This window comes from Apus apus, chromosome 3 (assembly GCF_020740795.1).
Source record: "Apus apus isolate bApuApu2 chromosome 3, bApuApu2.pri.cur, whole genome shotgun sequence".
Classification (NCBI taxonomy): Eukaryota; Metazoa; Chordata; class Aves; order Apodiformes; family Apodidae; genus Apus; species Apus apus.
Genome location: NC_067284.1, coordinates 30,753,656 through 30,897,834, shown reverse-complemented (window position 1 = coordinate 30,897,834; position 144,179 = coordinate 30,753,656).

Here is a 144,179-nt window from a genome sequence, read left to right as displayed (position 1 = left end):
TTAGACAGAAAGGTAATCATCCTATTTCTTCAAGACACAGAATGAGTATTTGGCAGCACTTGAGCAGAAACAGCCAGAAAGTTTGGCTTTTTATGTTGTTATTTTCTGTTCCCTTTCCAATTAGGGCACATGACAATTTTGCAAGCTCTGGAAGTTAAAGTAGCTTTGTTAAGAAGTACATCTGTTAAGGTTCTCTGATTTTTAAGACCATAAGTATTGTTTCAAACATTCATTGGAAAATTGTCTTGCAGGTTGTTAAACCAGGAAGGAAACTACTTAACTCATTACATTAATGTCTTAAGAAATGATACTTCCATATCTGCCCTTCTCACTCACGATTCTCATTGCAGTGCCTTTCCTCTAGAAGCCTGTTAAACTAGAAATGTTTGTTGTTAAAAACATTAACAAAGTTAGTCTCTCAAGAACTATATTTTGCCCTTTTGTAGTCTGTCCACCTACTGTCCTAAAGCTGTCTGTGTATAAATTGTCAGCCTCAGACAAAGGCATCATTGCTGCACTCATGCCTCTTAATCAATAATGCTTTCTGAATGCTAGTATTTTTCCACTTAGGAAGAAGTTTTTCCAGGTAACAACACTGTCGCGGGGGGGGCATATGATTTTATTTTCTTCAGCAGTTTGGTCAGCTAGGTGAATAACTGCAGATTCCCACATTTTAGAGTTCTTCAAAGGACCAGTGCTGTTTAGTATCTTCATCAGTGACATGGGACAGTGCATTTGAGTGCATCCTCAGCAAGCTTACTGATAACACCAAGCTGTGTGGTGTGGTTAAAACTCTGGAAGGAAGGAAGGCCATCCAGAAGGATTTTGACAGGCTTGACACATGGGTCCATGCCAACCTCATGAAGTTCAATAAGGCCACAAGTGAGGTCCTGCACCTGGGTCAGGGCAATAGCAAACAGAATTACAGGTTGGGCTGAGAATTGATTGAGAACAACCCTGAGGAAAAGGACTTGGGCACGTTGGTTGATGAGAAGCTCAATGTGAGCCAGCAATGTACACTTGCAGCTCAGAAAGCCAAGCGTATCCTGGGCTGCACCAGAAGAAGCAAGCAGAACAAGGGAGGTGATTCTCCCCCTCTACCCTGCTCTTGAGACCTCACCTGGAGTACTGCTTCCAGTTCTGGAGCCCTCAATGCAGGAAGGACATGGAACTCCTGGAACAAGCCCAGAGGAGGCCACAGAGATGATCAAAGGACTGGAGCACCTCTTCTATGAAGACAGGCTGAAACAGTTGGGTTTGTTCAGCCTGGAGAAGGGAAGGCTCTATAAGGACCTTACAGCAGCCTTCCAGTACCTGAAGGGTGCCTACAAGGAAGCAGAAGAGAAATGTTTTGCAAAGGCATGTAGCAATAGGACAAAGGGTAATGGTTTTGAACTTAAAGAGGGTAGATTTAGGTTAGACATTAGGCAGAAATTCTTCTCTCGGAGGATGGTGAGACACTGGAACAGGTTGGCCAGGGAAGCTGCGGAAGCCCCATCACTGGAAGTGGTCAAGGCCAGGTTAATTGGGACTTTGAGCAAATTGGTCTATTAGGAGGTGTCCCTGCCTATGCAGGAGGGCTGGAAGTAGATGATTTTTAAAGTCCCTTCCAACTTAAACCATTCTATGATTCTGTTCTTAAAGAAAAACAAATTGGTACATAAAGATCTTCCCAAGCAAAGCTGAAGACATTTGATATTGTTTTTGTTGTTGTTTTTGTTTGTTTTGTTTTGTTTTTGTTTTTTTTTCCTGCTGTACTTCTATACCTTCAAAGGTCTTTTCCAGCTCTCTGGAAGGGACACCTCTCTTTGAAGCACCACGGCCCTGGCAGTCAGATGCACAGATGGTGGAGAAAATCTTCACATTCAGAGCTGGGAGTTAAAATAAGGTTCTGCTGGTCTGTCAAAACATGTAAGCAGATAATGTGGGCAACAGGCTAATGCCAGTTCAGATCCTCAGACACGCTGGCTTTGACATCACTGTGGTGCTGCAGTACTCAGGGTAGTGAGACACCTTCCCATCCTGGCCTTATCCAGGCCACACTTTGTCTCTGCTTCCCTGACCATGTTAAATTTATAGTCTCCTTTATCTAAGAGTAGGAGAGTGAAGAAACAGGAGAGAGGATCATTCTGTTCCTTTCCTCTCCAAACATAGCCAAGATGAAGGCTAGGAAGGATCTGCATAAGACTGATGCGGTGAGGGAGAGCTAAGGTGGAGTCACTGCAGTATGAAAAAAGGCACTGCCTTCATACAGGCAGCTGGACCACCATGCTTTATGTTTCTACCAAGTGCTGAAGTCCTTGAGGAAGAACTTCTAGCTTCAAGGGTTATGTCTATATAGGCGAGTAAAACAAGGCTCGGATAGAGGTTTGAGCAGTGGTGAGTCATTTTCTGTAACTCTTTAATTTGAAGCATATTCCCTTGCATGATTTTAACCCATACCTACAAGCACTGTCCAACACATTGCCTGGTTATGGGTCACAATTTAGCTCAGGCTACAAGGAAGAGGAAAAATTTTACAAGGAGGATGAAAACAAGAGGACTTTACTGGGAAGAGTTACAGAACTTTCTATGGCATACACGAAACCCATAGTTGCTTGTTATAAAAGTTGTGAATTTAAAATCAATAAATCTATATAGCTTGCATTCAGGAGTTCTGAAAGAGTTGACCCAGCCCTTTCAAGGACACTGCAATTATTAAAAAAAAAAAATTGAAACAGTAATCCAGATGCTTGGAACAAACCCAGTGATGTGTGAATATTTAAAAAATGGTAAATGAGCAGATCCAGGTAATTACAGATCTGTCAATCCTGCATTGATCTTTGGCAAAATAATGGAAAATCTGCTATGGGGATAGACTCATAAAAAATTAATACAAGGAAATACTACTAACTCAAATAAAGATAGGAAGCAGATGAGATCAAACTAACTAGATGACTATTTCAGATGAGACGGGAAGTGTGGTTTGTAAAGGAAAAAAGGGCTGACAGATAGAATGGACTTATGTCAAGGATTAGTACTGCATAATGTTTTACTTGACAATAAAGTCAGAATTATATAAAATTGAGATGGCATGCACTATATAGATTGAAAACAAGCAATTGATCAGTCTTAAATTGCAATCTTAAATGAAGAATTAACATTAACAATTATGTTTCTTCTGGGAGGTCTATACTGCTTAAATCATTTGTCAACACAGTCTATGTAATAGTTTTAAAAATCATTACTAATGAAGTTTGCAAATGTCACCAAAATAAGGGTAGTAAAACAGAAAAAAAGGAAGAAAGGAAGCTAATGATTATTTAGCTGGTGAAGTGCAAACCATTTATATAAGAATAACTCTGAAAGAACTTGGAAGTCACCAAGGAAAATGAGGTGAACATGACCTCTGGAAGTAACACCCTGACCAAAAATGCTAGCACTGCCCTTGGATAACACTGGGCAGTGTCCATTTGGATTATCCAGCATTGGAACAATACCTGTGGAAAACTGTCAGTAATTCATGAAATGGGAAAGGCTTGAAGTGTTGCCATAGAATTATATGATAGATTAGAAAGCTCATTCCCTTTTTAATAACATGTAAGTTGGTCCAATAAGGGATAGTGCTTCCTATCACAAACAGTTCTTCAGTTATATAGTGAGACCATCACAGCACCAACAGTACCTTATAACTTACCGCTGAAGCTCAAAGAGCTCAATCTGCTTAGTTTATAAAAGAAATGTAGTTAACCCAAGAAAAGGATGAAGTGTGATGTGTTTAGTTCAGAAACATCTTTGTGGGGAACAAAATTTCAACCATGTTGAGAAGGGAAAGGTTAACCAAAGCCAATGTCTGGAAGGCAAAACCAGAAAAAACTGCAGGCAGCCCTTGTTGACTGCATTGTGGTGGTTGGTGACTGCAGTGGTCCTTCAGACCTTAAGGTTATTAATCTATAAAGACCTTTGGTTTCAGTGTAGCAGGGATGCCAGGAGGACAAATTTTGACATAATTTCTGGGAGTCTAAATAAAATGCTACAAAAGGTTTCTCCATAAACAGAAGCTTATCTTCCTGCTCTCAGATTATTATTCTTCAGACCCTGGTACGTTGTCATGGTATGTCACACTACAGTGTGACTGTCTACCATGGCTTGTCTCTGCAAATATACTGTTCATCTGTTATTTACACTATTCTAGGAAAGTGATGAACTGAGATTTAGTTTATTTAAGCCAGCTATTTATTTAAACTATTCACGGTCTCCTAGACCTAGTCTGAGATCATGGTGACCCACCAACAGTAATAGCTTTTAAAAAGTTTTAGTATAAGCTGATAGCTCATTTTTTTGTAATATGAAGTGTTATGTTGCCGGGGGGGAGAAACTGCTGACTATTAGCTCTGCATAGTTCAATAAGAACCTGCCTACATAACTGAACATATTTGGAAATGTAACTAAAAGCAATAAAGTTGCTGTTCTCACTGATTGTCTTTCAGTACGACTTCCAGAATACATGTAGTGAGTTTGCACATAAACAGTTGTGTTGTGCAAACTAATACTCTGTCTAGTAGTCAATCCAGGTTATTATCATATAATCGTTACTTGTTTGTATTATGTCACCTAGAGGTATCACTTGAAATCAGAGAATCATTGTCACAGGAACTGCCTTTGCCCAGACAGTTTATGGCTTAACAGTTGAGACAGATGAATGCACTTCATCTCTAGTAATGAGGATTTTGCAGAGCAATTTACTTTCTGTTACGCTTGATTAAACCTATTATGCCTTTACTGACACTTATGCAACCCCATTACCCTTCGTAGGTTTACACAGGTATAACAGGTTGGACCTCTAACAGGAATTAATTCTGTGAATTCTGCATAAGACCAAGTAGGAATCAACTCTCTCTCTCTTAGCTACATTAGCTCAGCAGGGCAGACAGCAGTGAAAATTATCTGCAGAGAAAATATATTTTTGGTTCTAAATTACAGAGATGTGACTGGATATGCGCAGAGGGAAAAGTTCTCTGCTGAACTGAAAGATGCTTTCTTACATCTTTCAAAATAAAAACAGAATTTAAATAAGAGGAGAATGCTTCAAATACCTAAATCAGTTTCAATTAGTAATGTAATGTGTAAGTAAAACTACTTCTAGCAGACTAAATAGTGAACCAGTTGGTAAATCTAAGTAGGTAAACCTGGTGCTGCAGGAATGGTTTAACCTACAGGAACTTTTAAATATAAAAAAAGATATTTCAAGATCTATTTTGTTACTGAAACAGAGGAAGCTATTTTCTTCCCTTCCAAGACATTTTCCATAGCTAGGGAATATATATTTAATTCATTAAACCTCAACTGCAAAATGTTTGACAACCTTCTATGGGATAAAAAACAGGTGAACAGCATTTAATTATGTAGGATTATATGGGTAAGAATAAATTAGGGTTTTTAAAATCTGTACCTCACACTCCCAAATCCTTCTGTGCAAGAACCTGGTAAACAAATCTCAGTGCTTCACCACCCTCAGGCAAATGTTTAACCAGTATCAAAAATTACTTGACCTACATTAGCTTTGTTAAGAAAACTGACTTTTGAGTCGTTGTAAATAATCTGATGTCCTACTTTAGAATAGACTTAGGGATGCTAGCAATCTTGGTTCCATACTCTGAGTGCTTATTTGTGGCTGGAGTGTAGTAGGTGTGCCTCTGGAGCACATTTTCCAGTTTAATTTCATACAAAATTATTTCAGTATGGTAGCACTCAGAAACCTCTGTGAACACACTGAACCAGAGCAGGGACTACTGGGGGATGTACTTCAAAAGTACTTTCCTAGTATGAACTAAAATACTAACTTACTCAGAGCATCTGTACTCCAAGAATGTTTCTGCTCTGAATGAGAATGAGAAAGTGAAGGAACACATAAAAAGTGAAGAATAAAAGAAGAAAAACTAACAGTCAGACATCAAATAATACTTAAATGAGCTATTCAGATTGATCTCAAGTTTTGAAATTGAGGGATTAGTTCTTTTTTATCAAAACTAGTATGTCAAGTGTTCTGGAAAAACATGGCCAAAAAAACCCCAAACTTTATTTCACTCACATATGTCAGTTTAAATTGATCTAAAACATTCAGAAAGGAACACTTGACATTTTTAGCAAGTTTCAGGAAAGAAAGCTGTAAAAAGTAGAGTATGAGCATTCTTTTTAAAACTTATGTAGTGAAACTGTTGGAAGTGCATTCTAAAAAACAATTTATTTTTTTTAATGTATCTATGCCACTTTTTAAACAGCAATTACAATGTTTTCTTAGATCTGTAATTTTTTTTCTTTTTTTTTTAAAAGCATTTTTTTGTTTCACATATCAGCATTTTACTTTAGCTTAAAAACAACCACAAATTATCAGATCTTTCTAGTTTTTTTCAATGAGCTAATTAGCTGTTTGGTAAAACCAAGAGTTGGAAAAACATAAATAATCCAGAAAGTAAAACATAGAATGGTTGTGGTAGAGCAGTGGCTGTAGCAGTATTTTGATTGTGTACAACTTTGCTTTGTGGAAAAAAATCCAAGTAAGAAATAAAGTTAATAAGAATCATCAACAACTGACTTTTTTATGATATTACTAAAAGATTTCTGGTTTAAGTCTCGATATTAATGTGCTCACTGTATATTATAAAAAAGGTAAAATATTCTCCATGATACCTGAGTACAACCAGGGCAGTTTTGGAAAAACAGACAGGCCTTATTTGTTCCTTTTTTTCCAACATCTTTTTATTAGATGAGCTTAATATTAGACAAATCACATTGCCTGTTATCTGGTCCTTCTCCTCTTATATCAATGTTTCATTCTGACCGGTAAAGTTTAAAGCAACAAGTAAAATATGATAAACAATATCCATCACCATATAGGGAGCTTGGCTAAAAGCTTTCTGTCACCATTAATAATACTGTTTGGTTTTCAGCCTCCCCATTTATTGCATTAGTGGCAGATGTAAAATACTGCAAGAAGTAAACAACTATCAGTGGATGCTACCTGTGAAAATTTGGCCTCTAAACGAGGTTACTTTAAGGTTCCTGTAGATAGTTACATGTGTAGTCAGATGAACAGACCTCGGAATGAGTGCATATGCAAAAAACATTTGTGTAACTAACAGTTTCTATTGTGTTATTTGTACAAGATGCCTCACACTATACCACCAACACAAGAAAATACCCCATCTCATCTCCTAAGTTTGTATCATTTGTCCAGAAGTAGCTATTTTATGCGTTACTATTTCATCTTACAGAGGCTTTGAGACACAGACAGTTAAGAAGGTTTCAGCTACAGACTCGAAATTGTAAACAAGTACAGAATATATTATGATTCACAAACCAACCTGGATTCAGGGAAAAAAAATTAAAAATAAAAAAATATGCTTAATTTAAGGCAAATAAACAGGCCCATTGTGGTATACTGATCCTTTAAGTGAAGCACATACTAAGGTGCTCAGGTGGAGTGGGACCAGTCTGAGTCCCACAGACATGTAAAATAACTAGAAACCACACTCTGCACTAACACAAAATCTCTAGAAAAATTCTACACAATCTTCGGCCATTTTTTACCAAGCTGTAAGTACAATAGTGCAAATAACTAGATGTTGTTTTGTCATTTGTTGGCATATATGAAAAGCTTCACACAACTTCTGACATATTTTTCCCCAAATATCTAAGAAAAAATTGATAACTGTAAGAGAAAAATAATAAATTAACTGACATGTATAGATAAACCTCATTATTAGATAGTGTTAGAAACCTAAGAATTATTTACATTATTTTAGCGTTTTTACTATAGTAGATATTTACATTTACACAGATTTCAGGGGGAAGAAGTTTAATTTTCCAAAGGTTAAAAACAATTCAGTCAAACCAATGACTGGATTTCATGGATAAGGTTAGTACCTCCAAAACACTTTTTTTTTTTTTTTTTTTTTTTTCAACTAAGCTATGGGTCTAATAAAATATACTACTCTACGAGTAGACCTGCAAGTTTCCAATGTGTTGCTATGTCACCACATAGCTTAAGAGTTATTTTATAATTCTTTCATATATTTTATAGATAGAAGTTATATTTTCTATGAATATGACTACTTTAGATTAAATCCATATGGCTGAATGCGGGGGAGGAGGGAACCCAAAACAGAAGACATTCTTATAATAACTAAAACTCTAGATAGTCTTAATTTGTCTTGAAAGAGATCATAATAGACTAAAGATAATTTTAATATGCTGCTAACTCTTTCCTGTATAAACTTTATTTGGTAATTAATATTAATTTATTATCAGGTATTTTTGGAAATTACATATCCATTTTAATTAGCAGTCACAGAACTATTCTTGGTTATTTTAATCTGAAGCATTAAAGCTGGACCACATTCACACTGTGCTTTCAGCATCCTCTTCCTTTCCCTGTGTGTCATGCACTTATGTGAATAAAGCTAAAATGGCACAAATAAATTAATTGCTTTCTACAAATTCACTGAGTTAAAACCACTGTTGTGCCTTTTGAGAACACGTTAGCACTAACCCAGGAGTGACAAGGGATGGTGTTACTAAAGTTTCCCCTAATATGTATATGTGTTTATGTATGTGTGTGGGGATTTGTCTGTATATCAATTAAGAAGTAGAATTGAGAAAAGCATTTTAATTTATGCTGAACTGTGAACCAGAGTAACAGAAACTGGACTACTGCAGAAATCTTCCATTATTTCAGTACTATAGACCTGCTCAAAATTTACTTGTTAGGTTTTGTTTTCTTTCCTATAGTAAAAAAATGGTTTGTCATATTAGTGGTCTGTAAATAGGTGTTTCTGCAGGCTCTCAACACTTCACAACAGTAAAGGAAGTTAAACCAAGAATCCCCTTTGTGAGGTAGGAGCACTATTTTATGCACATTACATACACAACAGTGGAGGTCTTAACTCCTTTAGTCCAGAGAAAGTTTAAGATCCATGCAAGCATCTGGATACAGATGGTAGAAAAACTGTGAAAGGTCCAATTTAGATGTAGAATTAGGTGCAGTTGGTGAGATGCTCTTACTCTAATGGAGAAACCTAAGCAACTTGCATTTTTGAAGCACTGAATGAAACTTCAGAAATGATGACTGCAGTGGTAGCTACAGTATGCTGAGACAAGAAAAAAAAAAAAAAAGTAGTTGTTCTGTAAAGTGTAAAGAAACAAAAGACAATAAAATGAAACAATACTTTTTTTGGGTAAAATCACCTGTGGGAGATAGGATGAATTAATTTGGGGAATATTGGGAAACTGGTAGGAGTCTGTTGGAATTGGTAGGAATCAAATCTGGACACTAATAAAGATTATTGCACTGTCGTTGCAAAGGTACTTACAACAATTATTCTGTTGTGAGGAAAAAAAGTACTACTGGCTCAAAGAGTATTGATACATCCATCTGAAGAAGTATTGTTGGTAACTAGCAGTGCCTTCAGTGTGCAGCATTTAATTTGTTTTAACTGAAAAAAGGGATACAGTTAAAACTTATTAAAACTTCCTCATTTTGAAACAACAGAACTTCATCTAAACTAATGACAGCTGGGAATACTTCTCAGCTCCCGAAGCTGGAAACAGGCCTTGGCCATCTCCCAAAAGTGTGAGGGCAAAACCTTGGCACAGATCTGTTCCCTTCCCTTGCTGAACTTTGATTTCGATGAGAAGGAAATCTGGGCACATGAGTGCGGAGGGAGAGGCACCTCACTCTGACACTGTGCACTATCTGGAGATCACACAACTGGGGCTACAGGCGCTGCATCGGGTGCACAAGCTGCTGAGTTTGGATGCAACCCAAGGTAACTATTTAGGGAGGCCGAATGAACTAAGGAACTCGGGGATTTGATTTTGGAGGCAGCCTGGAATGTCTCCATGTCAAACCTGCTAAAGCTATCTGGAATCTGTGTGCCAGGCAAGGAGAAAAAAATGTTGTAGGAGAACTTTCCAGACCTAACTGGAAGAATAACCATCTTGCAAATGACACTAAACTTAAGTAGGGAGCCTACAAGGAATGGAAAAAAGGACTGATCACCAAAGAAAACTATGACTTCGAAGTCAAGAAATGCAGGTCTAAAGTGAGACTTGGCAAAAGTGAAACCTGCTAAAAGTCAAACTGAATCTGACCTCTTTAAGGGAAATCAGACTACAGTTTTCTTCAAGTATGTGGTTAGATGGAGAAAAAGGCAGGAAGTTAAAAGACTTTGCAATGAGGATGAGATATGCATGAAAGCTACACGTTTGATTTGGGTCAGTTTCTATTTGGCCAAAAAAATTGAAAACCTATTTCAGTCTTCAATAAGAATCATGAGTGTGGGATTACACACTGGAAAGCAAATAGGAAAGGAAACATGTGCAAGTAAAGTGAATATTATATCCAAATAGTTTATTAAACTCACATTAAGGGTACTTAGGTAACCTGCAGTCCCACAAATTTGAAAGAACAAATTCCCATAACAATTGGCTGGAATAAACCTATCAACCTGATGGCAGTCCTCATAATGGGAATACACAAATGCAGTGTTTGCAGTAAGAAAAGTCATCCTAACACCTACAGGATACAGTTTTAGCCTAACCTCAGCAGTGCAGATTTAGCGAAATTTAGCCTGAAGGCTTCAAAGACCATGTAATATGGTTCACCATAGGTAAATTATGCCACACTAGATATTGACATCTATTTTTGGACTTTTTATAAACAGGTAATGTGAATCTCAGTACAACAATTTGTACAGTACCACTGCAAAAACAGGGTTTACCAGAGACTGAAATTGGCAGAGGAGCAGCACACAAGGGGCTGCCTGTAAGGCTACCAACACTGGGGCTAGAGCAAAGCTACTGCAGAATTGCCAAGAGTGTATATAGGGGGCAATTAATCCTGTTTAATATTTCCAGAATGACCAAGAAACAAGAAATATTAGTATACTGGTAAAGAAAGTAAATCAAAGGGATGTTGGCAATATTCACAAAGACTGTTGTAACTCCAGATGAACTAATTTCTCTGGGGTCTTCCTATGGCAAATGACAGATGAACTCCACCAAGCACAATTCATACCATGTAATGAGACTCTTGCTCCAGTTAGACTTCTAGATAAGTTTCTCTCTTTCCCTTGGCTACAGAGGAAGCCTGTGGAGACTAACCTTGATATACTAAAGCTGATCACTGTGCACATCTCTGTTGCTACACTTTCCTTCTGTGCCCTCCACTTGCACTATCAATATATTGCCATATAGGAAAAATAAAATTACCTTGAAGACTGAAGTAACAGAAATAGGATGAAATTCAACAGCACAAATTTCAATAGCTACATTGTTTTTATAAACTAGGACACCACTTTTAAACAACCAAGGGTAGGAGGAACCAGGAGAACAGCAGGAAGGCAGCCTAGCAGATGTAATCATGAGATGTACCAGAATTTATACAGCAGCTGACATTTGAGATGTCCTCCAAACCACTGTGTACAATTCTGGACACTCACAGTAAGAACAAAAATTAAAGAGAAACAAGATAAGACTGACTTATGGGTAAATCAGGAAGACAGAAAAATAGCCATTTGAAAAGAGCCTAAAATTTTGGTTTATTTAGCCTAGCAAAACAAAGTTTAAGACACAAAGTGATTGCCATGTAGAGACAATGTTAGGCAATTAAACGGCAGGAAAGAGAAGACACTGTTCAAACCAAAAGACATTACTGGCTAAGGAACTGATGGGTATAGATCAGCCATTAATAACTTTAGAATGGATGTTTAAACACATCTGACCATTATAGCACTAAGATTCAGAAGCTGAATGCTGGTAGGGGTACATGAGAGAAAATCATAACAACAGCTCTTTCTGAGAGGGCAGCTAGATACTTCATGAAATGGTGGCATGTGGTAACTCCCACAATAAAGGTCTGAGGATGTAAGTGTCTTGCCCAGCCCAAAGAAGCTCTTAACTCCTCCTAGACATCCTCTCTGTTTTAATGGTACAATGAGAGTTGCTCCAGCTAAGACAGGAAAGTTGGTGGAACCAGGGCTTGAGACCCTCATTCCCTGATGCAGAGATCTGAAAGAACTAGCACCCCAAGTGTTACTGAGAAATGTTCTGGGTTTGCTGTGCCCTACAGCCATGAAGAGCACAGCTACAGTGCTTCAGGAACCCTTGGCAAATCCACCCATGCTATGACTGGCTTTCAGCCTCTCTGTACTGCTTATCAAGTGGCGCTGCTCACAGTAGTTTATTTTATCAGTCACTTTTGTAGTCCATTGTTCTGGTTTAAATACTAAAGGTGAACCCACCAAAAAACAGAGGACAGAATTGCTCACCCTCCACCCGCCACCGTCCCAAGGGAAGATAGAAGGGGAATAAGGAAGAGAGACTTAAACTTTGGAAATTGAAACTAGAAACAAATTTGCTATAACACAAGGAAAAAGAGTAAACTGTGGGGGAAGCACAAAATATATCTCGATGATTGCAGGGATATGGGACACACAGGGCTGCTCCAGGGGAGAGGTGCACGGCTCCTCACAGCACCCAATGCAGTTGGATTCTGGAGTGAGCACGTGGGAAGCCAAAGGAACCAGCAGCAGCCCCGGCAGAGAGCAAGGAACAGGAAGAGAGAAGGGACAGGCTTCTGGCTCTCCTGGTTTTATAGATTGTGACGGGAAGTGGCGGGAATACTGATCCCTTTCAGTCTTTCAGGGTGCTAAGGACTGTGCCTCTCTATAGGTGTCCAACACTGTGTCAGGGTGTCCCAAACTGTAACATCCATTAAAGGATCAATCTGGGTGTGCATATTTTATGGTTATTGTACCAAAAATTTCCCAGAACTGAATGCTCCCATGATAGGTGTGATGTGTATTAACAGAGCAGAGAACTAAGAAAGCTACAGTTCCTAAATTACTTGAACTGGAGAATTTTTCACACTTCAGGCTTGGAATAAAACAGAGAAAGAATAATTTAAAATAATTAAGCTATATAATTTTGGTTTAGGTTTAATTAATTAAAATTAAGACATAAAATCCCTATGGCCTTTGCAGATTTTTTTTTACTATTATGTCAGAAATTATATTTAATTGTTTCAGGTGAATAATACGACAATTGTCTCCTTTTCTTATGGTTGCAGACTGCCAGGCAAATTGGCTTCTAGCCAATAGTAAGTATTTTTATATCCCTTCAGTCTAAGAGTGGTAGTACAAGTCAAGCTTCAATTTTTTTTTTTGTTAATCTTCTTGTTTTTCAATTTAAATTTCATGTATTGCATGTTGTTTTGTTTTTGTTTTTTTCTTCCTTGACTACCTTTTTGCAATTCTTAGAAAGAATTCAGGTATAAGATGCATTGGCAGAAATGCCACATATAACATACATCTCTATAATGTGTACAAGAAGCATGTAGGATAAGATTTGAAATTTTTTAATATTTGCAAAGGAAAGACAGTAATATTGTTTTTAAAATAACTAAATGTGTTAATTATATCTCCCTCATGACTGTTTTCTTATGTAACTATTATCCCATAGCCTAGCTTGATTTCTTATAGTTCATTGACCCATTTGGTAAATTCACAGGCAAACTTTGGCAGAGGTGTAACTTGATAATTAAAAAGTATGTTATCTCTTGCCAGCTTGTTATAGCCAAGTGTAAGCTGAACGCTAGCTTTCCCTAATCCCATCAACCCAGTCTGTAGGAAGGGTCAGGGGTCAGTAACTGCTTCTAAAAACACTGTTCAATTGAATCCAAACAAGCTCTTACCTACTAAGCAGCTGCTCACAAACAATTCAGAATCTGTCCTCATTACCAATTGTTAGGGGCTCCTGTTGCAAGAAAAGCCCTGCTTTGAATAGGCCTCTAATGCACCAGTAAGTCTTCATCTGATAGGCTAAGATCTAAAGTCAGCAATTTTTTTTAGCTTTTTTTTTTCCCCCCTCCTAGCACAAAGAGAAAAAATTAGAAACCAGCTAATACTGGCTGGCATATCTACTGGCACTGGAAGGAAGCAAAATGTTGATTTTTAAAACGCAGTGTTGTACCCCAAGGAGGAGTTCTAGGAACTGGGGAGGAAAAAAAAAGTAAATGTAACAATATATAGAGTACTGTGAAAGGCATGAATTGTTTTTCAGCGACTGATTGAACAAAAAAACATCTATGTTAGGAGAAAGAGCTTCAGAATACTATGTAAAGAAAAGTGTGTTTAAATCTTTTAGTCACTATAGAAGATAAGAGCAACATCATTATGTCCTGTGGTCAGATCTATTTTTCTTAATTATTGAAGGGATGCTGGTCCCAGTGCCAGGACTTCTAGGCTTTTTTTAGAAGTGAAGATGTTTGAAAACTTGTAGAGGAGAAATTTTTTTGCTTACAGTATATCTTGATGTCATGTATAAAAACTGTGATTTGAAAATGCACAGTTTTACTCCTGGGAGTTTGTTAAAGTATGTATTTTCCTTTATTAAAAATGATAAAAATCTCACATCAGTGACCAGCTATTGCAACAGATGGTCACACTGTGGAACTGTGATACATAGGATACTTCTCCAGCTGTAAATTGGGAGCCTTGTAGTAGTCTTACTGGTTTCAGTGAGGGCAGAATCAAACCCTCTCAGCTCTTACTCTTTTTAAATACAGATTTTTTTTGCTTTTGAGTCTGTCTTCAGACTACCATGAAAATTATTTAGAAGAACATAAGAAGCTTCAAAATGAGAAGGTGTACAGGGACATCTCACCAACACCAAACCTCTAGTACAACACAGTCCTGACACCAGGTTGGTGCAAATGCCTGCACGCTGGTGACTCAGAGAACGAGGATGTGGTCCCAGACTCCTGAGATTTGTTAGTCTTTTTCTCTTATTCCAGAGGTCCATAGTTTTTACAAGCCTGATCCATGGAGCATCTTGTCTCTCTTTGCCTAAGTCCAATGGGCTGTCCTGAACAGGAAAGTACAGTGCATAGCAAGATAAAATTTAAGGAACCTTTCCTAGCTCAGGTTCAGAGTTCTACTACAGCAACACTCACAGCGAGCTTAGGTGCCTTACATCCCTTTATGTCCCTGTGAAATTGCACGATACTTCTACTAGTTTCATATCGCAGTTCTGGAAGCTGTGAAGATCATGTTTCTTTTTCTGTGCTGTGTCTTTTTTTTTTTTTTTTTTTTTTTTTTCTTTCTGCTGTGAAGATCACAGGTTTTCATGGGAGCAGTTGATTTTCATTATCCTCATTGTTCCAAATGGAGAAACAAATATTTTATGTAACTTTACCAACACAGTGCTAAGAAAGGAGAGTTGATCTGTGCAGCAGCAGCAGCACAACTCTTGTTAATATTCTTTCAGCAGTTTCTCCACAAATTTGAAGTGCACATCAGACTCTAGTACAAGCACTAGCTTTCAAATGCATGCAACTTATTAAATGACAAGTGAAATTGCTATAGAAATAGACATTATTAAAAATAAATCACGGAACCATATTTTTAGTTTTATTTGAAACCATAAGGATATACAGATTCCATCTAAGTGATATAAAACTCTTTGACTTCCAGGGGCAGTAGTTGTATGCAGTACATAAGGAGACTCAGCATATTAGGAAAATACATCTAATAATTTAAAAAGCAAAAACTGAGGAAGAAGATGAGATTTTCCATCAGCTGTGGCTGTGCACGTGTTCACTACTGAGTTGGTTGTCTCCACACTTTTAAATTCCCCCTGCCTTTACAGAACCCTTTCTCTGGGTTTATTCTATGGGACTCATTAAACACTATTTTTCTAAGGGCTTTGGATGTTGTTTTTTTTATACAGTACCTCAAGAGCAGAGATGAGAGTGATGCCAAGGTCTGAGCTCCCCTCTATGCTGTTTTATCACTGTCCAGCCTCCCTCACTGACTCCCCCCTGATTCACTGGTGTTACACTCATTATCCACTTTGGCAGGCACATATTCAGCTATTCCTTAAGAAATTAATTTGCCCAGTGGACTCTGCTTCCAGAATAAGAATGCCATAATGCAGCCCAAACGATCCCTCTGCTAACTCTGAAAACATTGGTGTTAGCAGTCAGTCTTTGTGGAGTGAGCTCGTTGTCTCAGCGCATTTCTCAAGGGTAGGTATTTACAGACCCAAAACGCCCTCCAAAATTGGCAGGCTTTTGAGGCTGGGGATGAAGGAACTGGGATTACCTTCCTCCTGTGCCAGGAAAGACACTTTGGAGCTGCTGTTTGCTTCTGTCCTCCACTTGGTTACCTGCTCTTATGAGAGTGAAGGGAAACGTGTTCAGCCATGGGGGCTTCAGCCCCACAGTGTTTGTTAGAGGCAATTCCCACAGCAACATTGCATTTATTAACTGGTTCCTGCTTTCATTCTCCCTCAAAAGGATGAGCGCTGCAGAGAATGCAGATTTTGGATGCGGATTAAGACATAAATTTTTAATTGATGTTGCCTACTTAAAAAAAATTGCAGAACAATTCATATTTGCTGTTGGACATGAAAGTGTTTGAGACTCAAGAATTAATGGGATTATTTTCTTAAAAAGATTCTTGGGATTTCTCTTTTTTTTTTTCCTTTTTTTTTTTTTTTCCTCTTCTATTTCTAAACATGACTGCATTCTCTATTCTTGATTATCGCCCTGGAAATATCTAGCCAAATTCTATTTTCATTCACCCTAGTATAAATCCAGAGTAGCTCCAGTGAGTTCAGAGGAAGAAGCCCAGTATTATATCTGTACACTAAGAAGAAAATTTTACTTAGGTCTCTGGTACACTGTTCCACTGTTTATACAAAAATTCTGATAAAAATACAAGTCAAAGTTTTCAAGGAGGTTTTCTTCATAAATCAATATCTTAGCAAGTCTAGTCAGTTCTTAAAAAGAGAAGCAAAAAAAAACCCCAAAACAAAACATCTATCCCACTTTATTTTCCTAGCTCTGTTATCCTCTTTTCTTTGAATGTTTCTCTTTGTTTGGTTTTGAGTCCTAAATAACAGCAACTTGCTAACAGCATGGACTTGATTTAAAACTAACAATGACAGTCTAAGGCCCCCTGAAAATGGTTTACCTTAGACCATACGCTAAGGTATCTGCTGAAAAAAACAAGTCTTTAAATCATTTTAAAGGGAAGAAAAAAAAGAAGAGTGAGACCATCTTAACTGTAAGAGTAAGTTTATTCAGGTGGTATGAATCAGACAGGGCTCACTGATGCAAAATATAGCCTCAGAAAGCACAGCAGGCTGTGAGTCTCACAGGGCTGCCCCACGAAAAGAAGCATAACAAAAACCAGAGAAGAACAGGCCTGCAGTAATCTCCTTGCCCTGGCTAGAAAACAGGGGTGAAGGAAAGCTGCCCTCTCATTATGGTTTTGGTCTCAAGGTTAGAATTAGACCCTTAGGGTAAGCAGCTGTCAATTAGAGATAACTCCAACCAATGCTGTCTGAAATCTTGGACTTATCTCCTAGCAACTCCCCTTCTTTCAGGGCAGCAAGCCTCCACTCTGCCTTCAGCTCAAGAGTCATCTTGAAGACAGCAAAATAACCTTTTCAGTTTGGGCAGATGCATAAAAAATCCAGCTTCCAGAGCCTGCATAAAACCTGCATGACATTCAATTGAAGCCAGATTTCAATCTAGGTTGAATATATATTTGCTTTGTTTTCCACGTTGCAGATGATGAGAATTATATGATTTTGCTGAAAGAGTGTTCTCAGATAATACGTACAAATTCAATAGGTTTTAGACACACAGTTATTTGCTCAGAGAAATTCAGGGATATCATCTTTGCACATCTGCTGGCCCAACTTTTCTTTGCACTGCCGTTTACACCGGGAGAAATTTGCCAAGAGTTGAGAATGAGGAGTGGCCATGGTTACAGCAGCAGCTCTGGAGTCCTCTATCCAGCGTGTTACGGTATGCAGCGCCCAGACAAGCATAAATCCTATTAAGAAAAGCATGAGGTTATGCACCATTTGTGTAGGAAACATGGTAGAATTTGAGGGGGAAGTTTAAAAGACACAAAAAAACACCTCTACCTCCATTTCCAGGGTTCGCCATTCATAATTTTTTTTTTCAGATCCATAGTGTTCCCTTTTCCTAACCTGGTGAAGGGTCTGAAAGGAGACAGGGAGAGGGGGATCAGTGACAGAAGGAGCAGGGAAAGAGAAAAGGGGTGCTCACAGAAAAATGAGAGGAGGGGAGAAAAGGAGCTCATCTTTGATTCAGTTGGGGTCCATATTCACAAAGAGATCACTCAGAAATTTTGTACAAATGGCAGGAACAGAATGTGAGTGCAATGAGGGGCCTAATGCAGGCACTTGTCCTGTAATCAAAGATTCAGCTCAACATGAGTCCTTTGTGAGACAACAGCATCATTCTCCACCCAGGCTAACCCCTGAATGCAGAGCAGCTTTCTCAAGCAAGGCAGGCAAGACGAGCCCTGCTTTGCTTTGTCTTGTTTGGAAAATACAAATATATATATATATATATATATATGTATATGTATGTATGTATGTATGTATGTATGTATGTATTTATGTATTTTTTTTTTCCTGTTCCTCATTTATTTATTTTCTAAAGAAAACAATTTTTTGATATGCCTGTAGTAAGCCAGAGGATGTTTGCATGAGTGGAGGCACTCTCGGGGCGAGGAGAGAAGCAGCTGGGCTGACATGGTGGAGCGAGAGCAGCTCCAGCCCTGCTTTTGGTGAGACTGTGCAGAAAAATGGCTGACACTTCCACGCCAGCGAATGCATGATGGGCGTCTTCCTCTGCGTAAGCACAATTCCCCCTTCCTCAGGCTTCACCAGCCTTTTACATAGATGAAACGTACAGGAGTTCCTTTTTTGCCTGCTCAAAGCCGTCTGGCAGTAGAATTTCTCAACCTTTTGAAACATTTTTCTTTTTTTTTAAAAAAAAAAAGGTTTATCATTTTATTACAATGAAACAGAGAATTTCAATCTGTGTTAATAGACTTTTTCAACTGGATTGCATTAGAAATCCCTTTTTTGAGTTGTAAATGGTATTTCTGTATATATATATTATATATAATTATTTTAATGTGAAATAGAAAAGTAAAGCAATGTTTATTCACCTTGTGATATTTTTGCTCAGTCTGAACATTACCTGATGTGATGAGTCTAATCTATTCTTTTCAGAATCTGTCTCTGGAGAAATATGGTAAAAATATGTAGAAAGTAAATCAGGTTTGCAATCCTTAAGGCTTTACACAGAAACAAGACCAAAGAGTACAATTAAAGAATTGCCACATGGAATATGAATGTAAAACTAAGAAGCCCAGCTGAACATTTTGTTAATCTGGTGTTACATCAGCTAAACCAGTGTGGCATGGTGGCAAAGAGGCAGGTCCCACATTCTTAGGAATCCCATTAGTTCTTTGCTTCCTTCATTTGCTAAGTGCTTATCTCTGTAGAGAGCTGAACTGCTACCTCTAGCATCGCTAAAGGTATTTGCTGAAAAGGCTACTCAGAAATGGGCTCAAGCCTACATTCCTCGATGATATCACAGGGAGTCTTGGAAGCAAAAGGCCAAAGGTTTAAATTTCAAACAGACTTATTTTGGACACAAACCTCATACAAAGTAATCAGAAATGGCAATATTACTATTTTAGCATGCAATGAAAAATTTAAAATATTGCTTAACACCCTGAAGACAAAGGAAACAGAGAAAACATAGTTTCAAGTAATAGATATTTTGGTATAAAGTTTAATGCAAAAGTTGGATAGAAAATATTGCCGATCAGATAATCTTATTGTTAATCTAACTAAAAATGTGCTTGTGATATGTTTGATATGTAGCATCATTTCTTTACTCGATTCTCCAAGACACTCTTGCAGTTCACCTGTGTGCTCTTTGTGTGTGAGTGTGTATGCATATTTGTGTGGGCATATATCTCTAAGGTAACTTGCAGATTAAGATTTTGGAAGCCTAAATTGTATATTTTTCTGTCCTCTTGTGTATGTAACTATGTTTATCTACCCTTTCATACTCCATATATCCAAAACACAGCAAAAGTCTAGTTGCACAGGTATAACATAAAGCTTTACCAGATAACTATTTACAATTTGTACACATATTCAAATTTATACTTGTCAAAAATGAGCATATATAAATCCCTAATGGATGGGTTTTCTTTTTTCTTTTTTTTTTTCTTTTTTTTTTTTTTTTAAATATGGCAGAAGTATGTTTTAAATCTGGTATTATAAATTTGCGACATGATATAGGATTGCAAAAAGTTTTGCTTTTTCAAACTAGGCCTGGCTTTAATTCTTGGTGTGATGTAATCACTACCATACCCCTTCTTGCTGGGGAATAAAACCAGCGAGAACCCTGCAGGCGTTGTGGCCCTACCCGGCTGCCCTGGGCTCCGCCGGGAGAGCTTCCAGTGGGATTCAGCACTCCGCCCCCATTCAGGGACCGAATAAGAATGTGCTTAAGTGCTTTGTGCTTCGAAAACATGCTTAAACGCTTTGTTGAATTGGGAACTAATTAAATGACTGAAAGTTCAAACTTAATATCTCGGTGCAAGGAATGTGTGAATTTTCCCACAGGAAAGAATAGAAGGCTCTGAAAATATGGCCAAAAAGACGTTGTTTGTTTCCTTGGTTTTGGTTTTCCTAAAGAAATTAATTTCCAGAACAATCCCTTCTAAGTATTCTAAAATATTTTCTAAAACATGTACATGAAAAATGGAAAACAAAACAAAAAATTACAATTTTACAGAATTAATTTTGTAGTTAAAATTTATTTATTTATGAAATCTAGAAATGCTACATTGTTGGGGGTTTTTATCTCTCTTTTCTCAGATGTTAATTTTTACATTTTTTCCCAAGTGCCTCACAGAAGGTTGGCAAAGTTCCAGAATAACAGCTGGAAGTGAGAAGGAATGAAAAAGTATATCATAGAAATTCAAATGAGAAATAGGATATACATTTTTAATGGGTATGGTTATCACTCATTTGAACAAATTATAAGGGAGGGATTGTTTTTTAGATTTCCAGATGTCTTCAGCTCAACACTGGATGCCTTTTCAATAGACAAATACAAGTGATTAACTTCACAGAATGTCTGTGGGTTGAAATTCAGACAAAGATAAAATGGTGCGTTCTGGCTTTCAGATCTCAAAGTATTGGAGATAGGAAATTCTGAAATCCTGGTCATAATCACATTTGGGGTATGTGAAGAAAAAGGTACTTCACTTCATGTCCTGAAGAGCAACTTTAATTACTATTTTTTCAAATGTGTTTTCTTTTTTTTTTTTTTTTTTTTTTTTGGCAGTTGACTATGTCCAAGAAGCCATATGCATAACATCAGAAAGGGTAGCTGTGTAAGATCAGATCTATTGACATCATTAACTTATTTGCAAACAGTTTCATGCATTTTTGTGTGAGTCTGCCTTCCTGCACACACCAGAACTGCCCTGATTCAGCTCCTTGTGAATTAGGGTGTACAGCAAATAAAGGAACAATCATCTAGTCCAAACATATTTGCATTCTTAATATGGTGCACACATTCAGGCAAGCGGCAATTTGCATGAAGACCATGAGCCAAATTCAGTTCTGACAGTAGCAGGCATAACTTTATTCAAATCAGACAAGCAGCAGGCATTTACAAGGGGCAAGAATAGGTGCTGTGTACTTGCTGCACGTCCATGCTCCAGCATAATGCATTGCAGTTGCTCAAAACATTTTCCTTAGAAGGACCAGAGCTTATCAAAACTACATGCAAGTTTCAGCTGCAAGCGTGCATATATATGCCATAGGTTTCAGTGTGAATAGTGAGCATGCTTTTAAAAATTATTTTCCTTGCAAGTTTTCATACCAGGGATTAGCTGAAAAGCAGCATGCCAGGATGTCTCTGGCCACCTTCAAAGCATCCTTGTAAACACAGTCACAAGCAGAATTAACCTAATTTTGTCCAAAATATTAGCAGTTTTTTAAAACACTCATTTTCTAAGTGTTCTTTCTAATACTTTAATGGTGGTTGTATACCCCAGTGCTGTGAAGCTGGCTGATGTGTCTTGCTGTGTTTCAGCTAATGTTGTGAGGAATCTACAGCAATTAGCTGTTCATGCCTCTGCTTTCCTGTTTTGTGCCTTCCCTTTCATGTATCAGATGTTTGTAAGTTTTCCATTAGACATTTCCTGCTTCTAATAGATGTTTGTGAGGCTTTTGCTTTGAGCTATCAAGGCTCCAATTTGTGCTGAGATGTTTGGTTTTGTTTTAGGGCTGAGGGGCCTTTGTACTCCTTTCTTCCTAGAAAACATTATAATCTGGAAAAAATAAATAAATTGTACTTTGCAAAAAGTGAATATGACTCCTTCATCTAAATGGCATGGTTTGCACGTGTCTTTTATCAGCAGATCACTCCTAAAATAAAAGCACTTAAACTGCAGTTTCTGCCAACTTATCAGACACCAATTGGTGACAACATATATGTATTGCAGTTTCTAAAGGCAGGTTTGTACTCCGGTGTTTTCATCATATTTGCCCTGGGTTTTTTTCTCTTTTTTTTAAATTTGAAATGGTGAGTGATTTATTTTTCTGTTTCCACCAGTTTTGTGTGCTGTACTTAACAAGTAAGTACCTCTAGCTGCTTTTGAAAGAAGAAAATACCTCTTAAAAAAAGTGTTTTAAATGAGCATTGCATACTGTGAAGTGGCTGTCAAAATTAACAGGAAAGGCATAATTGATTCCCTGAGAGTCATACACGAAAACTAGCCTAAATTTTACAAAACCGCTTCTGATGTGTTTAAATACTTAAATAAATGTGGTGCTGATCTTTTAATCCCTTTTTCCATGTTTTAACAGCGAAGCAGCATAGTCAGGCACCAAGGCAGCCCCAGCCTCTCAGAGGGTGTTTTTGCAGCCAGGCGCTATCTATCATCCCTCTATTCACGTGGTACCAAGGTTTCTGGATCTGTATTTTGTTTATCAAGTCACCAAACCAATGAATCATCAAAGGAAACTGTCAATTCACAGCACATCACCCGCGCTTTGAACTTAGAAACGAGTCGAACATTTTGGAGTTTTATTTATTAAGGTCAAGACTGGATTTGAATTGGCAATGAAGGAAGGGGAGTGGTGAGGGGAGCAGAGGATGGCTGCTGACTCAAGAAACCTGCTGGGACTTTGTGGCCTACTGCTAGGCAACAGCCCATCCCCACCACAGCAAACATACGACCACAAAATGAATGACCTCATCTACAAATCAGCTATTTGATATGCAGATCGGTCTGCAGTCCTCTTCAATAATACAACGCTGCGCAGGCAGCAGGTGCAGCAGAAAAAAGTACATGGCCTTTCCCTGTTTTAAAAGGCAGGGCTGGTTTGTGCTGCCTTGCTCCCTCTGGTCCTTTGCAATTCCTGAGGCTCTATTACCTTCATTTTTTATATCTCCGTTTGAAGAAAACATGGCTACTCCTTTCTGTTCCTCTCTGCATCCAGTCTTAGGCCAAGAGAAGAGGCAGGATTAAGAAGCTGCACCAGCAGCGTTTATGATTCCTTCAGCATCTGAATACACAGCTTGAATAAACAAGGGGCATTTTAGGGAAGGAATTGCGATTTCTGAGGTTTTTTCCCTCTCAGATGTCAGGTCTTTGAAAATGATTATCAAAGTGTGGTTTGTTGTGTGGGTTTGGTTTTTTTTCAAAATGGAGTTCCTCTTTGTGCAGACAGCAGTGCATGCAGAAGAAGGCATTTATTTCTCTCTGTGCATGTATACTCTCCTTTAATTGTATAGAAAGTGCTGTTTGCAGTGTGTTAAATGAACTAAATGCAGTTTGGAGGGCAGACTCACAAAAAAACAGACACACCGTTTTGTAACGGAATTAAAGTATTTTTCAGCTGTGTGTTAAAAAGAATAAAGAGCTGCTACTCTGGACTATGAAACAGCACTGAGCCTCTTAGAGGGCCTCAAAGAGCAATAAAACACAGTGTAATATAATTTGTATTGTCTGTGGTTGCAGGCTATGTCCTGAAAGTCGTAAACTATTACAGCTTTATAGCTATGCTGCTGGTATTAACTAAATGAAAGGGTTATTTGTTCAAAATCTGTAGTCTGTATGATAGCAAATCTTAAATTCATCAAGAGCAATTGATGAAAAAGAAGGTAAAAATGCTGCAGAGCCAATAGAGACCAAGCTATAACACAGAAGCGAACAAGCAAACAAAGGTATAGTGTGGTGCCTAACCCCACTGAGCTTCTGTCTCCGTACTTCTGGAAGGCAGAATTGATCATCCCTGAGATTACAAAATATATTCAGTTGATGGGCCTGGAGGAAGCCTTGGGCTGCTTGTTGCAGGAGGCTATGAAAAATCAGATGTTTACACTATTATGTTTAGATCATTCTGAGATTCTAAAGAAAGATCCTGGTTTTACTGAAACTTAAGAACTCCTTTTTTTCCCTTAAGAGGGTTTTTGTTGAAAAATTCACATATGAGTAGTAAAGACAGAAATTTAGAGAGCAAATCTAACAACATTGTGTGTTTTTCCTTAAAGTAGTGAAAATGTTTAGGGTTTTGTGTGAAACCCTGGAATTTCCTGTTAAAGGGGAATAGTTTTCCACTTGTAACTAATTGTAATGCTTTAGCTTTATTCGGACTTGAATCTAAACATGGATAAGATGTGTGTCATTAAATTTGCTCAAGCCCATGAATTATTTGACAGATAATTCTGCAACTGGTTCCTTGTAACCTTCAGCTTCTGCATAAGCTGTTTGTTGCTGATGCTGGGGATAGGGTCTGGCTGGTGACAGACTCCCATCAGGCTTCTGTGGGACAAATGCTTTTGAGTTCAGAATGTACATCAAGTTAATGCTCTCAAGTATTTGCTTAAAATTGACTAGCCCAGAAAACAATTTTTACTATAAAATAACCTCCAAGAATGCTCGCAGAGAATGAATGCTAATAGGAAGGATACAAAGACATTCAAAAGAAATTGGTTTGGATCCTCAAATGAATGCTGATGTCACAACTGTGATATTGTCCCATTTCTTTCAAACGGATTTTGCTGCTAGAAGACCTTTTAGATGTCTGACTTTTGAACTGATGCTTCAGGGTCCCCAAGATAGTGTCTTCAGGGCTTTGTTTAGGACAGAGCCAGAGCACTGCCAGCCTCCACATCTGTTCCCTGCCTTACAGGGAATAAAGGTGACAGTTCAAAACACTTCAGGATTTTATATCAGGGAGCTTGAATAAGCTCTTGAAGACAGAGTAGGCCCAAAAGAGGGCATAGTCCTGCTCTGTTGCAGTGCAGGTGAGCAGCAAGCAAGGGAAGGAGAGAGCAGGACTGTCCTCTGCCCTGCCACAGCCGTGCCACATTGGTGCAGGATTGTGAAGTGTTACAGTGGTGCACTTGCTTTCTTCTGCTTCTCTGAGAACAACCCATGTTGGTTAGTTGGGAGATTGTGGGCTATTTTAGAGGCCAATGCCACCACTTGTACAGCGGTTCGAAGCAAATTTTGTGACACTAGGGGCATAAATGTGAAAATTGCCTGATAGCCCATTTTCTCAAAGCAGGCTCCCAAAAAACTCTTTAACTTTGCAAACCCCTACGTGCTTTAAAGTCCTTAACCACTCTCCTTTGCAACATCTCAGATGGTTGAATACATTTTAAATTTTCAAAGTATTTGCTTTTGAAAGCATTAAGAAGTTCAGTGTCCCATTAGTGATGACAGTGGTGGAGCAGGGCTTGGAGAATGGGGGGACCACGTGCTGACATCTCTGAGGCTTCAGGGCATATCCCAGGCACCCTCCACTCCCAGCTTAGGCACACCAACAGATGTTTTGCAGACAGCATCCTGTGTCTGGCATGGGTGTGAAGGTACCAATAATTTCTACCTTTTAAAGGACATACCATTAGACAGGAAGATTTCCAGTGTAAGGCAGTGTTTTTCTGAGGGATAAACATTGGAAAACTTTTTAATACTGTAAAGACAGGAATGTCTGATTATGGTTTTAATAGCAAACTTAAGTGTCAAGAAGCAGAGTGAGTGAGAGCACAGACTCAGTGAGGAGCTGCACAGAACTCTCCAGGTCTGGAGTTGGCAGAGCTTGGTGGCACATCTGGAGGTCATTCCCTACCTGAAGGACCCAGTGCCAGAGAATGATTTGGAACACTTTTATGTAATTTTTGAATGAGGATTTAAATAAAAATATCAATAGTGTGCACAGATAACAAAAAGCAAAGCCTTTGGTATGGAAGTGATTTGGGATAACCGGATGACTGGACAGACTGCTTGGGCAATAGTAAGCAACAGAAGAGCCATTTCTGAGGCAGCTAAGTGGCATCTGTTCAGATTTCTTTCCTAGTGCAGACTTTCCTCCCCTGTGACAGGCGAGGTACATTCTCCCCGTCCCGCCTGACCGCACAGAAGTGGCAGTGGCTGCTGCTGTCCCCAAGCCGGGGCCCCACAAGGGTAGAGTCTACTGATGTGGAGCTGCTACTGGGATAATGTGAAAGAGTGAGATTGTTCCTGCCCAGCCGAATTGCAGACCGGGACCACGCTGAAGCCCTGCTGCCTTGAAGCCAGGAAGGAGAGCAAGGGCGCTGGTTGAAGGAGGACAACAGATCCCACAGTGTTAAGGCTGCTCTTGTTGAAAGCATCCCACTAAAGAACAAAGCAAGGAGAGTGAGCTCTTTCAAGAATTTGATCCACCGAGCAAGACTGCTACAGTGTTAACCCTTTTGTGGTGAGCTGTTTGGGATGCAATTTAACTGGAATGCCAATGTAAAGCAGCAGATTGGGATGAAATGCCACAAGCACTGGAGGAGAAACACTGGCTCTGACAAGTAGGCCCATACTTTTGCACTTGATTTTTTGATCAGAGATGCTAGTGAAGCAACTGTGGCTAGGCCTGTGGCATTGAAAGAGTTACTACAAACCAGAGGATAAAATGTCAGTGATGCCTGATGCAGAGAAATGTGCAGCGTTAGCAGATATATGCTGCTGATCTGGTAGCAGCTAGCCCTCTTCCCTCAACAATGTGATGTTTCTGGGTTTTGGGAACCAGCCCCACAGGAGCTTTTCCTTGATACTTTGAACCAAATTGTGGCATTTGGCTCCTGGCCAGAGAAAGGAAGCGAGCACAGCTACTGTCCTTCAGAAGGATCTGGGGAGAGATTGCACCTAAACTGGCGAGCACTCCAGGGCAGTGTACAAGCTCCATCAGGCACTGGTAGGTCATATTAACCTTCCTGTGCCAAGGCAACCTTTCTACACATTTTCTAATCCCACTAGAGCAGACAGATTGCACTCAGGAAAGAAATAATTTCTATATCCTCTGAGTGTGAACAGTGTGATTTTGCGAGGCCAAGTGCCCTGTTTTCTACCATGACTATGGGCAGTGCTTCACATTTCCCTGTGCTCACCCTCCTCTGGCTGCTCTTCTCCCCTGCAGATGCTCTGCTGCCAGTTCTAGCCTTATTGCACCCCCTCAAGCTCATAAACTCAGGAGGCTGTAGCCACAGTCCTGGCTTCCTTCCACAGCTGCAGGATGACAGACAGAGGTGCAGAAGTCTCCGGCGTAGCCCTGCAAAAGTCACAGGCAAAATTTTTTTGCTGTCTGCTTGTCCTGAGCTTTGCTGGTCGTGTGTGACTTTGGGATTAGAAATCACTGGACTGTAATTGCCTTGCACCATGCTCTGCACTCATCCACGGTGATATTCCTGCTGCTTGTGGCATCCTTGTTTCTAATTCTCAGCTGAAAAGGTCACTCCAAGGCTCCATCTGTGCTGGGTGTAATTTGCTAGCATTGCAATAGTGTTTTTAAGTACATAGTACTGACCAGCCGTGTTGGTAAACGTCAGGTTTATATGAGCAAGAGACTTCACAAAGTGAGTAAGTGCTATTACAGGAGCATCTATGTTTAACTGGCATTATTGCCCTGACAAACAGGGGGGTGGCTTCTTTTTCATTTCATTCTCACATGCAAAACTTTTAAGAATAAATTGGATTTAAGCTGTAGTTGAACAACTGCAGACAACAATACAAAATTTCCTTCCAGGCCTGAAAGCACTTGAATTTCTTTTTATAATGCTCTTTCTGCAGATTGTATTGCTTTTTTTGTTTGTTTGTTTGTTTGTTTTGTTTTTTTCCCCCCGCCCCCCCCCTCCAGAAAGACCCATATTGTAACATTTTGACAGAGGAAACTCACTCTGCCTATGCTTTCCTGCTTGGGTGTATATTTAAATAATTGCTGCATTTTAACAAGCTAAATTGCATTCCCACCAGCTGTCCCTCAGACCAAACCTTCAAGGATATGCTAAACAATAATGACTTGCAACAACAGTAAACTCAAAAGGCCTCAAGATCTCTTCAAAGATAAGATGCCTTGCTGTTTCCCTTCCATACCCAGGCACTTTCATGCAGATTAGCAAAACTGTATGCATATAGCCCACACGGGCAGAGCAGTGGGGTGAGTTTGGCCCTCTGCGCATGGAGGCTAGAGCCAGGATAACTCTGCTGGAGCCAGGCTGCTCCGGGTTGCCCATAACCTGGCAGGGATTAGCATTTCAAATATTTCTCCGGCCACCGCAAATCCCAAGGTATATGCTCTTCTCTACGTGTCATGTTTTGTCTTGAGGACCTCTGACCTAGGACTGTCCCGCGGCCTGTGGCTTCGTGCAGGGCATTGTCGGGCAGGCAGAGGAAGCAGGCAGAGGGGGCAGGCAGAGGGGGCAGGCAGGGGGAGCAGGCAGGGGGAGCAGGCAGAAGAAGCAGGCAGAGGGGGCAGGCAAAGGGGGCAGGCAGAGGGGGCAGGCAGAAGAAGAAGGCAGGGGGAGCAGGCAGAAGAAGCAGGCAGAGGGGGCAGGCAGGGGGAGCAGGCAGAAGAAGCAGGCAGAAGGGGCAGGCAGGGGAAGCAGGCAGGGGGAGCAGGCAGAAGAAGCAGGCAGAAGGGGCAGGCAGAAGAAGCAGGCAGAGGGGGCAGGCAGAGGGAGCAGGCAGAAGGGGCAGGCAGCGGGAACAGGCAGTGACCGCTCGCCCAGCGCCCGAGCTGGCTGGCGGCAGATGGGAGGGTAGGGGCCGGGATTAGCAATTCTTCCTTACCTACTGCCCCTTTCCCGGCCCCAGCTGGCTGTTTAAAAAGAAAGCCATAAACCCATTAGTACAAAGACAAATGAATCTCATACCCTGAGGCATTCCTTCATTCAGAACTGGCCTTAACTACTTTTCCAACCTTCCTCACTTTAAACCAGCCACCTTTTGGGGTTCGCAGAAGTGCTTAATAATACCATCAGTTTGGAGATTTTTAGTAACCACTTTGTACGTATGCAGGTATATGCTCGTATATGCATATGTGTTCAAATAGCTGTATATATCTATGTCAGCATGTATATGTCCATATATATGTTTGGATATGTCCTCAGTGTTATTTATATAGATATATTTTATTTTGTTTAAATTCAACTGAGGCACATTTAGTTAAATTAACATTGGATACTGACTGAATTTTATAGCTACATTTAATATTATATAATTTTATGTGTTCTTGATTTTACATTTATGCTAAGCTCATGTGAGCCTGTGAATCTGCAGCCAATGTAAATTAGTTCCCCTTGCAGCTACAGGGGATATAGAAAATAATGTGACAATACTGTGAAAGCTATAAAGGACTTGCCACAGCAGCATGGTGGGAATAACTTTCAGGAAATTACAAGTGAAAACAAAATCAAGGCTTTATGGTGGTCTTGTGTGTTTGTTTGTTTGTTTTCCAGTAAAAAAAACCCCAAGAACAACAATAAAAACCCTGTCATAGATACAGTTGAGATACAGTATTTGCATTTAGAAGATGCAAATAAGTAAAGTTGTTTAAAGGTTTATCCAACTGAATGAAATATGCCTGAATTACACTTCAAATCTTTTGGTACTGTGCATGTTTGAATGTGCTACTAAACAGAGAAAATAAGGCAAAGAGACACTATTTAAGTAACTTGGTTTTTAACTTTCTGTCACAATCAACTACTTCCTATTCAGCTGTAATTTGCAATTTCCTGCTGTTGATTATACACATATAGATGGGTTAACTAGCCCATAATTTAAAAATGTGTGTTTAAACTGTGTGAAAGACTTAAGCTTCTTTTGTATTAATGTCATCTGATTTACTCTTGGCAACTCACACCTCTTCCCACTAGCTTTATCACCTTTTAATTTTTCAGAGTTTTTTCTTGGAATTTTTTACTTTCCACATGCAAATAAAATTATGTCCTGCAAGTGGTAGGTTGTGTTCACGACTCACACACAGGATTTTATAAGTTACAACACTTGAAAACTGGTAGGACCCTTTAGTACACTCAGACCACTGAAGTCAAGCAACCATCAGCATGACTGCAGAGTCTGTCCCTTCAGAACAGGCAACAGAATCAAAGGCCAATGCTTGTCAGTGACTGGTTGGGTTTTATGAATATGTTCATCTACTCAATTAAAATCAAATGTAACCACAGAGACTTCCTTAGAGCTCTTTCTTAATCAAAGCTCATGTCATCATCAATGAAGTTATTGATTACTAAAGATTTTGCCCCTAAGTGAAGCTCCTTGTATTTGGTTTATGTAATTTATAAAAATCTGGCTGGGCTAGAGCATATTAAAAGTAGATTAAGTTAGTTTTGCTTTATATCATGTTGCTTGTCATGAATAATCTTGAAGTCAAGAGTGATAAACATGTGACATAGTCTTAAACATGATTGGAGGCCTTTCAAGCAGCTGGTGGACCATGAGGGACAACTGCTTCTAAGGTTAAATGGAGTTCTCTGAGTAAAGATGTGATTCGCCAACACAGCTAAGTTATCCAGGAGGCTAAGACTTGATGAAAGACTTCTAAACCTCTTCTGTGCTTTGGAAAATTATGCCCTATATTCCTTAGTCTACTATGGATGTCTCCAGCTGCATGTTTGAAACAGAGGGTATGCCAAGTTGATTATGTTTCCTAAAACAACCTCCCTATTCATTGTAAAAGAGGCCAAAGAGGGCAGTGCAGCACAAGGTGACAAGCTTCAAGCCTCAGAATAGTCACAGATTAGCACAATTGCTTTGTAAACAGGATTTTGCAGAGACTGGAGCTGTTAATTGTTATTGTAATGCACAACATTTTAATTGAGTTAATCGGCACAAAATGTTTATCTCTATTGACTGAGATAAAATGTCAAAAGCTCTTTGATGGCAATTGGAATTACAGTAGGCAACCTTGACAATAGAAGTCAATGTTTTACAATGTGCTGATGTTTAGATGTATTTGCTGCTGAAAATATAATCTGCAAGGTATCCATTTTACCTTGAGAGTGTCCCAAAGCATCATTGCAGATTTTTTTTAAAATTTATTTATCTATCTATATATATATTTACTTATGATCCAACTGGCTGTGTATAGAGGTGAAAGATAGGCTCACTCAGGTTAATTCCACTTCTCCAGGGAAGCTCCATTTGCACACTCTTAGCACTGGCCTAAACTTTCACAAGAACATGCTGGGCTTTACTTCGTGTGTTGCCCATGGCTGCGTGCCTGTGCCCTCTCTCCAAGGAGCAAACAGGCTCAGGGGAACTGCAGAATGGTCAGCAAACAGCCAGGTGCATCCCTCCTCTCCCTCCTAGGGCATTTCCTTCTTGTGTTCGGAAGGCACCAAAGAGATGTGAAAGGGGAAAAAAAGTTCAAGCACCATGCCAGAGACACTCTTCAGGTGGGATCCAAAAGCGAGAGTCTTCAGGCCAAGTGGGAATTTAGCCAGAGGCTGTGATATGCTGCCTTGCTGCCAAGTCTCAGGGCTGCTGAGAAGTCCGACTGCTCTTTCTGGAGATGTACAATGTCTTCCAGCTCCCAGCTCTCTTCCACTGGGTTTGAAGGAAGTTCTTAAAGTCATTTTAGCCTAGCTGCTGTATATTGATCCAGTGAAGGTCCTCGAGTGAAAAGTAAGACAACTCAATCTGCAGCAAATACAAGGGAAGCTCCTGACCCTTCTGCAGAAGCGTGTTGCTGGATGGTGGAGTAAAGATCCCTGGAGTCTAGACATGCCTGATTGCAGGTGCTACCTTGCTGGATCAGGCCAGCATCTAGAGGCAGGCAGGAGAAGGTGTGTGGGAAGAGCAAGCAAGGCCATACCTCCTCCTTCTTGAGACAGAACTCTTGGCTGATGGTGCCCACCAGCACTGATAATACACAGAGACTCTGCTAGTGGCAGGCAAGCAGAGCAAGTCTGAGAACCTCAAGCCAAAATGTAGCTCTATCTTTGTCGGTTTATTAGAGCATATCACTTTATCAGCCCAGGGGGCTTCAGTTGTCTTCAAAGCTACAGTTATAATTTAACTTCCAGGAACGCAGCCCCCAACTTTTTTCAGAGACAGAAGCTTCTCAGCAGTCCTTTGGTATCAGAAAACACTGGAATGCAGCCATGGGTCAGAAAACACTGCCGAAGAAAGAAGGCAATGAAAGTACCGGCAGTTTTGTTTAAATAATTTGCCTTCCTTTTCCCCTCAAGGAACAGTTTATAAATCGTATACCTGTCAAAGCAGTGCCAACACATTGCTCAGACAAATTTCTATTTTTGACATGAGCATGTGTTTGGCTGCACTTCCGATAGCTGGCTGAAGCTGTGTTATTATGACATGCACCTAGACGGAGCATCTCTGCATTCCATTGATCACCGTTTGTGACTGGGCAGGTCATCCAGTCAAACTGAAAATGCTGAGGCCTGATTCTCAGTCCCTTGTTAATTAAACATTAGGAAGCACCTGAAGTTTGGTTTTGGTTTGGTTTAGTTTTCTGCTTACAGCTTGCAAAAAAGCTCTTCCAGAGTATACTGGAGGGAAGGAACAGATCTATCTGAGTGATCAACAAAGTGAGGCTGAGGTAGCTGCAAGCAGCAGTCAGGAGATGGATCCAGCCAGGTAGTGCAGTTTCTCCAACTGACAGCGCGAGCCGGAGAAGCTGTGAGGCTACTCTCATTCCATTTGTTCCTCGTGCACCTTTTCTTTTCATACTTTTCCTAAAGCCCAGCTAAGGTCAAGTCTGTTGGTGTGGACACTACCATCTTTCAAGAGTAGGAGTAAAGAAACACTAGAGTCCCATAAAGCCATCAAAACCCCATTTTCAGAAATCAAAATCCCCATAAATTATTTTCGTAAGATTGTCTGAATCACTTGCATCTGTTTTACCTGCTATTCATTCTTCTACCCCAGGGTGAACTTTTCTGAAAGAGCCATGCCTGGTAATATATTTCCTTGTGTTAGTTAGTATAGTGTCCAATAAATGAACTGGTTTAGTAAGCAGAGTGCCGACCAGTCCATCCGTAGTAAATCCACAAAAGGTTAATGAAGCCTGAAACTGCAGTCGTTTTTGTGTGATGGCCTCTCTGCAACCTCTTTGAAGGAAACATCTCTGTGATGTCAACTGCAGAGAAACAAGATACTGCTGGGGAGAAGGGACATGTAGGGAGAAGTGATGGTTGGAACATAAGCAGGATGGAGCTCCAGGATTTCTTTTTCAACATGATTTGGAATTTTAACCTCCCCTCTTCTGCAAAACCCTGCCTTCCCACAGCAATCTAACATGGAGAACTTCAGAATGCTTTCTTGCTTTTAAATTTGATTCACATGTTTATCTGTCCTTTGGAAATGTCCTGGTATTATTTCAGCTTTTTTTTTTTTTTTTTTTTTTTTTTAATGTCGGGGAAGTAAGGTGACATTGTCTTTCCATCAGTGGACTAAAAGGAACTTTCCTACGATGCTTGTGCTTTGGAGTTACACCACAGAAATAAGATGTGTGATACTGTTGGCTTTCACTCATACTGTGGGATATCATGTAGGTGCAAAACGATGGCTCTGATGGCTCTGTATGACCAGGTCAGCTGTAAAAGTCACTGCAGATACAGACTTGTTTTTTTATACAGCATCTTATTTATTTATTTATTTATCTATTTTTTATTATTATTTTTAGTATTCTTTGTTATTTCTTTATTGTAATGATTTTTTATTGCACATGACTACAGAGGGAAAAAAATAGTTTCATGTATAGTTAATTGTACAGGACAGAGCTTTGCTACAAATCTTTGCAAAAATGAAATTGTTCTGGCATCATAGCAGGAGAGTCACTTGAGAGTATTCAAATGCTAAAGGTTAGCTCAGAAAGCAGACGGGCAGGCAGTTATCCGGGTGAACTTACTTTGGCAAAGGGAGGTGAGAGAAAGAAGAGATGGTTTTTAAAATATGTGATGGGAACACACAACAGAGAAAAATATGTTAATGTGTAAAAAAATGGAGGTGATACAAATTTGTCAGTTGAGACTTCGAGCTCTTTGAAACAGAGACTGTCTTCACATGTTGCATTTTTCTGCATTTATCAAGCAGGTTCTGACCTCAGACAAAAGTCTTTTTCGAAGTCTCACTTATCTGCATCTTTATTTATATAAATACCTTTCATAAAATGACCCAGAGCCATGTAGATTTAAAACCACCTTGGGTCTATAAATAAAAAATGATGATAGATGGCAGAAAAATGAGCTGTGGCAGGTAGATGTGATGTGACCAGAGGGACTGGCCTGTTCTTATTTTGCATCGACATTAATTAGCTAGAAGTGGGAGTAAATAGCATCTTAATAGAGAAATATTACAAAGGGACCTGGAGAAGTTGTGGGGATTAATTAGATAATCTTTGTAAGGCATTTTGAATATGAGTATTTCTTTGCATGCTTTCACTTAATTAAACATTTCATTCATCTAACAAAAGCTCACTCTAAATAATTAGTATTTTTATCCAACAAATAAGTATGAAAAAAATTAATTTATACCTATACAATTTTTTATGTCATTTGCAAAGTACATAGATGATGTGTCTCTGTAAGTATAAGCCTGTCTATACATATATGTAATATATGGGAATAATAAAATATGTGCAGTGTATGCACTTACACAATAACCCTATTGGGATGAAACTAAGAACAGTTTTCTTAGAAAACCTAGGATTTCCGTAATCTACTTTTTATACTCACAGAAGTAGCATAAAGAATGGACATGTGGAGGTGAAATCACTTTCCGTTTTACAGTGCTAACACCTCTACATTTGAATCTGAATGGGAAAGAAGAAAATAAAAATCTATTGTTCATTTTTACTTTGATCATCATACCCATCATTTTACATACTACTTGCTTTCCTCTTCCAAGGGCATATATAGTATTTATTCTGCAGCTGCAGTATATTGATTTTAGACTATCAAGTTCAGTGCAGAAGAGTGACAAACTAAATAAGCTGCTGGGTGACTGATAAGTAACTGTGTTTAATCTCTTGGCTTCAAAATGAAATCCCATAACTCATTTCAACAATTTTAGTTTCAGTACTCAGTCATGAGAATACAATAATGTTTTGTTGTGTTTTTTTTTTTTTTCTTATAAAAGTGAAAGCTAGTAGTAGAATAGAAACTTTCATGGAAACTGCTATAATTCTGCATTCTACCTCCATGAAAGTATACACAGAATTGTTCCAGATTTACACGAATGCATATGTATTATTTCAGCTGAGAATTTTAATTAGAGGCAAATATTAATCTGCATTTCTTTTCCATTGTATTTGTTGTTCAGTAACTGAATAGATTATTGCCTCTTTTTATCAACTGTGGTGTTTCCTAAGCCTTCATCTTCTGAAAAACAAAAGACTACACCACTTCTTAATGCAGTGTTATGGGTCATAAAATATGTATGTCAGACATGCCTTCTTGAAGAACCTTAATAATAATAATAGTAATAATAGCAACAAGATTTTATTAATGTAACTTCTATAATTACATTTGTATAGTCACAAAAATATATTTACTTCTAACATTGTAATATCATTTTCTGAGCTCTACTATCTATACAAATAATCCAGTTACCTGTAAGTAGTGGTAAGCAGTGTAAATCTTACAACGTGCACACTGAAAACATGAGGCACTAAAGGTGAGTCCTTTTGTAATGTCACCTACAATATTTAACCCAAAACCTCACCCAGAGGGAAGCATTAAAAAGTCGGAAAACTCCCCTCTTTCTTGGCACAGCTGGGTGACACACCCAAGGAGGGGTTACAAACTGAAACATAACACAAGGGTATCAAATGAATTGTGGCATACATACACCCAGGCAATTGAGAACAGAATACGTTCCATAAAATCCCAGCTCGTACAAGCTCGTGCATTGCAAACTATTAGAGTGCTTAAAGCCAGGCTGCATCTGGATGGGAGGTGAGACTGCAATATGGCCAGGCATATTCAAGCTCGTTTTTCCTGAACCGTGGTGGCAACCAGCACTGGTGAAGTCCTCTAAGAACCTGATGTTTCCAGTACAACAGATTTATTACTGTCAAAACTGGAACTGGCTGAATAACATCTAGAGCTGCCAGTGGGGACTGGACTCACCCATGAGGCACAGCAGTGGTGGACTCATTGCCAGCTGGCGGTTTTCTTTTTTACTGAAGAGGAACTATTGTAGCTCTCCTGCTTGTAGGTGTTTGTGTAAATAGCCACTTCTTATGCCTTTTTTAACATGTAAACACTTTTGGAGTATTGCTGAGATCTTTCATACAGAAATGCAGTACAGGAATAAAATTGCCCAAGAAAATAAAAATATCTGCCTGTAGTTGGGAAGAGGAATATATGCAACACAACAGCACCTGACTGAATAGCATAGGGTGCAAAGAGGAGAAAACATGTGCTTTTGTATGACTAATTCAACAAAATACACTAAAATGAGTTTGAAAAAAACATTAGCCTAGCCAGGTTTTATTCCCATTTTATGTCCTAATGGAAAAGCAAGTTTCAGCAGGGAATGGCTGCTTGAAAACCTCTCATTAGGCAAACGTGCAAGGCTTTTTTGTGTTTTCTGGTTAGGCAGACTATAGGTTATCTAAGCTGAGGCCATGGTAAGCATGTTAAAAAATTATCAAGCATTCTAATAACCTCGGGCTAAACTTGAGTTTGTTATTAAAGAAGGTGACTATGATAACAGCATGGTTCAGACAATTAAAATACAGTAAGGTTCACAGCAGAGGTGACTGGCTCTTTGAAAACTGCTGCAGCACACAATTCATGACATCCTTTATTTTAACACTGCTCAGTATGTCCTGTAAATGCATTAATTTGCTTAAGCCAGCCTATTCCTCTGTTAATGGTCTGTGATTGCAATCAGGCATGTCCCATAGACAGCTTCACACTTCCGTGTGAGGTATTGTTTGATAAAAACCCTAATCAATAAATCTAATTTCTTCTCTTGCAAGATACAGTTACATAATGTGTTTCCAATTTGGGCCTCGATCAGTTTCCTGGAATGCTGAATAATCTGTGAGGATTTGTAAGCTTTACAGCAAGCTGGTATTCAAAATCGTTATGACTAGACTTTAGATCTTGCTTTATAAAAAGAAAATTGGACTGTCCTTCAAACTGTCCTTTATTCTAAGATAGAAGGACTACTAGAAGCTGGACAGCTGGATGGCACATTATTTCAAAGACCATGGATGCCAACAAAAAAAAATTCTTACAAAATATCTACTTAATTTCTTGTGAATTATCCAAGCTTTCGGGAAATGCCTAAATGAGCCCAGATTTTCATAGGGTAGATACACTGTAAAAATAAGAGCTACAAAAAAGTAAACATTCTATCCCATGGGCATTGCTCCTATTTGAAAAGGGTTTTTTATTTTTTATGTTTTTTTGGTTGGCTGGTTTTTGCTTGCCTTTTTGTTGTTGTTGTTGCTGGGTTTTGTTTGTTTTGTTTGTTGTTGTGTTTTGTTTTGTTAGTTTTGTTTTTTTTCCTGCAAAATTGATATTTCTTTACAAACGTGTTTCCAAGCATGAGTTATTTCAATAAATATGTTGAACTGAAGTTAATCCTTTGTCTTCTGCTCAGTATCGCACCTTTTGTGTCACAGGATCTTCTAAAAATTGCTTTTCACCTTCCTATTCAGCTGAGTGACAGGAGTCATGCTGGCAGAGGACAGTGAGAAAAGGGCATTTACTTTTTACAATGCCACTTTTAGAGTCCAGCTGTAAGGATTTTGCATGCTGTCTGATGGAAGAAGAGAATTATCCATTTTCAGAGGATACACCTGGGACCGTTATAGTTTTTTTTCTAGTGTAAAAATACAGAAAAAAAAAATGTAGTCTTTTTGCTGCTGAGGGCCCCGGGGTGGGCAGACCTGTGTGGGATGTCTTGGAACAGTAGCTGAGGAGTCTGGTAAGCTCACAGAATCATAGTAATGGTATGATTTGGAACGGACCTTTAAAAGTAATCTAGTTCAGTCCCCCTTGCAGTGAGTAGGGACATCTTCAACTAGATCAGGTTGCTCAGAGCCCCATCCAAGCTGACATGAAGTGTTCCCAGGGATGGGGCATCTACCACTTCTCTGGGCAAGTTATTACAGCGTTTCACCACCCTCATCATAAAAAAAAAAATAAAAAAAAATCTTCCTTATATCTAGGCTAAATCTACTGTCTTTTAGTTAGAAACCATTACCTGTTGTCCTATCAAAACAGACACTATCAATCAAGTGTTGAAAGGCAGCTATCAGGTGTCTCTGGAACCTTCTCTTCTCCAGGCTTCTCCAGAACAACTCTACCTGTCTCAGCCTGTCCTCCTAGGAGAGGTCTCATACTGGGTCTTGGTTCTGATTCAGAGACTATATTTCTAAAAATAATGTATTTTATCAGCTCACCTGAGAAAAAAATGGAAACAAATAAATACCAGAAAAGGGTGATTCATCTTATGCTTAAGTAGGTATGTCAGACAGGTGGGATTAGTGACTGTCCAGGGTTGCCTGTCTATTTTAACTGGCTGTCGGGGCAGTTGAGCGTGGACTTAAGTAAGTAATTTTTAATCTTTCCAGTTAGGCAAGACCTCATTTATCTCTCTTAATCTTCATTCAGGCAAACAGAACAAGGGGAAATGCTGAAAGAGGTTTGTTTTTTTTTTTTTAAATTGTTGTAGCGGTAGTAGTAGTAATAGTAATTGCTACTGTTGCTGTTACAGGCTATTACTGTCATAATCGCATACAGAAATGAATACCAACTTCATAAAAAGTGAACAAAAATCATCACTGTTGTGCCCAAGGCTAAAGAAAATCCATATCTGTGGTACTATTTGAAGTGTTCTGTGCTTTAATTTTCAAAATTATACAAATGAGGTTTTAGGTAATATTACTAGACAATTACACGGTGAAGGTGCATTAAGACCAACAATCATTTACAACTATGTTCCAACCACAAGTGTACAGCATATCTGTGTGTGTTCAACACACACAGAAGATATCCATGTCCAGAGCATGCAAATAAAATGGGAGAGCTTGTTTCCATCTGTGATCTTGGTAGCTGACCAGAGTTTGAGGGTCTTGCAGGTTATTCCTGTTGGAGGAAGATAATCATGTTATTCTACAAAAAAAAAATATAAGCAGTCCTGTTTTCTTTAAAAATATGCAGTTTCTAACAACTAGAGACCGTTTTCTTGCCAATGACATAAAAGCTCTTTTCTGCCAGAACTCACAGGACTCTTTCAAGATCCTTCCTTAGGGCAATGCTATTGTAAATAATCAGGATAGCTTGGTGATTCCTCTGGAGGGTATTTCTGAGCTAAGATTTGCAGCTTGATTTTTCTCTCTTGCATGCGTATATTTACACACACACATCCATTTATCCTGCTGGACAGTTAAAAATCCCAGGGAAGTACAGTTTGGGTATTTTATGCCTGAGGTAAGGATCTGAGTCAATACTTTAGATTTGGAAAATACTGTTGTTTCAGTCACCTGCATCTATAAAAGAATTTAGTGGAACTTAAATGAAAGGTAGTGAAGACTCAACTAGATTTAAGCTATTCTATAGCAATAATAAATGTATTTCGCTGTTGCAGCTTTTGGAAGTCATTCTAGTGGAATGAGTCATCATTTTGGGCTGTATTTGTTCCTACATCATTCTCAGAAGGCAAACTGCACCTTTGGGTGATGAATGCTTGCTTATTAGAGAGAAACAATGCTGTAAACCTCTAGCAGCTAGCTGCTTAAGTATCACATGGGGATGGAATTTTTCTAGATGAAAGCCTGAGATTTTCTGTGGATAATAAATATGTGTCCTTGGGAGGTTCAGATATACTGAGAAGAGTTTCTCTTCAGCATGATAAAGATCAGAATTAGTAAAGATCATAGGTCACTTCAGAAAGTTTGTATTTCAAGATGTTGAAAACACCGTAGTTAAATTCACTCAATAGATATCATCACTAGTCTCAGAGCACTTAGAACAGGAGAAAAAGCATCCCTCTGAAGTCAAGTAAATTACAGGTTTGATCCAATTAAGTACACTATTTTGCAACAAAAATAGTCTATTTAAAAGAGAAAAAAAACCCTCGGGGTATTTATGCACATAATATTATATCCAAACTGCCAGTCCTTAGACTATTGTACAAATAATAGAATCATAGAATGGCTTGAGTTAGAAGGGACCTTAAAGATCATCTAGTTCCAAGTCCCCCATGTGGGCAGGGACACCTCCCACTAGACCAGGTTGCTCAAAGCCCCATCCAGCCTGTCTGTGAAGATTTCCAGGGAGAGAGCCTCCACAACCTCCCTGGACAACCCATGCCAGTGTCTCACCATCCTCATAGTGAAGAATTTCTGCCTAATGTCTACCATGTTTCAGTCTTCCCCAACTTTTCTGTAGGCCCCTTCAGGTACTGGAAGGCAGCTATAAGATGTCCCCAGAGCCTTCTCTTTTCCAGTCTGAAGAACTGCAACTCTCTCAGCCTGTCTTCACAGGAGAGGTGCTCCAGCCCTCTCATCATCTTTGTGGCCCTCCTCTGAACTTGCTCCATGTCCTTCCTGTTCTGAGGGCTCCGACAATAAAACACACTACTCCAGGTAGGACCTTGTGAGATAGGAGTAGAGGGACACAATCAGAAATTCTAAAGAATGAAAACATATAGTTGCAATGAGATTTAATTTTTGCTGACCTTTTTAATTAAGATTGAATTTCTAATTCAGAATTACTCTTTGCTGGTGGTAGATTTTTTGCAAGCCCAAATTAAAGCCTTTGCCTCATGGATAACTTTGGTTTATGATTCAGTCTAATTCTATTTTATACTGATCCTTACCCCACTCTTTTTTCATAATATTATGCAATTGCATTATACCACTGTCAAATATGTCTGTTGAACAAGAGGGGGTGGTAATAAAAAAATCTACTGAATGATAAATTAATTCTCATAGGTACTGTGTTGTTTGTCTTGCCAATAATCTGATTGGTACCCAGTGTCAGTATATCTAACTGTTTTCATGGAAAAAAAATTGTAGAAAACTGTTTTACTTGCACTTCTTTGGCTTTTTAGACAAGTTGGTCTTACATAGAAGTCATTAGCATCCTTGACAAATATTTTTCCATTGCCTGTTGTCCTTGGCTCAATAAATTGAAAGCTCACTTTTAAGCTACTTGATGCTTATGGTAACATGAGACAATCACCATCCATCTAGCAGCAGGACTTCAAAGAGAAATCACTATTTCCCCTGCTAGTCCTGCCCCACACATAGCAGCTCCTGGAAGCAGATGGGTTGCTTTGAACTCAACTTTAACTTTACTTCAGAGCCAACTTAAGGCTCTGGTATAAGATGTAAATCCGTGTAGCAAGGTGGTGTAACCCACTGGTGAGTGGGTGTTAGAGGGCCCCCTCCCTGCAGACCCATAGCATGTGTGAGTTGCTATAGTCCCTGAACACAGCTACCTACTTCTTTAGTTCATGTTGGAGTACTGTGTGCTTTTACTTCTGCTCATGCCCAGCTGAATCTCAGTAAGTAACTCTTACTGCAAACTGCAGGGCCACCTGGGGCTCAGATTTGCAGAAGCCTCACTTATCAAATGAAAATCCTTTGAGCAGAGGAAGCTCACAGGTATGAATACAAGCGGTAAATAATTCCTTCCTTGCATTTTTCCCTATGGATGCCAGTGCCCTGACCATGCATGCTCTACATCTATTGATTCATGTTCCTCTTGAGCTATATTTAGGATTAAACCATCTCATTCCTTCTGAGAGGAGACTGGCTGTGGTTATACAGATTATTGCCCTGGGGGCTGTAATGCAGTCTTCACCTTACTTCAAACACTTTGAACTAAGTAAACAGATGGGTGCCAAATGGCAAATAGAAGCCGTCTGGATCAAGGGACGTGATGGAGATGCAGCTGGTCCGGTCTCAAATGGGGACAGCCACGGGCAGAGGCAGTGTAGACCTCCCATGGTCAGGAGATCAGAAGTCCCTCCTCAGAGGGAAGGCCCTTAGTAGCACATATATTCAGAGTATACTGACAATTCATGTGGAATCCGTATCATTATGAGGCAGGGCTCCTCAGTTTCTCCCATGAACGCCCCAGGGCCAACCTTTCCTTGTCAGCTGTGCCTGGTCCTTTCAAGGCAAGAAGCCTTTGAAAACACCCATATGGGTTACAGTGGGAGATAGGGGGTGAGGGCATACTAAACTGGACTGATAAATATCTGTTGATTGAAGATCATGAGCAGGGCAGGAAAACCCACATGCTTTATTTTTTTCTGAGGCCTACCATTAATTTCCCTACAACTGACACAAGGAGAATTTTCAGTCAGATGCTTGCACAGAATTTTAAACTGGATATACTGGCCAAAAGCTCATGGTCTTATCAGCTTCCCCTTTTTCACCTTGCTACTGAGTGCATCTCTTCTTTACTAGTCCACAAGTAGATATCTGTGATTTAGGCTACAAATGCCAGCAAAAAAATGTATTCATCTGATGAATCAGAATATGATTTTAACAGGTTTGTCCACAAGTGCAATGTGATACTAGAAGAAAGGTCCCTTTCTAATAGAATATTATATACATTATTTATTATATGCTGTACATACATAATTCTTACTATCAGTTCCCACCAGCCCAGTAAGTGGAAATCACTGCATGGATCATTAACAAAACAGATAGTATTGCTGTCTGACTGAAGTCCCTTGGGATTTTTTATTATTATTATTATCTCCAAATGATAACACCTCTGGAGGCTCCACTAAGATAGTACAGGACTGTTGTGTAATTTAGCTGAAATACAGAGAGATCTTTTCTTAAAAAAAGAAAATAATGTTTTAATTGGACAAACCTCAAAAAACCAAGTTAAGTCTTTTTTCTGTAAATCAACTGAAATGAACACCAGCTTCCTTAAAGAATTTAGTGGATGAAAACCAACTTGCAGGAGGCTTCAGACATTTTCCCCAGGGCTTGGGCTGCTCCAGGGCTGACCAAGGCACCCAGCAGCAGCAAAGGAGGTGCTTGGGAGGGATTGCCCACTTTGCAACACCCTCCAACAACACCAGCTCAGATTCTCAAGCTTGGTAAGTTACTGATAAAGAATGAACCATTATGCTTCAGCAAATTATTGTCAAGCAGGAAGACCCACAGGTTGTTGAGAATCAAGAAATGGAGGTCAGCTCTTCGGGCGAAGATGAATTTGCTCAGTGTCTTGAATGTAAATTAAGGTGGAGCAGGGCATAAACAGAAGTGTAAATAGCAAAAATAAGTCAGAGAGGCAGAAAGCTCAGAGCTGAAAGGATCTAGGGAGCTAAATTAAGGTCTCCAGTGCACCTGGGATATTTGATTTATTAATTGATAAATTTACTTTTACCTACACATGGAAAACTTTGTCATTTCTCACATAGTGGACACAAATATACCTAGGAAAACATCCCATGGGCAAATATAACTTTTCATAAGCCCTTTAGTTTGTATTGCTTGCTTTATTTATATACCATTTAAACAGATCTATCAGGTCCCTCCTGAACATGCAACCTCTGTAACATCTCCCACCTAATATTTTGTGTAATTATTACCATAATTTCTACATTTGCAGTATATTCTTAATTTTTGAGGTCCTCTACCCTGGTAGGCAGCAGCTTACATGTGGTGTCACAGTGCAAAAAAGACACTGTGGTTCTGCAGGGCAGCCCAGTGGGTTGCACCTACCAGGGTTCCAAAGGTCCTGCTCCACTTTGTGACCCAAGGGGCCAGATTCACTGTTCACATCAGGCAGCACAGCATGATCTAACACAGGGAAGCACAAAACATTGGAGAGATTTGTTTAAAAATGGTGCAGCTTCTATTGGTTGACAGGACCTTAGTTGCTTAGATGAAAAGTAATTAAATAAATTGCAGTCATGAAAAAGGAAATCTGTCATCTATTTTTTATTGCTTAACCCAGTTAGAGGAATGAAATGGCTACATTGGTGCAGCTACATCATTTTACATGGACTGAGAATCTGACCATGCAGTATAATTTAACAATTTCCATCCTCTTATTCAGCAGAATGTAGTCTGAGGTGACCTTTTGCACAAACCTCCAAAGGCCACAGAAACTGAATACTTCCCAAGCTGACCATCTGACTTATCCTTGTGAAAAGTTACTCAGTATTAGAAGGTCAAAAGAAAAAGAAAAGAAAAGGCTCCTCAGCAGGGAGCTGCCCTTTGGGATGTTAGGTAATTTAAATTAACTGGTATCATGCTGAGTAGCTTACATTTCTATATCTGTATGTGAGTGGGAACAGCTAAGGTCAAAGGGTCAGTCTCTTCTTCAGTGGGAAGGCATCCCTTTGCTCCCTCTTCCTCCGTGAGCATGATGCTGAACATCAGCAGTTTCTTTTGGGGTCTGCTCCTGCATTCTGCAAGTCATAGCAAAATAAACACAAATGTTGATGTGACAACAAAAGTCAGAATAGATTTTTCTTTCCCCTAACTGTTGCTTTCCAGGATTCCTTGTCAGAGTTGCTCAGCGTCCTCATATTTCCATTAAGGCTGTAATACCCAGTCCTGAGAGATAGACAATTTTGTAGGAAAGCTAGTATTAACTTGTGCAACTACACAAATGGGGAAGTCTGTAATAAATTGATAGAACAGAAGCTATTAGGAACTTTTTAAAGCATACAACCTCTAGCTATTCAATTAGGAAAAAAAAAAAAAAAAAAAAAAGGCAGAATGTGAAATAATCTTTCTGCTAATAGCACAGTGGGAGTTTAAATGGTCTGGTAGCTTATTGTCCCAGGTCTAGGAGCCAGAGTCACCAGTGTCATGTCAGACTTTCTGCAGCATTTTGAGCTTCTGCAAGCTCTGCCAGTTATGAGTAAAATGGAAGAACTAATAATTCAAAGGGATTTTGCAAAAATTCACTAATTTATTTTTGGATAAGTATTTTGATGGTCATGTTAAAATCAGTATAATGCTTCAGGAGTATTAGAAGCAATTCCAAAGGTCTTTTTCACAGATGCACAAGTTGTTTTCTTTTATTAGATTCAACTTGATCCAGTTCTGTTCCTGCCAGTGCTGTTCCCTGCCTAATTTTTTTTTTTTTTTTTTTTTTTTTCATGTGCTTTTGCTGTACTTCACTTCTTTCCTGTGGGAGAGGAGAGAGTTTGCTTGAGTTTTGGAGATTTGGTAATTTGGTTTTTTTTGTATTTAATGTATTAATGACATGCCATGCATTTCACTGAGGATGATGAAGCTACAGAAAAACATCTTTGACCTGCAAGGAAGGACAGGTGGATGTTCAGTATCAATTAAATTTGCCATGTTTCATTCCTCATTCATTCATTCATTCATTCATTCATTCATTCATTCACCATTAAGAAACACAAATATGACTAAAGCATTTTGACCTGAACACTGCTTGTTAATTCATCTGACGAATTACCCACAAAAAAACTCAGTAGCCTCTTTACAAAGATTTTATAATTTAAAAAATAATAATAATTTTAAAGGTTTCTCATATTATTGTTGTTTCAAGGCACTGCCCGAGATCACACAATGCAATATTGCAAGTCAACATACTTTTCAGGTTTTTGAAGATCTTTAGTTCTGCTTGGTGTTTCAAACCATGTCACGAGTCTGCACATGTCACTGTAACACAGTCTTGTCATGTCATGTTGTAGAATTAAGATCCTGCATACCAACTAAATCAGTTAATGGATATATTACTGATAAGTTTATTAATAGAAGAACAGGTCAAACTGATTCAGAGGCATTAGAATATCTCTAAACAGAAGATTGCATTAGAGACTGAAGGCAGGACTGATTATTTGTGCAATTGTCTCATCGCTGAACTATTGTCTGGTGCTGTTTTGTAACTCAAGATACCATATTATTCTTGCCAAAGTGAAGACAACGAAAGGATTCCAGCCAGTAACCAACTGCAAATGAACCTGGGGGACAGGGGAGTGAGGTTTGAGACACACCAGCAGTGAAACTTATGCCCCAATTTTAAGTATCTAAAGACAATTGTGCCAATCATCTATGTTACCCTGATAGTCAACGAATTGAAGAGTGATTCATTTCACCTATTTCTGACACCTATTGTGGAGGTGAGGTGAAACAACCTCCAGAGTTGCCTGTTTCTTTCTATTGATGATTAGATGAGTCTTGAATAGCTAGTTTAGATTTAGACAACTATCATGTAAATATCTCCACTCTGAAGACAAATTCCACCTTCTTTAGCAGGAAAATACCCACTAAATACACTTCTTCCCCAGAGTCTCACCGAGTAGGGAGAGGCTGACTTTAACCTGTAGGCTGAGCCACAGCAGAGAAGTCAAGTCAGCACAACCACTGCTTAGTTGGGACACCCTGGACAAATAGATGCATGCTTGCTTTACTCGCCAGACCTGAAATCCCTGCCATTGTTATCCACTCTTGCTGGTTTAGCAAGATGAACCCTCATACTTCAGTCATGTCTTCCCTTTACAGATTAGATGGAATCTAAATTTGTGACCCACCAGATCTACAAGGGTCAGGAAAGCTTCTTTGTCTTCCAATGATCATTACTGATTTTGGTATTATCAGATTATAACTTCTTTCCAAACCAAAATGCATGTATTGAATTGGAAAACAGTCTACTTAACAAATTTTGCATGAGGACATCATTCCCACCAGGCTCCCCAGCTATGGGGACAAAGACCTGCTGTTTTCCTGCGTCATTTGATAACCAGCCCTTTAGAGGAGAGGAGTTCAAACTTCCATTGGATGTGTGGCCTCTTAGCCAAAGAAGATGACTGGTTTCACTTTTCTGTGATGTTAGACCAGTTTACTTGAGGACTAAGAGGAAGCCTGAGACCAAGAATAACTCTGTTCAAATAATACTGTCACAGACTAAACAGCTGCTAGCAATTGCCAGACGATTATTCTTAACTTCCTATCTTGATTTGTAGATGAAAAGAACTAAGATAAGTGACTGAAATGTTTATGTAAACCATCACAGGAATCCCAGAGTAAATCTGATAGCCAGACTGTGCTCAGATTTTGTGCTAACAGCCCATCTGAAGCCATTAGCAGATTACATATACCTGCTTATTGCATCATTGTATTAAAATACATATAATCAAACTTCTAACACTTTTCTTTTGGCAGAAAGACAGCCCTTTTACTAGAAGCTTATCCAAAGCCTAGCATAGCCACAGTCCTAAAATTCAGCCTTCCTGCCATCAAGTAAGGTGCACTGACAGGAAGTGGGTCTGTGTATTTTTCTGTAATTGTCATGTATGTGGTAGCAGAAACTAGGTTGCAGAGCTGTTGTATTCACACTGTGGCCTGGAGGAGCATGTAAGTCAACCATTATTAATGAAGGGGTGTACTGTTCACCTCATATTGCTGTCTTACACTACCTCTCCCTTTGGATTTTATAGACAGATGGTTAATATGTATTAATTATCTTGCTATAAATGCCCTCTCACTTTTCTTGCAGTTTTTTAAGTGAGTCCAGAAAACAGTTTGAAAAGGTTGAGTGAAACTAAAAGGAATGTGAATATTGGAGGAAAATCTTTCATTTTCTCTGCTACTAACTTTTAAAAGTTATTTAATTTATGTGGTTGGAAACAAATTAAAGTAAATGAAAATGAACTTCTTCAAAGCAAAATGGAAAGAGTGAGCCTTCCATTACACTGTCTACAGGATATTGAAATAGCCTATTTACATAAGTTCTGTTGATTGTAGAAAACTGAACTAGAGAAATCAAATATGATGATAAAAGGTAATAACTTCTTATCCCTGATTCAAATTTTAGACAATTTTTATGCTTTATGGGGCACATGCAAGTTTTCCACTTACTGTGAATGAGTCCCACGATAACAAACCACAAAACTATATGCATGCAAAAGGGGCACAAGTGTTACATTAACTATTTAAACTTTTTGTATATTTATACTCAACTAATTAAAATTCCAATCCCAGGACATAGTGATTTCTTTACCCCTTTTCCACCATTTGTGATATTAGGTGTGCTATTAATGACATACAGTAGAATTGTTTGTAGTTTAAGCAAATGGCTTGATATGGAAAGTACAAGTGGAATCAAATATAATCTAGAAGAGCAGACAGATTGTCACATATACAAGAAACTGTATGCCCAGGATGTGAAGGAATTACACTTCCCAGTAGAGAACCAGGTCTTTGAATATATTTTTAATGGGTTTTTCTTTTCAATTTTACCTGCAATAAGAAACTTGTGATCATTTCAGGACTTGAAAACATACCTTATTCTTATAAAAATGGAATCACTGCACAAATTTTGCATCCTTTCACTGCCAACAGGAACTCAGCTCTTCTGTACAGCTGAGCTTACCAGAAGAGTTCTCGGTTCATTACAAAGTACTGTTATGAATAATGTTCTCTGAGGAAAGATTTGGACAGTATGTCCATGAATGTACATATGACTACATATTTAAAGGGAGATGCATACAGACATATTACACTAACCTGCTCGAGGATTTATTATATGCTTGCTAAGGAAGCATAGCCAAATATGCATATAAGTTGCAGCTAATGTATAACACGCAAAAGATGTATCCTCATGAGCCCATATTGAGACGTGCTGACCATAAAAACTTTTTCCCCAATAGTGAATATTTTGCGATGTTCTCAGAGAGGAAATGCAGTAGGTAGAGGAAATGTTTCTGCAATCTACTGAACATTCGTCTGTGCCTAAAGTCTCTGCTTTGCTCTTCCCAGAAGTGTTACACTGCTCTTTACTTTTCATATTAGAAAATACCAAATCCCAAAAACCTCAACACAGAGGATGAAAAATATGCAAAAGAAATGATTAAAGAAGTGTCCTAAGTAAAAACTATAATTTGAACAAGGTGCTTTGTAACTCAGAGGTGAAATACATCCCAAAATGGCATCATGTTTTGAAATATTCTTTCCCACTCCTGTTTGCCAAAAAGTCCACCAGTTATGGCAAATTGGTGTAAGTGCCAGGAGAATATGTAAGACCTTTTTTTTTTTTTTTTTTTTTTTTTTTTTTTTTTTTTCTCCCCAGGCAGTTTGGACCTATATAGCATTGAAGAGGCAGATGGATTTTTTGATGGGCAGTTTGTGTTTTGCATATTTGAAGACATTTGTCCATGCATTTTTGTCTCCTCATCTGGCTGTTTTTCACATTCTGATTCATTCAGTTATTATCAGCCTTTGGAGACCAGTCCTCCTAGGACAGACCCTGTCCTCTCCCATTTTGACTCCCAAGAATGTTGCTACCAAGTAAAAGACTCTTCTCTTAACTTTGATGTGTTTCCTGGATATGCAAGCATCTGCAGTGGGACTTTCTCCTGTCTTTTTCACATGTGCGTGACTCAGCGTGTGCATGTGTGTTTTATTGAACATATGTGGGTTTGAAAGATCAGAGACACTTTCCCCATTGTGTATTCATGAGCAAATTATTCCAGCAAGAATTACAGGCAGGTATAGTTGATGAAGAAGGTAGGAGAAATAGCTGTGCAGCAAGAGTTACTTTGGTAGAATATATGTGTGTGGGGTGTGGTTATTTGTGTTACAGCACAGATGTACTTGTAGCACCTCAGGGTGTCAGGGGGATATATCAGCTTCAGCATGAATTGCAGATGCACATGAACTCAGGTGAGTGATCAGTTCTGCAGAAGGCACATATTGCCTCCTTAAGGAGACAGAGCATTTTGGCATAAAAAGTAAGATTTGGCTCTTCTTTACAGAAGAAGATCAGTTGGAAAAACAGAATACTAACAGTCTTTTGAGAATTAAACCTTATATGGAGACTTGTTATGAATGAGAATGAAATATGCAGACAATGTTTTACACAGACACCCAGGATTCCTGCTTGATGTCCTCTGTCAACAGGGTTTCTCCAAATCTGCATCAGTCTGTAGATTTTGTTGGTGTTGGTCACCATGTGTGAAGTGTTTCTGCAGTAGAATGAGTTAGAAATTAAAAGTAGTTAATTTGCCTGAAACAGCAGCTAAAATAGAAACACAGAAGAAGACCTGATTTTTTAAAAAAGTGGTTGGTGTATTCTGTAATCCACCCACTTGTGTGTTGTAATGGTCTGATAACTGTGGCGAAACGTCTGGATTCCAACATTCACGCCTCACCTGGTCATTGCAAATCGAATTAGGTAAATGATAGCTTAGACAGATACTGTGGTTGAAAGTGAGTAGCTGACTGTACTCAGATGAAATAAAAGAAATTCTGTTCCCCTCTAAATTTCTCCTAGTGATAGGAGTCTTGAGTTTACCCTTGGTAAATTTGCAGGTGACACCAAATTGAGGGGGAGTGTCTCATCTGCTGGAGGGTGGGAAGACACTGGAGTGGGACCTGGACAGGCTGAGTCGATGGGCCAAGACAAAAGGTATGAAATTCAACAAGACCAAGTGCAGGGTCCTGCACTTTGGCCACAATAACCCCAGGCAGCACTACAGACTGAGGGAAGAGTGGCTGGAGAGCAGCCCAGCAGAAAGGGACCTTGGACCACTGGTTGACAACCAGTTGAACATGAGCCAGCAGTGTGGCCAGATGGCCCGGAAGGCCAACAGCATCCTGGCTTGTATCAGGAATACTGTGGCCAACAGGAGTAGGGATGGAATTCTCCCCCAGTACACAGCACTGATGAGGCCTCACTTTGAGTACTGTGTCCAGTTCTGGGCTTCTCACCTCAAGAGGGGTATTGAGCTGCTGGAGCAGGTCCAGAGAAGAGCAACAAGGTGGGTGAAAGGACTAGAGGGAAAGTCTTACGAGGAGAGGCTGAGGAGGCTGGGTTTGTTTAGCCTGGAGAAGAGGAGACTCTTCACTCTCCTTATCACTCTCTACAACTACCTGATGGGAGGTTGTAGTCAGGTGGGGGCTGGGCTCTTCTCCCAGGCAACTAATTACAGGATGAGAGGGTATGGCCTGAAGCTGTGCCAGGGGAGGTTTAAGTTGGATATCAGGAAGGACTTCCTCACAAAGAGGGTGATTAGACTTTGGAATGGACTTCCCAGGGAAGTGGTGGAGGCACCATCCCTGGATATGTTCAGAGAAAGGCTGGATGAGACATTTAGTGCTATGGTCTAGCTGATGTGGTGGTGTTAGGTCATAGGCTGGACTTGTTGATCTCAGAGGTCTTTTCCAGCCTCAATAATGTGTGATTCTGTGATACTTATTTTCCTAATAAATGTGTAATGGAAATGCTGAGACATCAGGAAAAAAGGAAAGGAGGTTTAAATGGAGAAAGTGAGGAGAAAGGCAAAGGAAACATAAATTTGGGAACCCTGAAGATCACAGAATCATAGAATCACAGAACCATTCAGGTTGGAAAAGACCCTTGGAATCACCAAGTCCAACCATCATCCCTACTCTACAAAGTTCTCCCCTAAACCATATCCAGTAACTCCACATCCAAAAGACCCTTAAACACATCCAGGGATGGTGACTCAACTACCTCCCTGGGCAGCCTATTCCAGTGTCTAACCACTCTTTCTGTGAAATTTTTTTCCTAATGTCCAGTCTAAACCTCCCCTGTTGCAGCTTGAAGCCGTTCTCTCTTGTTCTGTTGCTCATTACCTGTGAAAACAGACCAGCTTCAACCTCTCTACAATGTCCTTTCAGGTAGTTGTAGAGACTGATGAGGTCTCCCCTCAGCCTCCTTTTCCTCAAACTAAACATTCCCACCTCCTTCAACTGTTCCTCATAAGATTTATTCTCTAGGCCCTTCACCAGCTCAGGAGTTTCATTATAAAAAAAAAACCCAAACAACTGGAATATTTCTTTTTGTTTCCTATCAAGAGTGGTCAGTCTGTAGTCTTTATCTACCAGGGTAAGTCCTTGGCTCATATATTTTACCTGAGCACCTCAAATCCATTGCAGAATTTTGTTGTCTCAGAAGCCTGTGAAGCAGGTAAGCATTACCTTTGTTCTACAGAGGCATGGGGTTACAAAATAAGTGAATGTCATAAATATGCATATGAACTTGGAGAGAAAGCTGAGAGTAATTCTGGGTTTCTTGTGCTTCCGTTTAGTGTCTTACTCTACCAAGTTCATATGGGCTACTAAGTGGAGTGAGATACAAGACATTTTTATACAAAACAGTTTATTACCAGTCCAGATTGGATGAAAACAAGAACTCATACATTACATTTTACGTAGAAATAATCCCATTCCAGAAAAGCAGTATTTTAGAGAACTCCATCCTTGAGCCTGAACATCAGCCCAATGAAACTAGAAATGATAAATTTGGGTTTTGTTGAGCTGGCATCTCCTCAAAGAGCACTTCAGTGGAAACCCCTAACCACCGCTACTCAGGTGGAACTGTATTCTGGCAGGCACACCAGCTGTGACCCAGCCAGCATTCTGCTTCATGGCTGATACCTTACATCTTCCCATCTGAGCCTGATGGAAACACATTTCTGTTCCTGTCATTTCAAGTTCCCCTCCTGGTGGTGATTTCACTGCTAAGAACCATCATTATGGTCCACAACAGCACTAACATAATAAAAAATCGGAATGTATTTAGTTCATATGGGTGTGAGATTATTAGCGTTAATATCAAAGCACTTCTAAAACATCAAATAACATACTATGTAATATGAAAAAGTGAAATTATGTAGGTGACAACCATGCAAAAGAATAAACAGCAAAGTACACAAGCTGAAGGATTTTACATGTAAAAATTTAAGAGCATGAAAAGATATAAAGACAGGTCTGGAAAGGACATGACATGTTAATAATGTCCATAGTTTTGTACATGTACTGTGTTAATATCTTCCAAATTTCTCCAATCTTGCTCAAGTAAGGCAAGAAGCAATGATCTTCTAAAGCACTGCTATGTTTTTATGAGAATTTTTTTAAAGCTGGAGTATTTCTTAATACAGTTAAGAACAGAGATCACAATTTGTCATCAAAGCAAATAGAAGTTCTGCACCCTGTCTTGATTTACTAACACAAAATTCCCCTTTACTTCACTTAGTTAAGTAAGGATAAAAAAAAGAATAAAGTGAGCCAACTAATTTACTTTGGGAAAAGTTGTCTATAAATGGTCAGTTTAGAACAAGACACAATTAGAATTGTATTGGTCTTTTTTGTTTACTTCCAGTCTCCCATGTGTTTATTTATGAATCTCAAGAGGGATGCTTTTTGTCCTGTTAGCCTTAATTGCAGTTTGTTTAGCTCAACATTTTAAACAAAAAGCTCTCTCCAGCATGATTGAATTTATGGATATCAAGTTTCTGTAAGGATGCACAGGTCTTGCTCTAAGTTGTCCCTTAATTCATGCCAACTTTTTTGGATTGGCTGCATTTTAACCTACAAATGGGAAATATGACCTCCTAACTAATGGGAAAACAACCAAAATGACCACACACATACAAAAAAAAAAAAAAAAAAAAAAAAAAAAGAAAGATACAGAAAGAGAATCCAAGCTTAACTAACATTTTCTATCACTTTAGTTTCATAATTCAACCTAAGTATGATTCATAAACTAAAGTAATTAAAAGCAGGATCATATCTGTTCTATAGTATCTCAGTAGGTGAGAATGTGGACATTATAGAAGTTCTTATGCAGACATTACATTCTCCGAGGGAATATATGAAGAGTGTTTACAGTAAAAATAACTTCTGATACTTATATTTATTTTAAAATGTACACATATGCCTTAAAATTTTTGTACACAAGTACTATATATTTTATTCTAAATTAAATTTTGAAATTAGACTAAAATAAATGGATGAAGTAATGAAAAAACACCCAGGTGTATTATTTTATTTTTTAAATACCTTCATGTATCCTATTTAATGAAATATCTTTTACATATTCCCACTGTATGTCTCCGGTTAAAAATCTAGGCTTCCTCTGTGTAATTCAGATACTATATGTGAGAAATATGTCCCAACCTGGCACTGTTTTTTAAAGCGTCTCAACCTTGTATTCATAGCAATGTTAACCACTAATTATTGCTACGAATAAAATCCCATGGTACATTGATTTATAAGTAGGGATTGCTTAATTCAAGATCAAAGCCAAACCTTTTTATTCATATCTTAAGAGATGAAGGATGTAATTGAGTTCATCTATGGGCTGTTAAGTAACTTGCATATTTACCTCATACTTAAAACTGCTTCCTGAGCTGGCATGCTAGCCCTTTTATCCAGGGGTATGAAGTTCAAACAGTAACACTACTGAAAGAGCTATAAAGAGGGATAGACTGGGAATCCCTGCATCCTGATTACCCAAGATAAGAAGGTACTTGGGAGTGGAAGCAAAGGTGGTGAGAGCTAAATTAGTTGTCTTTGAGATAAAAAAGGTTAATTTCCTTAAGAACCCAGCTAAGCAACTGTCCCTTTTACAAATAAATGTTCACAGCTAAGGCAGTAGACAACTTTTACATTTACTGGAGATAACAATTTATGGTTCTGGTGGTTGCCTCTGCAGTGAGGATGGCAGGCAGTGGTATATACAAACACCTCAAGAGATAAACATCTGCAGAAAAATGCAGCCCCCCTGCAAAGCCGTGGGCTCTGAAACAGAAAAAAAAAAATAATGCAAAAACTGCTTTACTGTGAAGCTAAAAATATGCTGGATTTTCTTAAACAGCTCCAGAAATTATTATAGCTGATCAGAGGAGTAGCTGAGAGAAATGCCAATTACTTGCTTTCCAGATTGCTCGGCATAAGTGATCAAGTGCATGCGCAGTAGATAGTCCTGCACAAAAATATTTTGCCCACATGGTGCAAAATTCAGATTCTGAATATTGCAACCTATTTGTAAATATTTTGCTCTGATTTAAACAATGCATTTGTCTTTGGAAGCAGCTGGTGTTTTACTGTTATACTGATTTCAGTGTTGAGAAACAAAACAGTTTTATGATTGTTAGCAGTAGTTAGCTATGCAGTCTTGTGCGTGCTTAAAAGCCCTTCATATTATGGTGTGTCTTCGTACACGGTACAAGAAAGTAAAAGGGAAGGAGACTTGCATTTGTTTCAGATAGGATTTTTCTTTTGACATTGCCCTTTCTCTCTGGTTTGAAATGCCTTTTTATGCGTGGGGTCAGCAGAGAGGCTAAGGGAGGATCCCAGGAACAACACAAGACATTTATGCACACTCACTTTTGTTTAGAAATTACTCGAGCCTTGAGCAACCCAAGTATTGGAGACTGGTTTCAAACACCACTGCATCGAGGGTCCTCCCTTGCTTCTCTACCAACTCCAACGAGTCACAAAACCCTTACCCATCCTTTTTTTTTTCCAGCCCTTCCAGCAGGACCTAACCAGTGGCTGTGCTGGGACCATCCCAGGGTGCAGTCTGCTCCCATCTGCCCTGGCAGCCTGGCTAAAGCCTACTGGGGTGCATGGGGGACTCACAAGGTGGACTAACCCTTGGATGGGGTGCTAGCTCTAGTGCCTCTCTATCCTTTGGTTATTTAATTAATTTGTGGGGGTTTTCACCTAGTTCAGATGTAAATGCATTGCTCAGTGTTTACAGACCTGTATCCTAGGGAAGGTGCTCACAAGCTTACTTTCAAAGTTGCATAGATACTTCAACAGCTTAATTTATAAGAAGACCCTATACATTTCTTTATGTTAGATTAAAAAAACCAAAAACCTTAACCTGGGTTGAAGTTCAGTATTTTCACATTGCCATTTTAGTCTTGGCTGGGACACTGTTCCTCTTGCAAGCACCTCAGTGTAACTCTGTGGGCATTTGCCTGAATAGTTACTTCAGTCTGTGTCATGTTTTAGAACATAATTTTTCCATCATATAATTAAGCAAACTCATTCATTATAAGCAACGCTAAGGTGTTAATTCAATTCCTTCTTGTGATTTTTTTTTCAAGCTTGTTTACCTGTGAAGCCATGTGTAACTAAAGAAAATCCCCACAGCAAGTGGTGGAAGATCGAGGGAGAAGAGACCTCACTACTGCATTTCTTTAAGCTTTAGTCCAAAATCTCCAAGCCCCCAAGGTTTAATTATTGTGTGCAGTCTAGTGTTGAATAGGAAAAAGGGACTGTAGCATGAAGGAAAGATTTTCACACTGATACTCACAAAAGAACAGGAGCTTTAAATGAAAAAAAAAAAAAAATAAAATGTTCTGAGGTCCTAAATGCATTTGAAGTGAATAAAAGTGAAATAACTCACAGGCACCAAACAAATTATGAATAGAATTATAAATATTGAGTATTTCTACATCTCTCCAGCATGAAATGCATCTTTGAGCTTTATGCAGCAAAATAAATAAATTAGAAGTGTAGAAGTTAAGAGTTTTTCAAGCTTTCTTGGGCCTTTTCTTTACCTCATTTCAAGTTAGGTTACTGGCTTAAAAGAACTGAAAAGGTGAAAAAGACTTCACACTATTCTTCACTTTAGCACGTGTGACCTGAAGAGGATTAATACTATTCATAGTATTTTAAAGAGTTTTCAAAGGACCTTTTAAACAAAGGTTGCCAAACAAAGCACTTCTTTTGTTGCTACTTAGCTGAGGCCTATTGTCAATTAATAAGCAGGCTTTCACTGAAGTGAAACTGGGGTTTTCAATTCTAATTATGTTGCATACATATAGAAACTATGAATGTAATATTAATAACCAAATAAAAGAATATGTGTGAGTGAGTGTATACATACTTACATACATACATACATCCTCAACAAACACAAATCCCCATGTAACACTATAAAATGCACTGTTACAACAGGTGCTATGTTATACCCCAGACTTGACTGCATTTTATTCCTACCTTTAGTCTGTATCTCCAGAAAATTATTTAATGTTTTACAAATAGCCTGTATAGATTACAATAATTACTAAAGCTAGAATAGGTACTGTGCTTACGTTTATTCCAGCCACCAACATATTTGTAACTTTTTTAATTAATTACATTTAATTTTCTAGAGGAAAAATTTATTGAAGACTGACTCTCTGGAAAAGTTTGAATTAAGGATGTTCCACTTGATTTTGATGACTTGAAAATGAATATGTGTACTATCTTTTCAACCTTTTCCTGAATAAGTATGTCTTCAGCTTAAAGTAATTAGCCTTGATCATAACAGAGCAGTCTTCTTTTAGGGTGGGAAGGAAATTACATTTTGATATGAGCATATTATGAGATTTTGAAAAATCATGTATTGTACTTATCCACTGCAATCACACCAGTATGCAACATCAACAAATTTGTATGCACTCCTGCATGTATGCTTATATATATGTGTCTATATATGCATACACATTTTGAATATACATATGTGCTTTTGCATTATTGTATGTGGAGATAAGTAGACATAGAGATAAACATGGATATATAGCTCAATATACTCACAGGGGTTCCTGTGGGATTTTGATCTCATCGAATAGATGAATAAAATATTATTAGAGGAGATACATATTTGATACAGATTTTATACTAATTTGCATAATTAATCTAGCTCAAAAGGGAAGTATATAGAGGAAATGGAATAAACTGACTGCCAATGTAAGCAAAAGTATCATGTGCAAGTGTCTGAGATTGTCCCAAGGTACAGCCTCACCTTAAAGGAGAGAGGGCTGCTAATCTACCAGATATGGTAACAGATATGGCTGCACTTTGTCAGCGTTTGCAAGAACCAGTCCAATGACCTGCAGGTACTTTGAAGCACTGAACTGTGGAGAACTCCAGGCAGATATAGCCTCAGTCTGGGTGATGAGTCTCTAACTTTTCTTGGCTATGGTCACACCATATGGCACCAGATCAGTCTCCAGTAGTGGACAGAGAGGAAACTTTCTCATCATGTGCCCTTTTTACCCCTTCAGAAAATCTGCCTCTGAAAATTAAAGCTGGAGAAAGATTTTTTTACCTGTCTCATTCTAGACTCCATAGTATAAATATAATCTTTCCATTATTCATAGAATCATAGAATGGCCTGGGTTGGAAGGGACCTTAAAGATCATTAAGTTCCACCCCCCCGCATATTAATAAATCCTTTAGACTACTGTGCTGTATTGACTCAGAATAATCACTTCTGAGAGGAGATAGAAATTATAAGTTTTGAAAGTTATTTTCCCCCATGTGGTATCTACAGATCTTGCCCAAGAATGCCAGATGAAGCTTCTGAAAGTCACAAATGGGATATAGTGCATGACATTTAAGCTGAAAAACTAAAAAGGAAAAAAAAAAAAAAGTTAATTACTTCTTTCTCTATGACGAGCTGATATTTTTTAATGGAAGACATCAGTAAAACAGGCACTTCCTTTGCCTTGGATCTCGACTGGGGTCTTCCTTGCAGGGCAAGGAGTGACACTGGGGAAAAAATACCACTTCTGCAGACCTTTTCTGAAGTCTTCAATTCTTGCTTGCAAACCTTTGGTTTTGAAATTCTGAAAAATATTCAAAATTTGGTGTATTGCTTTTCAATATAGTCTAAAGCTTGTTTTTTCAATGGGTCTGTAATGGCAACCAGAATTTTTGAGCTAGACCTTCATTTACAAATTCCATGGAAGATCTATCTTTTGACATATTTTCTTGAATTTTTCCCATCTGTTTTTACTTTTGAACCCTGCAACATCAAGCCACAGTGAGTTCTGTAACTCAGTGCATTTGATTTTTCTCTCCTTTGTTTTCAACCTGCCACCAGGGAGCCCCTTAGTTTCTTGTACCACTGCTCTATAGTCATATTCTTTATAATGTTAAGATTTTATTTATCTGTAAAATGTCTCCCAGTCACCTTTTTCCTATGCCTTCTAACCTTCACTTATGGAGAAATTACTTCATACCTTTGATCATCTTTGCTGCTTTTCCAACTGCACAATATCCTTTCTGCAAGAGAATGGCTGGAGACACACACAGCGTGTGAAACAGGCAAAAGCCTGTATAAGGCAGTATAATAATGTTTCCTGCTTTCTCTTTCCTTAAACGGCCAAGTTTGTACTTGTTTTTTTGGCTGCAGTCAATACTGAATCTGTGCTTTCAGAGATTTGTGCATCCTTGTCCTAGGCTATTATACTGCACTGTGTTTCTATAAGGAGGGTTTTTGCCTTCTCCTTCATACATACATGTATTAGGCTGTTATTTTGTTATTTAACCAACTGTTGTTTTGTTATTTGTTTTGTTAACTGCAAACTGTTTTGTTAATTAACTGCAACAGTTTACCATCAGCTTTACGTTTGATCATTCCAAGTAAGTTTATATGTTTTACAGTTTATTAGCTCCCTGTATGCTGTGTTTTCCATATTGTTTTCAAATTTGTTCAATGCCATAGATTACCTCCAAAATGAGATTTCTGAAAGCATAAAGCAAGTGTCCAAGGAGATTTTCTCTCTTCTGTGATGCCGTTTTTCTCTGTTGTTGCTCAAAAATGGAAGAGTCAAAGTTAGACTTCAGCAAGTCCATTGTAGTTTAAGAGTTTAATCATACAGAACCTGAAAAGTAAACAGTGATTTGAAGACCCCAGTACCTAAACCATGGGAAAATGTGGCTATGCAGAATATCTTCAGTCTGTGTTCAGGGAAAAAAAAACAAAAACAACCAACAACTTTGAAACAACTCCCTCTATTCATGGGGAAGTACTTATGTAATTAGTTAATACAATTTTCTGTCCATTATATATTATATATATCCAATTATTAAATCATAAATCTCCCTAGCTATCTAAACTTAGATATAAGGCAGCTTGTGTTTAGCCACATTAAACTCAGGTGCATATCTAAGCCCTGCAAAGAGGATCTTTGCAGGTAATTGGAGGAGAGATGCACACCCAAAGGATGTTTTGGCCCATCTTAAAACAAGTGTCCCAGAACAGGAGGATGAGTCACCATCCAGAATAGTGCCCGGATTTCTCTATTGACTACTGAGAGCACTTAAACAACTAGCTAGGCTAGACATCTAACTTTTAAATAACAGATAATTCAGGTGGATCTTACCTCCCTTAGCTTCATTAATTTAATCCTTGTTGTAGTTACAGACTGAATTTTTTGCAAGCACAAGTAGCTGGTTTGGTGGCTACGGTAAAAGACTTCTGCAGAATTTCTTATTTCAGATAGAGCCGTTTCTTCTGAAAAGGTTTCCAACAACTCCTGGAGCTTGGAGACTCACAGGGAAAAAGTTAGTGCATTTGACAACTTTTCCATGTAAGTGCAAAGGATGCATGTTTAATTACACTGATAAACTCCATGTGGAAATTCTTAATTTAGAATGAGAAAGGCTTTTAATCTTCAACATTTTCCAGAGGAACATTTCCAAAATTTTAAAAACATAAAGAAAACACCCTTAAGCAAACAAATCACTTTTTACAACTTAGTGAAGATGTTTCCTGATACAACTAGAGCATTTATCGTCTCCTTTTAGACATCCACTAGAGCCAAAATAAGTCAAAAGAGGCCTACAAGTATAGTACTGTAAATAAGCATAACGAATTCAAGGGTTTGTTTTACCTTGACAGAAATGTCCATGTTTTTTCTTTTTTTTCTTCCCAACCCCCATCCCCCAAGTATGACTGCTTCACAATAAAACCCCAGTTGTGAATTTTTTACTTTAGGGTAACTGATTTAATCCTTCCAGCAACCAACTTCTAATCTTATTTTATCTTAACATGATACTTTTTAATCCTTAACAACATAGAGAGAGTTTACTTCTGACTTAATAAATGTGTCTCCCTCTTAGAAGAAGCTGGGAAGCACAATCAGCTGCTTTTGCAAGCAGTACACATCAGCTTAGTCACCACTTTGTCACTGGGGTCTAGTACTCCAGAACTGAGTATAGCAATATAAACACCCTCCACTGTGTAAGATGTACTTCAATGGCCAGATGCCTGGGAGAAAATAAAAGGAATGGAGAAATGAGGTGGTTGTTGCTACTACCTCAAACCTTCTGTTGATGAAATCAGCCCTTCAACAGTCTGCAGTGCTTCAGGTTATAGTCAGAGTTGTTTTTTTTTTCCAATTCACCCTTATGATATGTGTTGGACATCAGTGCCAACATACACATGCTTTTCAGACAGGCCTCTATACATTACAGAGGGTACCTCTGAGTTACTGACAATTGTTTTTCTTTCCTGAAGCTGCTTTCAGGTTTTCAGAAAAAAACAATCTCCAAACAAAATATTTCACATACTAAAAATCCAGAGGTGTAGATACCTGCAAAATATTAATAAAAATTGTTCCTGGCAGTGGAGTAACTGTTTGAAGAGGAAAGAGTATAGTATCCCAGCTGGAAGAGAGCCTGTGGTGGATGGAAGTGAGGACGGCAGCAGCCTGTCCTATCTCACCTTTCCTGTGCTCTCACATACTCATTGCAGTTCTTGCAATAACCTGAGGAGACAAACTGATCACTAACAGCTGAAAGCTGAAGAAAGGCTTTTCAGAGTCCTGTCGAAGTGCCAGCACCAAGTGTAAGCTACATGTGACCGCTAAACAGATGTTTCTCTGAGAGTTCAGAAGGAGGGAAACTTTGCTTCCAGTTAAATTCTTTGCTGCCCCTGCTTCTCCTGCTACAGCATCTGGCCAGACTGGTACTAGGAGTACTGTAGAAACAAGCAAGTCGGAGTGTGGCTGTTGTGATAAAAATAAGTCATGAATGTTGCATTTGTTTTTTGAAGAAAATCAATCTACAGGCTTATTATTTCTCATGAAGTCAACTCATAAACCACAGGAGGTAACATTGGAAAGTTCTAAAAATAGCCAACTGGCCAGCTCCCCTGGAAAATGTCAACTATATAGCCTTGTATCCACTCAGTTACTCTCAAGGAAAGGATTGATGCCTATTAAACAACAATCATATTAGCATGCAAGTGATCTGAGATGCCAGTATTCATGTGAGTGGTCTCCCTGCACACTGTTGTGTAAGTTCCAGGAAGAAATAGAATCCAGGAGGCTAAATTCTGCCCTTGGAGTTTTGCAGGAATCACTCATTGACAAGTAGACATTTGTTCAGGTCTTTCATTAGACAGTGTGTGACTTCAATTAATCGTTTTCCTTGTCTTCCACATAACCTTCTTTTTGCACAAGCCAAATTCCTGAATCATTTGCTGAGGATGCAGAGGTCCAGATCTTTATTTAGTTTGACATCTTTTATTCATATATTCACCACTTCATGAATTGTGTTTTCCATTAATTTCTTCCTTTGCTCCATCAGTAAAAATAATCTGCCTCCACTCTTCAACCTGTCCCAAATATCCCATGGCTGAAGAAAATCTGAACTCTTTTGCACTAATTTCTCAGCCACATAGGAAAGATGGTGAGAACCTGGTGGCTTAAATTCCTTTACACTCTATTTATTGCAGAGAAGTAGCAATCACTGCAAAGAAGCCCTGCAGGACCAATTTTAGCAGTAGTAATTATTTCAGCAGAGGATGAAGAAACCCTAATCAAAGATCAAGGATGGAATATTTTAAGGGGAACAGAAGACCATGAATGGAGGAAGTCAGTGGGAGATTTTATAGCTTGAGCATTATATTGGAAGGAACAGGGGAGAGAAACTTGAGGATGATGCTGAAGCACAGAGCTGGGGTGGGAGAGGGATAAGTAAAGCCTCTTCCCCCCTTTCTTTTTTTCTTCTGTTCCCTCTGCTGACTCTTGGGCTAGCAAATAGATAAAACATGATCAAAAATTTGAATTGAAGTAGTTGGAAGAAATATAACTGCATTTAGAAACCTGCATATGACATTTTCCAGGCTTAAAAAGTTTTGGATGTAGAAACAGCCAGTCAAGGCGTGAGGAACTGGTATGTAGAAAAGAGACATATCTGGTTAAAAAGAAAGAAGAGTAATAATAATATTCTGATTTTAAACCCTTGTAACTTTGTTTTACATTTTGCTTTATCTTTTTTTTTTTTTTGTATCATTTTCTACTATAATAAAAAAGTAAAGTGTTTTTCTTTAAATCCACATTTAAATTCTACCATAACTTAAGAAAACTTAAGAAAATAAAAAATTCTGAAAGCTTATTCAAAATACATTTCACTCTAAAATGAGAGAAACTACAAAAATCTTCTAGGTACTACATTATTTTTAGTAAGGTGGACAAGGAAAGCACTCAGATAATACTGATTAGAACAACACTATCAAAATGAACAATAAAAATAAACACAAGAAGAGAGCTTACTTTACTTTCCCTTTACAGGAGTAAATGAACATTCAAATGAAACCTAAAGGTGACATAACCAAAATTGATGAAAAAATAGTTTCTTCTCTTGTCAAGAAACACCATTAACTTGCAGCAAAGGTCTTGGGATATTTTCAATATCTATCTGAAAACAGATTGAGAAAAAACCCCATTAAAGTTCTACATAGAGGATTTTATTCATTCTGAGCATGAGCAAAAAGAAATTACCAGTAGCTCCATTCAGCGTTGAAATGGAATCTGATGAAATGAACCTCCTAAGTGGTTGCTCACACTAGAGACCAGGAGGAATGGCTAAGTGAATAACAAATGTGAAGTATTTCCTGAAACACTTTAAAAAAAAAATAAAAGAAAATAGTAAAAGCAATGGAATTTATGTGGCTGACTCACAAGTTAATTTGGAAAGCCTTAATTAGTGGCTATAAAGAATATTATTTTCCTAAGTAAGAAGAAAATCAGTTGTTCAGCATTAAGAGGAAATTACTTTTTCTATGATTCCTTACCACTGACATGTTAAAATCCAAGTATATTGAAAGTGTTTTATTCCAGCTATTTATAATGAATGGAGATAGAATATGTGGATCTTGTAAAACCACCAGTGAGTTGTCATGGGTTAATTTTCAAAGAATCCATCAGACCACTAGGAAAGGAGCAAAAATGCTATCAGCTGCTATCTGAATTGGAGAAATACATTGAAGGACAGATTTTTTGAATGGTAAAAGCCATATAATGTATTCATAGTGTGATGCAGAGAAAAGAATTATTTGCCTTCCCAGTAGTAACCACTTTCACCTCTTTCCAGGTGATCCCTTCAAAAGATCCTAAACATACCAATGTGATGAATGAATGAAAAGCAGACACTATTAGTACAAATTTACCACTGGGTAAAATGTCCCACAGAAACTCTGTAGTGCGTAGCCTTTTCTTTATTTCCCTCAAAGTTTATTTTTTGTGTTTACACAGACTGGGGACCAAAAAGGATTTTTCTCTCCCCTAATTTTAACCATGTGGAAATTAGACATCTAATTTCATGCTTTGTGGTCAAAGGAGAGCAGTGTCACTGGAGCATAGTTTATCCCAGCTGTCACTGACATGTGTCTTTGAATGGGACAAATAGTCCTTTGTAGGTACCTGTGTCTACACTTTAATTATAGAGGGAGCCTTAATGAGTAATTTAGACTACATATATGACTTTTAGATTATAAAGGTAGGTGAGACGGATGGAACTCTGGCTTCAGTGATCAAGAACCAGTTCCATGTGCAAGTTTTCTATTAGTAATAAGATTCCTAGGAATCCTTCTGTACTAACGAAGAAGGTGTGCGTTATGGGCATTCAGCCATCTTGGATATCAATAGGCAATAATAGAGAAGACAGCTAATAAAAATATTGTTACAGGTTATAAATAAATCAACCTCCAGAAGGTTAGATAAAGTTGAAAAAAGAGAAACATTTTAATGAACGTACTAGAATGTTTTTAGTTTTCTAAACCTGCCAAACTATAATTATACTTTAAGAGTCTTACTTTATCTCATCTTATACTTTATGGAGTTACAAATTTGCTATATTAGAATTGCTATGAATAAATTTGTGAACCGTTTTCCCATTAGAGAATTTCCATGTGTTTTTCCCTGGAGAAAAATCTATGTGTGGGCAAAAAGTCCATATTTTCTGATGTGGAGAGTCAAAACAAAATTTTATAAATACCTCATAACAAAATTTCATAAGGAAGATTTTTGGAGGTTTTTCTGTTGTCTTGACTCAAAATGACCTTTCTGTACTTCAGTGCATCTATTTAAACTGACAAGAAGAAGTTTTGTAATATTATTTCAGAATGTCCACTATTTTGGTTGCAAATGCAGTGTGTGACATTTCTAAATTGAAACCTCTTCTTTGGTGAGAAATCTATGCTCTTTGGCTTCTCATCCCCACTCAGAATTCAGAAAGCAATTGCAAAGTGTCAGACAACTTCCTGTGAGAGGGAAGATCCATTTTTAGAACAGAGGGTCTTAGTATGTTACAACAGGGTTTAGAGTCCCTCATTACAATGAAGGCCCCATTATATTGCTCGCTACAGTAGAAGACAGTCCCTTCCCAGAGAGATTACGTGCAAGAGGATTGCTGTCTCCCTTGTTATTTAGGCATAGGGTGCAGAGGGAGGAATCTCAGGAAATATGTGGTGTTCCCAGAGCAGCGCTCCATTGCTTCACACAAGATTACTTTAGGGATATATGGAGCGTAAATCACAGTAGAATCTGTGCTTAAATACTGTGTTTTAAGTTGTCTGTTGCATTTGATTGCACAACCCTAAGAGGTTACTTGCTTTCTAAGAAGCGCAAGTTCCTTGGACCGCTATGAACAGAAACCTCAAAACTCATGGTTAAATGCAAGATGCTGAATGAGGTAATTTCTAGATGTTTTTCACCACCTGATAACAGTCTTTACAGATACATGCTTTCAGAAATCTCAGGTTCATGTCTGCTGGTTGCCTGCTTTAGGAATAGTTTCTTGTTGATAAATTGGACACTGACTCAGGGCATTGGGAGGTTGTTTACCACTTCTTGTAGCGACGTAAATATCTACATATAAATGTTTACAAAAGATACATATATAGCTTGGTTTACGGTTATGTGTATAGAGTTATATATATATATATATGTATATATACACACACATATATATTTAGCAAACATATTTTTCAAGTTCTATAATAGTCAAGGAAAGATGTCTGGCTAGGTTTTTCCCATAAAATCAGTGGTGCTTGGCAATGCTGGGTGTGGGAAACCACATCTTAACTTGAAATTCAAAATGCTGACCTGACACCATTAGGGTGTAACTTGTGCTCGGTTGCTGGCTGCTTTTTCATGTAGATTTTAACTCTATCCCTCCTGACATCATGCTGGATCACAACCTGACTTGCTTACTTAAGGCTGAGTTTTGCCTCCCTGACTCACATCACTTCAGCTGGGCAAAGCCCTTAACTTGAAACACATGCTGGAAACTTAAGCTCATGGCTAAAGTTCACCATATGCTTATGGGGGTCTTCATGTAAGCCACTGAGAAATGTCTTACTCTGCTTTTTTTTTATTCTTTCTTTCTGTTTTTTAACACACGGGGTTGGGCAACTCACCAACAGTGAGGTAAGCGTTACCTAGGAGTAGCATATCCCATTCAGGTGAGATTTCAAATGAATGCATGTATTTACATGACAAAGGTGTAAATTCATCATGCATAAATACACTGGAAGTACATTTATTGCAGTAACAGCAGAATATAGGTGTTTAAACGTCTCTTGGGATCCTGAATATGCCTCAGAAGCTCAAATTTTGGCTTCAGGGTAGTCTACAGTCAGATGAACCAGTGAAAGCTAACCAAAGTGTATTTATCCTGCTTCAGTCATGCTTCTGACTGTGCTGTGAGATGTAGCTGCAGAGAGCTTGCTGAACCAACTGCTAAGAAGGATTTCAACATTTTCCTTCATCCTTGTGTCATATTCAAAGTGACGTTATGGCTCCTTTCACCTTTAAGAAGGTTAACACTACTGCAAGAAGCTTAGATAATACATTTAAAAAAATGTATTTTAAAACTATTCCTTCATTTATTTTGTCTTTTCAAATCACTGTCCAAACTAATCCACACAATCTTCCTCTCAAGTGCAAATACGCTGTTAGCAAACCTACATGATTTTGACACACTGAACTGTTGCATAAATGCATTAGCAAAAATATTTAAACTACTGTTTCACCCTTTCTCCCTCGTCCCTTTCCTCTCAAACTTTTATTGGTTAAAATCTGCAGACTTGCAAAGTCCCATTAAAGAGGAGCCATCCAGCTAACCCTGTAATTACATGCAGGGAAAAAAAAAAAATATATGCAGGTGGGTGAAGCAGAAAACCTTATTTTAAAAACAAAAGTAAAAATTGTTTTTTTCATTCAAAATATTTATATTTTAATTGTTATTTTGTTTCAATTTGAAAAAAAAAAAACAACAACAACCCTGAAGACCAACAATACTTGTAGGACAATGGCTTTGTTCTAAAAAGCTTGTGTGCTAAAAAGAATGAGGGAGGAGTTTGAGCTGCAGATGATGAAGGGGTGAGCAGGGAGACAGAGTGACGTTGACAAGGTCACACCAAATTTCTGTGGCAGGGCTCAAAGTTCATCACAGCTCCCAGAATAAACCCCGTTTTAACCAGAAGGCGATGCACCTTCCATTGTGACAATCACTCCCTTAATGCTATGTAATGCATCTCTTCCATTTAAAATATTTGAATTTGATATTCTTTGTGGACCTGAGCTTGCAGCTGTTCTGTTCACATAAATACATTTGAGTTCAAGATGAAAATGAACAATCCACTTCATGTTTAATTTAATATTGAAGTCAAAGCTTTTTCTGTAGTCTCACACATTCACACACGCTCACCACAGTTCTCAGCTGCCCCATGAAGGTTTGCGGGGATCAGAAAAGAACTCCTGGATTCTGACGAGGGACTTTGCAAATTCTTAGAAAAAGAGAAAGAGGAAAACCATTAGGCTTGTGGGGTAAGCACAGGGCCTAGAGAATTTTGCTTCAACATGTAGCAGCAAAATTAGAATATTTTTATTTCTGGCTTGAAGGGACTGTAGGAGATCCACTTCTCAGGCAACTCTATAGATCAGGCAGATGATTCCACCCTGCCAAAAGCAGATTACATGTTTCAAAAATAGTTAAATCTGGAATCTACAGTGAATGACACGACTGTACTTTACATCAGCTGTGGAAATGAGTAACATTAACAATATTAATATTTGATGTTATTTAAAAGCTCTTTGTTTCTGAACTGCAGAATAAATGGGCACTGGGCAAATGACATTATGTATACAGATTCACAGAAATCTAACCTAAGTAGTGTTATATGGTTTTGTACAGTTTGAAGATCTACCAGTATTATTTGCTGCAATGTCTAATGGAAAATTTTAGAAATAAGCATTTCATTTAAAACTTTAGCACACCAAAATGCATTGTATTTTGGCACCACTAAGCTTATCAATATTTTAGCTGTTCGATTTCCCTAGGTCCAGAACTTCACTGCCGTATAAATGATGGGCCTGTTCACTGCAAGAGTGCAACCTACAGACTCTGTTGTGCCTTTCCAGCATCCCTTGACCTGGGTTAGGCTATCTTGGGTTAGTTCTGATTAATACCATTTTAAGACAGTGAAAGGAGCAAAGTTGCATTGAGCTGTGATGTCTCTTTTTTCAAAGTTCCTTTTCATGTTTCTAGGAACCAAGGCAACATTAGGAATGACCCAGCCACTCAGCAACAATCACATGTCATTCTGGTTTTGATTTTACAGCACACCAAACTAATTTCTTCTGACAAAACTCATGCAGGATCTTTTCTTGGAATATCCTCTAACTCACCACAGATGGAAGCTGCTATGCTAGCTGTGAAGAAAAGCCACTCATTACTTGCTAAATATATTTTCTCCTCTGTGATCTTCTTTGCAGAAGGCAGATGTGTTGTGTGTAAGTTGTATGCATGCCCGTGTTTGCTTGCAAATACCGCAGAGCATACAAGGGGTGTGTAATAAGCAGACATACACTTATCTTTTTTAATGGGGTTTTATCTTTATCTGTGTCTGTAAAACCAGGTGCTTGAGAAAAGCACTTGGGCAAAGATGACTGAAGGATATGGCAGACCCCAAAAATTATATATCTATGTGAAGATAATTTACAATAAAACTGTTCAGACTCCAGATTTAGTTTTGTAAAATGTGCAAGAGAATTTTTAAGTATAACAATGATAAAGCACAGGGTTAATTGCTACCAAATGTTGCTTAGATTGGCACTCAAATGTTCTCTGCTAAGTGTGACGATTAGCCTCAGATATTTCGAACAACAGTTACTCAAAAGATATTACATTACCTTCCATGTCTAAAGGGGCTTAGCAACAATAAATATTCTCTTCAAGATGCTATTATTTTCTGTGTAGATAGGAAGGCTTGACTGGACAACAACTGCAGGAGTGTATCTAATTCCTTGTGCACAGAAGTAAAAACTAACACTTTAGCTCTTACAGGAGAACACAGACATTTAATTTATTTGATTTATCACATTCTCTTGTAAAAAACTAACAGACAATGATGCATGGGAATTTAATCCCATTTTCTAAGGATTAGCCTATCATACAATACCAAAATGGGAAAAAAAAAATTCCTCCATGAAACAAATCCTTTGAAAAATTATAAAAGTTATTATGACTGTTACTTAGACACTTATGAAAATAAAAGGATACCTTGCTATTTAACTTGATAGAAGCTGCATATTAGCCACTGACACCTCCTGGGTGGGTCCAGGTAGGTTCTTCATCCTGAACATCAGAGAGAGCATCCAATCAACACCTGCAGTGGGTTAGCACTCACAGCAGTCATGGGATCATCTGCTGTCAAAATACATTTCTTTTAATTGATTTTATTTGTTTGCAAAATGAGTTTGCTTTCAGGGCAATGGCAAGAATAGAACCACCCTAAAAATGGCTTCAAACTATCCTCTCAACTGCCTGTAGCTTTACTAGTAAAATAAGAAACAGGGATTTATCAAGTGCAAGGCCTGAGCAGAGAGGTGTGGCTTGCAGCTCTTTTAAAAAGTAGCCAATTACATACTTAATTGCATTTCTGCAGGGAATACATTCCAGAAATGTGGGCTTGCTACCAAGAAAGCACTGTCAGCAACAGAACTGGCTTGTGGTTAAGGCACTGGATTGTGACTCAGGATATCTGGGTGCTAGTCACAGGTCAGCCACAAGCTTCCTCTTGACTCAGAGTCAATTATTTAATCTTATTTTCCCACAGGTAAATCAAGCAATAGCTCTCTCCTTTCTTGCAGGGATGTTGGGAGGACAAAAACTCATGAATGTATGCAAAATATTCAGAGTCTGCATGTTAGATAAGCATTTTGGGACAGGGTTCAAAGAAAACCTAGAAAAAGGAAGAACTCCACTGGGGACTCAAAGAGTTGCCATAATATGAGTTTGTATGCAAATGAACATCAGTGGACCAGAAAAGTCAATAAATAAATAATGCTTCATTTATTTTCATGCTATTTATAAAATCAGAGTTCTCTAAATCATATTGTTACTGCTTTGCCATCTGCTGGATTACAGTGTTTTAGGGTTTTTTGTTGTTTTTTTAAAGAGGTCAAAGAAGTTGCTATGGGTATCAGTGCTAATCTTTAACCTCAAAAAAATATCCAAAGTATACCTTCTCATATAAAAATTACCTTCAGAGGTGAATATCATCTCTTTTTCAATAGTATTCAGAAGTGACAAGCAGGACAAAGAAAAGTTCTAGGTACACACCATGAAACGATGGGTAGAAATCATGCCATTCAGCTTTATTTTAGCCACATATTTTTGTAAAGTGGTAGTGGAGAACAAAAATAGCTTCTTAGAGTGAATTTTCAGCACTTACTTTGTGTCTCGTACAGCAAAAATTATCTAGTTTCCTATTCTGGACTGCTGCGAAGGGCTGCATCTAACCAACACCCTGGTCTGCATACAAGTAGAGCCCACTTTGGGTAAACCGAGACAGAGTCACTGCTCGTGGAAGATTAAGTGAGCTCCTCATGAGCTCCAACTTAGCTTGCAGAAACAATTTCTTTCTTATCCAGATAGATGTGCAGCACTTGTGTAAGACAAATTTGCTCTTATATGAGAAACCAGTGCCAAACAGAAGGATAAATCACAACAGCACAAAGTCTATTTTACACCCTTTCTGAAGGTCTCCACCAGAGATTTGCTAAGGCTGTAACTCCATCAGTGCAGACAGGATGATGGAAACTTCCTTAATCCAGAAGGACTGTAACATCATGGGTGACAGCAAAGGAGGTGAGTTTGTGACTATCAATACTTATCTTTTACCTAATGTGTCATTTTGATAGCTGTATCATCAGATGCTGCCCTACTGCTTTGTCCTCCCCAGCCTGCTGGCAGAAACGGCAGGGAAAAAGGGGGGGTCAGCAGTGACCCTGCAAGGAGAGCATTGATTGAGGACACAGAACTGAAGTGCCAGCTCCTGGGCAGGCAGCACATGCCTAGAGAACAGTAAGGAATAATGAATTTCAGGCACCCCTGATGGAAGTGGTGATTCAAACTATAAAGCTTGGGCAGGGTACCAACTTTAAGGCCAAAGTCTTCAAATCTACTTTTGTTTCTTTTGGCTTTCTGATTTCTCAATCTCAGGAACTGAGTGTGGATCTTATCCTCTAATGGACTTACTTAGATCTACATTGCTCACACCAATAAATGCAGAGAGACAAATGCTACAGAGCTGAAATGCTCTAGGAGGAAAATCATCTGGGTTTGGCATGTTGAGAGCAAGGTGTGCAATTATTGGTGTGTTTCATTCTCAGCAACAGGAATAAAGATTTCCTAAAACTACATTGCACTCTAATAACTTTGAAAGGCCTGGCTCTGTTTCAGTTTTAATGCTCTTCATTTGAAGTCTATTTTTTTTACAGCATGCCCCTTAAACAAAATCTGCCATTCTTGTGAACCAGCAGTGAACATCTGTCCCACGCCACATACCTTCCTGTACTGGTTTCCTTGTTCTTTCCTTTTATATAATGAGGAAGGGCCAAGTTCTGACCACCACCCCCCATGTGTGTCCCAACTCCTCAAATGAAAAATAAAAGCACTGTTTTGATTTTATTACAACTACTTAAATAGGAATATGCTACCCTACCAAAGTTTGCCAGGATCTTAGCCTAGGAGAAATAGCCAACAAAACTTCAAAGAAATTGTCTGCTCTGATGTATCTTCTGTTTGTAGCAGAATATGTAGAGAAACAAAATACACCAACTAACGTTGCTTTTATAACCCTCATTTTTGCTGGTTAGCTGTCTGTATGGCCACAGTGCCTGGGACACTCAGCAGGATTCCACCAAAATTCCTTTGAAAAACAAACAAACAAAAACAAAAAAATTTTGGAATAGAAAACCCTGACTCAAAGAACAACTTCATGCTTACCCAGACATCTGTGAAGAGATTCCCCTGTTTCTAAGAAACAGTGTGGGGAAGGACTTCAAGGCATCTCCAGGGCTTCACAAGCAAGGAAGAAATATTGGCAGCTCCCACTGCAGTTGGCTCAACAGCAGCTATGAAAAATAAGGAGGTGATAGGTAGCACAGAGCATTGAAAATTAAGATTCCACAGTGTGGTGAAAAGGCAGGAGACCAAGGAGGAAGCAAGGACAGGGGGACACAGGTAATGTATGACTAGTAAACCTAATAGCCTGAAAAAATACAGTTAAGGCAAAATATCATCAGAGTAGGACAGGAAGAGGAGAGAAACTCTCTTCCTTGCAAGTTTCTTTATTTTGAATGGGATCATTAAACTACCTAGCATGGCATGTTTATTAATTTTTACATTGTTATTTCACTCCACATTACTGTGCTATTATTCAGGCCTGTATATAAAAAAACAACAACAACAAAACACAAACAAACCTGTAAAGAAGTATGACTGATTGTGTGTTTGAACTTTCAAACACCTTGTTTGTTTGGTTTTGATTGTTTCTTGCCAGATGGTTGAGCATATGTTTAGCAGTTTTACAGGGGAAGGAAAAAAACCCCAACAAAACAACAAAAAACTGCATCACATGTAGCATATCAGTTAAGAGTTTAAAAGGTACTGGAAACACTTCATAGCTTCTAATGGAAAATTAATGTTAAAAATAGTGACAGGATACAGTTTAGGTCAGAGAAGACCTATGTTTAGTTCCCTGTAACTCTGGAGATACAGGATCCACAGATTTGGAAAGGAATTAACTTGCTTAACTTCAGCAATCTAAAATTTAGCTGAGTAGTCTGAAGTAGTTGCATGAGATGCTAACTTGCTTATCCAGTGATGACAGAGTTATCTCTGAGAAGTTTATTTGCCTTCCCTCTCTGAAACACCTACTTCAAATGGGAAAAATCACCTTGGGGACATATCTGTTTCTCCTTTTTGATTACTGATGGACCCTAAGCCCTTAAATTGGACTTGACATCCACCTTTGAGATGACTAAATTTAGGTGCAATCTAAACAAACCCATCTCTTTTTATCATACTGTCCAGGAAGATTGCCAGATAGTACACAATTAAAGCAGAGGAGAACAGAAGTATTCCTTGTCAGAAGTGAGACACTGGAGTGGGTCCTTCTTGATATCTTTTTCTTCTGTTTTTTCCCATATTTTACATTCATTTCCAGCTAGAAACCAGAGCCTAGCTTAATCCCATCTCATTATGGACACTTAAGCTATGTGTGTAAATTAGGAGCCTGGCTGCCTTTACTTCCTGTGCAGATAACCAAAAGAAAGAGGCAGACACTCTCTTGCAGAGGGCAGCTGGGAGGTGCCAGGTTTGCTTTACGGGTCCGGGGCAATCCCAAAGTTATCTCTGCAGCTCAGGTGCTGCAGGTAATTGTTTGAGGTTAAATAGGAAAATAGGAGCTTAAGTGACAACTGCTTGTGACAACTGGAATTCATTCTCCTCTAAATGCCTCCTCTAATGCAGGGAAGCAATGAAAGATTATTTTTAATCCTTGAAAGAACTCGACATTTTCTTTAAACTCTGTCTATAAATAGTGAATTAATTATTTCCCAAAGGGAGACATGGTACTTCATGCTTGACTATGATAACTCAAGGTAATGATCCTGATTTTGCCCTATGGTGTCTAATAGAGACATTTGAAAGTGTAAACTGATGAAAAAAAAAAAAACCCTCAATAATACCACAGAGCACAGCTTGTTCCTCCACAAAATGCAGACATTTGTACTGAAAATGTACAAGGCATGGCAGCTAGGTTCTTATTGGCTATTTCTTTCCTGGGAGAGAGTTCAAAAAGGGGTGAAGATGCTTGAGGATGAGGAGATTTCTCTGATAGATGTGTGTGTGAGCTTGATCTTCCAGTGGAATTGTCAGGAATTAAAGTGCACTTTGAGGTGGGCTGTTGCAAAGGAAATAGGTGCCTGGTGTTTGCTAACCCAAATGAAACCTTTCCCTTTTGGTGCAGAGATAAAAGTCAAGGTTTCATACCAACACTCAGCTATCAGGAATGTTCCTTTCATGACTGATAAGTGATGGTTTCTACACACAACATACTGCAGGAGAGCTCAGCTAGCCCTCTTTCAACTCTGGTGGTTTTGAATCCACAACAAAGCACTTGCAAATTTCTCCACAACACTGCACCAGGGTGAGAATTATGGAAAAACCTGGACGGTGTTAAAAAAATGGCTTTGCCAAGCAAGCAATACAACCAATACAGAGTGGGCAGGGAAGAGGAAGAAAAAGGCTTTAAAAAAAATCAGATGAAGCTTGTTTGATAATAATCACTGCAGGTAGGGAAGCTGAATTCAAGTGTGAAAAGATTAAGCATTTTATTGCACACAAATGTTTTTATAAAGTAGTTGTTTGTGTATGTGTGTGCATGTGTGTTCGTGTGTGTATGTGCACGCACACGTGCACATGGAGAGAACAGAAATCTATTGAGTTCCACGAGACCAGACGTCTGCATTCTGGAGGGCTCATTGCAGCCAATAAATTTGACTAGAAGTTTTTTTTTTTTTTTTAATTTTGTGAATTTTGCTATAAAAGCTAATCCTCCTTTCTAGGTTTAGCATAATTACAAGACAGTGTTCTGAGTGCCAAAAATGTCAACTGTTGGTTGCAAACATGGACACGTTTAAGCAGAAACATATGTTAGAATACAAGGCAAGACCTGAAGTAAACGAATCAGTTTACCTTTTTCTGAAGAGTCAATTTATAATGCAACCTTAGCTCTGAAAAATAATCATACAGCCAGTGAAAAATTACATTGCTAAATCAAGTATTAATAAGCTTCATTGGAAAGAAAGATGCTATCGGTGCTCAAAACTCTCTAAGTTACAAGATCACAGATGTTAAGGGTTCTGGAGCCAGAAACTTAATATTAATGAACTCTCATTAATACCTAATCAACTTGTGATATTTTGATCCTGTGAGAAAGCTAATGGCCAATAAAAATAAACTCAAGCTCTCTTCCTATCTAGACAAAGGTAATAAATTCAGGAATGCATACAGTAACCACAATGTAGTAACTAAGGTTAAGCAGCTGGAGGATAAATTTTAACTTTTTTTTTTTTTTTTTGTACAGGATGGATTTTTCCTGTCACCTAGGCAATTTCAGAGTCTTACTTTGTAGAATTTATACAGGCATTCAGACTTAGCAGATGTAATCATGTGCGATACATTAACTATGCAAAACTACTTTCCAGGCTATTCTGGATTAGGGCCTTAAAAACAGACTTCTCTGGAAATTAAATCCTTAAAAAAAAAATCCCTGTTCATCTCTGAACATGATTCTGCTGCACTTCAAGTGTGAAATCTACTTAAACACATCTGGCATTTGAAAAGATATCATATGCATTTCTGTGTAAAAAGAATGTGCTGGATTTTAACCCTGCAGTGATGACAAAATGGGGAATGCAAGTGTATTCTGGACTTGCACAAGAACACAGGAATTGTCACAGTAGATCAGAGCAATGATCCATCTGGTTTACAATTCTTTCTCAAAGATGACTAGTACTGGATGCTTCAGGGAAAGGCACACCAAAGGCAATACCAATAGGTATAATCAAAAATCAGGTAAAAAAAAAAATATCTTGAGCAAATGTATTTTCTAATCAAATAAATGTATAGTCTGGGCCTACACCTTTTGTGAAATTCTAAGCCATATATTGTAAACTTGAAGAATTACACCATATTTTAGTTACATGATATGATTTTAATCCCCTTTTTTGCATTTAAGGAAAACAAAATCCTTTATTCCCTTTCATGTGAGCCAACCATGATATTCCCTGAGCATCTTCATGTTCATACAGGTAAACAGAACTATTGCCTCCACTACAATACCATATTCTTATCATCAATATATCTTTCTGCCTTTTGGTTATTGCTGCACCAATCTTTAGGTATATCTCATTCATTATCCCCTTTTTCCGTTTTTCTCTGAAATTCCCTCTGGGAACTACCAGAGAGAAGAGAGCAGCCCCACTTTGGCCTTTTATGATGTGGTGGTGGCCATGGAGGCACTCAGTCGCGTATCTCTTCTGAGCTTGCCCTTCTCCACCTTAAGCAGTTTAGGGCTGTGACCACCCTGCTACATCCTCACTTCAGAAAACAGTGTTGACCCTGTGGTGAGCACTATTGCTGGTGTGGTGGGTTTTAACCACTTTTGTTTCTCAAGCAGAGTTTTCATCAGTGTAATGCCCGCAACAGCTGACTCATCCCCTCAAACACTCACAAGAAACCAGTACTTGTGAACAACAGGATTTCTCACTCTGATATCTCAGTGAAATGAGTTCAACATAAATGTATGCCTGAGCAGCCATATAGAGAGTTGGATTGCTGAAATAATCAAATACACTGAGTGCAGAGTTATAAAAGTGGAAGAGTAACGTCCTGTTTCGTTAGGATAGAGGGTGGTGCCAAAGACTACCTTTGCAAATGAATTAGAAGATGATACTGTGACTACTGGTCTACAAAAAAAATTATAATAATTTTCGTTAATTTTATGATAATTTCTGTCAGCTTCAGGTGTTCATGGGTAGGAACAATGCATTTTCTCAATATGTTGACTTTGGAATATTACTTTAAATCTATAGACTCATTTTCCAAGTGTCTCTAAAATTGGAAGAGAAAACTTTGTCTGAATAACTGCACAAATGGAAGTTTGTGACCTGTAAAACTTGTAGAAACAGAGAGAAAGAAAGATGTGAATCTTATAGTTTTTACTGACTTTGGCATAAACAGCTCTTTCTGAAGATGCTATAGAATTAAATAGTTGAATTAAATCATTGAAATACAGAGCTGACTTAGATTGTACAGGGTGCCATATAGAAGTCCATGATCATGCAAATCATAGAGAGCTATTTATTCTCTAAAATAAAAAATAAATTTAGTAAATAATATGTATATCACTACAGCAGAGGGAAAAGCAACTTCTTTAACTTTATTCTAGCTTTTTATCATCAGTGAATTGCCCACCATTACAGTGGGATTGGCTAACACCATGGTCACATGGCAATGCCAGAAATCTCTCAGTTCTGCCTGTATGTACTTATATGGAAATGCAGATTAGCCCCATCTAAGTGAGGAAATCTGCCTTGACAGATGACAGTGTTTCTGCCATAGCTTAGTGAAGCCACTTTTGGTGCAGCAGAGGCTGTGCATGGATTGAAGCCATGCTTCTTCTTGGTACTTCTCATTTTGAGGGGAATTTGCCCTACTACATCTCTGGGTCACTTCCAGAATGGAAACACACCTCCCTATCATGACAGTGGTGAAAGAAACGATCATGTCTTTTCTAGTGATGCATACTATACTAGCATGTTTTTGCTATAGAAAATAAGTAGGTGTGTCAATGGCAAAGGTCCTGGAAATCACATGCAAGATAATATCACAAAGAACCTCAGATAGTTCCATTTTGAGTTTAAATGTAGTGAAACAATAAGATGATTATTCAGCTAAGTAGTTGCCTGCTGCATTTGAACCTCTGTCTGTTTATCAGACAAGACCCTGGTGCATTAGTCAGTGGTAGAACTTCAAGCTTATTTCACTGTACCCTTTGGAGTGCCTCCAATGAATATGAACTATTGTGGTGCTTTACAACAGTGCATCACCTTGTCAGTGCTTTTGTTTCTGAACAATGTGAAAGAAGTGTCAAAGGATACTGTTGTAAAACGTAAGATTGCTTCAGCATGTTGGGCAAAGTGGAGTGACTGTTAATGTGACATTGATCAATGACTGCGAGTTGTCAAAATCAGATATTGAGCATTCAGTCTTGGATTTTGCATTAATCCAACCAAGGAACTTGGTTGAAAAAAAGGGCATAATATTTATATGTCTGGAATTTTGTTAACTAATTCTGGCCTGGTTATTACAAAAACAAACAACCACAAACACACACACAAACAAACAAACAAACAAACCCACACCAACCAAACAAAAAACCCCAACAACAAAAAAACCAAAACCAAAATCAAAATATCAAACCAAAACAGAGAAAAGAAAATGAAGACAGACTACTGGTGTGAAGATAGAGATGTAAGTCATAGTTCATGTCATGACTTTCAGTTTAAGTGAGCTAGGTATTTCTTCTATCTGTGTCATAATCTTCTAAACTGTAGCACTAAAATTTTATTTACCCACTAGACAAACAAAATTCAATGCCACTATCTAATGTTTGCAAGGCTTTAGAAAGATACCATATCTGACCATATTTGTTAAAAAATAACTAGAAATTGACCCAACGGTACCTTTAAAACAGAAGATTAGAGATAGAAACAGAGAATGAGAAGTGGTAAACAAGAATATTTTACTGTCTCATACAAGTAAGAAAATTTTCAAATGTACACAAACTAGCATAATGTGCTTCCAAAGCAGTCTGAAATTTGCATACTTAACTGTAAAGATATTGAAAAACAAGTTTCTTTTCATTTCAAAACATATTTTAAAAACTCAGCATAGAAACCAACTGTTGAAAATGGTGGTTCAGTGTGGAAACCTTTCATTTCAGTATGGTAACAAGATACTGTTTTGATACTCTTGCTTAGTTTTGTTTTGCATATTCAAATATCACATATTTTACAGTATGTAAGTGATATACCCAAACATTTATAGGAAGTATCACAATTTAAGACTCTAAAGGAACTAATCAAAATTATGTAATAGCTGCACAACATTTAATTTCTACATGTTGGTATAATTGGAAAGAAATAAGAGTGTCAAATTAATTTATTTTTGCTTTGTCCCATTGAATGTTTTATTGATACAGATGCCTCCTCATGGATTATGTCGTAATTATGCAATTTCCATGCCCAGCAACAGTCACAGATACAAATGCTGCTACCACTACTATTACTGTCATCCCCAACTAAGACAAGTGGCTGTTTGTGTTAGGGCACTGGAAATTCAAGCACATTCCAAGAACGCAGGAAATTATGCAAATAGAAAATTGTGAAAAAAGCAAACGTCACTGTCTCCTTTCCTTATACGTAAAGTTAACAGACTATTAAATAGTTTCACCCAGATACTTCCAAAATGTTGTGCCAGAACTAAGAACTGATATTACATCTCAGCTGCAAACTAGTTAAGACATTCCCTTTCTTCTGCAGAGGAAATATAAAAGTGTAAGGTCAACTAAAGTATGATGAAATGATACATTTTCTTCCATTTACATTCCTGCTTTGCAGAAAGCACAAGATTTGCACAGAATCAGCCTTCTGTACAAAGAAGTAGAAACTGTTCAGTAGATGCCAAGTTGAAACTACAGCCATTTATTTGTGTACTTAAAAAAAGTTAATCTGTCTATAATCTGGCAGGTTTGTGAAATCTGCAATTTCTGTTAGATGATTATCACCAGCATCAAGAACTTGACATAATAGTAGCTACCAACTTAGTTTTCATTTCCCGATTCAGTCCTTCCTTTTGTCTTCTTAATGTAAAAAATGAAATGCACAGGACAGACCAAGTTTTGTAGGCAAAGCAGATCTCAGTTCAAGAAGAATGATTCAATTAGCAACAGTGATTCTAGCAGCAATGAGTAAGTGTAGGCAAACAGGTTTTTTTCTCATGGTCAGTGAAATATAAACTAATTACTGCCCAAATTAAGCATATCCATTTCCTTCTCCAACTTGCCTGGTTGGTTTAACATGATATTCACAACAGTAAAAAGTTTCAGTAAAAAATGTTTAGAACAGTAAAAGCTTCATAGGCCTCAGAGCCTATCACTGGATTCAATAAAACTGTAAAGTTATTGGATTATGAGAATAATAAAAAGATTACTAATTTGAAAGCCTCTGCTGGGATGTGAGACAACATAAATTATATGGCATGAGTTAATTTAGGAAAAGATTACTTCCCATAAACATTTGGATAGTAAAGTATGAATTAAACCATCACATTTCTGAAAGATATTTTTAGAATATAGAGAAAAAATAGTAATGTAAATTAACTAAGTGAGGTCTTTTGCAGAATATCTTGCATGTCAATGTGAGCTGAGAAGAAATTGGATCATATGCGTACCAAGTAACTGCTAGCTGGGACCTTAACATCATAGATTAAATTACAGGTGCAAAAGAATGCTAAAAAGGAAATGCCTTGCATTTCCTAGGAAAACAGAACAGAAAAAAAGAGAACAAAGAAAAAAAAAAGTTTCCTTCTTATCATCTGATCTGAACTATGGCAAAACTCTGATTAGAATGATGCAGTCAGCTACGGTGAGGAGCATGACACCAGGTCTATACCAGTAAACTCAAAGCATTAACACAATTACCCTGGTCATTCCTGTTGTTTAGTTGCCAGTTTTGGCTTGAGCTACCCAAGCAATGTCCAGGGATAGTTTAGGGTCTGTCAGGGGTTGGCGATCACTCTTAGTACCTTGTCTGGACACAGCCCTCCCTGGTCCCTCTCATTTACTTTTCTAGGGAAAGCTTGGAAGACACTGTAGAGAAAATGTGCAATCAAAGCAGTTTCAAAAGTTAGAGACAAAGAAAAATGGCTAATATAAAAGAAGCAACATAGACAGCGTAAGATGAATAAAGGAGGTCCAGAAAATATTCTGGGGGAGATTTCAGAGAAGAAAAATGGAAAGTGAAGGAAAACAGCTGAAGGCTTTGGAGGATTAAAATGATACATTTCTCTCTCCTTGGTTTCTGTAAGGTATTCTATAGTAAATACTATAAACAAGGTGGTACGACTCTAAGGATTTATGCTGTACAGTCTACTGCTTTCAATGAGTACTGCTTTGTTAAGAAAATATCTTGACCCTGGAACAACACAGAGAAACGGCAATAATGCATTTAAAAAACCTTTCTGCTGAGAACCAGTTGGACTGAAAGGATTACCTTGGACTTTAGCTTAAGAGTGTTCATAAAAGATCCTATAGCTATAAATAACAAAATATCCGAAATTTTTCTTTCTGTAGGCAGAATGTTAGAGAGCTGTGCTGCAAACAGAAGATGATGTACACATATGTGCTGTTTCTGCACACTGCATTTTCTTATCAGCATCTGAGGTGGATGAGAATTTAGATCCAGCAAAGAGAGCCTCTGTTGGAGCTGGCTACAGGAGAGCTGGCAATGGAGGCCACAGGGGCTATTGAGCTCTGCTCTCAGGGCCTTCGCCCTCGTTAGTAATGAACTGGCTGCTTAAAATGTATTTGGTTTCATTGAGTTTGAAAGACTGCAAAACATTACAGAATTCTAAAGAAAAACATAAACTTGAATTCCTCTGAAATGTAATTTACTTTTTCTGCCAAATCTCCACTAAAGTCACAAACTGCAAGCTGATAGATTGACAGATTTATCCCCACAATTCATTTCTGCTCCATGGCTTAAGGAGAATTAGTATTTCTCAGCCAATCAAAAAAAAACTGGAATAATTGTTTCTGTTTCAGACCTGGTTTAGCTTACATATCTCTTAAATAGCATTTGCAGTAGTATAATTTAAAGTCACTTCCACTCAACAAGTATTTCTTGGCAAATGGGACCTTTATTTCAGTGTTATTGTTGTTTTCTTTAATGAGTACTTAAAATCTGATTTCAAATTCCAAATAGATCTTTAACCAGAAACTTCTGTTTTCAATTTAAAATTGGCTTCAGTTTGCAGACAGTCCTATTAGTATTCTATGTGGTAAAGATATGAAATAAATTTTCTTTTCAATTACCTCCACAAAAAATAAGCAAAAGATACCTTTTAAAAAGCAAAATGGCATAGAAGGGCTAGCTCATTGCATCACCTGAAACAGATTTGAATTACCTCTGCCATTCACACTTTCACAGTACTGACCATCTGTGTAAAATATCTCTCTTTTGGCTGTGGTAACCTCCTTGGTTTAGTAACCTCTGCCAGTCATCTGATGTACCTAAAAGAAACTGTTAGTGTTCTTGCCACAAGTGGCTGCAATGTCAGGTTCCACACCAAGGAGCCATTGCTTAGGTATTGATGGATGCAGAGAGAAGTACCAGCTTGTCCAGGCCCTTCAGCAGAGGGAGACTTCCAGCCACCTCCCTGTTTCATAGTGCCACTTGAAAGAGTACAGGAATTAAAGATTCAAAATTAATGATCAAAACAGCAGGAGAATGCTTGGTTGTTGCCACACATCTTGCCACACATCTGCTTCTCTGCCAGGTAAGACCTGTGTTTTGACAGAGAAAGGAAGTAAATATTTTTTTTTTTTCTCAGGATAACCTTGAAAGCCTGAAAATTTTCATCTGATGTGCAAATTTCATGACATTTCTCAAAGTGAAGCTTTGAGGAAAGATACAGGATTTTAAAATAGTTTCAGTTTCTAAAAGTTCCTGGTCACAAATTCTCCAGTTCTCTCTATTCTGGTGTTTCAGTTGGCATTTGTTTGTGCCAAAAAAAAAATTATTGGATTTTCCTGATGCATAGATAACCTCTCCCTCTCTGATTTACACAGTCATAACTGTCTTTTTCTTCCATAAGTTGTTTGTGAAATACACAAAAACACTACCAAGTGTAGAGAAACAGTAAACATTGCTTATGTTTATTTGTGTTTAAATAATTTATGTGTATTTTATGATCCAAAATGTTGGAAGCATTGGAGAATCCCTCACGACTTCAGTGGGCTTTGGCTCTGTGCCATAAAGTACTTGTGTAAACACATGTTCATGCTCCTTGTCCTCATTTTGACCTTGGATGGAAAGGGACTTTTCATAGGGTGCCATAGACACTATGGGGATTGTAACTGAGGTGTGAGATGAGTCTGAACCATGTTGATGGAGGGATAATGCTTGGAGAAGAAGAAATGCATGAGAATGAAGGACTATGAGAGATGGAGTTAGAATAAATGCATTTCAAAAGAGAAAATGTAAAAGGGGGGAAGGAAGTACCAAGTATCACGCAATTTTCTTGATGAAATGGAAGTGATTTCTGGTTGCTGCAGTGGCTCAAGTCAGACAGAATGAGACCTCTGCTTAGCTGTCTGATAGAAAAAATAGAGAACTCTCCCACATCCTGTCCTGTTACAGCACACTACAGTGGAGATAGGACTGGCCTTTAAACAAATAGATACCTCTGCTTAGTTCTACCCAGAGAGGTTCTCCAAAGACAGAGCTTTTGATTTCATATTACCAGTTTAGAAAGGACATAAAAATGGAGATAGGGGTTCTGTTATTGCAAGTATTTTCTGTGGGGGTTATATTATTATTTATGATTTTTCCAACACCTAAACACATAGTCGTTCTTTGCTGCACAAAAAAAAAAAAAATACAATTTTGAAAACAGCCCCTCTCTTGTTCTTCCACTACTAGTCAAGGATTAAATATTAAGTCCCTCAAATAATGCCCCCCCCAGCCATTCTATTACAAAGTAGTTACACCCCAAGTACGATTTTACATTTCCCTTGTTATATGAAACTCTCATTCTGCAGATTCTATATGCTATATTTGGCAATATAATTACTGTTGCCTTAAGAACTTTTTTCCCCATAGAATATTTCCTCCTCACTTATATTATTGCATTCCAAGACAGTTTTTAGGAGTCATAGTGAGCCCCCTTGTATTGCCTCCAAAGCCTCACTTAGGCTATAGCTTCTGGACTATAATAGTGACAAGCCACAGATGTTTCAGAATGCTGTTTAGGCAACATGTAAGTATAATTATTGTTGTTTTTATTGAGCCTCTTGGCTACAGTTGGGGACAAGGCCCTATTGTATTAAACTGTGTTCACAAGGAATGAGAAAGACAACTATACAATCCTAGACTGATTAACTTAGGGACTGCTCCTGGCAGGTGCTGAGCAGTCATGCTAGCTGGATGGAGCTTTAAGAACCACCTTACACAGCAACAGCAAAGACACATGCCATCTACAGCAATTTGGGCTTACCCAGCATTCCCCTGCACTAAAGGTATCTAGTGTTTATGTGTGCAGCACTAAGAAGTAGTTTTATGAAAAGTATGTTACTTTTTGAAGTTATTATTTGAGGTATTATTTACTGAAAGATTACAAAATTTAGAACAAAAATTCTGAATATGTGCAGAGCCTTCCAAGAGGACGTGACATCTCAGCAGGTTGGGATAAGAGTTGCAAGCCCCAGATTGCATATTTCCATTCTACTCTTTCATCTCTCTTGGGGAAGATAGGTGAGTCTAGTTGGCCACTTTTCTAAATTTGCATTCAACATATTACATGAAGAGTTGATACACTTTTTCTTTGGCATTGGAATATCAAAATGAGAGATGGTTGACAGCCAACTCTTTTATTTGTAAAATAGACCCACATGGTTAGTCAGTGTTTCCTGCTTAAGGGAAAATTAGAGATTGTTCTTCCTTGGTATCATTTCTACACTTTCCAACAAGAAGGTCTCAGATTAACATTTTGGCCCTAGATCAGCAATGTACTTGAAAAAGTGCTTAACTTTAAGCACTTCCTCAAGCTCTATTGAAGTGTACTGTCAGCACTCCAGAAAAAATACATTGTAACAACATTTGAAGCTAATCCACTTTCTTTTCAGAAAGCTACACAATAATGCCATAGAGCAAATATTATATGCAACAAATATTTATTTGTGAAGTTACTCAATGGTACTTCGACAAGGGCCTAAATGATTTGCTGAACCAGGTTTCAAATGAGTTTATATAATACAGCAAGATCAAATTGCAATGTGTGTTTTCCAAAATGTCGACCAGATCCTGAAAATTACTAGTTGAGTAATTTAATCAGTGTTTTCAGAGTATAAGTGTAGGCTGCAGCTGAAGCCAGAAGGCAAAGGTGTCAAATCCCATTAACAAGTATAATAAGTAGTATGGGTGATTACAGTAGCTTGCTGAGTACCTGCTGATAGATGCTCACCTCAAGGGATTGAATATCCCATGCTTTCTGAAGATACTTGCACCAGGAAGAAAAAGGATAATACAAAGAAGTATTCTAGTCACTAGTCTAATAGATGTTTATTGTTTATGAAGCTTATAAGGCAAAACTGCAGCTGTTGCTCTACCTCAGTAGAATCTGAAATTACCAATGTGTTGCAATGCTGGAAGTTTGGCTGGATGGCCAAGTGTCTGGGTTTGTTTCATTTAGCATAGTCAGATGACATTTTCAAAGTATGCCTATACTAAATAACATTGCCATTGAGAAGTAGGCTAAATTATTCCTCTTTCACTCCTGCTAGTGCAGCTACATTGCTGATGATTCCCAAGCTGATTAATCCAGAACTAGACCAGGAAAAAAACCCAGCAAACCTTACACTGTGATGTCAGGTTTTCCCTCACACTCCAGCCTGAAGGACACCAGTGCTTGTGCTATGAAGCTCAGGCTGGGAAACCAATCCAAGAAGCAGCACTGGCTGCTGCCTGCAAAGAGCATTTGCTTGGCTGCCTGTGCTGCCCAGCTGCTGGGGGCTGCAGGGCTCCTCCTACTCCTGGGACACATGCCAAACAACAACCTGCGAAGCATGATAACGAGAAGTTTTGTGACCTTGCTGTGTTATGCTTGCTAGGAAAAGCTTTCTTTACTGAGTTTCGAGCACTTTTGCCACACAAGACAAATTAGACCACATGTGCCTGTGGGACTGGGATTTGAGCAGGAAAAGAAAGCGAGGGAGGATAAAATAGAAGCAAGGAAAGGGAGGGGGAAGAAAATCAAATGCTGGTGTGGTTTTCTCACATGGTAATTATTTACTTTTTAATAGCAATATGAAAAGCATGCACAGCTGGAAGTTTGGCACTTCCAGTGGTATTCAGAGGCCACTTTGGGTTCCTCTACTTCCCTCGAGTATGTAAGAGAAAAGATGCAAGAAACCTGTGGGCAAAAGACCCCATCCTTGATCTCCCAACCCTTACCCTGAGGCAGGCTTAGTGCAGTTCCCTACACTCTCCAAAATAGGGCTGCCAAACTCGCTGGCGTATGGGCAGGCTGGCAAGGACTATGGCACACATCTTGCCCCACATGGCAGTCAGCTGCACCAGCTGAAATAACACTGTGTGACACAGTCACGCTCAGCTCCTGAAAAAAAAGAAGGCTTACTGGATTCTTTTACATTTTTAATAAGGCATAAGACAGCCAAGCAATGTTAAAGTATCTGTCTCAAGCCTCTGCTGTGCCGGGGGTGGCAGCCATTCCTTGCTCCAGGGTGTAATTGGGGAATGCAGCTGCACCCTTCATCCAAGTAAGTGTTAGGACATGTTCTGTCAGCTGTGTCCTGGCTCTGTCCCTTTATTTAGCATTGTCTGGTCACTCCCAGACACAGTTATGGATGCCTGAGAAAGGCTTCAGGGAAGGCAAGGTGCCCTGGTAATCCATAGGTATTGCTGGGACTATAAGTAGGGCTATGCCAGACACTGCTGGCACTGCTGGGTCAGGAAATAAGAATATATATGAAGAAAGAGCAGAGCTCAGCTGCTCTGCATGGCCTGGATATGGAGATTCAGGGAATATTAAGAATTATGAGAGTCATTTGTACTGAAGATGGGTCTTCTGGATGCTTAGATGATAAAAGTTATATTGTTCAAAGATGTGACTTGCCACATTGAGTTTCTGTGAGGAGGCAAAAGTCTAGCTGCAGAGAAAATGGCACCTTTTGGCTAATTTAATTCTCCTGTCTGCAGCTGGGAAGCCTAACATTTGTTTGAAGAATTTTGTATTCAGAATTTTTACTATCAGCTAAAAAATTTTTTTCCTATGGATTTCCTCTCAGAAAAATAAAACTGTTGGGGCTGAAGAACAATATAGTACTTTTAAAAAGTTACAAGATCAGCCAGAAGAAGATGCCTGCTATGTAAAAACTAGTATAATTAATAAATTTGTATTATAAGTAAGTTAAGTTATCAACAACATATAGAAAACTGAGATAATCAAACTGTAGACACTTAGGTTTAGTAGTGATGTAAAAATATTTAAAAACAAAGTCCCTTTGAGTAAAATGAAATAATTTTCTAGAAATTATGTAGTTTAACACCTACTGCAATACATTAATGAGAGTTTCAGTAACTGTATGTCATTTAAAATAAAGAAAATAGAAATACTAAGATTTCTTCAATTCTAAAAATTGAAATATGACCAGACAGTAGGAAAAAAAAAATATTCAAATTAGCAGTTATTATTTTCTTTTGTAAAAAGTTCTCAGTCTTTCTTCCTGCTCATCGCTTTCCTAGTTCCTCTCTCAAATTTAAAAAAATTAACATCAGTTTGTGGAAAGGATTATTGTCACTGAATATATATTTCCTTCTCACATGAAATCCAGTAAAACCATGTGCATATCTTTAGGTAAAAAGAGTGTATTTTTTAGAACACATCAGAGGAAGCAGCTGAGCCTGCAGGAATTCCACTTCAGCCTGGGTGCAATCAATAGATCCAGGGGCACCTGCCTTGCACTTTGGGCCCTGGGTAACTCTGCCCACTAGTTATTCATGCACAGTTACTTTGAACAAGCACTAAATTGGGAGGATCTAAAATATGACCCTCAGAACAATTCAGAAGACAAAAGAACCTGTGATAACACTTATACACCAGGGCAAAGCCAAAAGTTCTTATTGTTGCAGCAAAGCTTCCAAGTCTCTTATCCTTACTTGTTATGGAAAAATCAGCACAGATTTAGGTTCACCAATCCAGCATTGCAGGGTGGGAGGGATCCTGTATGAACACAGATTCACTCTCAACACAATGAAATAGGACTGCAATTTAAGACAGAAGTATCTTTTTATTCTGCATCTGTATAGTCCCTTGCACAGTGGATTCCCTGGCTGACTCCAAGCCCTACTGTTTTGTGAATAATATCAACAACAATAACCATTTTGGCTACTTCTAGCAGGAGCTGGGAGTGTAATCGCACATTTGATAGTACAAAACTGTTTTGAAAAAGCATAAGAAAAAGCATAAGAAAAAGCATAAGAAAAAACATAAGAAAAAGCCAAAAATATCACAAAGCAAATAGAATAAATTTGATTAAAATCAGCTCTAAACCCTCTTGAATATGTTCTTACCCATCATTGGCTGCCTCTTCCTCTGCACAACTCCTCCATCTGTCTAACAATTCTGCATCTACTTTCAGTCTTTGTTAAGACTCTAGTGAAATGCTTTAGCATTTTTGTCAAGAGGATGAAATCTTGAAAGAAGGCATCTTTAACAGTTTTTATGCTGGTAAATTTCTACATCATTCTAAGATATGATAAAGAGGTCAGCATTTAATTTGCACAGGTGTATAACTTAGCGAAGTGTGAACTAATACATTTTTATTCTAATACTAGTGGCCATGCATTAACTTTGAATATATAATGTAGAGTATGCAACCTATATTTTTTATACTTTTCATAAAACAAAATGAAATATTTTATCTTGTTAACTTGTGGTGAAAATCTTCCCTTCGTTCACAGTCTTCAGCTACAAATGAGCTGCCTTTCTGGGCCATTTCAAGGACTTTTGCAGTCACTTGTGTGAGATGTTTTGTGTCTCTCCCACAAACCCAAGCTGCAGTGTGAAAAAATGCACTGCACACTAAAACTAAATATTCACCTAATTCCTTTAATTCAAAGGGATTAAGTTACTTACCAGAGTAATTAACTTGAAAGTTTAATTAATTTTGCTTTCATGTGAGGTATTTTTATTATATTTTTTCCTTCAGAAAATGAAAAAACCTTAGTAATATTTTCAGACAGACCAAATTATATTACTTTTAACCTGTGCTTTCTCAAAGGATCTGCTGATTTAAGGGTCTCTTGCTGACCTCTCATTGACTTTTTCCAATGTTATACAGTTATGTTTAGTAGAAGATAAAGACAGATTAATAATAACCAATGACTGGTGTACTGAGTAAGGACTGAAAATAGCAAGTGCCCTATGCAGGTCATGTCAAATGTAGTGTATGCAAACTGTGAGGAGACAAAGAAGATTAGAGAGCTTAGATAAAAAATAAAGAGGAAATGGATCAAGTCCTTTACTTTAAAGCTGCATTCATATGCAAACTCAAATGTACCAAAAACTTAAAGCAAATCAGGTACGGATAGTTGAAATAATACCACGTTAACTCAGGATGAAGTTCAGGGGTAGTTCATAGAGAGTTCAGAGAGATCTCCAAGCACAAATTCCCTTTTCCGTTTACCCAAATACTCTCAGTGTGGAACTCCTGAGCAGGAAGGTTACTAGTCCTAGTGGGAGCCCAGATGAGTCTTGTGAAAACTCAGTTCACCTCTTCTGTGAAGGTAATACCACTTTCTTATAAACAAGATTAACACAGTGTCCATATTGCTGCACTGAAATGCATCTGGAGAAAACACATTGCTTTTAGAAAATTATTTTATATGAGATTCAAATCAAGGTACATTGCCTGAAAGGTTTCCCAGCCAAGGGACTCTTGTGAAAACACTGCAAAGCTGCTATGAATTTGGGCAAGAAGCTGGTGTTGGCTACCTGGCAGGGAGGCAGGATCGGGGGTAGTTAATGCATCCCTTAGGTCAACTGCCCATAAGCCCTCCTAAGAGCCTCTGCACAGGGCACAATATCTTCATTTCCCCATCACGTATACAGTTAGCATATGCAGAATGTCAGCTGTATTTGTCAGCCCGAGTTTCTCTGCTGATAGAGCTCTAATCAGAGCACTACAGTGCCTGTAGATACACCTGCTGCAATAGACCCATAGGCTGCTTGAATTCAGATACTAAAATGTGATTTATTTCCCCTGGTGAGTCTGGCATGTGCATTTCAATTTCTGGAATACATACTACATTATTAGCGCTCAACTGTATGTTTTAATAATCTCCTAGGAAACAAGGAAAATGGGTTGTGTGAAATAACCATAATGGTCTAAAGGCCATATACAAATTACAAAGTACTTTGTTAATAGAGTGCAAGCAGTTCTAATTATAATAAAGCATAAATCCAATGCTAGATCTGCCAGACCTCTAGGAAATAATAGGCTTTTGACTTCCCAAGAAAGAGTTTTGGTCCATAGTTTCTGATCCTTATATTTACTTGGATTGTGTGCAGGAAATGTGTTAACAAATCCCATTCATAAATAAAGGGATTTACATGCTGGCCTGCTTCCCCTCCTCCTTTTCTGCAGATACCCTTTTTGAGACTGTGCTCTTTAAAGTTTAGTAAACATGAAAGGAAGTGTTAAACTCTGGTAATTACCCAAGGATAAAGGTGATGTATCATTTCAAACAGGATTTCACTCAACATTAATAATGACAACTGGTGTAATTATTAATGGATATGAGAATGGACAGGGGAAAAAGGAAGTGTTTTGTTTTGGTTTTTTACTTAGCCACTGAAAGTTTCTGTTCTTTTTAGAAAGGAAAAATTATGTAAGAAAATAGGGAAATGCATCTACATTTGTGGAAGGGTTCTCACCAATACACAATCCCCTCTGTCTGCAGTAAGGGAAGTCAATCCACTTTTTCCAAAATTCACAAACTAATTTAAACTCATTCGAGGGTCAAAAACTAGGCCATCAATGACTGAAATACATGCATATTGATCACAAAACCCAAAGGTAAACTAAGACAAAAATTGGGTTTCGCCATGTAAGTCAGTAACAAAGTTACTCAAAAAGACCCTGGAACAGTACAGAACCATTGTAGGTAAGAAGAGCTAGTCTCTGCTGAGAGGTAAGCATTTCAATGTCTGGAAAATGTGATTTTTCTACTCTTACTCATGTCCAGTGATGAAGTATCATCCTAATTATTGAAATTGCTTTGAAAATACTTACCAGAATAGGAGTAGTTGAATAACTCTGTAGGTGAGGGCAGCAGAATCTGATGTACAGGGCTCTGATCCAGGAAAGAGCATACGCAAATGCTTAAATCCATTCCTTTTCAGGAAAGAATTTCAGCACATGCTAGATTTTAAGCATATGCCTAGAGTTAAAGTTAAGCATATGGTTAAATATTCTCTTGAATGGAGGTTTTCCTGATTCAAGGCTTTATAGGGCAATGTATGGCATTTTTTGATCAAACCTAAAGCATTCTCACACTTCACAGAAAGTCAGAATAATGCCTGATTTATTGAATTCTATCAAGGAAAGATACAGGCTTAACATAAAAGCTATGAAGTGCAAGAGCAACAAAACCAGAATATTCATCTAGTAGACTCATTCAATAAGCAGACCCAGATCCTCAGAGTTTTCAAAGAAGAGAAATTAGTCCCTAATGTACTCATCAAAGAGAACAGCAAAGTTACCTAGTGTGTTTTGTATCAGTCTTTCACTTTATCTACTTCATTAGAAATTTTTTGTCTTACTTTTTTTATATTCAGTGAGAAATTAGGTCATGACTGCAAACAGGGTGCACACAAGACATGTAAGTCATAAATCTCCCTACTGCAAGCCATTTTCCATCCTGTTCTCAATTTATTTCGATTTTGCTAATAACAGTCCCACAGCCTAATTCGGTGGAATGATGCAGAGCTTGACTTTGACTAGCCTTGAACCAACTCATGTGATGAGCTTCTTAGGAAAGTGGTAGGAGTCCTTTCTTCCAGCTTCTTTGAGTTCCTGGTGCCAAAGACTAGTAGTACAGGCTTGCCCAGGATCAAACCTATTGCTGGACAGTGAGCCACACACATCGATGTTCACGTGTGCAAGTCAGGCTGTAGCTCCTACCCCTTTGACCAAGTATTGCAACTAAATGGGTTGTTCTCCAGAAGTCTCCCTAAAAGGGAGGAAGGAGCAGGGGAGAGGTAAGGCAGAGCAGACACAGGCAGGATCAGTATCACTACAGGCCCTCATAGCTATAGGCTTGCTATTATGTCTGATTCTTCCTTTTTTCTCCCTCACAAAGCTTTTGGACATGGTTCTTATATGTCCTAATGCAGAAGGTTTGGTTATTGTTAGCATTTTTACATACTGTTAGTTTCTCTTTCAAGCTCAGTCCTATTCAGATTATAAAAACTTGGCTATAAGTCATATGAGTAACTGCACTCTAATTAAAGTGTAATTTCTAAAAGTGTCAGTGCCACTGGAGTATTCAAGAAGACACAGTTTTATTCTGTATCTTCTGTTCATGGCCACTTCAACTAGCAGAAGGATGCCACAGTTTACAAGTCAGACACTTCTGAGTTGGTTTTTTGACTGCCCAACTCAAAATAAAGAGCACCACTGAAGAAAACAGGGAGTATATCTAATTATTATTATTGTAGCACAAATCTAAAAAGAGATATAGTTTTATTACTAAAAATATTTCTTTTTTTACTTGACCCTTACAGATTTCAGCTGAGCCATTCTTAAAAACTGGTTATTCAGGCTGCCTTTCACTGTATTTATTTGGTGTGTCTCTTCTTTGTCCCCCTCAGGAGATCTGTGAAGGTCTTGGGGAGTCTGAGGGGTTCAGAGCTGAAGATGACTCAGACTGTTGTGGATGGAGGAGGAAGAGAGGAGAGACATACATCAGGCTTCTGGAATATGCCATTCAGGACATATTTGTGGAATAATAAAGTTTTTTCCCATCCTCTGAAACTTATCAAGATAAAAAATAAATCTTCAGCCCTCATGGACGTAAAAGCAAGTCCCAGTATGAAAACAAGGACTGTTACCTCATGAAAGACAGCTCAGTATTTTTGTGACAAAGGCATCCACCAGAGTTATTACATGTGCAGACTCCAAAAAATGTGTCAATTAGAAAAAGAAAAAAAAAAGCAGAAGAAAAAAAAAAAAAAAAAGCAGTTAAGCAGTTGAAGCAATTCTCTCTAAAAGTTCTAAGCAAAATAATGTTTACAATGAGGTAAGATGTATTTTTTGAGGGTTTTGGACTGGAATCACAACCTAGACTGGAAAAGCTTTCCCATTAAAAATATGTTAGAAATTGATATATTCCTATGAAAATCTTTGGTTTTGCTCCCACCCATTAGCATTTTCTTATGAAAACAGTAAAGCATTTCATCAAAAACACCCTGTCAGCTTAAGCTGACAAGTAACATCAGTAAATTAATGTTTGCTCTTCTCCGCTTTGTTTGTACCTCCTCCACTTCTGCAGAGCAAAGCAGTGGCCAAAGAACAAATATAAGAATACAAAAGAAACTCAGCAGTTTGTCCTCCACTTACATTAGTGTTTTGAGAAATAAACTGGCCATAATTTCTGGCCACAATTTCACTGTCCCTATTTCAAGCCTGTTGTCTGGCCTATTCAGGCAGCAGTAAAGATGCACCGATACCCGAGGTGTTTTTTTTTCCTTGTGGAAGAGGGAATTCTAGCAGGAAGCACAGACCCAAGGGCAGAGGAAAATGCCAAAGATCACTGTCACTGCCTTTTTTCCTCTGCCAGCACTGATTCCCAGGGAAGAGACATTGTTCTTCCTTTCCTTTCTCTATCTGAACTATGGGCTAGTTCTGTTACTGTAAATGGTGGGGTTTGTTGTTGCTGTTCAAGTTTGTTTTTTTTTTTTTTTTTAGTGTTCAACTTGTGTCCAATTGTACCTGCTTTGCTGCACCTTGGGGTGGATGGTTGTGCTAAAACAAGGCGAAATTGCTTAGACATCAGGAAAAGGGAAAAAAGAGACTGTGAGGAAAAGAAAGGGGGGAAAATACCTCTGACAAAAGCGTCACAGAAAAAAACCAGGGTCAGGGCGACTTCGCGGTCATCCCGGGGTCAGAGGGACAGAGATGCAATCAGGGGAAGGAACAATCTGAGGAAAATGGAGGCCAGGCAGAAAGAGGCAGAGAAAATCACACTGAGAGGCCTGTGAGGGGGAGGAAAGGGAACAGAGAGAGATAAAAGAGAGAAGGGAAGGAGGTCTGAGACAGAGGGAGGCTGCTGAGGGGTGAAAGCTTGGTGGTCTCAGGATGATCTCCCCAAACCTGGGGGGGTGCAAAGTGAGAGATGCACATGAAGAAAAACTGACACAGTAAGGAAATGCCTAATGCTATTCAGTTCCTTTCCAGCCTATAAACAACCTTCTCTGCTGCTCCCCAGCCCTTCCATGCTCTATATTACTGATATAAATAGTTTTCAAAACAGAATGCGCAGGAGATGACTTTGAAGCCAAATAAGATATATTTCTCAAAAGAAGGATGCTTCCTGGGAGGTGAAGAAAAGTGAGGGGGGCCTGGAAGACTCTATAAAAGACAAGCATTTACAGGAGAAGAAAAGTAAATATTAAGATGGACAGATAAATATAAAGGAAAAAAGATGAAAAAGATAAGAGTGATGGATGAGAGGAAGAAAGAAAATAGAAGGTGCTGAAATAAGAAGAATGAGAACAAAGGAAAAGAACAGAGAAAAGGAAGCTGAGAGGAGAAAAACACATGTCCAAATGAATACATAGAGGTTTTCATTATTAATATCCTTTCTTTTACTGAGAATAAATTTTTACTGCCTCTAAACAACACAGTACATCATCATTTACACCTTTTCAGGGGAAGATGCCAAATTTGAGATTTTTAGGGTTAGGGATCTCAAACTGATCAATATCCATTCTCAGCAGGATGTGCTATGACCCATCCCTGAAATTAATATTTTCCTCCAGTGTACATAACTAGACATAAAATTGAGTGGAAGAAAGCAAATCTACTCTCAGTTGTACCTTTATTTTTCAATTTGAATTTAATATTAATTAATATTATGGTATTGTTTCACAAGTATAACTAGATACAGAATTTGAGGGAACCTAGCCAGCTTTACATTTGGCTCTTTCACATTAAGCAGAACAAAAAAAGGAAGAGGAAAAAGAAAAAGAAAAAAAAAAAAAGAAAAAGAAAATAATAAAAAGGAAAGGGTTTAATTATGTGGCATCTTCAGCTATCTATATTGCCTGTGGCACAGCTATCAATCATGAAGAGTGTATTCAGACTTTATAACCCAAATGTTCTCCAAACAAATAACACCTTAAACCAGCAAATGAAACAATAGAACAAGCTTTATTCTGCCCTTTCCTTTTCAGCAGCACACATTGCAAAGGCGACATAGGAGGAAATCAACTGTAAATGGCATCTTCAGTAATGAAGGAAAAAGCTGGATATCCACAAGTCTGTTTCCAAGGCAACTGAATGGAGGGACAATCAGAGTCTCTCAATTGCACCCCATTATAGATATTTTCTACACAGACCAGTAAAAGGAAGAAGAAGGTGATGGGAAAATCTTCAGCAAAAAATCCTCCTGGAGCACTTTGAAAGCATGGGGGAAGTGAACAGATAATACACAAAATGGCTGCCTGTATGGAGCTCCTGATTGCAATCATCTTCAGAGCAGTAAGGAAAGGGATGACAGAAAAATCACACATTTAAGCATTGTGTTCCCAAAGGTCCTGGATTTCATCCCTGACTCCAGGAATGGGGTTGCACTGATGATTATATTTTACAGGAATAGCTCACAAATGGACTTTGATGTTGTGTAGAGAAGGATTATTCTGAAAATCTCTATTGTAAATTCACTTTCTATTAGACTTTGGCACCTTACCAACCTAATGGTCCAAGATTGTTAATATGACCCGATGAACCAGAGTTGTTGTTGATACATTAATATCACTTCTCTGAATAATTTATAGAACGCACAAACTTAGGCAAATGAAGTAAGCATATGCCAAGGGAGCTGACTTTTTCTGCGCTAGGTAATCTCTTAGTACCAAAAGTAACAATATATGCTTTATTCAGGAACAGGCAGGAGAATAAAATTATACATACAAGTACTTAGAGGATAAAAATATTACAAGGTATCAAATCTAGACAGATAAATTAATGAATCTAGATGAGCCATATGGACCTATTTCGCCCTATTAATTTTAAAATACTAAGTATCACAGTTACCCTGGCCAACTGAGAAAATGCCCTGGGTGTTGCCCAGCTGAGGAAACCTTAAGTTGAGTGTTACCATGTGTGGCTTTCTTTTTCTCCCTGCATTATTAGATTTTCTTTTTTTTTGACCTTTTTTTAAAATGTATTTATTGTCTGAATCAGAGGCCTAATAAGCCTCAAAGCAGTTTGTTAAGGTTGATCACATCAGTGCAGTCTTCAATTTAACACAGATAAAATGAGTAAGTGCAGTGTACTGAACCAAGATGCACCCTATCACCTAGCCTGCCAACTCTTACCTCACTTAATATTCTAAAGACAAAAACACAAAAACTAAAACAAGCAAAAAAACCCGGAGAAACCCAAACCAAACAACAACACAAAAGGAGAAGAAAACCACTGCACAAAACCATTATATTTTCTGATTTGTGCTAAGTGAGACAAAATGCATCTTTCCCTCAGCAGCAAGTATTCGCACAGTAAGCACAGGAAAATCATTGTCAATCCTGACTGAGTTCCTTTACCAGGGCTTGTAACTGGGCCACCAGAATAAAAGCACAGAGGCAGGAGGGAAATCTATGAAAGGACTTCTGGATAGTGGGAGGATTTCATGTTTTTCTAGAAATTCAGGGGTTTATACGTTTGTGCTCATTTCTTGTCTGATCTGATGGTCTCTTTGGCAAGGGACCAAATTATATCTCTTTATCCTCAGCTTCTCTGAGGCTCTTCAGTTGCATAGGAGATACATTTTGGTTCATTTCCAGGGATTCCTTAATTGCCATGTACTTGGTCTGCTTCACTGGGTGGAATTCAAAATAGTCATTTATATTAAAAACTTTATGAGAAAATGGGAAGAGCAAGTGCAGAACACAAAATTGTCAAGGCAGAACTTACTAAAAATATATGGAGGAAGAACTCTGAAGGAAGCATAATAGATGTTTGGGAAAGATATATGTACATTAGCTACATATATCCTTTTGTTGTGAGGAATGGGAAAATTTCTTTTAAAATATCAATTTTTAGCCAAGCTAGAAACAAATATCCATTTTAATTAAAAATTATGCATTATTTTATCTAGAATGGCAAGGCAATTGGATGGCTCGGTGATTTCTGGCAAAACAGTCATCCTCTGAAATGAATTAAAAAAAAAACAACTTTGTGTGAAAAAACTTATAGTCTGAAAAAATTAATCCAGAACAGAAGTATCCAACTGTAGGACTGTAGCTTAACAGGTGTGTAAAACATCCACTACTTTTTATCTTCACTATAAAAAAAATCTCCTTATATAATCTGAAACAGGTGGTAGAAAAACTAGTATTTTGGCAGCAGTTCTAACAGCAATAGAGTCATATCATACCCTAAAAATACACAAAAATAACGGATTGAACAAAAAACAGAAGCTCTCCTCATGCAGGTAAACATATCTTCTCTTGAGTTCTTTGGAACTACAAAATCCTCTGTATTTAATTATCTTCTTTCAGTTACTGCTGTCTCTTTTTCATGTTGTCTAAAAAACGCAATTATTTTTCTCTTTAGCAGTTTGGTAGAGTTTTCCAATGTCACTAAGCCAATGTTGGTACAGCTTAGATATTAGTGATATTCCCATGAAGACTGTCCCTTTCATACTCATGCAGAGAAAATTCACACTTAAGTAAGTACTTCAGACCTTATTATTTCCTGTTCTTTCTTGTTAAGGCACAAATTCTATGAAATTTTGAAACTAGTGGGAACAATATTTGTCCTTCATTTGTAGAGAAGGAGGGGTAATTAAGTTTAGCTTTGGAAGTAAAATAGATGAAAAAACAGATGTTCATAATGTAAACAGAGCCATGGAACATGGAGGTGACCGACCAAACCAGCCACAACTCTGAGAGTGGATGAACTTTTTGTAGGTTGTCTCTAGAAGCACAGAACAGAATAATTTCATAGAGTTGTGGAAGTATCCAGAGAGCACATAGGTGGAAAAATCCAAAGAGCCAGCTAGAAAACCCTTGTACCATGTTCCTGAGAGAAAGCCATCCGAGGAAGTTTTTGGGCACCAAAGAAGCTGGAAAGACTTTTCAGAAGTAAAGGAAGTGTTTTAAAACACTGTTTCTATTAGAAGGGTGAAAAGGACATTATCTAAATTATTAATAAATAACTTTGCAGCATGAGCATCACTGATTCACTGAAATAATCAATAGATTTCCCTTAAAAACCACTTCCAAGCTCCTGAAAGCTGGCTAGGGCTCTTACTCAGGAAGGACATTGTTATTAATACAGCAGGGAAGGGATTTGTTTCCAGTGTACCTGGCAGGCATTCGTACAGACACATGATGACATCAGTCACAGCCAGGACCACACATATATACATTAACGTGTAGATTTGTATCTGTTGGACAGCCAATACATATGGTTTATTCCCTTTTAACCAGGAAGGAATCCAGCTATTTTCAAGTCTGGATATGCATATGGTCAAATACAGTTATATTCCTTGTACAAAGGAAGAAATGGAGAGCCTTACATTTTTCAACATGCTGTCCTTATTTCTGGCAGTTTTCCTTTCCCATTGTGCTTACTCACTCTTTCTCTGGAAGATGGAAGGGCCCTCCAGGAACTTCTCTCATTTCTAAAGCTTAGATTAGCACCCACAGAAGCAAGAAGTTTATTCATTTATGTAAACTGCTGGAAAGTGACCAGCTGGGACAGCCAGCTCACTTGTGTGGTGGTGTACACCTCTCCGGTTGGAAACCCCTTGCTTAGGTAGAGCAATTGGAGGACAAAGCTTTCAACAAATAACAAATATTTGCACTAGGCAGATTGCAAACAACCTTCAGCTACTCTTCACTCATCCCAAGAACTAAGCAGTAGAAAAGAGGGAGTAACTTTGTAGTTCTCACAGTTGTCTTGAAGATAACTTCTGAAATAGAAAAAGTGGCTAAATCTTCTAGATAAATTACCAATTGTCCATCTAGGTTACATTACAATAGGAACCGTGACAAAGACCTTGGAAACCATGATTCGTGAATTTCCAGGAGCAGCCAAGTGTATCATCCTCTGAGAAGAATATAAAGAAGGAAAGCTGACATTTGTCAAAAATTCTGGCCGTTAGCATGCATTTTTCTCATTTCTTTGTAGAAAACTAGTGGTAAAGCAAAAAGTATCTACTTTGAGGAGAGAGTGACTGTCTCTGGTTGTGTCAATCTCATTACTGTATATGCCTAAGCACTAAAAGAAACCAGAGAGACAGTTTCAATGTAAACTCTCCTTTAACAAGACACAATTGTACAATATGGAAATCCAGGCTTTGACTGCTCATTTTGTTAAATTAATGTTAAAAATAAAGTTGAAAAAGGAGAAGAGTGGAAACCATTTAGCTTCACCCAGGATACCCTTCCAGATAGTTTCTTATAGCCAGAGAAATGTTTTAGAACCAAATATGACCATGCAGGAAGGAGAGTACTAGCTGGCTGTATTTACCATTTCCCACTTTCCAGCAAAACCACAGTGCTTCTAGGCAATGTATTTTGATGCAGATTCACTTGTTGCATCACCTCAGGGTTTGGGTTTGTTGTGGTTTTGTTTGTTGTTTTGTTTTTGTTTTGTTTTGTGGGTTTTTGTGTGTGTGTTTTTTTGCTCTTTTTTTAATAAAGTGCTTTCATACAGTGATATGGAGTTGTGGTTTTGCATTTGTCACAATGCAGCTCAATTTATATCTCTCCTGGTCTCCACTGATTTTGAAATGATGTCCGTATGACACAAATAGTTAAATTATCTGCTGATAAATCTTACTCTTATACTCTGGCATCGGTCAAATGGCATAGATTAGATTAAAAATAAATTCATAAGGGGACTCACTTACTGAATCCATGACTATTTTTCTTTGACCCACATACTGCTAGGTTTCTGTAACACACAAGATCCTTCAGGCTCTGCAGAGAAGCTTTTGAAGCTTTTGAGAAAACTCAGAAATCTTACAGTCACAATGACACAGCTAAGAGTTCCCCTCAGAGATACATAATCATATTCCAAACTACAATTTGTTTGTGCTTCCCCTCAGCTATTAATCTCTGGGTAACTTCTTCTATCTTCCAATTTCTGATTAATGTCTTTAGAACTGCTGTTATTGTTTCATTTTACTACAGTGTGCTAACAGGTTTTCCATGCCAGTATTATTTACAGAGAAATGGGTTTAGATATTTAATCTATCTGTAAAAGTGCATTCATTTAGTCATTCTCTTCCTTCCACCAGGCCACCATTTCTTTGCAGATAACTGTTTAAGATACTTCCCATCAACACCTTCTGCTTCACAGACCTTATAAATTAATAAACATTAGAAACTTTTGAGAACTGCATCTGATCTTTCTTTCCCAAGAATTCTTAAGCTAGCCTTGCATTAGATTTGCTTGTGTTTCTACGTGGGTCTTTGATACACACTACACATACCCAAACTTGCTAGATGAACACTCCTAGAATAAATTAGCAGCTGTCATTTTTATATTCAGGGGCTTAGTCTTTTTACATACATTTAAGACTGCTGTCTTAGCAGTTTTCAGGATAAGCAGCCATTCACCTCCAGAGATGATGAATGGGCATGCGGAGAATTTGGTGGCAGCACCGTGCTTCGGGGGTTATGTCAGCACCGTGTTGTGCACACAGACCAGCTGCCAGGCAGGGCAGCTCTGCCAGTATCTGTCTTTGGCACCAGTGCATGCTGCTCTGTATTTGTTCATGAGGCTGGAGCTCTCGTGCATCCCTAACCCTTTTGCCAGATGGATGTGCAATAACTCCAAGAGATCCCAGGGCAGAGCTGTTACCCAAACACTGGCAGAATCAGTGGCTTCTTCAGCAAGTGGCAAGATTAATAAAACCAGCTGGCTTCTCAGAGCTCAGCAGGGCCACAGCTTAGGGGTTTATACACACCAGCTTGCTCTTCTGCAGTACAAGTCTATTGTGCTATTATAGAAAGTTATCCCGGTATTTTTTCATAGAATCATAGAATCATAGAATCCTAGGGGTTGGAAGGGACCTCAAAAGATCATCTAGTCCAACTCCCCTGCCAGAGCAGGGTCATCTAGAACACATCACACAGGAACGCATCCAGGTGGGTTTTGAATGTCTCCAGAGAAGGAGACTCCACAGCCTCTCTGGGCAGCCTGTTCCAGTGCTCTGTCACTCTCACAGTAAAAAATTTTTTAGAATATTCACCTTAAACCTCCTATGCTCCAATTTGATCCCATTACCCCTTGTCCTATCCCTGGTCAACACTGAGAAAAGCCTAACTCCATCTCCCTGACACTCATCCCTTACATATTTGTAAACATTGATGAGGTCACCCCTCAGCCTCCTCTTCTCCAAGCTAAAGAGATCCAGCTCCCTCAGCCTTTCCTCATAAGGGAGATGATCCACTCCCTTAATCATCTTTGTGGCTCTGCGCTGGACTCTTTCCAGCAGTTCCCTGTCCTTCCTGAACTGAGGGGCCCAGAACTGGACACAATACTCCAGATGCGGCCTCACCAAGGCAGAATAGAGGGGGAGGAGAACCTCTCTTGACCTACTAACCACACCCTTTCTAATGCACCCCAGGATGCCATTGGCCTTCTTAGCCACATGGGCACATTGCTGGCTCATGGTCATCCTCCTGTCTACCAGGACCCCCAGGTCCCTTTCACCTACACTGCTCTCCAGCAGGTCAGCCCCCAACCTGTACTGGTACATGGGGTTGTTCTTCCCCAAATGCAAAACTCTACACTTGCCCTTATTGAACTTCATCAGATTTCTCCCCGCCTAACTCTCCAGCCTGTCCAAGTCCCTCTGAATGGCAGCACAGCCCTCCAGTGTGTCAGCCACTCCTCCCAGCTTTGTGTCATCAGCAAACTTGCTGAGAGTACATTCTATACCCTCATCCAGGTCGTTGATGAAGATGTTGAACAACACCGGTCCCAGTACTGACCCCTGAGGGACTCCACTAGTCACACACCTCCAACCAGATTCCGCCCCATTGACTACAACTCTCTGCCTCCTTCCTTTCAACCAGTTCTTGATCCACCTCACTACCTGATCACCAAACCCATTCTTGATCAACTTATCTACAAGGATGCTGTGGGAGAAGGTGTCAAATACTTTACTGAAATCAAGATAAACCACATCTACTGCTCTACCATCATCCATCCACCTAGTAATTTCCTCATAGAAGGCTATGAGGTTAGTCAAACATGATTTACCCTTGGTAAAACCATGCTGACTGCTCCTGATGACCCCCATGTCCTTGATATGCCTAGAGATAGCGACAAGAACGAGTTGTTCCATCACCTTTCCCGGGATGGAGGTGAGGCTGACCGGTCTATAGTTACCCGGGTCCTCCTTCTTGCCCTTCTTGTAGACTGGAGTGACATTTGCTATCCTCCAGTCCTCAGGCACCTCTCCTGTTACCTATGACTTACCGAAGATGATGGAGAGTGGACTAGCAATGACCTCCACCAGCTCCCTCAGCACCCTTGGATGCATTTCATCCGGACCCATCGATTTATGAATGTCCAGATTACTCAACTGATCCCTAACCCAATCCTCATCTACCATGGCAAACTCCTCCTCTATCCTGACTTCCTCTGGGGCTATATGAATCTGGGACTCATGGGGAAATCCTGCAGGAGTAAAGACAGAGGCAAAGAAGGCATTCAACACCTCTGCCTTCTTTAAATCCTCTGTCACCAGGGCTCCCACCTCATTCAGCAGTGGGCCAATATTGCCTCTGGTATTAGTTTTGTTAGCTATGTATTTGAAAAAGCTCTTTCTATTATCCTTAACCTGGCTTGCAAGGTTAAGTTCCAAGGAGGCCTTAGCTTTCTTAATTGCCTCCCTACATTCTCTGATAACAGTCCTATATTCCTCCCAAGTGACCAACCCCTCCTTCCATGATCTGTAGACTTTCTTTTTACACCTAAGTTTGCCCAGCAGTTCCTTTTTTAACCATGCAGGTCTCCTAGCTCCCTTACTAGATTTCCTAACCATTGGGAGGCTCTGATCCTGTGCTTGCAATAAGTGGTCCCTGAATGTTGACCAGCTATCTTGAGCCCCTTTACCTTCTAGCACCTTGTCCCATGGGATTTCCCTTAACAGTTGATTGAGGAGGCCAAAGTATTATTGAATGAAGATACAAGATAATAATGTATTTTATCATGATCCTTTACAGAGCAGATTTTCTGAAAGTTCATCCAGATATGGGACAGGATCTGTGTGATTGCAAATCATTCCACAGCTTTGTTGGTGAATATATCTCTAAGCCACAGACAAATATAGCCAGGACAGAAGTGAAGCATTTTACTAGCTGGAGCCCAGAGTGTCAGAATTGTATAACAGTCTATGAAATACTGCCAGAGAAGGCTCCTGAAAGATAAACAAAAATTGCGTAGGGTAGTGAATAAAAAGAGTGGCAAAATTAATCTTTAAACACAAAACTGAAAATCAGATACATAAGATATTACCAGCGAGAAGTGAAGTCCTCCAATAAGATTGTGTTTTAATCATGTCAGGCTTTTAATTATGGTGCTGTGGAACAAAAGCTGTAACACCAAATCCTTCCTTAGAAGTTACTCACTTTGAAATGTTTCTCCTGAAGATCTTAATGTCACAGTATCTCATTTGAGATGAATTTTCTAGCTGTATCTAGGTCTAATTTGAATCCGTCATCATGATCTTAAAAATAATCTATGTAACATGATTCTTACTGTGCCAGCTGAGAGTAGAAGTTTGTTTATGTTTAAGACATATATTCAACTCTAGTTATTTCTATAAATTTTTAAAACAAAAAATTTCTAAATTATCTTCCCCACATCATTGACAATCAGCAAAACCATGGTAGGTGAACTCTAGTTGATTCACACAGTGATTTGAAATACCATGTCTTTTACACAGACATTGATATTTAGTACAATGACAATGCAGGCAGGCAACATTGAGTGAGAGCAGATAATTTGGGAAATACCATTTTGGCTGTAAAACTCCAAGACTGGAAAAATCACCTTTTTCTAAAATATTAAATTTTAATCCTAGCTAGATTTTTAGTCCTGAAGTTAGCCTGGCTTAGAGAAGAAAGCTGGTTCCTGTGAATGCAAGAGCTCTACCATGTACTCTGCCAAATGCAACTGAGCCATGAGAACACAATTGAAGGTCAGATGTGTTGGATGCCAAAATAACTGCTGCACAGCTTTGAAAAATAAAACTTAGAATATCATTCTTGCAGCTCTTGGGGAACCTGACATAATGTGTGAATTACTAACTAGATAACTTTTTGCAACCTTTTTTTTTTTTTTTTCCAGTAATTATGAAGTTTGTAAAGGAAAATTTGTTAATTGAAATGTTTTTTTATTTTTTGTGGTCATTTTCAAATTTACAGACTTGTATGGAAATTATCTTTGTTTGCATATTTTCAAACACAACATCAAGCCATTTGTATCTGGAAGCTGCAATCAACCATTAAAGAAATGATGTGGCTTTTAGTACCTGGTCAGTTTCTAGTGAAAATTCTTCAAAAGTTGGTTGGTTGGTTGGTTGGTTGGTTTTTATCACAAGGGAATTTACCTGAAGGATAAAGATTGAAATCCAGGAACCTCTTGGCAGCTGTTAGTACCTCCTGGCACAGAGCATGCAGGTCTACAAAGTGGCTGTAGCCTATGACTTGTCATTCTTCTTATAAGAGGGCAGTGTCCACTCCTGAATCTCACATGACTTGAAAATCCCAACCTAGCTGTCACCTGCTCTTTCATTAAAAACTACACTGTAACTTTGCAACCTTTCTTTCTTCTTTTTTTTTTTTTTTTTTTCTTTTTCTCTTTTCTCTTCTTTTCTCTTTCTGAAATTAAAATCTCTGACTGCCTTCTCAAATCACTAATCATGAACAAAGGCAGAACGCTGAAATCAAGTGATGCCAGAGAGTTCAAGAAGAGAGAGGCAGTGCTGTGAAAACTGGTGGCCCTGGCTGTATAGATACTGAGACTTTTGGCTCTTCCACCCGTTTTTTTTCCAAAGAGTATTGACAATACCAGTTGGTTTTGCTCCCGTCTCTAGCAAAGTCAAAACAACCATTTTACAGGATGGACTATATTTCCACAGAAATAAAATTGTCAAAGGAGGGATAAAAATATGCTGGTTTTCAATGGAAGAAAAATATTCAAAAAGTGTGCAACCCTTGGCTATTTTTTGGTCATCTGCCACTCAGGAAATTCAAGGCTGTGTCATGGTTTGACTCAGGATAGACAATTAAACTAGTGACAGTAAAGCTGTTGATCCTCTCCCCCTCCTTCTCAGGTGGGGAAAGGACAGAGATAATAAAGAGAGAGACTTTCCAGATTGAAAACTAACCTAGACAGCTTTAATTAAATACTAATGATGAAAGAAAATATATACAAATATATACAAGTATGTTCTGGAATGTGCAAAACCCTACTGCCTCCCCCCCAGCCCCAGCAACTCCCGCGGCATCTCCTGAGCTGTGAGCAGTTCTAAACTGTCCCGGAGCTACCAGAGAGAGCAGCAGAGCAGACAGGAGCTGAGGGCAGAGTTGTGAGGGTCAGGAATGCATGGGCCTGGGGAGCAATGGTGATGGGCAGATGGAGTCCTTCCCAGATGCCAGCTGTGAACAGAAGGGAAGAAGAAGCTGGAAGAAAAGGGCTTGACTTCTGTGATCCCTAACTTTATACCAAGAGCTGTGTAGATATATATGTACAGAATATCTCTGGTCAGTTTGGCTGTCCATCTAGTCCACTCCTCCCTATGGGAAGGTTGCAGATACAACTCTTCTGCTCCTTTACTGTATGAAGCAGCAGATTCAACAAGCAGAGCAAAGTGTCCTTGATCTCTCAGCTGTACATAAACATTCCAGCATTATCAGCCCTCTAGCTGGAAAACTTGATGCTGGTTAAAATAGAGCTCACTGAAAACAAAACAAAACAAAACAACAAAAAAAAAAGGTAAAAAGAACATTTACTTTGGACAGGCTGTTAAGCAGCACCAAGGGATTTATGTTCAGCAGGATCCTTTTGACTTTGTAGCCTCTTGACTCACATTGCCATCTCACTCCTCCCATTACTCTCAAAGGTGTGAGTTATTTAAGAATTCACTGTCTGACAATAGTATCTCTTAGATGTTAGCTCTTAAAATATCAGTCTCAGTAGTCCATGTATCTTGATGGCAGAGAGGACTGCAAGTAGCATTGAAAGCAATTGCTAATACCTTCCTCTCCACTAAGAGCAAAAGTAACATGGTTTCCTTTTCCTGCCAGTACCCTTCTTGCTCACTGAGCATGGGTGGGAGTTGGGCTTTCTGTGTGCAGAGCACAGAAGTGCATCCCTGCTGAAGAAAGTAGGGAGCAAGAGAATAATTTAGCCTGAATAGTGGTTCATTTTCTGGCCAGCTCCTAGGACAGTGCTCACATATCCTATCCCTTATTTAAGAGAGGCTTCAGCATTGTATATTAGTCCTTCATTCAGAATGGCAAGATCACAGCCAAATGTAGCATGAGATAATAACAGGTATCACACGCTGCTTGTGGTTTCCTAGTATCCAAACTCTGCCAGACTAGTTGGATTATGGGCAGTTTTAAGTTAATAAAACCAATTTTTTTAAAAAAAGAAATTACCCATTTGGCTCTTGTTGATCATCCAGTTGCTCTTATTTTCCAAGAGGCAGAATGCCTCTGCATCCAATTAGTATATTAGTTGGAAAGCCTCTACATGGCCACATTACAGTTCCTGTGCATGGCTTGAAAAAATATCTAGGATATAAATTCTTTCCTCATCCTGTAGCAAATCAGGAGAGGCTTTAACAGAGCCACAGAACCCTGTGGGTGAGAAGAGAAAGAGGGGAAGGAGCAGAGTAACGAATACCGACTACATTCAGCACAGTTCCTTGAGATAAGTGAGGGGTTTTTGTATTAAAGGTAGATCTTAAACTTGTTTTCTGACATATCAATGCAAAAAGAAATTCTTATTTACTTTAATGGAAGTTAGTTTAGGCTTTGCATGATCATAAATAGAGCATTGTTATTAGAAAAGAGCAGTACATTAGTGGCTCTGTGCTTGTTTCTGCATCCACTTCATCCCTTCTAATCCCACTGTGGTAATCAGAGACACATAAATATAAATTAAAGATGCAATTAATACGAGTAAATTGATGTAACATGCTACTTCAATCATAGTTTGTATTTAACCTTCTTATTATTGAATAACTTCATGCTCTCTTTCTAAATGTCAAGGTCAGCCTCTGAGTGGTCTTTGCAACTGCTCTGGGCTGAAGGTGGGGTTTACCAGGAGCCAGACAAGGGTTGTGCAGCATAATAGTAACAATGGAGGTCAAGAGAATCACAGAATCACAGAATCACAGAACTGTTTTAGTTGGAAGGGACCTTAAAGATCATCGAGTTCCAACTCCTCTGTATGGACAGGGACACCTTCCACTAGAACAGGCTCCTCAGTGCCCTATCCAACCTGCCCTTGAACACCTCCAGGGACATTATAAGATGATGTAAGCTTCAGGCTTCAGAGCATGTTTGAAATTGACAAGGTTGAAATGATAGCCCCTGGGGCTTTTGGACGGGATGAAAAAAGTTGGAGAGGGGGACAGCTTCCTTCCCTGGGTGGGTCAAGCTGAGCCTGGTAGATGAACTGTCTTCTTTTCCCAGCAGAACAGGTGTAAGTGATGAGCTCTTCTTTACACAGGGCACATAAAGAAACTAACAGAGCTGGCTGTAGTGAGTCAATCTGCTTTTATGTTGGTGGATCCTGGGTGACTCCCTGGACTGAATGAGGGCTTGACAGAAATGCTGTCCCCTCACCTTGCTTCCCTCCTCAAGGCTCTCAGCTTGGTGATTCTTCTTCAGCATTTCTCTCTGGCACACTGCCCTCCCTGCATTAAGAGCGTAAATAAAATCCTTGTATAAGGTAGAATGCAGAGTTCAGTTGCTGCTCTGGCACTGCACCTCCACATGTGCTCAGGAAAGGGAGTCAGGGTTGGAGTCATCACCACTTCTCTGATGGAGTCCTGTGTGTATCCTGCAGGTACATAGTGCCAGGAGGGCAGTCCTTGGCTGAGCCTGGAAGTGCAACTCACCTATGGAAACCTATGAATGTTTGACTTCCATGCACAAAAGCTTTTATTGGAAAAGGTTCAATGAAGGCAGCTTCCTTCAGAATGTGGCAAGGAGAAGCCACATCTGTAAGAGGCTCTAATTGAGTTTTTTAATTTGGAAAAGGCTGCTGTTGCTCAATGCACAACACCTAAAATTCAGATGCTGAATAAAATATCTATCAGACTTCTTGGCTCACAGTTCTTGTGGAATAACCTGCTTTGTCAGTAATAAAACACTGGGAGTATGCCCTGAAGGGTTGAGACTTCTAGGAATGTGGAGATCAAACCACTTGAACAGTTTTACACTCTGATTGTGCAATCTGGGTGCACATACAAAAATAAAGTACCAGAAGGTAATGCTGTTTCTTACAAAAGCTGACGCTACAAAACCTTGGGAGCAATTCAGATGCTTACATATATAGGTAATTTGTGCCGTTTTAGACACTATAGAGTATCTAAGAGTGATCATCCCACACTGAATCACTCCCTTGACATTTTTAATATGTCAGTTAATATTGGTGAAGGAGGCCAAGAATGAATCTACTGGTACAGTTACAAACCCAGTGCAGCTAAACCATACAACAAGGGCTAAAAATTTCTACCTTGCTTTAAATACCCAATGTAGTTCCTTCACAAGTTATCACTGAAACCAAAAGAGCAATTCTTTCTTCATGTCCAGAGAAGAGCGATATAAGACCATCTGTCTTTGAAAGATGAATCCCTGAAGAATAGATTTACCTGCTATTGCACAGAAGACCAAGAGAACCACTGGGGTGCATGGGACAGAAGAGAGATAAATAACAAGTATTTTTGGATGGACACAAGTCTGAAGGTTATGACTCCAGGCTCACAGTAACAGGCTTAGGCTAAAAAGTTTGACTTTTAAATGGCTGTTGCTGCACAGAAACTATCCCAGTGAATGAGCACCACTGCATTTCAAATTACAGATATGGGAGAGGCCACACAATTTTAGTGTCATTCATTTTTTTTTTTCTTTTTGTACTTGTAAGATCATGATGTAAAAGGCTATAACTTTGGAAGGCCCCAGTGTTAGGCAGCCAGACCAGCTGTGCTCCACAGAGGCTCATGTTCACCAGGGCTGGCTGCTGGAAATGCACCATTGCAGAAAACTGATTTCATCAGGCTCCTTACATCTGAACGATTACTGAACACAACAAATGAAACTGAAATCTTGTTCCTTTTGGTTACATGAATTTTCTGATACATGTCAGGAAATGTCTGAAATGTAAAGAAAACTGTTGTTCTTTCTTCTGTTAGAGTTTTCATAGGGGACTGTAGCAGACAAGGATACTTAAATATTTTTATAATTACTTTCTTTCCTTCTTTCTTTCAGTTCCCACAAGTATTCACACAGAAATAGGGCCAAAAATTCAATCAAACAAGTCTTTCCGCTCTTTACATGTCGCCTAACATGCATTAAATTGTGCAAATTAGCTCATATTTAAGTCTCTATGTAACCAAATTGTGTTAAGTGTAGGGTCATGCATGCCAGAGTCTATTAAACACGGTGGTTTGTTTCTTCCTAAATTAAGGCAGTCTGGGAAGACTGAAGGCAAGAAAAGTAAACTGATTGTCGTGGCCCACTGAAGGCATTTCCACAGAAATCCACCTAACCTCTGTCTCTGGATTCATCTAATGGATTCTAAAGTTGCAAACTCCCATTAAGTAAGATGGGGAAGAAAGAACATTGAAAATGAAAGGCCAGTAAAAGGATGTTTCAGTTGCTACTTTAAAATAGCACCTGCCTCAATCAGCAGCTATTTGTTTAATGAGAGAAATGAATGGAGACGAAGCCAAAATGAGAAATTTTCCAGGGCTGAAGTATAATTATTTGGTCAGTTTTTACTGTAGAAAATAAAGATTTGGTACATGCACCTCAACTGTGCCTGTACTTGTCTTACCCAGCGTGGGCAGATGCAGGCCAAGTGGAGAAAGAAGGATAGAGATGGCATGAGAGATGGCATTAAGTCACACTAGGTGTTGTTGCACTGTTTCACAGCTTCTTCTGAAAATCATTGCTTTATCCCATCCCAAGAGGGTGAAATAACTACTGAAAGGTCTAGCTAAACTGTTCTTGGGGCAGAGACTTTGAGGAGGGTAGTGGCTCCCCCTCTACCTACTCAGGAGGTGGAAAGCAGTACTGGAGTTACGGATAAGATATCACTTGTGATAAGATACTTGTCTCTAAGATAAGCCTCTAAGAGATGTAAGGTACAAAGCGTATGAACATCATCTGTACCTTTCTGTAACTTGGTGACTCCCTTCTCACTAACTGAGGAGGAAATAAAGGTAGAGAAGAACCATTTTTTTAAATATCTACAGCCCTGTTGTACGGAGGTGATATGCTTCCATCAAATTCCGAGATTATCTCCTGAATCTAGATAAAACTTATCTTGGTCTTATTAATAAATCACACATCATAAAAAACAAACAAACACAAAAACAACAACAACAAAGCAATGACAAAAAAAACACAAACAAAAAAAGACAACGGACCAAAAACAACCCAACCAAACAAAAATAACAAACCAACAAAACAAGCAAAAATAAATAAAACCAAAATGACTTGTCAGAATTTTATTTTATTCTATCTAACTTTATTATGTAGTCTTCCTTCTTAATCACAGGACATTGCATTGTATTTTTAAAACTGTCTGGCAGGACATTAATAGAAAACTGTAGTTTGCAGTTCTACATTTAAAATTTAATATGTTAAAACCATACCATCTTTTTGCTGTTGAATCCTTCCTAGCTTCAGAGGAATCCATCTAATGAGAAAGAATGGTTTTAATTAGATTTAATAGCACTGGAATTTGTACATAGCTTTTTTAACAACATATGGAGATTGTATTGAAATTTCTTGGGCATAAAAGTAAAATTAGAAAGTACAAACCAGAGGTTAAAAATAAGTTAAAAGTGCCCAACGAGAGGAACTGATTTGTTTTCTGTTAGTACCAATGATGCTTCTAATCTGAGTGTTTTCTTATTGTTCAAACCACCTGAAAAACACATGAAATTAAATAGCAAGGTAGCATTGCTTTTCTTGTCTAGTGGTCCTCTGAAGGAAAAATTGTTATGATAACCCACCATTGACCAAAACATACATCCTTAGTGGAAAAAAAAAATAAATATAAATAGATAAAAGTCAAATCCAGGCTTTCACAGTGTATAGGAAAGGAAAGTCTATTTGACCTGGTCAAATACCTTCTTGGTATCTAAGAAGCAGATCAGTGACTTTAACTGCATCAAGGTGGACAAGTGGAATTCATTACATTTTGCTTTCATCATTATCAGAGGAGTTTCACCCTTTAATAAAAACACCGTGATCTCATTTTATTATTTCCAGGAGCTACTCCTTTTCTAATGGCCAAATTTAGGGGCAGAATTTGAAATCTGCTTTTAAGAGAAAAACTTAGCTAGCATATCTAACTGCACAAAATGTTTGCAATCTTCATATATATCCTGGTCTGGCTGGCTGTTCTTTAGAAAATGTTCTCATTATTTGGCTATTTCATCTTTGCCTACAGATGCTCTGAGTGGTGGAGTGTTTTTACATTCTGAAGAAAGGATCTTTAGGAAGTGCAATCCATGTACCTTGACTTTAGAGGCTATTCTAGTTTTTAACCATGGGGGAGATTGCTCAAAATGTCAACCCTTGTTAAAAAACCAACCAACCAACCAACCAAACAAACAAACAAACAAAACAACAAAGCAAAAACCCCAACAAAACCAACAAAAAACCCACAAAAAACCACAAACAAAACCAACCAAAAAAACCAACAAAAAAACCCACAAACCAAAACCAAACCAAACCAACCAACCAAACAAACAAACAAAAAAACCAAACCCAGACTGTTTCCCTGTTGCTCAGTGTTATCCAAGTATTTATTAGATTTGTTTTAATGACAAGAAACTTAAAATAATAAAAAACATAAAATCCGCAAGGATGACCAAAGCTATCTGTCCTGCTTCTGGAATATGGCAGACTGTCCCAATTGGGCAAGTGGATGGCACAGTTCTGATGTCTAGTAGAAACGTCAGGAATTTCACATTACATAGCTAATAGATACAGATGTAGATACGCATATATACATACATATATACACATACACACACACATACAGGCATTTATATGGGGGGAGCATTCCTTTCCTCTGATAACCTGGCTACAGAGCATCTCCCCAGTGTGCAGGTGTATTCAATACCTGATCTAGATGCACAGTGTTCAAGCTTATTTTCCAGGACTACTGTAATTACGCATCTTCAGTTCAGAGTGAGGCAGGGATAACTTCCATCCTATGATGTGCCCTGACATTTGTGGACATTCTACCCATGGCAGGGGGTTGGATGAGATGATCTTAAAATCCAGAACATTCTAAGATTTATTCTGTTATCCGTCCATATGCAGACTATAATGTGAGAGTGACGGCTAAGACAGAAAAATGAGGAAAGTTTGCATTGGCTGCCAAATTGTTAAGGCAGTTGTCCAAATTTGATGCATGTTAAGTTCAAGCATCTTCTCCCTGTACTGGATGTGATGGTGTGGCTACACTGCAGGGTGCAGAATATCATAGCTTAATGTCAAAGCATTCATTCACTCCTAGTTATCTTTGCTCCACATGTCAGTTCTCTCTTACCTTTCTGACACAGCCAGATCTTCCAGAATCACAGAATCTTAGGGGTGGAAGGGACCTCGAAAGATCATTTAGTCCAACCCCCCTGCCACAGCAGGATCACCCAGAGCACATCACACAGGAATGGGTCCAGGCGGGTTTTGAAAGTTTCCAGCAAAGGAGACTCCACAACCTCTCTGGGCAGCCTGTTCCAGTGCTCTGTCACTCTCACAGTAAAGAAGTTTTTTCTGATGTTTACGTGGAACCTCCTATGTTCCAGTTTGCACCCATTGCCCCTTGTCCTGGACTGGACATCACAGGAAAAAAGCCTGGCTCTATTCTCCTGACACTCGCTCTTAACATATTTATAAACATTGATGAGGTCACCCCTCAGTCTCCTCTAAGCTAAAGAGGCCCAGCTCCTTCAGTCTTTCCTCATAAAGGAGATGTTCCACTCCATCATCTTTATGGCTCTGCACTGGATTCTTTCCAGTAGTTCCCTGTCCTTCTTGAACTGAGGGGCCCAGAACTGGACACAATATTCCATATGTGGCCTCACCAAGGCAGAATAGAGGGGGAAGAGAACCTCCCTTGACCTACTAACCACCCCCTTTCTAATGCACCCCAGGATGCTATTGACCTTCTTGGCTACAAGGGCACATTGCTGGCTCATGGTCATCCTCCTTCCCACCAGGACTTACAGTTTTTATCATTCCTGGCTAGGACTTTTTTTTGTTAAAAAGGTAAGATGACAATGATTCCACAGAAATGAACTCATATCTACAGCAGTTGGTAACACACTTGTTAAAAAACACTGACTAAAAAGCTTTCAAATACTTTTAGAAGTACCTCACAACTGGGTGGAATACTTTGGTTCTCCAATTTTGCTATCTGTCTAGTTCTCTCCTCCCTGTGGGAGGGTTGCAGATACATGTCTTCTGCTTTAGAAGTGTCTGAAGTAGCAGATTCAAGAAGCACAGCAAAGTGTCCCTGGTCAATCAGCAGTATCTATAAACACTGAGCGTTGTAAATCCACTAGCTGGAAAACTTGCTGTGATACTTTCAGCAAGTGTGCTGCTTAAAATAGAGCTCACTGAAGAAAAGAAAAAAAAAAAAAGGAAAATTGGCTTCATCCTGGCTCAAACCAGGACACTTTTCTTACATATATTTCTAAACCAGTTTAACAAGCACCTTGTAACTTTCCAAGTGCTCTCAGTAATCCTAGCAAGTACCTAAACTACTTTACCAGCTCCAAAGTCCTTTGTGTTTGTGATTGTCCCTTCCATCATTTGCTTTAGCTGATGAAGGGACACACACAGGAAAAGGACATCATCTGTCATTCATCTGTCAACGTAAACAATGTTTATATGCACCATAGCAAGGAGCTATTAAAGATATTAAACAGTGTAATATTCAGAAGTAGCCAACTGAACAACAAAATTCTAAATCTGGATTTTCACATTAAGGGACATTCTACAGCAAAAATTTCTCCTTTGAATACTTTGCATTGACTTTCCATCTTGTAATCCTCAACAAACTGTTACTTAGGTGCTTGTGTATCTGTGCCTTCTTTCCTTCATATTATTTAGCTAGGAAACAGCTACTCTTTCCCAGGCCAATGTTTAACAGCCAGTTCTGCACTCAGACTACCTGGTGCTTTCTGATTTGCTGTTATCAACTAGAATTGATTTGCTCTTGCTATCATGGTTAGTCTTGTGTCTTTATCTGTTATATATTGGCATTAGAATCCAATCCTACAGGAATTATGAAGTTTAGTGACAGATTTAAGAGAGTACTTAAATCTTTGTCTAACTTTAAGCACATTACCTCAAAGCATTCAAGTGCTTAGGAGGAGACATATGTTCAAGAATTCTACTGATTCTTTGTGATAAAGCCTACAAGGCTTAGCAGCTAAGTTGACTCCAGGAGCTTAACTTCATCAAGCCTGTCGAAAAGAGCTCTAGAACAACAGTGTCAAATTTCTGTTCTGGATTCTGCCTGAAGTTACCCTAGATAAGGTGTGACACCTCTGTTTCCACATCCTTTAAGAAGAGGTAAGTTTACATATACATATATCTATATATTGTGTACAGTACTTTGTAATTACATCAAGTACACATTTGATTAATCCTCTGGTGTATTGAGCAGAAGCACATCTGATTAGAAGTTTATACCTCTGAAATGAAAATTACCCTTTCTTTCATTTATCACCTATTATTGATAAAAATAGTTGTTCTCTACTAAAGTAAGGATTATTTGTAGACAATAAAATATTATAATTATGGATAATAATTATAACTGGCATTTTATTGTTCAAGCTGGCAGCAGAATTTTGAAGAACAGTTATCACTAAGGTATTTAGCACCAAGGACCTGTATATATCCAATTTTAAATACTTCAGATCATGAAATACTTCGGTCAGTCTTCAGTCACATACCAAATCTCAGAACATTATCTTTACACATTAAAGCCAAAGTCACAGTTGAAGTTGATGCCACTCTGCTAGATAAATGATCTGAAATTTTATTTATTTTATTTTATTTAGTGAGGTTTGCTTTTCAGGAATCTAATTCAAAGAGAAGTGGACAGTTGAAATATGCCCTTCTTTACCACTTTGTTACTATAATTGCTGCAGATTGAATTAGAGCTGCAATCTTATCAAAACACCACCAGCAGCTCCTGTTCTGATATGAACATTGAACAAAGTTACTACAGAATCATTGCATCTTGGCAGGAATATTAAAAATAAATCTGTTCTTTCTGTCATGTGTGACCTTGATATTGAACAATGAAAACGTGCTAAGTGACTGACAAGAATATTAGTGTGCTATCTCTTGGCAATATATGAGGGACATAAAAATATTTCTGTCTGTGTATAAAGTGGTTTTTTTAACTACTGCTGAATCAGATGAGTAACATTTATGCCAGAAGGTTTGATATGTCAGCACACATAAAGCTGACAATGAATACGCAATACTAATAATTGTATAATGCTGGCCAAAATATTATTTAAAGGAGAAAGAAACAAAGGGAGTGCTCTTTAGAAAAGTCAGTAAAGATTTACAACTGCAACAGAAGATAGAACAAGAGCTGACTTCAGAAAGGAAAGTAGAACATGTTTCTTGTCATAATCAAAAGTATTGACAAAGGGGAAGAAAATGGTATTGTATGGTATTCAAGGTACTTACTTGGCTTGGTTCAACTTAAAAAAACACAGTAAGCTAGTGTCAAAAACAAGAGAAAAATTAACTCCCTTTATTGTTTCAAATATTGGTTTTGGTTTGCTCTCCTACATTGTACACTGTGTTATTTTCTTCATCTTCGATCTTGATTCACTTTCTATTAAACATAATGCAAACCAATGAGCACTGGATCAGGCTGGGATGGATAGCAGGGTGTTATTAGCACCAAACTTCATCCTTCATTTGCAGCTCCTATCATTTGTACACTGAATGTTTCTTTGTCGCTTTGTAATTTGAGGGCATCCTCTGTTAATTTGCTCCCCAGATGCCCTTTCAGGATGTTATTGCTGTTGCATGCAGCCTGTCATTTCAGAGATGCTCAGCCTTCATTTTGGCATCTAAAAAGCTGGAGGAACCTCTGGAAGCTGTGGAGGTTCACAAACAGAAGACAGCATGAGGGCAGGGCACGTGGTTTTTGGGCAAGCTGGAGGCAAAGGATGTGGTTTTGTGGATGGAAAAGAGGCTGGATGAAGCTCAGGAGATGGTACTTCATAAAGAGCTCTGACAAAACCCAGAACCATGGCTATTGATAGTGCTCTAGCTTTGATGTTTTGCTTTGCAAACTTCAGCATAGTGGTGCTGATTTTGTACCAAAGAGATTGTTTAGTAAAAAAGGAAGAAGTAGTAGTAGCAGAGGGATCCTTTCATGAAATAAAGACTAGAATAAGTTGGCCCAAAATGCTTCTGAAAAAACTCAGGTTTTCTGGGATCTCAGAAAGCTGAACAAAATCACTTTTTGAAATTTGTCTTGCAATAGAAGCATCAAGTAAAATGCATCCTATGCAGAAACTGCAATAGATCTTAAAAGGTAAAAAACTCACAGATGTGTAAAAAGTGCTGTATCAAAAGCAAGCTAGCTCTTCTAACAGTAACTTCCCTGTGCCTTGGCTTAAGCAATAATCATATGCTTTTGCTCATCTTTTTAAAGCTGCCTAGCTTTCTTTAAAATATGTTTTAAATCTTCAGCTTCAACAACAGAGCAATATATTCTCTTCAGAGAAGATATGGCACTTAAAAAGAAATGAAAGCAGTAAAAAATGAACAGCATTTGTAATGTCCACCCTTGGTCATTTGCATTAAATTGCATGTGTGTGTATTAGAATCAATTAAATGAAGGCATGCCTTCTTCCAACACAAAAAAGAATTAGGTAATATATTAAAAGTAGATAACCTTGTTTGTCTCCCACTCAACCTTTCTTCATCATTCTTAATAGCAAGCATCTAGCTATTGATTAGTTCATTTTAAATGCTACTAAGGTAAATGCCACACTGCTTTGAACTGATGAAAGAATTGAACAAAGACGAATCATAGTAATTGTGGCATGTTGAGGAATACAGATCACAAGAACTAAATACAAAAAAAAATGCCTAATGTAACCTTTTCTTTCATGTAAAATCTTACAGAAGAAAGGAAGCACATGTAAGGGTGGTCAGAGAAATTTAACTTAACTCGAGGCAGATCTCTCTCATTTCCTTCGTTCCGCCTTTGTAGTAAGGACTGCAACTTCATTCTAAATCGATACATTTTCTCAGGCAACATGATTTCATCATAAATCATAATTTGCACAACGGTTCTGCTAATAAATCTTCAGCTAGAGGGATAAAGAGGAAGCTGGTTAAAAACAAACTGTTCTGGTAAACTAGGGCAGAAACAGTATAAAACACAAGGTTATTATTGACACCTATATCTGCAACATGCTCTCTATCTATGTCAACTGTTGTGGAATTAAATGTCCTTTCTCCTGCAAATAGCTGCCTATAAAGTTCAAGTTGATGCTCAAGACAATGAAAATGCTGAACCCAAACTATTCCTGATGAGATGAGGTTTAATGTATATGATTTAGCTACAAACCTGGCCAACTGCATTTCGAGCAGTTTTTTTCAACAGCTTTTCATAGCAAGGCAAAATCTGACACAAATACATATTTTGTGGCTTGGATGTAAACCTAAGAAACTGATTACCCAATAGACAAAAAATTTCCTTTGAAACCTCAAATGCATGCTCAATATAATCAGTTATAAAGCTAAAAATATCAAACTGGGCAAAACAAAAAGGCTGATGATAGTGTAAACTATTGCTAGCTCATAGAACCTGGAAGGCTGGGGGGGCTATAAATTTATATTTGGGACAGAAACATATTTTAAAATATGTTTACATCTTGCCATTTAAAAAAAAAAAAAAAAAAAAATTAGGAATCTAAAATAAAATTGCTGAATCCTAATTTAGGAGAAGGTTGTCAAAACCACTACTGAAAATTAGGTTCCTCTGGTTTTTAACGACAGCTGAACTCACAATTGCTGGCAAGAACATGTAGAAATCTGTGTCATTGAACAGAATAGCTCAGAAACCTAGAAAATTTGAAGGGGTGGGAAAAGACCTTAGACTACACTAACTTCTCTTTTTTGCCTTTGAAAACCTGCACTGTGGGCTAATATGTCCCAAACAACTTTGCTCTATGCCTCCTCTCCAAAATAAATTCCCTCTTTGACACCCTTCTTCCTGATTACTACCACCTTCACACACTTCCCTGCTTCAAAAACCGTGAGCAAAGTTTTGCATCAACCATGTACTCCAAAGAAAAAATGTAACTTTTAAATAAATAGGTTCTTTCTGCAACAAGTTCAGCATCTTTCAATCCTAAATTAGTACAGGCTTTTCTTGCTTATGGATCTGAATAAAGACTTTGGAGTTTGTGTTTTATTTCAATCTTGGAAAAAATTTCTGTCTTGAACTTTTGATCTGTTGGTTATAAAACAGTGCTCATTATGAAGTGGGTGTTGCTTAAGAAAATACCAGATTCTGCTAAATTTATCCATGTAGGGGAATGGTATTGCACAAGTAAACAGAACTTAATCAGTTTTCCTCATTAAGACTTCTTCTATAGTAGTCAGAAAACAGAGCTCCTACATTTATTCGTGTTAGCATATCTATTCAGCATGTTTCTGTTTTGCTGAAACATTACGAAAACTCTGATACTTTTGTGTCTACTGTCACCATGTCTGCCTGAAAAATCTCTGCATCAAGGAAATTCTGTACAGCCCCTACAAACAGTTTCTTTTTCCTTATTCAGGAACTAAACAACAGAAGTCCAGTCCTGGGCCAAATATTGTCCTCACTTGATAAATTTGTTAATCACCTCTCACATCTTGTTGATTCAGTGTCAATCAAAGGCAATACTATTGCTCACATACTTGCAGCTGAATTGTAGCTTTAAGTGTATTCATAAGTGCTTTTTTGGATAGATGCCAAAGTTGGTTGGGTTCTTGCCACATCAAGCCCCTTGTGAATACGTTTTTCTCATGTGAGCCATATTTTCAGGACCAGACTTGCATCTCTTAGCACACTGACAGCAATGCAACTCAGGGCACAGGTGAGTAAGAGTTCTCCTGTGTTGAGTATTTTCCTTCTTCCTGTGCACAATGTTGAGACAGGACCTACAGATATGTCAGGATTCAAAAGCCAGAAAGATTGGAGAATCTATTACCAAGTTAATAAAATTGTTTATGTTACCACTAAATATCCCATAGATGCAAAAAACCATGCATTTTAGCACTTAGAGAAAGAAGCTACACATGGAGATATTAAAATGATGAAAAAATGTGCAAAAAGTACTTTGATTAATAATTTTTGAATTGTCTGGATAGAAAAATGTATTATGCTAATATTGGGTTAAATGTTATCACTATACTCAGACTATCCTACTGTGTCTGTTTCGGCAGTAAATTACAAATTTATCCATTATGTACTACCTTACAGGTTTTGCCTTATGTTTTATAGCCATTTTTTAAGGTCTAGCAGTCTTATCTGAGCTTCTGAGCAAAGAAACCCACCTCACTTTCCCACCCCGGGTGCAGTGGGGCTGCAGTGAACTCTTTTTGTATATATGGTACACAGTTACCAGCCAGTCTGATATATCACAGAGTTGAGCTATACATGTTCCTGAGAGACACTCAGGACACTGTGCATGGTGCCATGCCCAAACATTCAGTCATGTAAAGTATTCCAAGCCACCAGCTCTATATGTTTTGGGAATTGCATCTATGGGCAACTTTGTGTAAATCTGCATAAATAATGGAAGGGACAATTATATCTCAGGTTTCAGATCTAGCCCCTGTGGAGCAGGGGCTTTGAGCTTCTGGCAAAATATTCTTTCATGTATATATTTCTCTAGTGTAATCTGCAAACTTAAGGCTGTTTTATATAGAGAAAGCTTGGTGGATTGCCTTGGGAACTAAATCCTAGGCAGTGGGCAGTACAAGCCATCCATTCTGTTGGTGGAAGAAGAGCCCAACTTAGTCTCCACCTGAGGCATGAATACTGTGTTCTCTTGGAGGGCAGGCCCACGTGACATGAAAAATGCAGAAGAAATGGCTTTGGGGTTTGAATGATAACCAAAGAAAAAGAATATTAACATCTTGCCACATATCCTTCTCCTAGTGTGCTCAACTTTTGGTCAAAATAGAAAATTCTATAAATCATTTAAACTACTTTCTTTCCGTTGAACAAGTGATGGTTTACTAATAGCACATTGATTAAGAGAAAGAAATGCCATTACAATATCTTATGGAAATAGCATTATTTTTTGAAAGAAGTTAACATAGCTAAGGCAGTGGCATTTCTTACAGTTTAGGAAAATAAATGTATGCAAATATTGACTGTGTTCTTCTTATGAAACAAAAAGTGTATATCAAGTTATTTTGTCCACAAATATATAGATATTTGTCTCAATCCAAATTTATTCAGTGTGCTTTGGACTCAAAATATTCTCTGGTTATTCAGCTTGCTCACAATTACCAATGCTAGCATATCTGGCACAAATCACAATGCTTTTTCTTTATAAGTAGAATACAATCATGAAAGAAAAGAGCACTGAAGGGCTCTGGAGCTTGGAAAAATAACACCTCACAATAATATTATAATTTTTTAGTTATTAATACAATTTTAATTTTACTGAGAGAGATGTAAAAAAAAAAAAAAAAAAAGGCATAAATATAAGAGATCAATTTTCAGGATTGTAAACCCTTTGCTAACTTCAGTGTGTTATTATAAAGGTACAAAAGATATATATATACTGTAAGGGTATCTATGTGTTTATAGAATCTAGTGTGTTCAGACTCCACCCAGACGTGCAATGGTGATGCTCCTTCCCACAGGGATAAATGCAGGCCTAATGGGAATGAGAGAAAGGCAGGACTGCCCAGTCAATGCTCTGTCACATGCCATACAATAAATGTTTCTTCAAAGCTCAGCTATGCCACCTTCTTCACCAAATCTGTGTTTGTACTGTCTGCTGAAACTGGTGGTTAACAGACTGTGAAGTTTGGGACTGAAAATTTGCAGTCAAGTTACTTAAAGAATAAAGGTTTAAGGTACAGTACTAGGATGTGTTAGATACCAGTAACTTATTCAGGAGTCTGAGCTCTGAGTCCATGTCCTCCATATGAGGAAACTGACATTCCTTCACAACTGGAGATGACAAATATAGACCAGTGTGTTAAGTCTGTGTGACATGGTTTTGATAAAGAGGAGGGTCCACAGAGGTGGCTCCTGTGAGAAGCTGCTGGAACCTCCATGGCTCCAAAGCTGACCTCTCTTCTAGCCAAGGCCGATCACAACAGCAAAGGTGATAATGCCTCTGAGATTAATGTATTTAAGAAGAGGGAAGGGAAACTGCTAAAAGACCTGCAGGACAGAGAAGAGGGGGAGGTGAAAGCAATGCCACAGGGGAGATACCAAAGTCAGTGAGGAAGGAGGTGGAAGAGGCAGCTGTGGTGAGATGGCAGGCTATTTCCCTGAAGCCCATGGAGGACCAGGGTGGACCTGTAGCCTATGAAGGATCACAGTAGGGCTGATGTGAGCCTGCTGCTGTGGAGGACCTCATGCCAGGAGAGGAGACTGTTCCTGAAACAGCCCGTGGCTGTGGAAAACCTGCACTGGAGCAGCCTGTTCCTGAGGGACTGCACCTTGTGGGAGGAACTCATACTGGAGTGGTTTGTGAAGGATTCTCTCCCATGGGAGGGACCCTGTATTGAAGCAGGGAAGAGTCTGAAGAGTCCTTCCCTTGAGGAGGAAGGAGCACAGAGAACATGTGTAATGAAATGATAGTAACCCCCATTTCCCTGTCCCCCTTGCACTGCTTGTGGACAGGAGATAGAGAAATCAGGGGAAAAGTAATTTGGGCCTGGATAGAAGGGAGGGAGTGGAGGAATATGTTTTTAAGATCTGGGGTTTCTTTCCTCATTGATCTGTTCTGATTTGATAGGTGAAAAATTAAACTTATTTTTTCCCCAATTCGAGTCTGGTTTGCCCAGGACCATAATTAGTGAGTGAACCCTCCCTGTCCTTGTCTCAATCCATGAGATTTTTGTTATAGTTTTCTCTTTCCCAACCCACAGTGCAGGGGGAAGTGAGCAAGTGGCTGCATGGTTCCTTGTTGCTGTTTACATCAAAACCACAAAAACTAGATAAAAGGAAGACTTTTTTTTTTACAATGAGGATGGTGAAATATTGGAACAGGTTGTCTAAAGAGATGGTAAAAGCCCCATCCCTGCAGATATTCAAGATCAGGTTGGATGGGGCTCTGAGCAACCTGTTCTAGTTGAAGATGCCTCTGCTCACAGCAGGGAGGTTGGACTAGACAACTGACCAGCCCTTCTGAAGGTCTAATTTAAAATTTTTATTTGATCTTTGATTATATTTTACCTGGTCTTTGACCATAATGGTCATACACAATACTAATCAAGACAGAGTGAGGGAGTGTTTAAGTGGTGAAAGAAAACTTATACTTGAAACACCTCAAATTGTTTCAGCATTTTAAGGCTGTCTCTTTTGCCCTGTTCATTCTTCAAATCAAAGTTGCTTTCCAGGGCTTGTCTGCTTTACTGGCAATGACATCTCACATATGTTTAATCAATTTCCGAGGTCAAAACTGAAGTAGAACAAGACTTCAACAAGCATGAATCAAATATTATTAATTTATTTAGATTAGCTGTAAATCTGCTAAATGAAACAGAAAAAAACATGCTCATTTCTGTCTTAGCAGGAGGGGAAAAACTAAGACTGTGGGATTTAACAGTGTTCTATTGATAGAATGAAATATATACTAATTTCTCTGAACTTTTATGTATTTTTCATTGCTCTGCTGGACTTTAATAGGCATTTTCCTTCTTTACCTCTTGTACTGGACAGTGATATGCAGTACATAACCTCGTTCAATAAGCCAGTGATTCAAGAATACTGAGATTTATTTTGAGATTGCATTAGATTAGACACAAATTTTAGCTTATTGAGTATTTTGTTCTTTTTGACTGGCTCTTCCTCTCTTTGATAGCACTGCTATACAGGAGACTTCCACAGTAGTTGCTCTCCAGGTTCATGCAGATTAACTATAACAAAGGAGCATCCCTGACAGGTGTTAGCCCTCCATTCTCTTCCAGAAGTTATTTTTCTCTTTCTGTTATAACACACCCATTGAGAGGGGTCTGCACCACAACCATTAAACCAAAAACTCCCTAGTTTGGGGTGAGCTTGGATCCAAACCAAGATTTGCAGCTGGGACCCATCTGTATTTACAACACAATACTGAACAAGTCTGCAGTGGTGTAAGTTGGCACAGTTTCATGGACTTCAAAAGAAGTGTGCCAGTTTGCAGAAGCAGAGGGTATGGATAAGCTTACCTCTGTGAAAAAAAGAATAAAAGAAGCTGAGGAAATCAAAGCAGGAAAAGGAAATCTGAAAATACAGATCAAACAAACAAACAACAAACAAAAAAAGGCAGTTAGAAGCCAGTGTGATGCAGTGATATGTATACGTTTGGGATACGTTTATGGCTTATAAGTGCTTGGCCTTGTCTGCTCCATTGTATTTTATGCCAAGGAGTCCTCAAGAAGGAAAAAACTATTCATTGCTCTAATTAAATTTCCAGCAAAATTATTACTTTAACCATCATCTTTCTTCAAACAAGAAAAAAGGTCCAAAGTTTCTTTGCGAACAATCCCTCTCCAGATTAATAATTTGGTCACTGTTTCATTCTCAGAGATGGAGTGCATGCTAATACTCACTGTGATTTTCTCCTGATGTAGGGCACCACTGCACTTGGCAGTTCTCATTCTTCAAGCAGTTTGGAAATATTTAACCAAATTCCTCTCAAATTCTTAAAAGAAGTTTAGTTATCTTATCCATAATTTTATAGTCACCAAGTCTGACCTATTGAGACAAATTGAGAGAAACAAACCAGTTCTCCATTAGGGATGGAACTCAGAGGTTTTGTCCTTTACACTTCTGGCATCACTGAATGGCATTTTTCAATATATCTGAATCTGCATACACATTTTTGTGATTGAAGATGGATATGTTTGTTTGATTTTAAAGTCCTGAATTTAGATTTGAAACAGGGATGCCTTGGAAAATACTCATACGTCCTGCTCACACAGCATGAGTCCTGTTTAAGTCCCAGGACACACCTTGTTTCCTTCAGGGGTGGTTCTAACCATCATGAGAATGCAGCCATATTTTGGAAAGAAGGCAGTGAAAACAGCAAAGTGATCCATGCTTGGGTGCCTGTGTGCTCATGGCTGAGAGAAGGAATTGCCTAGAGAATCATTTAAAGTTAGACTTGAGTTAAAGGTTTCATCCAAGCACTAGTCAGACACAATGATATTTAAAAGATGATTGCTGCTAGGAAATCACAACTGAATTGGCAAGATTGTTGGCAAGAGTCAGTGAAAGTAGGCAAAATAAGCATTTCCTGCTCAAATAAGTCAATTCTAACCTTTTCCTTGTCAGAAAACTGCCAGTTGATCTAATTAAGTAGAGACAATGAAAATGCATAGCTGTGACCATGGATCTATAACAATATATGCCATAGCATATGTGTCACCTATTCTGTTTTTATAAGGTCTTGATCTGAACCATTAAAGCCTTAGAAAGGACAAAAAAAAATAATCACAAAACAACAAAAAAAACCCATGCTTAAAATGTCATTTTGCTTTGAACAAAATGTAAAAAAAAATAATAATTCGTATATGACTTCTTACTCTATGATACCTGCTTTCAGAAAAGAACGGGGAAAAAAGTTTCTGTTGAACTATTGAACTGTTTCCCAAACACTCCTTGAAATGTGGAGACTCCAGCCATTCTTTCTTCTGAAGTACATCCAGTCTGGCAGCATAGATAACCTCTGTGCACCTGCTCAAAGCTGAGCATTCCAGGTTACACTTTTCAGCCCTCGTTCCTGAATGTGCTTCTGAAGCAGTGTGCAATGTATGCATGTGTAGAGAACAGGGCTTGAGGCAGCAGCTGTGTGACACAGGTCTACCCTTATCAGGTAAGAAAAAGAAGCATTACTTCATTTGTGCTATAAACAAAACAGAGTATGGTGCTGTAACACCATCTGTGGAGACAAGGCTGGTTAGGGAAAGATGAACTGGATTCTTGCCATTGTTGTATACCATCTAGACAGTTTTTCAGCAAGGGCTAGGTGCACACACACGAAAAAAAACTGGGGAGATACAGCATCCATAGCTGTAATGAATACATTTTAGATGTCAATTGTGTTTTAAAAAGAAAGGAATTTTAGATTCCCAAAGACATTTAGACAGCTAGTTGTCACTTTATCCGCCATTAATAGTGCAGGCCTTTAGAAACTCTCTTCTAATCCTTCCTACAGTTACTTAAGCAAAACACAGACAATAGCCTACAGAGTATTCTGGGAGCAAAACTCACTCTGCTCTAATGAGGCTGTTCCAGTTTGGGTATCAGAAGGAAGTATCGCCTGGTCTTCTGGATGTTTAAGTGATTTTGTCTTGATTATTCTTTTCAGCTGGGAGTAACACTGGAATGAAAAGTATATAAGAAGCCAGTTAAGTGACATGCATGTTTTGTAAAAACACAGTCTCTATCTCTGCAGAAAACAGTGCTGCCCTACTGGAGGAAATGGGTAATTCTGAAAGCCTATAGGATTGCAGTGAGAGCACAAGCACAAAAACATCCCAATTTTCTCAGAAATTATCTAGCTAAAGCAAAAGTGGTGACATATGAGCAGTGCTGTATTGAGAAAGGGAAAAAGTGATGTGTCTAGAGGACTTGTTAGTGTCATCTAACTGACATGCAGGTCTAAGAAAACCGGTATTGAGGGAAAAAAGGAAACTGTGAATACTATCTACCAACATAGAAATAGATGATGGGTCACTGATAGACAGATAGATATATACATTTAGATCTATGTATCTGTTAACTTCATGTATGTAACTTGTCTTTTAAAAGGCAACTTTCTCCTTAGGAAAATATATATGTCATGGGTATTTTGTCTGGATCTCAGTTAACCATGTGATACTGTAATTAACTATGTGATACTGTGCTACATGAGAAATTTTTTATTAAACTGGTGAAAATAGTGATCAGTACCAGGCCAAGGGCATAAATGAGAACTAGCCAGATTTTAGTGCTGCCATAAGAACTGAGCATGGGGGTAGAAAGTATTTTTCTGTAGTGGGGGTTCCTGCTGCTGTTCCCAGGCATGAATTCTTCACAGTAATTCTGTGTGCATTTTTTAATGCCCTTCGTAAAAAAAAAGTGTGTGTTATGCTGATATTTCCTAGGGAATATGACTCTAAAGGATGGATGGGGAAGAAGCACACAGGAAGAACTGTGTGACGTTGTAGGCTGGAGTAATTGAAATTCAATACTGCAAAATGCAAGGTCATGCACTTACAGACTAATAACAAAAGCCTCAGCTACAGGCTAAGAGCTCATTTGTTAGAAATGACTGAGGAAGGTATATTAGCAAGTCACAGGATAACTATTAACTATCAAAGCAATGTAGTTGCAAAAAAGGCCAGTGTTAAAAGGAGCAGTATCTCTAGTTCCGATAGGGAAAAATTAATGCCATGGAACAGAGACATGGGCAGTTCTGAGCTGGGAATACTGCATACTGACCTGATCAACTCTAACAGATAAGCTATAACAAAAATTTGGCCTCAAAGAGGCTCTGGTAGGGGCAGAGAACTCATGGCTATGTGTGGAGCAGTGAGAAAGTTCATGCAGTAGGGAACTGGTTCCAGCTCAAAGACAGTGCTAACACAAAAAAGCATTGGCACACATATCTTTAGGTTAAAATTCAAATATACTTAAAATCAGTAGAGCAATAAAACACTCAGACAATTTCTGTCAGTAGCAAGATCTGCTGAGATGGAATTTGACTAAATGATAGAAAGATTTATGTAATATGTATATATAAGGTCATTTGTAATACGAGGAACCAGGACCTGATTGCTCAGCAAGCCCTTTCCAGCCTTCAGCTCAGAAGGATTTCTTTTCTGCAGCTCTCATGAGACCTGCAGTAGCTGCCTTCTCTTCCTGTACTCCTGAGACAGGGCACACTGAGAAGCAGTGTTGGTGTAACATGATGCAGACCTCCATGGCTCCATGCCCAGTGCTCTCTCAGGACAAACCCACAGCTCGTTTGTGGCAGCTGCAGCCAGAAGGCTCAGTGCCACAGAGGTGCAGACTTCTGCTACAATGGGGAGAGAAAGGTCCTAATGCTAGAGGGATCTTCTGCTCCTGGGAGTCTCCACAGCGGAAAAGAAATGTTCACTTATTCAAAGTGCTTGCAAAGGTGTGAGTCAGATCTCTCTGCTGGATATTTTAAAAATGTACTTAGTTTTCAAGTGATTTCTAGGATCAAAACAATTGTAATTGTAAATTAATGTGATTCTGGTCTCTGGTCACAATATTTTCAGAGCAGTATTTTAGTGCTGCTTGCAGTGTTTCCATTCCTTCCTCATATTTACTGCTGTATATGTGTACACACACACATACTTAGTTTTATTCCTTTTACCACAAGCAGCTCAAGAGAGAAGTTGTGAGTGTACGGACATGTTGTTGAAGATACTTAATTTCTTGCAAAATAATAAGTATTCATTCTAGATTGGGTGCAAGCATGCAGACCTTATTCACCTGAGTAAGTCATCGTGAGTTTCCATAGGATTAAATGTATAAGGAAGTACTTTTCAGAGTATGTGAGAGTTTTAGCTTTGAAATAATCATGTGAAGTTTAACAAACATCTGCAAAATAAAAGTAATTCCTCTGATACAAGATAATGTTAGATGTCAGATGCCGTGAAAAAATATTCTACTGCCAAAGCATTCAGTGTAAGGTTTGGTTCATGTGCCGCCAAGGCAGCTTGTTAGAAAATGAACAGGGGAATTAGCAAAAGGGTATGGAACATTTTAGCTGTAAGTGACCAGTTCAAATCCTCTCCAGGGCAGAAGTGAATAAGGACCTAAAACGCTGGAGTTGATGGAGTTAGGGTTATGGCTGGTCTTAAGGTTATGTATGTGCTGAACAGCTTTGTTGGACCGAGACTGAAAAGTCCATGTTATTTGCTGGCCCATATGAAATAAGTTGATATCCCTGATTCAATCCCACTAAGTCAGCACCAAAAGATTCAACAGCAATGAAGAGCTTTTTGCACATCTGTTACTTCTCCCACTGGAGCATGGATGAGTGACAGGCAAGGAAAAGCCATACCTGTTTGGATAGAGAGGATTTTTGTCTCTAGTGCTGTAAATCTGGCACCTGTCACAAGCACTAAAGCTCACATTACATAGAACAAACGTGCAGCTTTGTTTTTTCTTAAATGTTTTCACAGCTACATTTAATCAATATAGTCTTCTCTTTGTTGTGACAAAAAGTAGTAATTAATTTTCTGTCCAACACAAGCACACTCTCAAGCTGGTATAAAAATCTGAAGAAGAGGAGGAAAAACAGTTTTTCCTAAACTAATCAGTGTCCTTTGCCAAACTCAAGCAATTACTGAGATTACAAAAAAATCAATGTAGCATATCTTCATTTTATTGCAAAGAAATACTAAAGCAGTAACAGAAAGCACAGAGAGACCTTGATCAAGCATTCATCAAGGTAACACTTTCAGGACTACATGGATGGAAGTATGTACTCACTGTAGGATTAAACAGCAATGTCACAGTGTTGTGATTTGCTTCTGGAGAAGGAAAGGAGATCAAGAGCTTTTATCGTGTTCAGGTGCAAGCCACAGGAAATTAGGCTTGCTTTATAGACCATGATTTCCTGACTACAGAAGCATAACAATAATTAGAAATCTTACAGAGGAGATTATATACTGCAAATGTAGTTGTTTACCTCTACATCCCTAGTGTGAGATGAGTTTTCCAATACCATTAGTTACTCCATATATTTTCCCTAGCTGAAACAGCAAGAACAAATTCTCAAATTATGAGATTTCATATTTCTAAAGCTGTATGCTTCATGAAGCCAAATAGATGCCATAGGGTAATAAAGGAAATTAATTACAAGAGGTGGCAAAATCAGCCTGTAACTTAATGAAAGTTCAGGAAACAGTCTCATTTATGGGAATATGCCATTGATATATATCTATCTATTTGTGTGTGTACATACATAAGTGTCACTTGTTCTTATATTCCCTTTTCTATAGCTTTTTGATTAAAAAGTTCCTGTAGACAAGAGCTGCCATAACATCCCAAACTCATGCTGCCTTTGGAAGACAAATCCAGAGATATTAAGAAAAAAAACCACAACATAAAAGTCAAAGGATATATGTATGTGAAATTATATTTGTGTTATAAAAGACTGGGCATGTAGTGGATTCTAGGGTGATGTTATCTGGTTGTGAAGCATCTGGGAAGTTTTTTAGTGACAACCAGCAGCACTATTTAAAGGTGAGATAAACTAAGCTCCATAGAACCAAACTTCAAGACATCATGCAAATCATCATTCACAAATAACTGGAAGGTAGAAATGCCAAAGGCACATTTCGTTTTCAGGAAGTAGCTACCAAAAGTTTATTGACCACCATATCATACATGTGTTTTGCCTACCACATATGGGCATTTTCAGATTTTCACCCACCATGTGACATTGTGTTTTGAAGACATGAAAATGTAAAATATCCTTGCTGTAATAGATCATGTCCAGCAAATTAAGACAGTCTGTCAGATTCCCATGTGTTACCTTGCAAGCTTACTTTAATTCAGCTGAGCCATTAGATTGTTTTAGAAATACATTGTGAATGTTATTTAGACACATGCCACCATCAGTAAGATACTTGCACATAAATGACAGCTGCCTTAACATGCAACAGCAAGGTGTGTCAGAGACAGACAGCCTTCAACAAACAGAAGTTATTGTACAGAGTAATAAAATTTCCACAGAATAAGGGGCATACTCATATTAAAATTTGATCTGATTAGACTTGAGAAGGCAAGCTGTGGTAGTTTCCCTTCCTTTAATTAATATACTGTTAGTTATTTATCAGCCTTAGGTTTGATATTTCATAATACAGGTCTTGTTGCTCACTATATTGTTCTTGTTTTTAATATGAATTACTAGCTAATCACAATATATTTAAATTGGGATTGATCTCACCTTCTTTAATGATCTAATATCTAGACATCCACTCTTGTCATTTCAGAATTCATTATCAGTCTCTGGAGGACAATTTAGGCTATCCACTTTAGGTACCATATTCTCACATGAAGCAACTTGAATGATGCACTTTGGTAGACCTCTAACTTTTAAATGGCTAAAGTGAAATGGATGCTACCCATAGGAGCAACCCCTGCATGCTTTGAAGGAGAAGGTGAGGTGACCTCTACAAAAATAACTCATTAAAGTCGTTTAAAGAATAAGGATGAAATAAATAGTGGTATCTTCCAAACTGTTGGGAGTTTTACTACCATCCTGACTGGAGACAGGAGGTCACCCTTAGCCTCTGTGTGAAATCAGTGAAGTTTCTGTGTGTTGTTTCTTCAACTGGATGAGCACTTGTAGAAGTTCATATCATACTTCCCATCTTACCTGATAACAGCATCAGACATGAAGAGGAATCACAGAATCATAGAATAGTTTGGGTTGGAAGGGACCTTAAAGATCATCTAGTTCCAACTGCATGGGCATGTGACTGTTGAATCCATTACCATCATCTTGGAATCAAATTTTTTATCCCTTTTTGACAACAATAGTTTGCAATGAATATGGAAGTTGGGCTGTAAGGTAGAATCAGCAATGATGAGGACTGGAACCTCCCTGAGCCTAATACAATACATGTGCCCCCCACCTGTAAAGAAAGACACATTCATGGTATAAAAACTACACAGAAAGTATACTGAACACTACACTACTGGCAGGAAATGAGAGAAAAGCGTAAGCTCTTATAGTGGGTGTTAGAAGGTGATAACAAACTTAGTGCTGGACTTGATTTGATATTTAATTGGAGGGGTTGAAAGGAGTGCAAATGATGCCTCATGATCACATAATGTTTTAGGGTATAATACATAAATATATATGCTCTGCATATTTAGGTTACATTTTTATTTTCTTTTGATAGCACTCAAAGCAGTTTTTTTATGTTCAGAATAACATTATTTTCATGTTAGTCAATACTTGAAGCTGAGAGGCTCAAAACCACCAACCCCTGTGATGTACCTGCCTGTTTCTTCTGCTGGTTTTTGTTGGATAAGACAAGGAATATTAAAATTTTCCATAGCAATACTGTTGTAGTGGAGGTGATAACCTTCAGATGAGAGACAGTAACAAGCAGCTAGGTCAACTTTTGAACAGTTGCAAGTAGATCCACAAAAACACTTTGTCCTTGCCTTGAATTGCCAGAGGAGATTTCCAGCTGTCATATGAGCAAGTTGTAGAAATACTGCACATTTAAGACCTATATTTCATAGAAGAATTAATAGTCATGTGACTGGGACCTTGATGTGGTGGCTCTACATAAAGTGCTATTGGACACTAAGTACCTACAAAATGATGTTCAGTTCTTACCAGTAAGGAAACCATACATAATTATGAGGAAATTCATACATCACATTAATTGTAGTGAAAATCTGAAAGTCAGTATTTACAATTTGTTTCTCTCATCCAATTATTGTCAGGAGTTTTGTACCAGCAGTTAGTGCCCTGGGAAAGAAAGAAAGAAAGAAAGAAAGAAAGAAAGAAAGAAAGAAAGAAAGAAAGAAAGAAAGAAAGAAAGAAAGAAAGAAAGAAAGAAAGAAAGAAAGAAAGAAAGAAAGAAAGAAAGAAAGAAAGAAAGAAAGAAAGAAAGAAAGAAAGAAAGAAAGAAAGAAAGAAAGAAAGAAAGAAAGAAAGAAAGAAAGAAAGAAAGAAAGAAAGAAAGAAAGAAAGAAAGAAAGAAAGAAAGAAAGAAAGAAAGAATAAGAATCGTCACTTACTCAGTTAACCTGAGATCTGAAGCATACCTGTAAGTATTGTGTTACAATGTGTGTTACGGATAATGGTTTACTTTATTGTCCTGGTTTTCCATTTGGGTACAGTATGTCCAATTTGGAATAGATTAATTCTTAGCTAAGACAGAAGGATAGAGAGATTCAAAGAAAAGGAAGGAAGGATTATGATATTTTCATCACTATGAGGGGTTTTGGTCATTGGATTGTTTGGTATCTTACGCTTTGTTTTAAGTAGAAAAGTAAATTAGTGATGAAGACAATGTTTGTTACAAAAAATGTACATGATCCTGTTTCCTCAAACATGACAAATCAGAACACCAGTTTCACCATTCAAAGTAATTATGTTTTTCATCCTACATCCTATCTATGTAAGTGTGGCTCCAAGGGCCACAGAGCAGTGACCATTCAAGTTGTGCCAACCTCTCTTCCCTGCCTCTGTTGGTGGACTTCTCCTTGTATTGTAAAATCCAAATACATCTGTTAAGATGAAGCAGATTCCTGAGACACCTTGCATTTGCCTCCAGCTTGGACAGAGTTTTCTCTCTGTTTTGCTCTTGGAGATTTCTGCTTCAGCCTCCTTCTTCTATAACAGAGGTTGATGACTTTTTAAAGTTATCTTGAATGAAAGGTAGTGGTTAAACCTAATAGTTCAACTGAATTTTAATCCAAGCTATAAAGGTGTTTTGGGACTTTCTGAAAGTAAGTTTAAAGTTTTACAGGGTTATTAAATGTTAACCTGGCCTTTGACAACGATAGTGTGGTTTTGTCAGCTCACAGTGCAAAAAACTAAGGAAGTTGGAGCACAGCATGAACTTGCCATTCCCACTCACATCCATGAATACTCACTCAATTTAGAATTTAAATACTCCCTACACATTATTGTGAGATCTGTGGAAACCACAGGGAATCTCGCCAGCAATCCTGCTGATCCCAGCACCTCTTCCTCTGCTCTAAAACAATTGGTAGCAAATATTTCTGATAGCCTTGACAGGTTAATTACCCTTCTTCAGTTTGCTAAATCTCAGAATAAAAGTAGTCATCTAAAATTCTTAAACAGACCATTCAATATCAGTCATAGTACATACCATGCAGTACTGTGTTAATACATGTACTATTGCACAAATATGCTACTATTTTTTCAACTTGAACTGTTGAAATTGAAACAAAAAGAGATGTATTGGACATGGCTCATGCCAGTAGAGAATGTTCTCCTAGAATAGTTCTCTGTCAAGCTCAGCTTTTAATAGAAGTACTTGTGGACCTCCCTTCATCTCATAGGTTGACAGCTCTGGGTGTTCAGTTTCGTCCTGCCATGCTTACTTATAATCTTTGTGCCAAAATAAACCATTCCTTTCAGTAATGGTATTTCCATTTTGCAAATGATTGTGATCTGTCACTGTACTCATCTTAAATCTCATGTAGTCAATCTAAATATATCTAGATTTCTACACCGCTTTCCTTGTAAAGCATCTCTTTCCAGTTTCTTTTTCCTCTGCATTATATTTTCCTGGATTATTTACAATTCATCACTACCATTTTAGCATTAAGTTTGTCTGGGGGATTACACAGTTTTTATTATCTGTATACCTACCAGATAGATCCACAGATTGTTCATATGTCAAGTATAATGAAAATTGTTGGTGTGTAACATATATGAGGGAGGTGTGTATAGTGCAAAAACCATGCAATAGAAATAAATTTAATCCTAGTTCAATAGTATATCCCAGAATAAGTAGATAAGGTCATTTGCTTGAGCATGATACAAGAAAAATGTTTATGTCTGTCAAAGTCAGTGGTTCCCAAACTATAGGTCACAGCTGTGAACAATTAGGATTAGTAGGTTCATGAGTCCCATGGAAATGTGATAGGCAGTGGGGAGGGTAGTGGAGGGGAAGGAGGGGAAAAAGAAAAAAAAAAGCCTAGGAATCATTGATCTAACACACATGTCATGCTTTCTAAAACTCACAGAAGCACTGCCATGGACAGGGCATGCTTCTCATGGCTCTCTGTTCTCCACCAAACCCCAGCCTGATTTAGCACAGCTCAGAGTCTGGTCCAGCTCCTTCCTGGTAGCTGCAGTGCTCATACAATCCTTCTGAGCACAGAAAGAGCAATAAGGCCACATCAGTCTTTTCCATTTCTCATGTGCCTTCATCCTTTCCTTTCTAACACTTTTCCTCAGGTATTTCCTTTCCACTGTAGGCCGCAGGACTGATTGTGGAGAAACCACTTACTTTCATTTCATCTCTGTCCAACTGAGAGAAGGGACAACAGGATAAAAATATGTGTGACATACAGGAAGCACATCAGGTCTGAGTGCCTCACCCTCACTGTTTCTTGGTACACAGAAAAAATCTGCAGGACATTTATATTATTTTTAATTATATCACTTTTAGGAACAGGGTCTATTAAGTGTGTTAATTTTTTACTTGTATAATGGTTCCAAATAATGGTATCAAGTCAAAAGTAAAGTATACTCCCTTTTATTTTTCTATACTTACGATTCACATAAGTCCTGAAACTTATCAGAACTGGATATGTTTTAATTTTCTCTGAAAATTAGTGGGGAACTTCTGTAAGGATTCTTTGATTTAGCATTGAGCTCCTGTCTCTTCATAGAGCTACCATAGCCGTACATGAGTTCATTTAATAAGGATTTCTACAGAGAGCTCACATATATAGGGCAAGCACACTAACTTTGTACCTTCACCCTTCTTCTGCTGCCCCACTCTTCCCAAAAGTCTTGATTCCTGTCCCTGTTATCCTCTCTTTCTACAACCCTTGCCTGTGCCTCTGTTCCTTTCACACTACTCTTTCAGTTTTGCTCTTGTTGTTATACACATACTTCATCTTGTCTTTAAAAAAATGTTGCTATTGTGCTGCTTTTTTTAGTCTTTTTTTCTTTTAAACTTCCCATCCCCTCTTAAATTTAAATCTTTACATACCAGCCATCATATATGTCAATTTCACATTTATTTTCATTACTCTTAAGTTTATATATGAATTTGCCTCATGCACATCTTTCTGTTTAGTTTTTCTAGCCATGCTAAAAAAAATAAAAAAATAAAAAAAAATCTGGTACAACTGGTATCTTACAAGTGGAATTAGAAACACTTAGAAAGGGCTGTATGACAGGAATCGAATCCAAAGGAGAGTATTTCTTTGCAGGAGAAATTGTAGCTGTATTTCCTTATAAGCATTGCCTTGCACCACAGAGACCGGTTAAAGCCTGACAAATATTTTCATTTAAACATTTTACAATGAAAAAAACTCCTTGTTCTGAAAAGAAAACTTTTATACTGTTATTCTGACCTCATTTGTTTAGACACTTAAGAAAAAAAAAAAAAGAAAAAAAAAGAAAAAAAAAAAAGAAAGTTTTATTTTTCCTGTTCTCCCTGTTCTATTTAATTTTGCCTTATTTGTTTCATTTTTGTCCTGGGCGAATGAATGATTGAAAAGGATCTGGGATGTTCACTCACTTTTTCATTTATCTTCTGACACTTTGTAGCTTTTCGAAACTTCTTAATCTTTGGAAAGAGTAAAGAGAAAATAAGTACAATGAAACTCAGTAACTTTGCCACTCTATAACTTTTCAAAAAGATGAAACAGATACATTAAAATGTAACAGATAGACAAAGTTACAGATTTTCAGTTTTCTGGTGCTTTACGCTTTTTCAGAACTTAACAGGTTTTAAACTTACAGAGGAAAAAAACAGCACAATAAAAAAAGTAAGTAATAAGGAGAATTGAGGTCACTGTTTTTCATGCAAGTCTTGTAGAAAGGGAAAGGTGAGGGGAAAAAGATAGGGTAAAGAGAGGATGAAAAGTCAGATGTAAAACTATGTAACTAATTTCCACTCATTTCATTATTCATGGTTTGGTTTGGTTTGTTTTTTTAATAATGTCAGTCTTCACTAGAATCAGAATCTGTGCACAAACTCAAAAGCAGTGTACAAGGTCCCAATTCAGATTTATATTTATTTATATTTATATTTATTATGTATATCCAGATTTATCTTTACATTTACCAGCTTGCAGTTTCTGGCACTCAATGTGGGGCTGTAAATAGCAGTGAAGCTCATTTGTGAAGGAGACAGAGCATTCTCAGAGGCCTTGGCTGTGAACGCACTTCCCCAGGCACTAAATTTAAACAGGAATCTCATCACCCTCTACCCCAAGAGGAAGACACATTTCTTTGATGCTGCCATGATTTATACAAAAAAACTGTAGGACAGTAAATATTGCTGTGCGTATTCTTGCTTTGTCTGCCCCCATGAATCTTGTGCTCAGTGCTGATGGCCCAGCTCCTCAGCAGGGAGCGAGGTCTGCCCCAGCCCCCAGAGTATCTCCAAAAGCTCCTTGTGAGAGCTTCAGCCTGAGAAGGGCACCAGAGGCAGAGTTCTCACTTTGAAAAGCAGCCTTGCCAGGAAGGAACTATATGAATGATGTAACTTTGTGCTAAACATAGCGACCCAGTTGACCCCTCTATTTTAACCTTTCTGAATTACCAGAAAACCCAGATGACTGCTTTCAATGGCTTCCTTCAAACAAAGCTGAGCACGTAGTAAGGCCCCTGAACAGTGTTGGGGGAACCACCTGTACCAGCCAGGGTTTCTAATAAACTGCAGTGATTAGGGATAAAAGGCCTGGCACCTAAAGCATTTATACTTCTCAGCAGAGACTTGGGTGGATGTAGAGAGTCCTAACGTCACCTCAAATCTGGAAAGTCCAAGAGATGCACACATTTAAATCCCAACACTATTTTTGAGGTCAGTCTTAGGAGAGTGTTCACCAAGTAGAAAGGTTAGTTTCTCAAGGCTCACCCTGCGGCCTGGGGGATTGGAGGTGGTGAAACCTCCCTCTTGGACTGCTGGAGTGCAGCCACACTCAGCCTCTGTTCACTGAGTCTTTACAGCCCATAAGTTATTCCACATCTGCTGGGACTGGGGATGTATTTCCATCTTGCACTTGAAAATCAAAACAAAACAAAGCCACAAAAAACACAAAACTATAGTAATGTATGGTTGTATAAAAATTATATATGGAAATGATTGTATAGAGTTGGATTTATTTAATTTAATTGTGTATGTTAGCTGTAAATCTAAAGGAAGAAATACAAACAAGAGGGGTTTTTTTCTGTTGTTTTTCAAAGGACATTGTTTATTGCCTTTACCTGTGAAACTGGAAAGACTGTAGGAGATGATCCAGATTATTGGGTAAATAATGCATGCTTAAGAATATGACTCCAGCTGTTCCTTTTGCTGGCTCTTCATTTTGTTGAATGATTTATTTATAGTATGCCTGTGAATCTAGTCCCTTCTGTGGATGATGTCATCTTTCTCATTTCTTACACATGCTACACGGCAGGGAAAAAGAGAGCGATACGTCTCACCTTCTACTATTCCTCATTCCTCTTTGAAAGTGCACACCGTTTGTATACATATTTGTTTCAGCTGTTACTGAAACATCTATTAAAAACCACACATATGCAGAAAAAGAGAGGAAAATTACAGATGCCTATTCATTTGTTTTCTGTATTATTGACACATCAGATAGCAGACAAACTATTCTGGTTGTGTCATTCACTTAAGCCTTGTTTGCAACATATTCCCGTAGTACTTTACATGTCTGATGGCTAACACTTAGCTTTGGAGAGGTTAATCAATCCAAGACTAAATGGTGCTAGCATGAAATAAAGCTGGTAGCAAAAAGACCGGAGGAGACAAACAACCATAAAAAAACCCCATTGCTTCTCCTGCTGCCATTTTCCCAGAGGAAAAGAAAAAGAGGGAAAAAGTATGATTGTTAAATGTCTGTCTATTCTTCTCAGTAAGAAGTTAGTGGTTACATTTTTTATGTTACTTTACTTACTCTTGATTCTGGTTTATTTTATTGCCTGTGTGAAATATTTGTATCTTTTAATCATATTGCAAAGTTACCAGTAAGGAATAAGAAAAAAAACAATTAGAATATCTTTCTGTATTTTTCAGGCAATCTATTTCTCTACAATGCACTGGGAAATCCATCCCATGCATTAGCCTCCCAGCTGAGAAGGTTACAAACACCTCTTGGGAGACAAGGAGAATTTCTAACCACAGAAAACTTGTGAGCTGGGAATAGTTGTCTGGCCCTTGGCAGATAAACTATGGCTTCCCTTGGAGAAAATATTTCTGATTTCATTACCACCTTGCCAGTCCTTAAAAGATATTCCCTCTGTTTCAGGGTCTGTCAAAACTTATGGTGGACTCAAAATTTGTTTATTCTGTAGCTGTAACATACAAGGTGTCACATATAGCTGGAACTAAGTGTCTGCTTTAAGCAACAGTTCATATAAATTCAATTGAAAATAACTTTTCTAATAATATATTTATACATGGCACCTGAAGTAGCTGTGTTATGCTTCCCACAAAGGACAAGAATTCTGAATCCAGGGAATCTTTTCTCTAAAATCCTTTTTTATACATATCAGCTCCAACATCTCAGTTCTCCTACATGCAAAAATGACATTAATATGAATGAGAGCCATTTGTGAAGACAGGACAGTCTCAGAATCAAGATGCAGTAAAAAGTTCTTAAAAGAGAATTTAGGACAGAGGGGGGGAAAAATTAAAAAAATTATTCAATGAGTATGGATTTGACTAGACAGTGTCCTAATATAAGGTATACAGTAAGTAGCTTCTGATTTTTAATACAATATCCTAAAGAAATGATTGTTGGACCAGATAGTGTATATTCTAAATCTTCTATATCTGACAATATTTATTTAAAATTGATTAGTGTTTTACTTCTTAAATATTTAGAACATTTTATATAAATATATATATATATCTCTACATACACTTCTAATTTTAGAAAACTATATGACAGAAAACACATGTATCATCACTGAGAAAAATAGCTAGCTAAGCTTCAGATAAATGTATACATTTTTGTCTGGGAAGTCTGAATCCATTAGTGAACTCAACTAATAGGTCAAGAAAAGTAATAGCCAAATAAATATTTTATTAGCATTTTGTGAAACTTCCTAATGGTTAAGCTTACTGATCCTACACTAGTGGGAATCTTCATTCAATATCAGGTTATTATTCAATATTGTTTCAAATTTCATACAAAGTGACTTTCTGGGTGTGATTGGAGAAAGGTATTTTCACATTAATTGAATTCTTTACTCTAGGATACAATGGAAGAAATCTGCTGCTGCTCTAACTTTTTTGCCAGTTTACTGTTCACAGGGAGTCAAGAAGCTGTAGCAAGCTACATTCAAAATAAGTATGTCACACAGTTTTAATCAGTTTTCATAAATATTTTTTTCCTGAAATGCCAAAATAAATAAATAATAATGAAAAAAAATTCAGAATACCCCTCAGGCTCAAGGTCTCATGTTTCAAAATTGGAGTGTGGAGACACAACTCCCCAAGTATCTTCAGTGGCTTAAGAGAGCAATTGTCTGTGAATGTCAGCATGAATGCGGGATTGTATATCCCTGTCTTCCTTGTCCCTTGTAGAACCAAGTTTTAACTTCCAGAGGCATCATGTCCAGCCCTCTCATTAGGAGACACTAGTGGAGGCTGGTGTTGCCATGTGAAGTCTGGGATGACACCAGGCAGCCACAGCACATCTTGCTGGCTTGTGCCCTGGGCACCTTAATTTCTCAGAACTGTCAACAAACCAGGAGTGATCCTGCCAGACCTAGCAGCAGAGGCAGCTTCCCAGTGTTCAGGGCACTTTAGAAATTACCCTGTTGAGGCAGCCCTCTCATATAGGTGCTAAAAAGCAGAGTAGAGCTCACTGGGCTCTTTTAACTTTTTTGGGTTTTTTGTCCTTTTTCCCCTGGTCAAGCCTACTCTACTCTTTTTTTCCCAGTATCCACAGAAGATTCTGTGCTCAAACTCAGATGACATTGATTCTGGGTATAACACCATTATGCTTGCAGAACAAGCATGGAGCAAGAAATTATTGAACTTCAGAAAAGGCTTTGAGTCTGGTGCACTGTGGATGTACCACTTTGGTTCAACACTAGTATAATATGAATGAGTCTGAAATTGGTAGCCTTTTTTATGCCTTTCTAGCTTTAGGTTCATCTTTTATTGTTAGCACTTAAAGTAGGGAAAAAACAAAACAAAACAAAACAAAACAACACAACAAAACCAAACACAAATCCAACATCCATGTTTGAAGGAGGGACTTTTGTGTTTTGGTAGTCACTGAGGTTGGAACATAATGGTGTTTTTCTGATCAGGGGAGCATAACCTTCTCAGGACACTAAATACATTTTACTAAATTATGTTAATATTTAAGCAGGAAAAATACTGAATTACTCTCTCTTATCTAGTCAAGATGGACTGATTTATTTTCCTATGAGTTCCTATTTCTTTTCCTATGAAAATATTGTCTAAACTAACTGTGAGAGTGCTAGAAGAACATACACTGTATGATTCTTATGTATAATTTAAATAGCAATTTCAAGACTTCAGTTCTACAGCTGTTCAACGCATAAAATTCTCACTCAGTTCTGCATTTGGAGGAGATTCAATACAAGTGATTCTACAATTGATTTCAGTAGGTGTTTTGACTACAAGGGGAGAACAAAATTGGCCAACAGTATTTGTAAAATGCGTTCGAATTCTTGGGAGTGAAGGCACTGCAGTGTAAATTGTTAGCATTTTTAGCTGGAGTACTCTCCCCACCCCAAATTCTAAAAGAAATTTCACAGTTTAAAAAAAATTGCCACCATAATCTCACTCTGTGGTCCTCCTGTTAAAGATGAGGCCCCTTGTAAAAAGGATTGGAACAGTTGTGGACCTGACACTGTATGTAACTAGAGGCAGTACAGATCCCTTATACAGCAGAAAGGGGTTTAGGGCAAATCCCCTTTTTGCTTTGCCTTTTGCCTCATAACATTTGCATTCTAGTTGCAGACAGTGGTGACAGCTTCTCTCCAAGGCTATTCCAGAGACAGAGGGCTAAGGTATTCTCAAGAATTATAGAGGCTTTATGGTCAAAACCCTGCAGAAGCAGGGTTATAACCTGTAGCTACCCCTATGTTAGTAAACAAAACCTGGGTCTGTTCCCTGGATCTGAGTCCAGCTGGCATGGTCTGGCCACATCTATGCTATTAAACTTTCTTGCTTTCCAAAACAGAGTGGCTGAATCCAAACTGCCTGTTGGGAATGATCTTTGGCCCATGCTAATTTCCAAATTGTTCCAGTGATTTTTTGGAAGAGTGCTAGCATTTACCAGCCAAAATCTTGTCAGGATTTTTTTTTTTTCTAACAGTTTAACAATACGGACAGCTGAGTTCCAGTGCCTTGACTATGTGCTGACTCTGTTTTAATTTCTTGGTCTAAATGTGCTTTCTATCTCTTCCCTGCACTTTCTATGTCCTGAACAAATGCAATATCAGTGGAAAGAGTTTGTCATCTGTCATCCAAATAAAACTATGAATCTGCTTGAGGTCTTGAGTGGACAGAGATGTCTGCTGTGAAATCCTGAGTCAGGTGTCGGAGACACCAAGCATATCCCATTTTTACAGTCAAGCTGTAGACATTTATATATAAGATAGACTCTCAGGAAAAAGCTGGAGGGAGAATGTGTGTGCAAGAGATTGCCATAAGGAAAACAAATATAAGTATTTTTAAAAATCTATTGCCATAGAATCATGGAATCATAGAACCATAGAATTATTCATGTTGGAAAAGACCCTTGGGATCACCAAGTCCAACCATCATCCCTACTCTACAAAGTTCTCCCTTAAACCATGTCCACCAACACCACATCCAAATGCCCCTTAGACACATCCAGGGATGGTGACTCCACCACCACTCTGGGCAGCCTATTCCAGTGTCTAACCACTCTTTCTGTGAAAAAAAAAATTTCCTAATGTCCAGTCTAAACCTCCCCTATTGCAGCTTGAAGCCCTTCCCTCTTGTTCTGTCGTTAATTACCTGTGAAAAGAGACCAGCACCAACCTCTCTACAATGACCTTTCAGGTAGCTGTAGAGACTGATGAGGTCTCCTCTTTCTCAAACTAAACATTCCCAGCTCCTTCAAGCGTTCTTCATAAGATTTGTTCTCTAGGCCCTTCACCAGCTTTGTTGCCTTCCTCTGTACTCAATCCAGCACCTCGATATCTCTCTTGAACTGAGGTGCCAAAAACTGGATGCAATACTCCAGGTGTGGTCTCACCAGTGCTGAGTACAGGAGGACAATTACCTCTCTACTTCTTCTGGTCACACTATTTCTAATAGAGGCCCGGCTGCCATTGGCTTTCTTGGCCACCTGGGCACACTGCTGGCTCATATTTAGCCACTGGTCAGTTAGAAGCCCTAAGTCCTTTTCTGCCAGACACTTTCCAGCCACACTTCCCCAAGCCTGTAGCGTTGCATGGGGTTGTTGTGGCCCGAGTGCAGGACCCGGCACTTGGCCTTGTAGAAGCCCAGACCATTAACATTAGCCCAAGGATCTCATCTATCCAAGTCTCTCTGTAGAGCCTTCCTTTGCTCATGCAGGTCAACACTCTTGCTAGATGTCATCTGCAAACTTACTGATAATACACTCTATGTCCTTATCAAGATCATCAATAAAGATGTTAAACAGAAACGGTCCCAACACTGAGCCCTGAGGAACACCACTTGTGATTGGCCACCAGCTGAATTTGACTCCATGGACTACCTCAAATGTTTTTAGTATTACAGTAAATACTTTTACCATTGTATGTTACTTTGTATATAACTTTGTTTTTCTTCCAAATGCTTAATACATTTGTGAAAAAATGTTATTTCTTATGTCTAACTGACTTATAGAATGAAAATAGGCAAAAATGTCTAGTCAAAAAACTCTTTTGGGGGGCTGGAGGAGACTTAGGCTTTCATGGCTACATCAAGATTCAAATTTCAAACAGGCAGTTGTCTGGGAGGGATTATTTTTACTGTTGTTATTTGCCCTTTTGCAGACACTAATACCCCACTATTCTGTTTATGGAGCAATTCACATCAATGTCAGTCAAAACCAGGACAGATAGTTTTAACAGTTTAAGTTGGTGGTTTTCACAAGTATAGTTGACTTCAGACGAATTTTTCTGCCTGCAGAACTGTTGGGTTTGACAACCCACAGCTGATGAATGACCACATACAGCTGAGGAAAGCAAAACTGATTTTAGGATATGGCTGTTAAGAGCCTACAAAGGAGATAGTAGTAAAAGTTTCTAAGGACATAAATGGTTAGAAGGTACACAGTTCTCAATGATTTTGTACCCTTTTTCTACCCTTGAAAAGAAAACGAAAGGCAACGCTTAGCAGTGCTAGTGTCAGGAGAGTGGTTTGGTTCTGATCCATAAAGAGTATGAGCACTAAAACTCAATGAACAAGGTGAATGAAATTAGGTGAATGGAAGGCAGGCTTTACAGAGATGTAAGGAATATTATTACAATAAGATTATGCAGACAAACGAAGTCTCAATGAGTAAAGGCTAAGTGAAAGTGTAAGCTACTTCACAAACTATTAGACACAACGTAGAATTTCTCAGTTATACCACCGATGTGAAAAATGCAATCTGGACACACACAAAGTTATTGCAAAGCTTTAACTCAGTGCATATTTGGTCTTAGAGAAAGAAAACTACTTATGCATATGAAACGCAAAAATGCCACATTAAAATGAAACTTAATAGAAATATTATAACTGAGATCTAGATTTTTTTTTTTTTTCCTATGCATTTCTTGGACTGCCTGTTGTGTTTGTGTGCAGATGAATGCTGCCTCAATGCCTGTATACCCTTCAGTATTTGTTATCATTATAATTTGAGAAAGTAAGAATTTCATTTTAAAATATACATGAGTCAATTTTGGTTCAAAATAATTATCATCTGTAAAGTGAATTTACAGAGTTGTAGAAAAAGTGATTTATCATAGACACTTCAGCTTATG